Source organism: Abramis brama (assembly GCF_963993115.1).
Source record: "Abramis brama genome assembly, chromosome: 5".
Lineage (NCBI taxonomy): Eukaryota > Metazoa > Chordata > Actinopteri > Cypriniformes > Leuciscidae > Abramis > Abramis brama.
Window position 1 is genome coordinate 40017646 of NC_139967.1, and position 128073 is coordinate 40145718.

Below are 128073 nucleotides of genomic sequence, written 5' to 3' on the forward strand. Positions count from 1 at the left end.
CTCTGCGACTTGGAAGGTCACGACGTGCCTTCCAAGCAGTGTCAGTGCCATGCAGTGTCAGCTGCATAATTCGATGGAGATATGCTTCAGTCTATCTGTATATGTGTGGAAAATGACTATGTTTATCAATTTCTTAGCCAGTGAGAATCATTCAACCTGAAGCAAGGATGTAGCTTAGTGAAGGGTATAACTGCTGTGACCTTTGTAACTGTAAATGGGGCGGCCTACAAACTCCATTGAGTCTGGAAGCTGACTTCTGCTGATGAAACTGCAAACTATCTTCAGTAAAACTTTTCTTTAATTTATTATAATTTTGACTCCAGGTCTTCATTAATCATATCTGGTTCTGGGTCTTTGACTGTAAATCCTCTTACACTATATAACATCTGTAGTCAGCCGGATCCAAGCCGTATCCACACCAGATGGAGGACCTGCGCCTAGACACGACCACAACGCATCCCTGAAGTGTCAGCAGAGATTGTGTCAACTAGACTCTCCCCTGTGAAGGCCTCATCAGCACGACAGCCATCGACACTGATCCTCAACAAACTCATCTTCATACCGGCGTAACTCCTATCTTCAACCAGATGGAACTGGATAATATTCTGATTGTTCCAAACCAATCTGACTTCTGACCTATAATGCTGCCTGAATCATAATCATACACTGTTCGTTGGCCAGATGAGAACTGGCCCCCAACTGAGCCTGGGTTCTCCCAAGGTTTTTTTCTCCATTCTGCCACCTGATGGAGTTTTGGTTCCTTGCCACTGTCGCCTTTTTTCCACCTTTGTAGCCATTGGCTTGGCTTGCTTAATTGGGGACCTCAAATTTAAATGTAACATTTAATATAATATTCAACAATAATATTGATCTGCCTGCATTGACACTATTATACAAGAACTGAACTGAGCTGGACGTTGACATCAAGGTTTACTCCAGAGCGGCTATATATATATAAATGAACTTTTTTTAAAACTTAGCCTACTTACTTAAGCTGGACTGTGACACTATTTTCTTCTGGAAACAAACTTTTTTGCATTATTTTCCTGTTATCTCTGTAAAGCTGATTTGAAACAATATGTATTGTAAAAAGCGCTATAAAAATAAATGTGACTTGACTTGACTTTTGTAAAAAATACTCACAATTTCTTCCCAATAATTTTTTTTAGAGCTTGGCATAATTGAAATAAAATAAAATCTAAATTAATTAATAAAAAATAAAAAAATGTTTTTGGTTAAGAGTGCTCAGCAGCCGCAAAGGGGCACTTGTGAGTTTCTGAATCATACAATGGTGGACACCTGGACCATAGGAACTCCATGGTCACGGACAAGCACAAGTGAAGACCACAAGTCCACAAGTCCACAACAAGCGTGCCATTTGGGAAAATTAGGTTGAGCAGAGTTCAACTTTATACAAATGAGTAGCGATGCAATGACTAGTACCATTGGGAGTGAAGACAATGGAGCGTGTGATCTCCTGATACAGTTGGATACTACAGTGACTCAGTGACCCCCAGCGAGTCTAACTTGTAGTGCTGGGAGTAATATTTGATTCTCTCAGGAGATACCAGCCTCTACCAGTTGGGTGTGTCATTTGATTAAAATAGATAATGTTTAATAACTACAGGCTTAAAATATTCTAAGATCTGCATTTAGGCTAATTCCAGGAGCAAGTCACTACAGATTCATATCCTGGGAAACAATAAAAATTACGCAAGATAGCATGTGTTGAGGAACTTGTTTTTGCATCTGTGAGAAAAGATTTGACTCAGTTTCGGTAACAGTTTCCTTGTTGATTTGTTTAATGAGTTCATGAATTGCATGTTGTTCTTTGTACTGTATGTTTACTAGTGCTGTCACATTCTTATAGTACCATCAGCAATGTAAAAATGTTACACCTACAGTAAGTCACTGAAACCCACTAAATAAGAGAGAAAGAGAATGACATACAGAAAGCCGGCAATGAATCACTTAATGTGGAATGTGATTCATCCACTTGCGTGTTTGGCTATAGGTAGAAGTCTCTGATAAGTTCCTGTCGGCACTTTTAGGTCACCACCACAGGATTTGAATCTATTCATAATACCACGACAGCTTCCACACTGGCTCACATGAATAAATGACCCACCTGAGAATGTGTTTGAAATTATGAGCCATTTAGAGAGGATTTTTTCATTCATTCTTATATTCAACTTCAGGACATAACTCATCCTATCATCTCTGCTATAAACATGAATAATACCTCAAATCATGTGACTGGTTGAGGAGATGTGCGCTTCCACTTCTGTAAGCGATACGATTTACGATTTTTACCTGGTGAACGATTGAAAGACTAGTCGTACACTGAATGAGGGACCCAAGCCATGTAGAGACCAGGGGCCTCATTTATAAAACGTATGTGCGAACGCACAGATTTGAACTTAGAGTATGTGTACGCTAAAATCCATGGCAACATTCGTATAAAAACGGTCTTTGACGTGGAAAAGTGCTTAGTGCGACGTCAGGGGTCTGAGCAGGCGTACGCACTTTTCCTTGTGGCAGTCATAGTACTGCAGGTTTTTGGAAATCTAAGCAATTCTTGCTGCTCACCATTCTCGAGTATAAAATACAGCATTTTTGTATCATGAAAATCCACATAAAAATTGGTAATTCAATGAAGAATTACTAATGGGCTGAAATGTATCTGTTAAATAACTGTTTTCATTTCACCTGCCTCTTCCTTTCCCCTGCCTAGTAGGAAATAAGAACTTACAAAAGTTTTTTAACAATAGCTAGTGAACAGACTACTGTAGCTCAAAGCTAGCAGCTGAATAGTTTTGATTTCCTCACTATATGCATTGCATTTACTGGCAAGTGGTATCCTAGCTTAATATTTCAATTAACTTAATATTTTAATGGAAATTAAACAACATTTGACAGTTTGTTTGTTTGCAAAAAATAGAATCACGTCCTCACTTTATCTTACTTCCAGAAATTTTGAAGTCAACTTGATTCCAGGTTCAATTCAATGAATTCCAAGAATGTATTCCGAACTAATATTTTCAAAACAGTTAAAAAAATCAGAGATCATGTTTACCTCAGCAGTGTTAACAAGTAGCTTCACTACAAATACTGAACCATAAACTGACAATGAACCGTTGAAATGTGAAAATGACTAAACAAATAAGAAAAAATATGTTCATAACGGCTTAAATTCATTCCAGGCATTATGCTAAATTTAGTACAAAAAGATACAAAAATTAATTATAATATCAATGTTAAAATGAATCAATATAATATAATATAATATAATATAATATAATATAATATAATATAATATAATAAAAAATATTTAAAATAAGTCAGATAATTTTAAGCAAGACAATACAAATATGTAACCCTAACTAATAAAATATTAGTTAAGTTACTACTATTGTGTGAACCATTGATGTCTGGATTAACTTTTTTTGATAGTGAATTAGCTGAACATTAGTGCTGCTGTTGAACTGAATAAGGCTCTTCTGAAGACTCTGAAGGTACGTTTGCACCAACTGGACGTACACCCAGAAGACTAGACTGTATGTATTGAGGTATAAAATAATACCTGTTTCACCAGGCGTAGCGTACACATTGAGACTTGTTACTCGTAGTCAATGGTAGGTGTAAACTGAAAAGTCTTGACTTGTTTCCATGGTGAAAATAAGAACATACAATGATACAAAGACACTTCTAATATAGACCCTAGTCAGGATTTAGGCCTACACCATATTGAATTTTAGTCAGATGAAAACAAGGCTGTGAGGTACAAAATATGTAAAGGTCTTAGATCACATGTAATTGTAACTTTCACAACTGTTTTATGGGTTTTATGTCTACTGACAGCTTTTTGGAAAGATGCCTCATTGGTTAAGGTCTATACAAGAAAAAGTAATGAGAGACCGCACCAATCCTCTGGATATATACAGAGACAGAGAACTTATTGAAAAAAATGTCAGCGGGGCGGAACCGTAAGAATTAACTGACGAATTATCACTGCAGCATGTAATGGATAGGAACAGATCACTGTGTGGTTGTTTCACAATCTGTGTAATTTAATTTCAGAGGTGGACAGTAACAAAGTACATTTACTTGAGTACTGTACTTAAGTACACTTTTTGAGTATCTGTACTTTACCTGAGTATTATTTTTTCTGGAAACTTTTTTACTTTAACTTCACTTCATTTGAAAGACAAATATTGTACTTTTTACTCCACTACAATTCCGTCAAGGTCCTTGAGTAGAAAGTAGTAATGTCAGTCAGGGGATGATTTTGGTTGCAGGGGTTGCATTTTGGTTGGAAATGAAAGTCAGGTTGACGTTAGAACACGACTGATGTTGGTTTCTGACGTCAACCCGATTTTCGTTTTCAACCACAATACAACGTCTGTCCAATGCTGGAGATTAATGTCAATCCGCCGTTGGATTCTGACATCAACCTGATTTTCATTTTCAACGTTGGGTTTGGTCTTCTAAATGCAAATTTTGTCATTGTTTTGGTGCACACTAGCTTATAGATAACAGTAAGGTTAACATATTCATACTAAAAGCCAAAAACCTTTAAATAGGGTACTATTTGAGGGAACAGCCATTTGAGTGTCCGAAACCATTGTGGACGTTATTGAGTGCACTTATTCAATCTCACATTCAATCCCACTTCTGGAACTGTGTTATAGAAATAAATGTGATATTGATATGAGGGTAGGAAGGCAGGCATAGATTCAGAGGCATAAGGTACTGTAAGTATTACACACAACAATGCAACAATAATAAAACAATGCATTGACATTTACTTTTGATACTTAAGTACTTTTAAAAAATTGTACTTCTGTGCTTTTACTTAAAGTCGCCATGAACCGGAAGTTACAAATGACTTTTTTCCAGTGTTGTGATGTATTTCCAAATGAAACGGAATATTGAATAGAGGGCAGGGTTTTTCTTTAGTGCTCCTCCTCTCCATCTCTCGCTCATAGCAGACTAACGGTTTGAGGGGAGTTGCCACGCCCTTGCGCCATAGCACATGACAGGAAGAGAAGTTGTTTCGAGGGGGGCGGGAAGGTTAAAATATATGATTAAAGAATATAAGGTCACATGAATTTTTTTTAATTAATGAAGTGGACAGATAAATCATTTGTAATAAACACTACAATATTACATATAAAATTTCATATTTCATATGATTTCATGGTGACTTTAAGTAAAAATCGGTCTTTACAACTTTTACTTGTAACGGAGTAATATTTGACCAGTAGTGTCTGTACTTTCACTCAAGTAAGGAAGTTGTGTACTTTGTCCACCTCTGTTTAATTTTAATTTTTTGTCTCAGGAGTAATTTTTAATATATTTGATTGGAGCCAGAAAATGTAAGATTGTTAGTATTAGGCGTGTATAAATTAGCTCAGTGCACCGCGGCAGCGGTCGTGGCAGCCCTCGTGTGAAGCCCTCACAACATTTCATCTGATCTGTCTGTTTGTGACCCCTCTTACACTATGTGTTTTCAAATCCCTACTATTACTAACACGCGTAAATCAAATATCACACGTCAGAGGCAGTCCAATCCTAACCACCTGCGTACTTTTCCGGTGTCTTCTAGTACTATATTCTCTTTTCCTATTGGTCTCTGGAATTGCCAGTCCGCTGTAAACAAAGCTGATTTCATTACATCTATTTCTAGTCATTTGGGTCTCAGTCTACTGGCCCTGACTGAGACCTGGATCAGACCAGAGGACACTGCCACACCGGCTGCCCTCTCCACTAAATTCACTTTCTCACACACCCGTCATCTGACTGGTAGGGGTGGTGGTACTGGTCTGCTCATCTCAAACGATTGGAAATTTGATCATTTACCACTTCTGTGTGACAACAGCTCATTTGAATCACATTCAATTACTATCACTAGCCCTATTAAAATCCATTTTGTAGTTGTATATTGTCCCCCAGGGCAGCTCGGCAGTTTCTTGGAAGAGCTTGATGTGCTACTCTCATCCTTCCCTGAGGATGGTACTCCTCTCATAGTTCTTGGAGACTTCAACATCCACCTAGAAAATCCTCAGGCTGCTGATTTCCACACTCTGCTCGCCTCATTCGACCTCAAGCGAGTATCTACTGCGGCTACTCACAAATCAGGTAATAAATTGGACCTTATCTACACACGCTACTGCTCCACTGACCACTGCTCCACTGTCCACTGCTCCATACACTGGTCACTCCACTGCACACCTCAGATCACTTCCTCCTCACTCTCAACATCAACCTGCCACAGAACACAACACGCACTCCTCCACAGGTCACCTTTCGGCGAAACCTACGCTCACTCTCACCCTCTCGTCTATCCTCTCTGGTCTCATCCACACTTCCTCCACCTGATCAGCTTTCAACACTAGATACTAACAGTGCAACTAATAATCTTTTCTCCACTTTAACATCCTGCTTGGACAACTTCTGCCCCCTTTCCTCCAGGCCAGCCCGCACAACACCCTCTGCCCCCTGGTTATCTGATGTTCTCCGTGAACTTCGTTCGGAACTCAGGGGTGCAGAGAGGAAGTGGTGCAAATTCGAAAGATCCTACTGACCTTGGTCTTTATCAGTCCCTCCTCTCTTCCTTCTCTGCTAATATCTCTACTGCTAAAATGACTTACTATCACAACAAAATTAACAATTCTTCAGACTCTTGCATGCTTTTCAAAACCTTCTCCTCTCTTCTCAACCCTCCTCCTCCTTCATCAACACTAACAGCTGACGATTTTGCTACATTCTTTATAAATAAAACAACCTCCATCAGCGGCCAATCCACAAACTGACACACACACTTTACCAGCTAACACACACTCTCTACCCTCCTTCTCTCTACTTGCAGAGGCAGAAATCTCCTCCTTTCCAATCGCCCTACTACCTGTCCGCTTGATCCTATTTCCACTAACCTACTTCAAGCCATTTCATCCTCGGTTGTACCCACACTCACACACATCATAAACACCTCTCTTCACACTGGTACCTTTCCCACAGCATTTAAGCAGGCTCGTGTAACCCCACTGCTTAAGAAACCCAGTCTAAATCCAGCACATCTGGAAAATTACAGACCGGTATCTCTCCTTCCATTCGTCGCGAAAACACTTGAACGAGTTGTTTTCAACCAGATCTCTTCCTTCCTTACATAGAACAATCTCTTGGACAACAATCAGTCTGGTTTCAAAAGCGGACACTCAACTGAGACTGCCCTGCTCTCAGTAATTGAAGCTCTGAGACTGGCAAGAGCAGCCTCCAAATCCTCAGTTCTCATCCTGCTGGATCTGTCTGCTGCCTTTGACACAGTTAATCACCAGATCCTCCTGTCAATCCTAAAGATGAAGGGCATCTCAGGAACCGCACTCCAATGGTTCAAGTCTTACCTCTCAGGTAGGTCCTTTAGGGTATTGTGGAGGGGTGAGGTGTCTAAGACACAACATCTAGCTACTGGAGTGCCTCAGGGCTCAGTGCTTGGACCACTTCTCTTCTCCATCTACATGACATCACTAGGATCTGTGATTCAGAAACATGGCTTTTCCTATCACTGCTACGCTGATGACACACAACTCTACCTCTCATTCCAGCCTGACGATCCGACGGTAGCTGATCGTATCTCAGCCTGACGATCCGACGGTAGCTGATCGTATCTCAGCCTGCCTGACAGACATTTCTGGCTGGATGAAGGACCACCACCTTCAACTAAACCTTGCGAAGACAGAGCTATTCGTGGTCCCGGCCAACCCAACACTTCACCACAACTTCACCATTCAGCTAGACTCGTCATCCATAACTCCATCAAGGTCAGCCAGAAACCTTGGTGTGGTAATTGATGATCAATTGAACTTCACAGACCACATTGCTAGAACTGCCCGGTCATGTAGATTTGCCTTGTACAACATTAGGAGGATCAGGCCCTTCCTATCAGAACATGCCACTCAACTCCTTGTCCAAACGCTTGTTTTATCCAGACTTGACTATTGTAACACTCTCCTGGCTGGTCTTCCAGCTTGCACAGTCAAACCTCTGCAACTGATCCAGAACGCCGCAGCTAGAGTGGTCTTTAACGAGCCGAAAAGGGCACACGTCACTCCTCTCCTCACAAAATTGCACTGGTTGCCAGTTGCCGCTCGCATCAAATTCAAGTCACTGACGTTTGCCTACAGAACAACCACTGGTTCTGCTCCCTTTTACTTTAACTCTTTACTTCAGACTTACGTGCCATCCAGGAACTTGCGCTCTGCAAGTGAATGACGTCTTGTGGTGCCATCTCAAAAAGGCACAAAATTTCTTTCTCGGACCTTTACCATGACTGTTCCCTGCTGGTGGAATGACCTGCCTAACTCAACCAGAGCTGCTGAGTCCATAGCCACTTTCAAGAAACGGCTGAAGACAGCACTTGATCCAGTAATACTAACACTTTCTCTACTACTCTATTCTGTTCTATAACAAAAAACAAAACAAAAAAAAAAAAAAAATTCTGCGTTGGATTAAACGGAGAAGGGTCATAGCACTTGCATATTGTTGTCCTATACTGTTAGTTTAACTGCTTCTATTGTTCTCATTTGTAAGTCGCTTTGGATAAAAGCGTCTGCTAAATGAATAAATGTAAATGTAAGATTGTAACTATTGTAATGTGAATGGCGTTTAATTTATCACTGCAGTGAAATGTGAGAGTGTGGATGCATGGCCTAAGCTGCACCAAGTCATAGTTTAGATGGTGGAGTGCAATTGACTCCAACCTCTAGAGTTGTCTCTCAAATTTCTATTTTGAAAATAAAAAACTGCAATGTAATTAATTTTTTTCAAAGACTTTAAAACATAAAATACAAAATAGTATTTTGTATTTCACATTGGAGCTGCATGATTCTGGAAAAATTGAGAATCATGTTTTTTGTTTGTTTTTTTCAAACAGAGATCACGATTCTCAACACACAACTAAACAAAATAACATGATTTACTAGCGGTTCTGACAAAATGTTAATTGCTACAACACTCACTCATACAGTTGTAATCAAAATGATTCAAACCCCATTGCAAATCAGGTTTATTGGCAAAATGTACAGACTTTTAGCTGTTTGCAATGAACAAATCAAACAAATGTAATTAAAATAGCACAACAGAACATTTCAAGTAGTTTCCCCAAAGCCTTCTTCAAATCACACCAGAGATTTTCTATGGGGTTCAAGTCAGGTTACTGTGATGGCCACTGTAGAATCTTTCAGGAATTCTTTTGTAACCAAGACTTGGTGGAATTTGAGGTATGCTTTGTCCTGTTGGAAGGTTGAATGACGCCCAAGCTTCAGCGATTTCCTGTTACTTCAATGAATCCATATTGCCTTTCACACGCTGCAGATTTCCATTGCCAGAGGATGCAAAGCAGCCTCCGAGCATCATCACCGAACACCACCATGCTGAACTGTAGACAGAGTGTTCTTTTCAGCGTAAGCTTCATTCTTCTTCCTCCGGACATACCGCTGATCCATAAAGTTCCAGTTTTTTTTTCATCGCTCCACAGAACAGAATCCCCAAACCTCTTTGGCTTATATATATGATTTTGAGCAGTACTTCTGTGATAATATGAATATTTGTAACACAGAAATAATGAAACAGTGTGGTTGAAAAGCCTGTTTGTGAAGCTGTTTCATACCTATTTATGATAACTGCTCTCTCTGGATCAGCAGCAGAGCCAAAGCAAATTTTAATGTTCCGGTATGATTTTGTCAAAGGTTTAATAGACAAAGGCGAATCATGTTCATCAGGGCCCGACCGAGAACCAATGGTGTGAAGACCCTCTTGGAATGGCTCTGTTTATTTAGGAATGAGATTGCGTGGCTGTTTGAATCGCGATTGCGATCTTTTAACGATTAACCGTGCGGCTCTATTTCAAATATGTATCTGAAATACTTCCCATCTCTGCACATAACAACATAGAAACAACACAGCAATGTATTAAAAACAACTCAGAACGTCTTAGCAACTGCATAGCAATGACCGAGAACCCCCTAGCAACCACATAGCAACACTCTGCATAGCACAACATACATACAACCAGCGTAGCATCATAGAACGTCTCTGAAAAGGTTCACGCCCACTTTTAGGGGAAAACAAACCGGCGAGCGCCATACACAGTATCGGATTGAGGACGAGTACTAACCTTGTCTGAAGTTTAAAATCATTGGTTACCCGTAAGCCAATCACATAACGTTTGGTTATGGCGTGTTATGCACATGCTCAGCCGCATCTAACTTCCACTGTAAACACATGTATGATGCGAAAACAAAACCATCGAGCGAAATACCAGAGTGAACATGGCTGTGAACGACTTTTGCAGATTATGTTAAGTAAATCTACGCATCCACGGTACAATCAGCGTCTACGTCACGGCTCTCAGCCCGCCCTCTGTTCGTTGATTGGCCGGCTGTTTTAAGGCCGGAGGAAAACGGTCGCTATCTCAGACTGAGTACAGAAGCGAACTGAAATTGAGCAGAAGTACGAAGTCTGACGTAGTCAGGCTAGGTAAAAACAACCCCTGCATAGCAACCCCCTGGCAGCCACCCACAACATTCTAGCAAAAACACAGCAACGTGTTAAAAACAATTCAGAACACCTTAGCAACTGCATAGCAACCACCCAGAACCCCTTTGCAACACACTAAAAAACACTCGGAAAAACTTAACAACTGTATAGCAACTCCTTGGCAACATCTTAGCAGTTTTTTTCTTCAGAAATGCAACTTTATATTTTTAATTTTTTTCAGGCCATGTTGTTAGCTGCACTAGGTGGCTTAAATACACGCGCAAACACAGTCATCGAGGATGCTTTTGATCATTTATTTTGTTTGGGTTGGCATAACCACTCTAGTCCTTTTGTTACAGATGTTTCTGTGTGCTGTTACTAGGGCTACCCTTGATTGAAGTGGTCTGAAGTGCCTCTTGAGCTCTTTTTTCAAACCCCTTTAACCTCTGAAAACAGAGCATGGTCACGCAGAGGCTTGTTTATTATTCTTTTAAGGTCAATCATCACATTAGATAAAAATGTGGGTGGGGTGGATTTTATGTAACATTGAGCTGATTCAGTCCAGTTGGACCTGTCATCCCCTCAAAAATGCATTTCAAATGAACCTTAAAGGGGTCATATAATGCCATTTTTGTACAAGCTAATATGATTCTTTAGGGTCTAAATTAAAAGTTTGTAATATACTTTAATTACCTGGTCAAAAACAGCTCTGTTTTCAGCACGCCGTCTTTAAATGATAATGAGCTTTGCTCACCCCACCCCTCTGTTCTGTGTTATAACCATAACACAATAACCATAACGCGTTGTTCATTATAAACGTGGGATTATGAATTATATTGAGAACGTCGTACATAGAAAACATGCCGTAATGTACCCTGAGTGTAAACAGCCGCATTCACCGTGAAGCGTGCAGCAAGCGATTTGCAAAGATTAATATAAATATTAATATAAAGGTTAATAAAACGTTACACTCACTTCTTCTTCTGGAGGTGCAGCAGGAACACAAATAGTTGGTACCGATCCTTTTTTCAGGAGCAGCTTAGCAAAACCAGCTTTATACTGACCTCGTTTGTAAAGCAGTCTGGTATGTGAAATGATTTGCGCAAACATGAAAGCATTGATGTTGATCATAAGGAATATTCCCTTCGAAAACAAACTCAGCCACTGCATCTTCAGCGGTTCGGATTTAGGAACATCAAAATGACTGCTGTGCCTGTGTTCCTTATTACACCCAAGAACAGAACACCACAATCGCTTAGATGCCATTCTGCTCATAGACAGTGCTCCAGCGTATCAACAATGACCGTGCCGGTCCGCGCGGATTCAACAATCGTGGGAGGGGCGTCGATTTTGTGACGTCACAAAATCGAACGGCTTGATTTGAGAGGGGGGAAAACATATAAGAAGATTAAAAATAAACCACTGGATGGATTTTTATCATTTTATGATGGTTGTGTACTGCCAACACACATTTCAGCACAATCAACTTGTAAAAGTGCATGTACCATTATATGACCCCTTTAAAACTTCCAGCTGTGAAATTTTTAATTCGCTAGTCAACAACGTCCACATTTTCGGGCCTGAAAAAAATGTGTTGGAACCAGTATGTGTGCATTGATATTGTGTTCTGTCATTGAACGCCCTATGACGACATTCCATCAGGACAATCTAGGGTTGCAAAGCACAACCTGATCAAAGAATAACTACAAGCATTTGCATTGTGATCAAACAGGAAATCATGGCTAAAGAGAAACTACAGACAAAATGAATTCCTTGAAGCTATGCGAGTGTTGACAAAAGTTGACAAATACATTTTTGTTTTTCAGCATTAAGATTTCAGATTAAAATTAAAACATATAGTAGATTCGTAAAATTTTGGACACTTCAGAGAAACTTAGAGAGAAATATCTTACAGCCATTGCATTAGATATCACATCAAACCAAGTAGCATCTGCAACCAAACGACAATGGACGTTCTCACAGAACTAACATCAGAGCCATTTTTCACAATGTTTTTTTTTCAACGGCTGTGTCATTGATTTCACACAGGTGTCCTAGCACACAGGTGTAGTTTATCTCATTAACTATGAACATGATCCACTGATTTTTGACAACCACAGGGTAACTTACATTGGTTTTGTCTTCATTTTGAACTGTATGTCCATTTTGAAACCTAACAAATTTATTTTTGTGAACAAAGCTTCATAAAATAAATACCATTTGATTTGACATTTTGTTATCTAATTTAATGACACTGAGATATTTTATACATGACTATATGACATACTTATATTCCATATACAGTAGAGTTGTCAAAAAGTACTGACTTTGGTACCAAGTCGGTACTGAAATAAAAAAAAAAGTGATGCTTTGAGCGCTGTTGAGCGGAATTGTTTTTGTTTGTTTTTTCAATTTAAAAATGTCAGTACCGACTTTTGACAACTCTAATATACAGTATATGGGCAATGGATTACTAGTACTATATAACCGGTAAGTTGTTTTGCAGTTAATTTAAGTGTGTGGTGTGACTAATTAATTTCTAAAGGTAAAAATATTTCTAAACAAATATTTCTTTCTAAAAATAATTTAAAAAAGCACAATGCACCAAAAGCCAATGACCTTCAAAGAAAATATTTTCAAAAATATTTATCCAGAGGTCATTAGGTCAGTGCCAAACATTTCAATATCACACCATCATCAGTGTCTTAGTAGAAATTGCACACCTGATCTTACTTATAGTTTACCATAATTTGTCTTATTTACATTTAAAACATTTACCTTATAGCAAATACATTTATGTTGAAATCTATCAAACAATTACATATTGCATACTTCATCTAATAATATACAATCCTGGGCAAAAAAAGAAACAGTACTTAAAATGTCAATTCTGTTAATATTTAACAGAGTTAAAACAAGGTTGTGGACAAGAGGTGTACTCTGGTGCCTAGCAATGTAATGTTTGCAGAAAGGATAACGTTAACCAAGCATCTTACACAACAGCATACATAGACTTATCAGAATATTAGCTTCAGAACAAATAGTTTTCATTAACGTTACATCAAAAATATAGGCTATATTTCATTTGATCGTTTCTTAAAACATATGGTCTAATAATAATGAATTCAATATTAACATTCCTGCACTGGCTTTCAGCCTCCTCCCCCATCAAACACACGCACCTACACCTGGTGGTTTCAGCTGAGCTTTAATACCCACGGGTGGGGTTACATACACACCGCCATGTTTAAACAAGACTCACGGTCAGCTGGATAGCCTCCTCCTCCTTTTCTCTCCAACCTGGTGGTTCAGGTTTGTCTCACCTTATTTCGGAAGCACGGAAGATCAGAAGTCAGCAGGAAAAGCGTGCAGCTGTGAAAACTGATTCCCACCAAACAAATCCCCCCGCAGGCCTCTGCCGGTAAGCAGTTTATCCGTATTTCTGTATCAGTGGTCACGAGCACAGGACAAGTTCATTGTGATTTGTTTTTTTACAAGTAAGAGAGAGGTTTTTGAATCTAGGAATGATTTGCTGAAAAATAAATAGCTAAAAGAGTCTTGTGATGTCTTAACCAAACAAAGAGCTTATGATATAATTTTATAACTAAGCACAATACAATGTACATAATGTTACACAACTTTTTTAACAAACCTATCACAGTCACAATATCGTGTTGTTTTCCGAGTATCATCAGCACGGTAGTTTTAAACCAACAGCATGACTGACAAATGTGATATGATTTTATACAACAGTTAACGTAAATAAACGATAAGCTGAAGTCAGTAACTTACATTTTAGTCACAATTTTGACAGTAGCTTAACATTTTCCGAAATCCAAACCAAGCCGACCGCTCGATCAACCGTTATGCTAACCTACGTCTAAAGTCAGAGCAAAACACAGAGGCGGCCGCGTAACGTTCGTGATGGAATCAGTGTGTTTGAATGAATCGGTTGAGTGAATGATTCAATGTCTCATTCTGAAAGGCTGAATTCAGAATAATATAATACCATAGTACTAATCCTCTTAATCTCTTTCGTTCATCTTTGGAACACATATGAATCACATAAACACATAAAATATGAGCAATATCTGTTCCTCCATTGACTGCTACGCAAGTTTGACTCTTCAAAAAGTTCATAAAGAGACTGTAAAACTTAATACCTATGAATTGAGCGGTTTAGTCCAAATTTTCTGAAGAGACTTGATCGCTTTGAACGGTTTGAATTTAGGCTTTTATTCACATATAAACATTCATCAGATCTGGTTAACGGAAGCTCAAGGTGTGTTGGATGCTAATATAGTTAGTGGGAATAGGTCTTGTTGTATAATGTGTGTTTTAAAATGTCTTGTCAGGCAGTCTCCTGTTTGCAATGCATAAGCCTTGATTATTCATTTTTGCCCTTCTTCTCCAGCCTGACACCATGAATATCTCACTCGAGAACCCCTATGGTGATGTCACCATCCCTCGTGCCAAGTTGCGGGATCAGGGTGACTCCAGCACCATCATCATGAACCCAATGGCCTTAGAGAGCGCCTATAACAACCGTAACTCCGCCTCAAACCCCTACAGCAGCTTCAAAACTCCAGGGGAGATCAACACCTCAGGTGTTCCGGTTTACGGAGAGGCCAGGAACGGCAGCCAGAACCCCCCTCCTTACAACAACCAGCCAGGATACACGGTGAAGGAAAGCGACGAGCAGGTGGGACGCTGCTACGCCTGTTGCTGCCCCTGCCGGAGGAGGAAGTAAGACCAGATGATGTACCCTGTGGGTCAACAGTTTGGAACCATCATTCAGCCTCCCAAATTTTGAAAGTCAAATGCCATATAGCTCTAAAATGACTGGATTTTAGGGCGCCTTAGCTATTACATAATCCTGGAGATCATACTATGGTTTGGACAAAACAAGAGCTGACCTTCTGTGACTGCACCGAAACCTGTTATGTTAAATATTTACTTTTGGATTACCATGTCAAACAGTGCTTTGTTCAATTGGCACAGTTAAGTTTGGCTGGATTACTCTTTTTGGACCACTTTGAAGTAGCCTTACCTATGTGTGCCTCGTACAATGGCATGCTGAGATACTCCCCTTCATTCTTGTCACCCAATTGTTCTTGTACATTTACTTACTTAAACTTAGTTTTTTGAATAATGTTGTTGTTAATGGAGTTTCTTTAAATTATAATGACACTGAACTGGTGTACACAGAGGTGAGGCTCTCTTCACAGTATGTCCTGGTGGGCTTCTCCAAGTTTTCATTTGGTTTTTGAGCCACGCCCTGACGTTCCGTCAGACACCGGTCAGTGAAACTTGAGGAAGAACTCTCGTTCTTGAAAGAATATACAAAAGGACAGTGTCATCTCTTCCTGCACAAGGAGTGTTGTGGCATCCGAGTTTCTATTGAACAAGCTTTTCTGGTTGCTGTAGACATACTGCTGACGCATTGTGTCTATTGGTAAAGCTGCCAAAGAGACTGTTGAGTGTAAGATAAAACATTTATAGTATATTATTTTATCATAAGCAATATTATTGTTACATTTAATACAATGGGGCATGGACAGATTTTTTGGCCATAAGACCATGAACCCGACTACCAAAATATGCCAACCAAAATGTTTTGGATGTCTGTATTATGTGTTAGGCACAATGATCAATATATTTTTTGATACATAAAATCACTTTTGTCTCCACAAACAATTGTCTTTTTACTTAAGAACCTACTCGCTGCTTCTAACAAGGTGACTTACAACCTTACAATGACGACAAATTCTTTCTAGCTGAGTAAAGGCAGTATATGCGCGGATGAACCAGTTTGGGATGCAGTGGCCTTAGAGCAAGTTCCTGGAACAACAGATGTATAGTCACGTGGAGTCTAGAACAGCCGGTTTACAGGTGTGATTTAAAGATACTTTAGATGTTACCTGGAATCTGCAGCGCAGCACACTGTGCTTTGGGTTATTATTACTGTCCACTGTTGATATACAACATTGTTCATTTAGATTTCTTTAGGTTTATTTTCAGCATAGTGCCAGAGTTCAGAGAAAGTCAACCGAAATGATGGATTCAGAGGGAAACACTCACTGTAAAAGTTAAAAACAGTTAACTTTCTGTTTAATTGGTTCTGGTGACCTTATTCTTTTTTTTCTTCTTTTTTTTTTTATATTTGCTTGCTATCAAAATGTTCCCCTAAAAAAAAAACACACACACACCATTGGGTGCAATTAATTACTCTTAATTTTTATGTAATTTAATTAGTTACTTCTGATGTAATTGCATTAAAGGGATAATTCACCCAAAAATGAAAATTGTCATCATTTACTTACCCTCAAGTTGTTTCAAACCTGTATGAGTTTCTTCTGTTGAACACAAAAGATATTTTGAAGAATGTTGGTAGTCACCCATTGACCAGTAGGAAAAAATACTATGGAAGTCAATGGCAATGGTTAACTGTCTGGTAACAAACATTCTTTAAAATATCTTCTGTGTTCAACAAGCTCATACAAGTTTGGAACAACTTGACGGGAAGTAAATGATGATAATTTTTATTTTTGGGTGAACTAACCTTTAAATACTGCATAGACTATACAATTCTATATAAAACAATAGTGGATTTAACATCAAAATTAAATGTCTCATGTTAAAATCTATGTTTTAATGTAACCTTCTCCCTTTAAATACTTTGGTCATTTTAAGAATAATTTATGCAATTTTATATTATTTATTTGAAAGAATTAAAGTGGCAGTTTCATGCTTATTGTAACTGGTTGATGTTGATATGGGATTTAGAAAGCAATTAGTAAAGTTATGCAATACTTTTTAGCGAGAATAATTATAACAGTAATCTTATTAAACTGTTGAAGATGTGATTAAGTCATTAATCATATTTTTAGAGTATAGGCTAGCTTAACCAACACTGTACACGCATGATTAATCCCTTCGTAAAACTCATGGAAATACTTACAGTGCAATTTCATAAATTAAGTCGGGATCTCATTCAGACAGCTTTCAGAAGCTTTGTTGAATTTTTGTCTTTTTTTGTTGTTGACAGTGGTTACTATCAAGTTAAGTCAATTTTATTGAAAGAGCAGTTGGTTAACTGTAGTAGCCTACTAAATATGGTATTTTGGCTGAAATTATGGTTATGGTGATTTTTCGCAAGGCTAGTTCACTTTATACCGTCACTTGTTAATCGTGACAGGTTAAAATTACGGTAAATATAACGCAGCAGTTATGATAGCGTGTGTATGTATGTATATGCTTAGAGATGAATGGAAATTTGGTTCTCACATAAATAAACTTTAGTTGCAGACTTCAATTAGCGCCAGTAGGGGGAGTGCGCTTATTTAAAATACAACCCTCAGAAACATAGGCTATATGCAGGTTAAAAGGAGGCAGTTTTATCTGCTGAAACTACTCATGAAATGCGTACAGAAAAACACATGGTTGCCAGCCATGACGCCACTGCGGCATATATGTTGTTCATATAAATCTATTTTTATTTGCATAATTATTATATACACATAACCCTGTTAATGTTACCATATAACTTGAGAGATAACTAGTATTTCTAATGTAGCCTATGTACTTTTCCCCAGCGGACTAACAGCTAAATTATTAAATCATATTTTTTTTACAACAACCCATTTTGATGTTGGTTAGAAATAAAGATAATCTAATATAAAACATGTTTGTCAACTAACGTTACTGTATTTTCTTGTGAAGATGGCTAAGGATGTAAGTTGTGTCAGCAGTGGAATGGGCAACTGCTGGTAAAATTAATAGTAAAATGATAGTAGCCTAACTAAATGTTTGCTTTCTCGGTTTATTTTTTTTCTGAAGGTCATAGTAACGTTCGAGGCTTATTGAAACAGGCGTGTCATCGTCCGCGTGAGTGTGTTGCTCTGACTGTGATTGGAGGATGGAGAAGAAACGAGAAGCTTCTAGAAGTGAACAGGCGGGCGCGCCGGGAGGGGTCGCGCTATGGTCCTGCTGTAACTTACCGCACTCACTGTAGGGGCGCTCGATTCCGGGTCTTTCGGAGTCGTTTCCGATTCCTGACTCCCACCGTAGGCGTAAGAATCGACAAGGGTCGGCAATACCTTTATTAAAATAATTTAGAGATAACATTACCTTGAAATGATGTCACCATAGTTTCCTAGTGGTTTCCAGTAATGCCTAATTTTAAAGAGGCAAAACTGGAAAAGCCTTGACCGAACTCTTTTTGAAGAGCAATTCATTACATTAGTCATGTGGGTAACAGCTTCATTTTTAAAAGTACGAATATTCTATGCAGTCTTTCAATTGATCAATTGACAGTCTTTTTAACGAATAATTATAAAAATGCCCTTTAAATAATTTAAAATGAACTAAACGTTACACTGCTTGATAGTGCTCCTGTACATCTGACATTTTAATCCATATTCCACTGAGACTTTGTTCATTATTAATCAGCATTACGTAATGATGAATGACTTTCCTCAAATACCATGGTCAGATTTCTCCTTTTTATATTTTCTCCTTTATGAAAACTGCCAAATACTTCACAAATTATTGAAGGGGTAAAAAAATATCAGTGAAGCCAACACTCATGAGTTCCTGATCAAGAAGCAGCAACTCTTATGAAAAAGCATTGTGGTTGAAACGTGACCCAATGATGGTATCAAATGATTATTCCGATATCACAACAACAAACTTTTTATATAATCTTCAAAATTTATTATTGACATGTTTCTTGCACTTGGAACTAGTTTGGAACTAGTTTGTAGTTAATGTCTATGTTACATGAATTGTATTAATAAGACTTTTCTTTAAAAGAATTTCCACAACAAGCTGTGCTTGGTGCACAGAAAAGCCCAGTGTTTGGTTTTCAAAACATTCAAAGCAAAATTTCCAGAGTCCTCTCCCTAATCTTCATACAGGCGTGGTCTAGAAGATTAAGGGAGTCTGGAGGGTCTTTATCCTTAGTTTAGGGTGTAGTAGAGTCTGTTGAACTTGCTAGGTGCTGGTTAATCAAACAAAGAAAAGTCCAAGAACACAAGCCATAAGATCACAAGAACTCGGATTCATATCAAAAGGGCAAAAAAACGTGTGTTAGTAAAAAATATATCTTGCGTTTTGGCACTAATCAAGTTGAGACAGCAAAATACTTTACATTAATCTCCCAACTAATCGCTAGACCGACCAGCAAAGGCATAATTCAACGCCAGAGAACAACGGCAGTGATTATTGTCACATGTCTTTTCCAAAACTCTTTCTTAGCGAGTAAATGTGGCCATGATTTTACTGTCAAAATGGCTTGCACCTTGGTGAAGAGCAAAAGTTGGACGGTTTAAAAGATGAGTGTCTGATAAAAATGAAGGAACCAAATAACGATGGTCTCTCATACATTCCCAAGGCTCGCAAAGTTAGCTGTGGAAATCTTCAAACCCTTCACACAGGTCGACTCCAGCCGAAGGCAATATGGGCGAACACAGAAAAACAAAACGACTATTTTACTAAAAACAAAATAGAAAAATAATTTAGAGCCCAAAAAAACTGGATGGCATTTCATGGTAAACAAATATTTTACAACATGATGGTCTAAGCATTGCCTTAAAAGTATTTTACAACAACAACAAAAATCCTAACAAAATGACTGGGAGAACCCAATGGCAATAATGCAACAGTGGTGGTTGTGTGAGTACATATGAACACACATGTATCTCAGTTTAAACAGAGTACATCTCTGCAAATGTGAGTGTATTAGTTTGAGACCCTGAATGCATCTACACACAGATTAGCGTGTCCATCAGCAGATTCTGAAGCCCTCTCGTCTGCGTTACATCGTCCCGAGAGGTTCTCCAAAACGGATCTTCTGGCCTGCTTGCAAATTAAAGGTAAAATCCCGTGGAGCTTCGAATAACAGTACAATAGTGGAGCCCAAGTTGAACTCGCCCAGGTGCTCTCCTTTTCTCATGCTCACGCCTTCCTGGTTGTTGTTTGTTACGTAGCTGAAATCGTTGTAAGTTCCTTTGTTGTACCGAGGGTTGTTGGTACGGAGCTCCTAAAGAGAAAAAGCAGCCTGTTAATGTCGATGCACTAAAACAGAATTGGCACAAGCTTTTTAAAACCCCAACTTATAACAGATGGGAAACCTCCCTTTTCATTTTAATATGAATAAAATCCAAATCCATTAGATTTAGCAAGAACATGCAATTTAAGAAATGCATCAGGGTCACAGCTCAATCCTAGTGAAATACCACTTATCAAAACAGGATACAACAAACAGGTGTTACTGCCATCTACTCATCTCACCCATTAACCCACATTTTTACCGCTACCGTCTAGTGGTCTGAATGCGGCCCATTACAAATGAGGCCAAATCCACTCTTAGCAGTGTAGCTCAATATTCTGCTAATGCTGAAAAACCACAAGAGGTTTCACAGAAAATACATCATATGCCAACAAGAGTGATTCTGTGGCTATACAGCAATTAAACAATATAGGCCCCGAAATAAACGAACAACAAACTGGTGACAATTTCAAACAATATAATCTCAAACGGCTTTGTACTTGTTTAAACTTGCAGGTGTCTCTTAACCCACTGACCCAAGCACTTGTCAACACAGTTATCGTTTTTTTTTTCAATTTAGCTTTCATTTATTTTTACTTCACTCGTAGTAATTTTAGTTCTTTAACTTTTTTTATATCAGTTAGGTTGCCAAAGCAACATTTCAAATTTTCATTTAAGTTTTTCCATCTAATATTTAGGCTATATTTTACTTTAGCTTTATAACAAAACAAAAAATTCTTGTTAATTGAAATAGTGAATAATAACACTGCTACGGTGTTGGCAGCATCGTAAAAGCCTGTCCAAGAAGATTCCTTTAAAGCATATTTAGTGAACAACATCTCAGCGCTGCTGGACTAATCGCCTGCTATGAGCAATGTTCCTGAATTTAAGGGTGTTATCTGTAAGGTGTTGTGGAGAGGGCTGAAGAACCATCTTTTGGTGATTTTTAATGGTGTGCTACTTACTCCTGGGAGCCTGCCAGACCCGACAGATGACTGCTTTAAAAATAGTTGCAGTACAAAAATGGCTCAACAAGCAGCTGGATGCCATGAACTAGATGTTGCACAACCACAATACTTCTAATCCAACAGCTATGACCTTATGAACCAGGATGAATTATGAACTTAGCCCATGCACTCTGGATATACTGAAGCGCAACTTTAAGCCTTTGTTCTCTCTTCAATCTGTATTGGTGTCTTTCTTAGTAGGACTTAACATGCCTTTTATTATAGGAAACCATTTGTTAAAAATCAGCACCAGTAGTCTAGGTGTTAAATTTTAGTATCAGTTTCACCAGTCTGCTATGATACGCTTGACCAGTCAAATACCATCTTGCTTCAGTAGGAAATGCGCCTTAGCAAACTTTTAGATATAATGGTGTCGACTGCAAAGAATCGTTAACATGGAGGTTTGTCCGTCGCAGCGTTCTCTCCATGTTTGTAGTCAACATTTCAAACTGGCTGACTATGATGACTATATTATTCATTTACTAGGGGTGCGTGTAACAGAAGTTTTTTCTCCCCGCTGCTGTACCGAACCTTGACTTCAAAACAGTAACGTATAGAACCGCCATGTTTGTGTCCCGTTACACCTTTATCATTTATATATACTACCACCATTGCAAAAATACAAAGCGAGTTGAAAATTGGCGATTACACTTTAACATTGACTAGTCGTTCAGATCACCCACGACTAGTTATTAATGAGAATGTCATTTTGCACATCCTCGGTCATAGCACTCAAATCTTATTTTCACTAGTGCATATATAAACTTAGACATTAGTCTAAATATCAAATTTTATGTTCTGTCACATATATGTGAAACAACAAAGGGTAAGCAAATAATGAAAGATTTTTCACCCTATAACCTATTGTATCATACTTGTGTATATTTGATACAGAAATTTCTCTAAAAGGACTTTAAATTATCAACATGATCAAAACTTCACTGAAAAACATCTTTTAATCTACTACATGCCTTTTTTCCTTGTGTATGAGCATATTCTCCTTTACCATACTATATGATAAGATTTTGTTTTTTCATATGTCAGGCTTTTTAGGGTTCATTTTCAGGTGGCACTATTGCTTTAAACTCTCATTCTTCTACACGATCTGAGCTATGAACTTGTTACCAATAGTTCTAACCTTGTCAAAATAGATTCGTATAGATCCCACATTTGTCGCTCCTACAGCTGTGAGTGAAAAGAAGCCGTGCGTCCACTCCCCACTCAAGACCACCCGCTCATTATGGCAGAAAAGTTCCTTGATCCATCGTGCAACTCCTGGGTTCACCGACATCAGAGAACCTATGATACAAACATGCATATCAGACCACAAGCCATGCAACCAGGCACTGATGGTATCGCACTGCTCAATCGCATTCAGATTAGAAAAGACGATTATAACTTAAGCAGTTAAGACCTAAAGTCCATGTTGATTAATCTTTTTGACAACAAATATTTTCAGAAAGCAAAGAATAATAACACACAGAGAGAGAGAGAGAGAGAGAGAGAGAGAGAGAGAGAGAGAGAGAGAGAGAGAGAGAGAGAGAGAGAGAGAGAGAGAGAGAGAGAGAGAGAGAGAGAGAGAGAGAGAGAGAGAGAGAGAGAGAGAGAGAGAGAGAGAGAGAGAGAGAGAGAGAGAGATAAAGCCGCTGACCTGGGAAGTGCCGTCTGTGTGCCACCCTCCAGTCTGTAGGCGAGTGGAAGCAATGGTAGTCACCTGGAGCCAGATAAACTACACAGTGAAACAACTCATTCCCCTCCGTAGTGACCAGGGCATCCTGGAATGTGCCAGGGTCATCCTCATCTGAACAGGACAAGAAAAATAACAGAAATGATTCAATTGTTCAATAGTTGTCAGGAAATAAAATATATTAGTGTGTTTATATCACATGGTCTATAAGCTTCACATGATGTTCTTTGTTGGTTGGATCAGATTTTAGGCTTAGTGCTTTCAATATTCATTTCAATCTATAATTTTCCTCAGATTTTAGAGATGCCCTACAGAACAAAAGATTGGGGTCAGTTATATATATATATATATATATATATATATATATATATATATATATATATTTTAATACTTTTATTATGCAAGGGCACATTAAATTGATCAAAGGTGACAGCAAATAAATTTATAATGTTACAAAAAGTTTCCATTTCAAATAAATGCAATTCTTTTACAATTTCTATTCATCCTGAAAAACCATATTAAAATGATTTCTGAAGGATCATGTGACACTGAAGACTGGAATAATTCATCACAGGAATAAATTATATTTCAAAATATATTATAATAGAAAACGTGTATTTTAAATTGTAATATTTCACAATATTACTGTTTTACTGTCTTTTTGATCAAATAAATGTACCCTTGGTGAGCAGAAAAGACTTGTCAAAAACAAAAAAAACAAATAAATAAAAATATCTTACCAACCCCACACTTTTGAACCATACAGTAGTGTGGATTATGGCTAGTTAGAAGGCTCAACAAGCTTTTTTTTAATAAGGTTTTGATATTTTATTAAATTACTAGCAAAATTTTATGAGGCATCAGACAATCATACAGTGATCCAGAAATTCACAATACGGAGAGTGGAGCAAAACATCTCAAAATGTATACCAAATTTTAAATGACGAAAAAAAACCCCGCTTTCCATTCAAACTGCTGTTGTCTTACGGCACAATAATGTACAATTCAGTCTTTCTTTCTTCAGTGCCATCTCTGTTATATGAGCTTTCACTAATAGGGGAACTAAACCGGATCCCGGACTGAAAGTGGATGGGATCAGAGCTGCTTTGCCACTGTTGTGGCAATCAGCACACGTCTTATTTTCTGCTGAATCTGCATGTAAATTGATTTTGAGCGAGTGACACTCTACTTGCTGCAATTGTGATTCTTTCCTTATGCCTGCTACAGACTGTGCGATTTCAGCAATCCTATTAGATCATTACAAAACACACTGTACGACATGGATCTAATAAATTTGGGTATGACATGTATGTAGACTGTACGATGATAACACCTATTGAATTATAGGCTACAACGCAAGTTAGCATAGAAGAAATAAACGTCATCAGCATGCGCTAGTGGTAAACAAATAGAGCAAGATGAATCACACTTTGGCAATTGTGGTTTTTATGTGCGCTGAAAAAAGACGAAGCAAAAGAGAGAAATATGGACGCGCTAGGCAAAAGAGGCCAACTTGGCATGCCAATTTTGCAAATGGAGCTTGAGGCAAGTAGTTTTAAGTTTTAGCGCCACGTCACATTGATCAATGTGCCATTTCATGCTGCATTTTAATTGGCTCATTGATCATGCCATTGACACTGTCAGAAAATTATCGCAAGCTATCTTTGGTCGCAAGAGCGTGACAACGGGCGTCTTTGAACCTCTATCACTGTATGACGTAGGACCACCGTTTAGGAGCCAAGACCACAGAAATCACCACGATTGGTCACCTTTCGTCTGGGACAGCCCAAAATCATACAATGTGTACTGGGCATAAGCCATGTTTACAACCTAAAAATGATTTGGTTGCTCAGAAAACCTTGTATCCAGATTTTCTAGTGTTAACAAGATCCAAAATCAAAGGACTTTTGACCTAGTAGGATATGTTTCTGGATCAATGACAAATTTATTGAGACTTACTTCTGTTAGCTGTTAAACTCTCTGTCCAGGTGCGCGGCCCGAGGAACGTTTCCAGGGAGTAGGTCACTCCCTTCACCTGCTCTACCTCACAGTTCTTCACACGCCCAAAATGAAGGATCTTGCCATCAGCCGGACTGATCTGTGGAGCGAATGGTCATTCATTGTGTTAATATGTTGTATGTTTAATATTTATTCATACTGTATTAAAAACTGACATGATTAGCTGGAAATAAACTTTAGATTAAGCATGCAATTATTTCAGACCCCGTAACAAACATAGGCAACAGGAAATGATGTAACATTCCAGGGCTACCGTAAAAATTTGTTTTTTAATATTACCACTTTCAGTAAAATATTTCCATCCACTCCTGCTATACTGCCAGCAATGTAGCTCCTTTTTAAAATGAAATTTCATATTCTTTAAAAATTTGTAAAAACTACTGTAAACATACAATGTTTAGATCCTTTATTGGTTAAAGCCAATATTAACTTGCAGGTCACCGAACCTAAACTATCACACAGAGCGTGAAATGAAAATTCAATGTGCATGCGTATCTCTTTTTTCTGGGTTTGCATATGAATGAAAGTGAATGGAAATTCAAAGAATGCCTCTTTTTCTACAGTTACAAACCCAGACTTACCACGCAGTGCGAGTCGCACACTGGCCGGACCTGAGGTTTGAGTTTGCGCCTAAAAAACTCGCCCAGGTTTCTGTAGTGCTGTAAATCCTCCACGGCCGCTTCCTTCATGTTGACTCCAAAAGTCCATATATACAATCTGAAGATAGGTTTCCGTAACCAAGTGGGCAGGTCCACCTGGTTCAAGCGACCCCAGGCTCTGGAGAGCAGTCGTGTGGGTATGGACTTGTAGATTGTAACCTACACCCAAGAGACACAGGGTTTGAAGACATGCTCAAGTATCTTTATAAAACACAACAGCAAACGTTCACAGAGAGGAACGTAAGCACACTTAAAGTGCCCCTATTATGCTTTATTAAAATATTACCTTTCATGCAGGGTGTAATATAGGCATTTGTGAATGTTAAAGGTCTGCAAAGTGCACGACAAATAAAGTTATTGTATTCTAAAAGAAAGAATTGATTCTGAACTGCCGAAACGAGTCATCATAAGACAAACCTACGTAGGTTTGTAACAAATTTGCATAATTCCAGCCTATGGTCTTCATTGGCTGCCCGCAAAGACATCTACTTTGACCCGCCCTCAAACACCATAGTTGTATTTGAGGCCTGAAAGAGTTTAGTTTGCGTTGTCGTCATGACAAGAAGACGCTGTTTTCTGCGCTGTGAAAGCAAATCCTTTTTTTCACGAGGACTCTGGCTCAAACTAGTACGGTAAAACTAACACCATCATCATGGTTCATTTCACTGTGTATGCAAGTGCTGAGGAAGCCTTCGGAGCTGAAATACAGATGTAATGTGCGTTTCATTTCAGACCAATTTTGTTAAACCAATCACAACAGACTAAGCCATCTGACCAATCAGAGCAGACTAAGCTCTTGTAAAGGAGGGGTTTAAAGAGACTGGATCCTTCATTGAACCATTTCAGACACTGAGAAAAGAGGTGATGCTGCAGTGTATATTATGAGAAAATTAAAGTGTTTTTTTTTTTCCTTGAATGCATGTAAACCTGTTGTAGGAGACCTTTAAAACAAAATTAGAAACCTTTAAAATAGCATAATGGGGCACTTTAATGATCGCCAGTGTGTTTCTTCATACATCATTTGACAACAGAATGCTTTAATATCAGAAGTCAAATATCAAGTAGGAATATCCCATATCTGATTTTGAATGGAAAATATTTGTAATGAACCAAAATTTTGGCAACTGAAAATATTCCCGTCACATAATTAGACCTTTTCATGACAAGGCAAGGTTAGTTCAGAAAGCAAAATGGTGCGACTCCACAAAAATAATGATATTTATGAATAATAAAAATGCTTTTTACCTTGTAATATACATTTTAAAAATTATTTTGATGATAATGATACGAATGTGTACACTCAATTTTAATGCAGGTGAGCATCTAAAGCGTTTTAAAACCTGTTGTATAAAGTCGAGCAGCTGCATGTGGCAGTGCACCACGTGCTCCAGTGTTTGGATTCTTAGAGTGTTTAGATCAGTGTATCTCACTGATCATTATTGATGTGGGCAAGAAGTGATCCTAGATCAGTGCTACAGATAGTACAGAGGCTGATGTATGACAGGAGCTGGCCTGGGTGTTCAGTGTAAGTGGATTACTGTAGTTAGCTTCAATCCAAGCTGACAGACAGGAAGCTAAATGCGGACTCTTGGGAGTCTTTCAGGGTGTTGGGTAGATGATAGTTATAGGTTTAACAAGCAGGAAGTTAAGGATGAGCAATGTTGCCTGACCCAGATAAGGCTCTTTATCCACAAAGTGTGTCATTTTACTTTCTCACATTTTGAAACAGAAAATAAATATTATGCCAAGATTGATACGTTTATAGTAAGCTCTTCCAAAAATTAACAATCAATTACTTTTTAAAATAAAAATAATTCAAATTAAGAACTCAAGGTGTGTTCAAGTCCTCCTGGGAAGTTCATATTTACGAGTTGGGAAGTGGTGTTTATTACGTCAGGTGCGTTTAAGTCACTTTTGACAGAGCAAGGTCATGGCGGTGTACATTCTCTTAAATAATTAACTACACAAAACTATGAACAAAGAATGTGCATCAGGTGTGTTTGCTTAATGCATTTAATTAATTTAGGAAGCCAATGTAAACTTTATTGGTACATAATATATTATTGTATATTACAATGCTATCATATTTTGTGCAGACACTTTAGCGTATTTTGTTGTAAATAAAAATGCCTGACAATGTCACGGCTAAATAACTAAGTATTGTGGAGTACAGATCAGGACTCAAACGAAATCCCGAGCTTCCCACTGGTTTTTACAACTTTGTGGATGCATTCATGTACATTCAACTCATAAATATGATCAAGTCAAGTCAAGTCATCTTCATTTATATAGCGCTTTTAACAATGTAGATTGTTCCAAAGCGGCTTTACATTGATAATAGGAAATTAAAGTAGCTGGCTTTATAGCAGCTCTAGAATAAAGTTATTGTCCAGCTAAAGTTAGTTTTGATTGATTCACTTCCGTCGCAACGATCATTAGTTATTAACTTAGGGGCCGCTAACACGACACCGTTTTAACAGAAAACTCTTAAGTTCTTTCTGCGCAAACTTTCAAAAACGCAAACCCGTGAGAACGCTGATTGCGTGCACATGCGTATTATGTGTTTAGTCTATAGGTATGCGTGTTTTCGAATATATGTGCGCCGGCGTGTAGTCCTTCCCTACAAACCAACCCTCAACAAACTACTTGTCTGGCCTTAAAATTTATAATACAGAATTTTTAATCGCTTCCGCATAGCCACGCGAACCGGAATTATCCCGACAACGCTTTATCTGTAGAGAGGTAAAGGGAGGGGGAGGCAGGCAGGCCTTCACAAGGGAGAGACTAGTTGACACTTCAGGACTGCATTGTCGTTGCGTCCAGGCGCAGGTCCTTCATCATGATCTTACCAACATGACTTAAACGCACCATTATAGCCTAGAATATAAAATTGTATATATGGACTGGGCCATAAAACGGTATCGGTATTTATAGACCATTTGTACACCATTGTCGGTAACGATATAAATATTTTTCGATATAGCACTCGATATTTTCATAAAAATGTGCGCGCCTCGCCCGTAGCGCGCATCGCTGGCGCGACCACATGAAATGGCAAACGTAATGAAAGCGTAACGAAACCGTGCAACTCATTATTTTGTGCTTTCACGGTCACGGACCATTTATCAGTTTGGAGCATCAGTCAGTGCAGCGTGAGATAATCTTGATCAAGCGACACTAGGCGCGTTTCCATTACAGATTTGCGCAAAACTTTTGCATTTTTTTTCCTAAATGTCGACAAAAAAATTATTGCGAAATGACGGTGTTTCCATTAACCGATGTTATGCGACTAAAACTTTTTGGTAAATCCAAAAATCATGGCAACGGACGTTGGTAGGTTTATGTATATCCCAGCCACTTGACTGGCCATTATTATTAATCGAAGGAGACGCATGTGTGTTATCCAATCATTAATGGCAAGGAAAGACCCTTATACTTGAGAGCGGCACATATGAGGTGTTTCTGAGTGTTTCTCCCTCATATCTGCTTCAAGGTCTTGATTGTGGCATTTCTTTGAGGTTTAGAATCCAGTATTCCTGTAATTCTTTTGTCTTTTATGAATTTAATAAAGAACTCGGTCTCGTATTCTGTCCAAACACACCGCGTCATCTACATCAGGTGACCTATAAATGCGCAAAAACTGTTTCCATTACAGTTTTGCGAAATATTTATTTTTCGAATTGCCTGGAAAACCACCTCATGCGAGCGTAAAAACTTTTTTGCGATAAAAGGGACATGAAGATATTTTTGTTTACATTTTATTTTTGACTGCTAAAACTAATAGAATTTGTTGTTTGCCTTAATAATGTGGGGAAAAAAAAGTGATTTAAAATCAAACTTTTCTACTTGTCTTTAAAAAAAAATGAAATATATGTAATATGTATGTGTATGTGTGTGTGTGTGTGTGTGTATATATAAAATATATTATATTATATTATATTATATTATATTATATTATATTATATATATATATATATATATATATATATGTATATATATATATATATATATATATATATATATATATATTTATATTATGGGCTGGGCCATAAAACGGTATTGGTATTTATTGACGGTACACCATTGTCGGTAACAATATAAAAATTCTCTCGATATAGCGCTCGGTATTTTCATTAAAATGCACGCGTCTCGCCTGTAGCGCACATCCAAAGAACCACAGCTTTAAATTAAACAATTTTTTTTTTCTATTTCTCTATAACGTCGTCTGCCACTGGAGATATGGTATATGGTATGGTGCTTCTGGGCATCAGCATGGGCTGACTGGCAATTTTCTCGTGGGAACTGAACAATAGTGGTGTCAGAACCACCGTGGCACGGTGCCCTCGACCAGGTCTAGAGACAAAGTGTTCCTCAGTTCAGAGCTGCACCATGGGACAATGGCTCTTTTCACATTCAGTCCCAATGGAGCTCAGCGGGTCCATATGCAAGTAGCCATCTGCTGATAGCAGCAGCTCTTTCTGCTGACCTTGCATCAGTTTTGAGGTTTCATTTCTTTGGGTTAAAAAACAGAGAGAACTGATCCCAGATCTAGGCCGTTATTCCGTAATGTTTCCAGTAATGCTTCCCATAATTACAGACATTACTATCACAGCATCATCAATAAGGTAATACCTGTTTTGCATAACAAAATCCCCAAAACCCATAATACATTGATTACACACTGATGGATGTCATTTATGTCTCTGGATAGTGAGATTTTGCACACTCAAACACACACAACATCAGTCTGTGGGCTCTTTTTGATGTTTCCACCTGTACTTACTCTGCTTGTGGGCCTCCAGCCTACTTTGGCGAGAGGTTTGAGCGCTCCAAAGGGAAGGATGTAGTAGAGGAAGGACAGAGGCCATGAGCGAAGGCGGACAGTAGGCCGGGACATGCAGCTCAGCTGGCCTAGTCGCCGCCGCAGGGCCAACTGTGGGAACTGCAACCTGCACAACACATTCATGATGCCAAAGTGTACAAAATACTCAAGACACATAAAGAATAAAAGGTGGAAATTAAAGACTTATGTCCAGATGATCTAAATTTTGTAGAGAAGGGGTGCCCAATGCTGGAGAACTACCTTTCCTGCAGAGTTCAGTTCCAACTTGTTTGTAATTCTCAAGTGTATCCTGAAGATCTTGATTAATTGGTTCAGGTGTAATTGAATAGATTTAGAGATAAGCTTTGCATGCAGGCCTTCAGGAACAGGATTGAGCACCCCTTGTTATACAGTGAATCTCATGAAACCTGTAATAGACATGTCTGGATAATATTCCACCCTAAAAAAAAATCTCAAGAAAGAAATAAGAATTGTGTAAATTTGGAAGGCTGATTCCAAATTTGGAAGTTCTATCTGATGACACTAATGACAGACAATTAAGGATATATTTCCTTATTTTTAGTGTCATTAATAATAATGATTTTATTTTGCATTGAGGTAAAGTAAATATAAATATTACATAAATATTATTATGGCAATGACAATTGTATTTTTCAACAACATCCATTACCGTAACAATATAATATTATTATTAAAATTCAATTTAATATTACTTAAATATTGTTATTAAAATATTATGGTAAGTGTATCAAAGTAATACTATATAAAATTACTATTATTAAACCAAATATAAATATTATATAAATATGTATTTATTATGGTGGAAAAATATGCTTAAATTGTCATTAAAATGTTGGTGCGTACTTGTATAATTAATGAAATAATTAACTTTACTGCAGTAAAATTAATACTTTTTTGATAATGTTACTAAGACATTGGTAAAATAATGAGAATAACCACTGAGAACAACAGGAATTACAAAAAAAACGTGAAAAAAAAAGTCGAATTGTATGGTAATGGGAAATTGACAGATGTGCAGATTTTTCATGAAAATGTCACACACACACACACACACACACACCTATTCCATTTTTGATGTTAGGGTAAAAATGTTACCTGAACATGTTTTCTTGAGATTCACTCTATAAAAACAGAACTGCGCTGCTCTATCAAGATGGTAGAAAGAAGGAAAGAAATATTTATATAACATGCAGAAACATACACACAGCCCACTCACACATACCAAAACGACTAAACACAAAGACTCCCATACAGAAGACAATAAACAGCAGAAGATAAATGCTAGAAAGATATGAAAGAGACAGAAATAGCAATTCTCCACTGTAAACGTAACCTCATGGTGGTTCACACTGCCTCTCAACTACACTGGCCACATATGCCTTTCAGCTCAATTCCACTTACATCAGTCTAAGCAAAGGCTGCTTTCACCTGCTTATCACCTTTAGTCTCATTTAGGGTTTACCGTCACCTTCCTGTTACACTTGCTCTAGAAATGTTACATGAGGAGAAATACTTGACCGAAGGTTTGGGCCAATCTACATAATATTCTTAAAGGGATAATGAATATTCCCCAAAATGAATATTCTGTTATCATTTACTCACTCTCATCATGTAATTCCAAATCTTTATGATCTTCTTCCTTCAGCAGAACACAGAGTTATTTTGAAGAATGTTTCCGCTGCTTGAAAGTCAATGGGTTCCAATGTGATTTATGACCACATTGACTTTAATTGTGTGGACAATATTTTTTTTCTATTTAATCTTTTATGTTTTGCACAAGAAAAAGTCATACATGTTTGGAACACCATGAGGATGAGATGATCATTTTCATCATTAAAAGGGCCACATTTTAATCAACATAAACCTACTTAACCAGCACGAACATGCATGGATTTTGTGGGTCACGCCGCCGAGTGGGACATTTGCACAGAACTACTGAAGCCGTGCGGGTTATCCGCCAGTAATCTTTTTTGCGCTATTTTTAGGACTTATGCAGGCGGAAAACATTCCAGATCAACACAACTGTTGCCGACTGGAACAGCACATGCAAAAATGTTGCACCTCTATTCCGGTCCGGTTGATGCAACTCATCGTCTAGTTTGGCTATAACTGCTTGCTTTTCTTGAAAATGACCATAAGAGCTACTGCTTCAGTTCTGGCTAAAGTGATTAGCTTTAGTGTGTCAGTAAAGTGGGTCATATTTGGCCCTGAAAGTGATGACACAGCACCAGCGGGGTTGACAGGGACTGACCAGGGCTGCAGCTACAAGGGCTATCTATAGAATATAATACTGTGTCCACCCTAATCAGGATGAAAACTTGTTCTGACCTGTGGACAGAGAAGACTTAGCCATAGATGGCCTAACACAAACACTCAGTGAGTCACCCGACTTTGGCAGCTATACTCACAATTCCACAAACAAGAACATCTTTACTTTGACCCTTTCAAAATTTACCATCCAGTAACCTCTGTTTGAGAGATCAACATTTGCATCGTGGTCAGGGTGAGTAATCAAGCAGTACAAACAAAACTACTAGGCTACTCAGTGTATTGATGAAAAGAACTATGGCAACATCAGCTCTTGCCAGGTTAGTACAGGTTCAGGGGGCAAACTTTTGTGCCTGGGCTACACAAAAGCTCAAAGTCCCTTTTAAAAGTCCACTTGCCGGCCATCTTGGTACTGGTGGCAAACAGCAACTTCAAGTCAAGTACAACTCCTATGTATTTGAAAGGGGAAGGGACTGAAATCTCTGGAACTGTACAATTTCAAAAAAAACAAAAACAAAAAAAAGATAGCATACTATATCAACATACTAAAAAAACAACAACAAAAAAACAATCGTGCCTATACTATTAGGTAATCGATAATCAAGCCGTTTCAAGCCATTCAGGCTCACTTTGGCATATTGCAAAACTGAGCAAAACCTGAACTGAGCAAAAACATGTCATTAATAATCGATAATCTGCCCCGTAATAAATCAAAACTTGCTCACTGCAGGTTCCAGCTGTGGCAGTAAAAAAACAACAACTTTTTTTTACTGTTCAGACAAATTATGATTACAGGGGCAGATTATCGATTATTAAAGACATGTTTTTGCTCAATTCCTTGCACAATGCTATGTTATGACCTCAAAACACGAAAAGGCAGCGTGTCCACAAAAGCGTTTTTAGCCAGCTGTGAGCGCATGAGAGCATTTTGGCAGCGCAGCATTTTTGTCAGTTGAGACGCTTTGCTTGCTATGATACGGATTATCCGTGGAAGTGTTACTAGTATCTCATTTCACAGATAAATAGTTTCTGTATTGTTTCAATCTAAAAATGTCAATACAATGTAAAGTATTTGCTCTGGCTCTTGTTTTAAATTATTTTGTTCCGTTATTATGCTGTTATTATGTCATCTGTTGATGTTGTACAAGCAGAATGTGGTGGTTGGTCGGTGTGGTATTTGTTCCGCCCCTTCTCCACTGTGATTGGACAGATGGGTAAAAAATGACAGTGATGAGCGCTGCGTTTTACCCAAAGTTGAACATTCTTCAACTCTCAGTGACGGTATAAAACGCCAAGTGATCGGCGCTTCAGCGTGAAAGACACTCAGCGCCTCGTTACACTCCTGCCATTTTAAAAACGTGGCGCTGCCATTGAAAACAAGTAGAAAAATACGCCAGCCATGTGAAAAAACGCTTTGGTGGACACATAACCAACCTCATATGGCAATTCTGATGTAGTAAACTTGCAATGTGGAACACTCCGGTACTTTTTAAAAAAAATTTCATGCTCATCTGTTTCAGATCAAACTAAACATGCTCTTAGCACCACTCATTAGACATTTAAAATAACTTCTTTTTTTTAAAAGTGTCGCGAAACATGCTAGAAGCAGTGTAACATTTTGCAGAAATGTCGTCACTGGCATGTTTCTCAATGGGTCTGGTAATATTGATATCGTATGTTGCGCTTCTTTAGCTCCAGTAATGCAAATAAAATGGTATTTTTTCCAGTTGATCAATTAAAGCTAATGCGCATTCAAATGTAAACAAACATGCAATTCCTCTATGATAAAGGCGATTGGCCCTTTCAACTGCGAGGCGTGACAGCGCACATATGGAATGCTATGAAGGGACTGTCTCAATTTTAGGGGTTTGTTTAAATCAGTAGTTTAGTATAAGTATTAAGTATAAAACGTTAGCCTAACTCGTCCTGCACCTTTCAGGAATACATTTTTGCCTGAAAAAAAAATGAAAAAAGATCTATAGCCTTGTACAGGAACCCAAGCCAAACATTTTCATAACACAATACAACAAACCTGATAAAATTAGTTTAACAGCTCCTCTGTGCAAATGTTGTTTCAATCCTATAACTACATTTGTATAAGAACTGCGCAAGTGCGTGGTATAACCTTTTATGGTATAACACTAAACACTTTTAGCACTGTGCATTATGCAACCTCATTCTAGCGGATGGCAAATCCAGTTAATATGCCAAAGTGTGCGCTGCACCCTAGTGCGCCTGAACGACTTGAAACAATGATTGTTGGTTTTTACGAGAGCTCTCTCTGTCATCAGGTTATCATTCAATTGAATTTAGAGCGTTTCTACCCCTCCCCCAACCTGTCCAGTGCAGATGAATATGCATCAAAGAACCTTGCACTTCACAGCTATTCACAGTGCATTACTCAAACTGCGGAGGACGTTTGAGAGGTGATGGCAGCCTGTAAAAAGACAACAAAGTCTTTGCATTCAGTATCTTTCACACACTCTCTGTTCAACACAGCCCCCCTTGTTTTTTCATTGCAGACACACATTGGCCAATCACTGGCTGAATATGAGCCTCCCTCTGCTCTACGCATCTTCGCTCACTCAAAGGGAACAGCATCTGCTCCAAGTAGAGCTCTGCAAACTATGCAGTTTGAATCGGACAGAGAGTGCTACCAACAGCCTAACGTTACGCCACAATTAGGCCAAATGCATTCGCATAGCTGGGATGGTGAAAGAGGGTCCCTTAAAGAGTCCAGTCACAATAACTCCCACTGCACACCGACTGTCCCTCCGCAGAGTTCGTGCGAGGTCTCCATAATCCCCTCTCGCTCGCCCACTTTCCAGCCTCACATGATCCTTCAATTGTCCTCTCTCACTGCGAGTGCACTGTCAACAACCGCTCTAGATCTGACTGAATTCACCCATCATCCACACACATTACATTCTCAGCCTACACTATGTCCTAGCTTCTCACACACTCCTTGCCGGTACCTGAATCGGCTCCGGTTGCTGAGCTGAGACGGGCCCCCCGGGGGTCCAGGGCCTCCCGTGCCGTTGCCGTGTGCGGGCTCCCCTGTCGCTCCCGCCGAGGAGCCCGACAGGCGGAAACGCCGCACATCAACCCTGACTCTGTGGAGATTGTAGCAAGAGGGAGAGCTGTGCAAAGACCTGCAGCATCTCACCATTTCCCCGCAGTGCTCCGCACCGGCCCCTTTTGCTGCTGCTTCAGACTCCGCTGACACATGATCACTGTGGAGGGATTAGTACGTATGGCAGGCTTTAGCCCTCTCTCGCGCTCCCTCCGTTCGTTTGTCCCGGTGGTTTTCCGCTGCAAAGCTCAAAGACCGGCCCTCCCTGCTTGTCACGTGTAGGATGCTGGGCTGCGATTGGTCGGCCAGTGGATAGGTCCACCTTTTCCTCTAAGCTGCTGCTGAATTCAAGGCCTGGCTGCTGGGAAGGCGGCGATATGAAAAGGACAGGGAGAGGGAGGGGTTTGTAAACAGACAATCCTGTCAGCATGTTCTCAGTAGATCCTGAATTCTATCTCTGACCCCATCCCCCCCTTTCTCCCCCTCTCGCTCCCCCTCTACCCCTCTCTCATCTTTTTCCTCAACTGAAGGATAAAGAGCAACAAGCTCCTGACTGTTATGCTAAACGGTTTCTCGGAATTACTTTCTCTACAAACTCTACACACCTGCATCAACACACCCTCAAAATACACAATTTAAATTTGCACGCATAAGATAATTCATTTATGAATGTTCTATACAACATTTCAGTACAGTGACAGTAACAGTGGGCCTGAAACAGTAATTGCTACCATGAACCAATTTATATGAATTATATTATACTTATGCATACACGCACATTTATAATTAAAATATATGTTATGCAAGTAACACATTATTTATTTAATATTATTATTATCATCATCATCACCACCAATATGAATAATATTTTGTTTTAGGACACTGGACCCTACACACAGTATTCCTCATTTTCACATGTATTGAGATACTGTGGAATATCTTTTTTTTTTGTCGTCTTTAGTATTTCATACATTCTGTAATGTTTCTGTAATAATTTCAGTCTATTTAAAGAAGTATTTTTGTTCCTTGACTAAATTAAAAATGTTATCAAATAAACAATAGGCTTCTGTTGCTGAATAACAGCATTAACATTCTTTTAAAGAAAACCAGAAGTCAGCGCACTTGACCGCCTGCAAATCACATGAATGTGGGACTTCCTATATAACAGGAAGTAAACCTTCCTGTCTCAACTGGTCTTTTGATCTGTACAAATGAAAATTTGTGTATAACAACCCTGAATGATCTCCCACTAGAAATAATTGTTGTATTTCTTTGCTTATTCGACATAAAATAATTAACCTGATGATGAAAGAATTCAAATTCAAGCCCACAATTCAAAACACAAAACCACTTAAATTAAAATGACTTACAAAAGGAAATCTTCACACTCACTTGTACAAAGTGACACAATAGGAAGCCTGTCGTTCTTCTCAAAGGACTATACTCCTCTCATTGTCTCGGTACTGGGATCCACACAGATATGGCAAGTGTGTGCTGTGATGTCATCACTAAATATTAACCAGACCAATGAGTGAAAGGGCTTACTTCCTATTTGATGACTGTCAAAGTGCCCATCCCACTCCATAAACACACAAATTACAAGCTGACAGCGAACTGCAGACAGCTAAAGGGTACGTATTCAGTAGACAGAGAGAAATAAACATGAGACAACAACAACTGCTCATGATTAAAGTCGTTGATTTTTGCCGTGAAATGGTATTACTTTTGGGACTCTTTGTAAGCAAGATAAACCCTTTTGGGTTTGTAAGGATATAACATGCTGGAGTGGATGAAAAGCTTAAAATGGTAAAATAATAATGAAAATATTTATGTAAGACATTAAATATATAAGTCTTACATACTGTTTTTGGTCACAAAAAAAAAAAAGTATAGTGTTAGTGCATCAAATTAGTATGATAAAAGAGCATCAGAAATATATGATTTTATATATATATATATATAAAAATAAAAAAATATTCAATTTAGTATTCTTATTTCCAATAAATAAATAAATATAATATATAATATATATATATAATATATATATATATATAATTTTATTTTTATTTATTTATAATTTTATTTATTTATAAGAAATAATCTTATTTCAAATAAATAAATAAATAAAATAAATAAATAAATAAATAAATAAATAAATAAACACACACACACTTATAAAATACACTAGCGTTCATAAATTTAGGGTTCGTAAGATTTATTTAATTTTAAGAAAAATGAATACGTTTATTCAGCAAGAACATAAATTGATCAGAAGTGAAAGACTTTTTCATTGTTTAACAAAAAAAATCTAATTTCAAATAAATTAAAATAGAAATCAGTTAATCTGAATTGTATTAATACTTCACAATATTACTTTTTTTCTTTTATATCAAATAAATGCAGCATAAGAGACTTAAATTCTTGTCAACCCGAAACCTTTGAACGCTTTAGTTCATAGATTTAGCATTGCGACAAATGAGAAAACTGTGCTTTATTGATTTATTTTCCTACACCTCTAGGCAGAAAATATAACCAAGCAATTGTGTGTGTCTGAGAAGGTTCTTGAAAATGGGCACACCCACACAAAGAGCGCGGGTATCTCCGGCAGCGAGGCTTTCTGCTGCACTGTGCCTTATCTGTAAATCTGCAAATACAACAAACCCGCTAAACTGAAATCCGTCCACATATATAAGGTGCAAGATAAGCAAAGAGTCCTTGACTGCGCCTGTGAACGCCGATCATTCAGTGATCATTCAAGCCTTGAGTGTTTCAATGGTCTAGGCCAAATACATAAGCATGATATAGATACACACTGAGTTAAATATGTCTGAAAATGTCAAAAGCACAGGCTATTTTTAAATAGCTAGAACACAATGAAATCACTCACAAGGGTTAAAAATGGCATTTTAGAACTTTTTGTTGTTGTTGCTTGTTTTAGACACTGTATAAATAGTCCTGTCCTTCACAGCTTTGTTGCCCAACCCCCTTCCTCACAAGAATAAATCTCACTATTGTTTGTGAGGTACAAGTCTGCCATGGTGCTGAATACCCTTAGAAAACCAGTGCTTGGTCAATGCCAGGGCTAAATCTGCTGTGAATCGTTTTAATAAACACATATTGTGTTGGTCCTGCATTCTACTTTTGCCTGTGTGTGTAACTGATGCAAAAATGTCCATGTCATGTTTAAAGTAAAAAAAGAATCAAGCTTTTAGAGGTTGTGACAACTGACTTTACACCATTATAAGAGTTGTGTGTGCAAACAGCACTGTCCGGTGCCCGCAGAGACGGGTCATTAACAGGTCAGGCCAAACAGAAGCTCCACGTTGGAGGCTGATGCTTATCTGTTGTATAGGGCAGATAAAACGCTACATCACTCTAGGGAAAGCCTTCAAACAAAACCGGCCAATCAGACGCTAGTGACACTACTAGTAAATTTCAACAGACGCTCAGGTGATTTGGACACTCAAACAACCACATCAGCTGGCTGGTATTAAAGGCCACACAACAAATGAACACAACATTGTACCCGTCACGGATTGTCATTACATCAGAGAATATTTAATTAAAAACTTTAATAAATAATTTAAATAAATTCATATTATGAACTGATTATTTAAGTATTAATTTAATGTGATCAAAAGTATGATCATCTTTAAATTAGTTTGATTAGCACTGGATAAAAAAAACAAAAAAAAACAAAACAAAAAGACAACTTTTTTCAAATTAATGCTTTTTGTTAAGGTCATTTAAATAAATTAACCATAACCCTATACCGCCTACTGTATGTTTATATTATCCACACATTTCTAAGGTCTCTCTCTCTCAAAAAAAAAAAAATGTTTACAATCTAGGCTACTACCTGCCTTTTGTTGTCTGATTGATAGTTTATACTTTTTTAGCAAGTAAAAGGCCTTTTAGTATAATTGTATAGGTCGCGGTACATGACGTGTCTAGTGAAAACTAGCAACTGACTTTAAATAAAGTTGCAACTAATATTTATATGCATTTTATGAAAGTAGTCTGCTTTACTGTTATATAAACATCTCACTGATTTACATTACAAACTATCAAAATTTCATATTACTTTTTTGGCCATATAAATATCAGCAACTGCACCAATATGAATTTTCTCAGTTTGGGCCTCTGAATAACAACTGTTTTTGACAAACTCCTTCTATATTATACTATACGAACCATTTAAGCCTGATGATACTCAAAAAAAAAAAAACACATACTATAATTTAGTCTAAAGGTTAAATAAACAGTTCCATTTTATCAGGCTTAAATAACTTTACACAAGCAACAGATTTTTGGCTTGCCAAATGAAACGCACTGCCAAACTCTTGATCACCGTAACAGCTTGACATCTTCAGCGGTGTCACACTGACACTTTGAGCCAGGTTTGAATGTTCGCACACTGTGTATTTATCAGTAACACCACAATCAAAACAGAGCGGTGGAAAAACATTTTGTCTGCATCTTAGTTTACACTTGGCCACTTTTTCCTTGATCCAATAGCAGTCCTATTATGAAAAGACTGGATGTTCAAGCAAAATACTGTATGTAAAATGAACTCCTCCCAAATAAACAAACAAACTTTTTTGATTTTGAGAACGTTACATCAGCTTTTGTGAAGTGAACTATTGAATTAAAGATTTTTAAGGATTAAGGATTTATATATACACATTGCAGAAAGAAACATTTACCAGATTGAAATACCAATCAAAACCAGTCATGCTTGCTGACTAAGGTGGACACCCAACTTAATATATGATTATTTACCATTTGAATCTAACCATGTCATGTCAAAAAATTGAAAAGTCAGCCAGTTAACTTCATTAACAGATGGCTCTTATGAACCAGTTATTTTTGGTGAGTCAAAAACACAGCACAAGCCCAATTCACAGACAAATGGACTGTTTTTCCATTATTTATGTATTTGCATAGTATTATTTTACACAACACTTCTCATTTTTGAGAAAGAGCTTGAGTTTGTTGCCCAGTCCTGTTTGTTTGAACCGCGAGAGGCGTCAAAGATTACGCTACTCCTACATCCTACGTCATGCATTATCAAGTGTTACCCTTTTGGCGCGAGTCGACTTGCGTAGGCCGTCTGCCGGAAGCTAGTTATTTTAGTCGTTAAAGTTTTAAATATGGATATTTTTCTTACACGAACGCGTCGCTTCACTTCAGAAGGCCTTTATTAACCCCCCGGAGCCATGTGGAGCACTTTTATGATGTATAGATGCGCTTTATGGACTTCAAAACATAAACGGCCATTCACTGCCATTATAAAGCTTGAGGGAGAGAAAGAGCCAGGACATTTCTTAATGTAACTCAGATTGTATTCGTCTGAAAGAAGAATGTCATATACACCTAGGATGACTTGAGGGTGAGTAAATCATGGGGTAATTTTCACTTTTGGGGGAACTAACCCTTTAAAATAATATTCTAATATCGATCTAGCTAACTGCAGTGCAACGTGTCCCATAGCATCCAAGCGAACGCGCAGAGTAACGTTAACATAACTGTCAACACACTCAAATGTATTTTGATATGATTGTTTTGATCAAGTAAATCAGCGCAGCCACAATTTTAATTTGTCAAATAAAGTGACCTGCATGAGTAGTTATTCAGGACTTGCGGCCGTTTTATTAGAATGAAATAAAATAATGTGATTTTAAGTGATGAAATGTAACTAACAAAGTTCAAGTTCAAGGAAGGAGGCGGATGATTAATGTAACTAATCATAAAATAAACAAAATGAGCGGCAGCGGCCGACTGTGGCATTTGAGCATAATAAAAGCTCCGCAGCTCCTCAGCTTTGACTCGAGACCAGTGATTCGCGCATGTGTCTGTCATTAGCATTCACTCCCATGGCTCTCGGCCCAGCCCTGCTTCATACCACAGTAACAGTAGTAAAACATGATCATGAGTCCCGTAGGATTGCTTTCCATCGGCTGTGGAGATGAAGACAACAATTCCCATGATTCCACGCTCATTCACAGCATCATCAAGCTACACCTTTGTTATTGTTTTGAAAAAGTGACATCTAGCATACTGGGCATTTAGGTCTCAGTGCATTGATATTTGACCGTTCATTTCAAAAGTTTTTTGTTAATAAACTCTTCAATAAAGAGCTCAGACACATTTACAATGTGTTGTTGATGTATTTAATTATAGTATATATGCAGTATAGAGGATATAGGCTACGTAGTATATATAATTGAATGCTCATTTTCTTTGGTGTTGCCACCCCGCTTTTACATATTCTTCCGTTATTGAAAAACTGTTGACCTGTTGAACAAAACTGAAAAACCTTTGTCTCAAAATAGTCAATTTTATCGATTCTCATTTGCTACATAAATCTACAACATTTTAAAAACATTAAATATTCACAGAATCAACTTTGCGTTGCTGTCCGCAATCAAGGATCAGCCAAATTTCCATGTGCATATCAAACACGGTTGTTAAGAAAAGTGATGAGGTGAATTGTGCCATCTTGTGGTTTAAAAGGAAAATAAAGTCAAATGCGCCTTTTACCCCCAACCCACACACACACACACACACACTCACATACATACACAGAGACACTTTTGAATATGGGCTCCACAGAGTATCTCAGTATCCAGAGACATTGAAGACATTTAACACAGGTTATTCCATCAGTGTCCCAACGTAACTAAACACAGGACAAAAACTGAGAAAAATGGCTTTAGGGTTGAATTTTGAATGATTGGGTATCAGTTTTCAGTTTCAGTAAACTTGAAAGATTTGCATACTGTTAAATGTTACATACTGTTAAATCACACAACCTCCTGTGCCGAAATTAGAATGTGGGAAAGAGGTCATGGAAATGGCAGACAACAAATTTTCAATGGCAACAGTTTTTGTTTGGGAATTTTACACATAATGAATAATGTGCACTGAGTTTGACCTTACCTGAACTCCATTGGCAATCCGTGGTGGCACTTCAATGCCAAGCTTTTCCAGCTGCCGATCTCTGTATCGCCCATATTGGTCGTATCCTGCATAGCCCCCGCCTGTAGCTATAAGAAGAGGAAGAGGTCGTACACGGGACTGTAGTCCAGGAAAACCTAAAAAGGGAAATTAATAGTTTTATTCAGCAGCAAAGAAACATTAAATTGATCAGAAGTGAAAGTAAAGACTTTTACAATGTTACACAAAAGTATATTTCAACTAAATGCTGTTCTTTTGAACTTTTTTATTTGCTTTTTTATTAGAACCCTTAAAATATGCATCACAGATTCTACAAAAATATTAAGCAGCAGCACAACTGTTTTTAACATGGATAATAAGACATTTTTCTTGAGCAGCAAATCAGCATAGTAGAATGATTTCTAAAGAACGATTTGATGCTGAAAATTCTGCTTTGCCATCACAGGAATAAGTTTCATTTTGAAATATATTAAAATAGAAAACAGTTATTTTAAACTGTAATAATATTTTACAATATTATTTACAGTATTCCTACCAAATGAATGAAGCATCAGAGACTTTACCCCAAAACTTTGAACATTAGTGAATAATTATAAAACAAAAATCCATCATTAAAATGTATTCATTAGGTTCATTTAGAGATCAAATATTAAGAAGAAAGACATTGTTCAAACAAAACCATGCCTGGGGGTTTGCCAAAGCATTGTCTAACTGGACAGGTTCCATATATTGTGTTTTACACACAAAGACACTCTGGCTAGCTGCCAAAGTAAAATTTCTCATTTTCATTTAGCCTAACTTGATAAACTTTAATAATTCAACAAAAACAAAAAAACAATAAATGACAAATAAACAAAAACAATGCAGCAGTGCCCACCCCCTTTTTCAGCGGCGCTGGTTCCAGAAGTATTTTTCAATTCATTTTCCAATATGGATTTTAAAATAGTCTTTGTTGAAGTGTTATAAGCCATGAACCAAGCCAATCAGCTACAAGGTGAAATATAAAACTACTCGTTTACAAATGTTGATATGTATAAAACCATATATTTTAAGTCAAATGTACAAACATTTCAGTATTTTGAGAGCATCACCATTACATCATTCGCAGTGCTTCATGGGAGTAGCGCGTTGCTTTTTTGACTCTCTGATTAGTGTAATTTTCTGTACAGCATCATGGGTATTGGGTAATGCAGTTTTTCACCAGGAATTCCACTGTAAACATGATTATTTGAAAAATAAGCTGAAATAATGCAGGCTGACGGCTTCAGCGGAAGCAAATACCATGGATTAACAACCTTGTAGCTCACAGTAGGTCTGTCTTTAAAGATTTAATTTTAACAGAAAAGCCAGCATACTGTGTGTGGGATTTGGCATGGAAGAAAGCACGCAAAGAGCACTCCACTAAAAAGCGGTCACTCATTTTAGCTCATTGCTCTCTCACAAAGTTCTGTTACAATAAATGAAGCTGACTGCACAATCTTTTATTTACACAATGTTTGTTTGTTATAATGTACAGAATCCACTCAGTCACCGCTCAAAACATGACAAATAGAGTCCTCCCTCGAAATCGGGTCTCTTTCAACTATCAGTTAATGATTATACTATAATATTAATTTATAATATGCACAGCTTACTATATAGTGCATAATAAAACAAATTGAAAATTTATTTCACTTGATAAACTGTCTTATTAATAATAATAATAGCCTATTAAGTGAATAATTAAACAATTGCATTTTTTTATAACTGAAATATTTAGACATTTATCACTTAATTTAACAATTACATTAAAGATAATCGTGAATACATGTAGGGTAAGTGCAAACGAGTCTATAAGCTAAGCTATCGGGATAATCGGGTATCTGTAAGCTATACTAGTACATAAGCTGACTAATACAGACATTAATGGCCATTATAACAGTGCAAAAACAGCATTCATCATAATGTGATTTTGTAGGAATTGATTCAGGCGCTTAAGAGAGTACCTATTAAAAGTAATTTGAGCCAATGTGATTGCGTGGGGTCCTGACAGAGACCAGATTTTGAGAGAGGACCTGATTTGTCTCCACACTGGAGTTTTTGTTCAGTGCTAACTTTAATACCTCTGATTGGCCATTGCGTTCAAGAAATCAACATGTTTATGGTTGGCTACACTGTTTAAAGCTGCAAAAGTTGTACATTTCTTTTTCTTTCTGGCAGGTGGCATACTAGAAAGTACATTACTGCCACCTACTGGGAACTGAATCGAAGACTTTTCCTCTATGCCCTTTTCTCTCCCTCCAAGACACTTCAGGGTCCAAGCCACACTTGCGCTGCATGTTCAGTTCCTCTAGTGAAGCTCAGATTCTAAATTATTTTATACAGATTAGTTTTTATTAGATATTCTATCAATATTGATACTTTACTACCATCATCAGGACTTACAGTAGTCAACATTTGAAATGGATCAAAAAAGTTCATCAAAGTTGTCCTAAGACAAGAACAGGTATCGTTCAAAAATGTATGTATAACTTTGGTCAAAGGTTTTGATCCACTTCAAATGTTGACTACTGTATAATACTCTTCAGAATTGATACTTCTTTCTCAATTCCCCAGATAATTTATTTCTCTCATTTGAATATTTCTTGCAATGCATAATTAGGCTTCATGTTCTACTGTTTCTCTAGTCCCACACCCATCGCAAAAACCTGTTGGGTGTTTTAATATTATATACATAGTATTATTCCGCCCTGTATGGCCTATGCTGGAAATAGCACATTCTTCTTTCCTTTCCCCTCCTGAAATCCTTAATCTTCCCATATGCGGTTGTATGAAGTATAGATGTTTACCTTTTATTTCATTATCCCAGATAATTTGCCACTTAGAAAGCATTAGTTTCTTGATTATTGATTTAATCTCTGATCTAATGTACTTTATCTTCATTTCAATATCTTGATTAAACATGTTCTGTTTTTCCAAAAAAATCTGCGTCCTCATTCCCTTCAACACCAATACAGGCTGGGACTCTTCTGGAACTTTCATATAATGCAGTTGCATTCTATATAGATTAAATGGAGCTAGCATTATGTCCTGTCTTGTTTCTGAATGTTGAGCATCAATACTAAGTCTTGGGTCCGAAGAAATAATTGTATGTTTTAGTCTCATATCTTAGATTTTAAATTATGCAATCATTATAGCAAGTAGCTGCCCTGTGAACACTGATACATAGTCTTGATATTCTTTCCCCTTCTGTTTTCAGTTTTGGAATAGTGTAGGCAATTCCCACTTGTCCTTTCTCTGGATCCTTTTTAATGCCTCCGTATTAACCTGGGTATACAGTCCGTATTTATTTTTAAAGCGATAGTTCAACCAAAAATAAAAGTATGTCATCATTTACTCCCCTTTAAATCCAAACCTGTATGAACCTGTATGAATTTCTTTCTTCTGCTGAACACAAAAGAAAATATTTTGAAGAATGTCGGTAGCCAAACAGTTGATGGACCCAAATGACGTCCATAGTATGAAAAAAAATATATATACTATGCAAAATCAATGGGGTCCATCAACTGTTTGGTTACCGACATTCGGCATTCTAAATCCACTCAGCAAAAAAATAAAAATAAATAAATCTCCAAGTAATACATTAGTTGATTAACCATCATACTTTTAATTAATTTGCATAAATTATCTGTCAAAGCTATAGGTCTATAATTCAAAGGACTGCTTGGATCCTTTTCCTGGTTTCATTACTGGAATTATTAACAGCTATTCTGCAATTTTCCCTCAGTCCAAATCATACTGAAACATTTTAGAGTCACTTCAAAGGATTTTACACCAAGATGTTTTAAAGTTCCCTGTAGTGAAAATTCAAGTTTTTAATGTTTCTATGTCTATGTAGTGTTTTTAATATGCTTTAAGACAAACCTTGCACAAATGCATAAGTCAACACTATTGCAGAGAATTTTCTCCTTAAAACTGCAGTGAACCAAACACAGTCTCAAAAACACGGTTTGATGTCACAAACTACCTTGTAACCAATGTGATGCATTTTTTTAAATAAAATAGTAAACTGTATTTTAAACGAATCATAATTCTAACATCCAACATTACTTAACATAACATTCTAACACTTGAACAAAATGTACTCTGAGGATGTGTAACCAGTGGAAACTTTGAGATGCTGGCTAGACAATATTAAAAATATAAAAGTCTATAACAGTCTCATAACATATTGAGTAATCAAATGAACTTCTAACCTCTTCCATTTTTTTAATGATTTTGAGATCTAAATTTGCTCTGCCAGTAACAGAGGGTGAAGTGGGGGCTTGTTTTGCACAGATTGAACCAATCATATTGAAGGAAAATGATCATGAGTAATGGGTCACATTAATCTTACTGTTGTATATGTCTCTTCCATATAAAAACCTGATGTATTCTTCTTTTTGGGAGAGATTCTCTCAGAAATGCTCGAGAACTCTTCCGGCCGTGATTAAATCATTTAAAGGGCGTTTGCTGAAGTCTGTCTGGTTATTATTGCTGCACAGCAAGTTAGTTTGTGGAGCAAGTCAACAGATTAGTGAGACACTAAAGATCTTATTCCCGAGTGATAGTTTCAAAAGGGGCGAGAAGTCGTTCGACTCATGAGACTCTTAGGCGTCAGCCAACAGAGGTGAAGTAACCGTTTTGCAGGTGTCAGGGACACTTGGTTCAACCTAAGTCAGGTGCGTAGGGGAAAAATCTACCACACCCATCACATCAATGTGTGATCGTCAACGAGTGGATCTCTGAGCTGGTGTGAGTGAGTGGAGGCGGGGCTAATTTGCATTTTCATAAAAAACGCGTATACTAAATGCTCATCATGACCTGGGGCTGATGATTTCATTGATTTCAGTGCTCTCTTTATTATGGATAAGAGAAATGAACATGGATAAGAGAAATGAACATATTGTACACCATTTTGTTCCTTCGCCCTTTACTTTCATTTGTTAGATTATCTGAGCTATTAATACTAATGAAAGTCCTTCGAAACATTTCTTTTTTCTTTTTTTTATCACTTATTGCCATTTCTTCCCCCATTCTTAATAGTGGAGCTCTTTCCTTATTCCACTCATCTTTTTAATCATGTTCCGGACATCTTGAATTGGAGTACTTTTTTGCCAGAGGAGAACTGGCCCCCGACTGAGCCTGGGTTCTCCCAAGGTTTTTTTTTTCTCCATTAGGTCACCTGATGGAGTTTTAGGACACCATTAGGCCGCTTGATGGAGTTTTTTCGGTTCCTTGCCACTGTTGCCTTTGGCTTGCTCAGTTGGGGATATTTAATTTTATTCTATCAATCAATAAATTCCACTAGAAACAAACTTTGTTGTATTATTTTATTTTAATACTGTGAAGCTGCTTTGATACAATCTGTATTGTGAAAAGCGCTATACAAATATACTTGATTTGATTTGATTTGATTATTGGAGTACCATTTTATTACAGAAATTTATAATATTTTCCTTTTATTGCACTCCTAATTTTCCTTCTAACTTCAGCTTGTGCTCTCTTATAATGTAACAAATGCTGCCAGTTATGGCTCCAGTATTTTAAAAGCTTTCAATTCTCTTTCGTCACTATATTACATTCCTCAAACCACCAAGGAACCATCTACTCCTCCCTCTTCCCTTTTCTTCTTGGAACACATTTTGATGACACATTTTGTATTACTGACACAATCTGTGAATTTATTATTTCAATGTCGCTTCCTTCATTAATCTCTAGTTGACTCAATCCTATATCACTCATCTCCAGAAATTCTCCCCAGTTTGCCTTCTCATTTGCCAGTACTTCCTTGGTACAACTTTCTTATTATACTTGCACTTATTATTGAAATAGCTATTGGGAAATGATCACTTCCAGTCGAACATTCCTTTAGTACTTCCAAATTAGTTACTCCACTTAGTGTGCTTGAGACAAGGGTTAGATCAAGTACCTTTTTCATGCCTGTGTAATCACCATCATTAATACACACCAAATTCTTTAGATCCATTAGGGTTTCAATAACCATCCCATTAACATCATTCATTGTTCCTCCCCATACAGTGTTATGTGCATTAAAATCCCCACACCAAATTACTCTCTTCATTTAAGCCCTCAATAAGTCACTCAACACCAATCTTTTACATGGATTGTAGAAGTTCATTATTACATAACTATCGATTCCTGCTCATACTTCGACTACTACATATTTCGACTACTGCCTTTACCCACCACTTTATAAGGCAATTCTGCTTTAACAAACCTTCCACCTTTGATACTGTTTCAATCTCTTCTCACATTTATGTAACCATTTAAAGCAAAATCAATTTTGGTTTAGCTAACCATGATTCTTGGATGCATATTACTTCAGGGTTTTCTTTGCACCATATGATCTATATATCCTTTAAATTCCTGACCATTAGGCACCAAACTCCTAGCATACCACTGAAGGATAGTTAGCAGCATAATTATCCATAACATGCTTCTTGGCTATTTTGAATATATATGCCATAATTCTGCTATAATTGTTTCCCAGGTCGCCCATTTACATCCAAGAACCTCTATTCAGCGCTTACTATAATTTGAATTTTGTCCATTCTCCTTTCAGTCTATGCTGAACAATTTATTACTTCAGCTGTAAAGATAAGACATTTGTCTTACCAACAATCAGCATATCTTCTTTTATTCTTTTATCGCTTGTATATCAATAGATATGACTCATCTGTCACTACAGGTTCTACTCTCCCTTTATCTTTTTATTTGTTCTTTATCTACTGCCTTGGCAGCATCTGCATAGGATAACTTACATTTTGCCATCTCCTGTTGTATTTCTACAGCCACACTATGATCTCATTCTCCACCATGATTGCAGAATTTTACTTCTACACCTTCTCCACATTTCCCATGTTCATGCTCTCCCCCGCAACAAGCACATCTCTTCTCTGATCTACATACTGTAGCAGTATGTCAGTATCTCTGACAATGGTAACATCGCAACAGAGGTTCTACATAAGATCTAACTGGATAACTAATCCTAATTTGACTCGTTCTGGCAGAACTCCTGCTTCAAATTTCAGTAGAACTGAAACTATTCTACTTCCATCTCTAATCTTTTCAAACGTCTTGCTTCCACCACTTTATCTCCTTCCAAATTTCTTGTTACCTTGTCCATTGTTAGTCCTAAAAGAACTCCTCTAATCACTCCTCTTATCCATAACCTTTGTCCTACCATTGTTTGCATATCATCTTTATACTCATTGCTATCTTTGGCTTATTACTACGCAGGACGCGAGCGGCGTGATGCGACAAAAGACAATAGAACCCATTTTAATCAGTGATGTTGTCTACATTGGATGCAGCACGATGCAACAAGACAAATCCCTGACAGTAAACAGATGCCTTGTTTTATTGATGACTTACTGACACAAACGACAACTGCTTTGCAATTGGCGCTTTGTCGCGACCGGTGTAGACACAAGTGTTAGAGCTCCATCCTGAAGATTTTTTTCAAATTTGACCTCCCCTATAATTCCTTGAACTCTTTTGTCAGAGCAACTGGATTTACTTCTAACATACCTTCTCCACCAAACTATCATTCTTAATTCATCCCGACACTTAATCACATCCTCTCTCATCCCTCTTAATCTCATCCTCCAGATCGTGTCTACTAGACAATCCCCTGTGAAGACCTCGTCGACATGACAGCCATTGGCACAGGTCTTCAGCAAAGACCCAAGAACCAGACAGGTCCTCTACACAAACCCCTATGACCAGCAAAAGGAACTGGACAAATATTTGAATGCTACCGAACCCAATCTGAATTCTGCCTTGTGATGCAGCCTGAATCATGATCACACTGTTCGTTCATTGGCAAGAGGAGAACCGGCCCCACTGACTGAGCCTGGTTTCTCCCAAGTTTTTTTTTCTCCATTCTGTCACCTGATGGAGTTTGGGTTCCTTGTCACTGTCGCCTCTGGCTTGCTAAGTTGGGGACACTTAATATTCAACAATATTATTGATCTGAATGTACTGAAGCTGTTGTATGAGAACTGAACTGAGCTGGACAATGACATCATTTTTTGCAGAACTGCTTATATGAAATGAACTAATTTAATAATTGATGTTCTTTACAACAGAACTGAATCAACACTGAACTGACTTCAGCCGAAATGTATAATTTTCCTGTTATCACTGTAAAGCTGCTTTGAAACAATCTGTATTGCATAATATAAGTGAAGGTGACTTGACTTGTTAGAACTCTTATCTTTCCCCCTCACTTTCCCTACTTGTGACCATGCTACCTCAATCTCATCCTCATCTTCTCCTGTGACATCTGTCCTCTTTTTTTACCTCTGTTCCAGTCCCTTTTCGGATTCTTCAAGATCTAAATCTCTTTAGATTTTTTTTTGAACTTCCAAAACACCCGCCTGCAGTAGCTTCTACACCTCCACTCCGCCCTCACATCTTGTAAATAGAAACATTTGTCGCTTTTAGAACGCAAACAAAGATACGCACCAGAGTCCTGCACGCGGGTGGATGAACAGCTAATATATGATGTAACGGATGGAATAATATTTGTGTTGTCATTTGCGGTGCAGGTTGGGAATCAATAGGCACAGATGGACCGTGGGTCCAATAGCCAAGACTATTTCGACTCAATTCGCTACCCACTGACAAGCAGCTGCTTTCAAACGGTCCAGCGCTTATTTGTGTTCACGCTCTGTAATCTGAAAACAGTCAAAGGTTTCTAATCACAACACGTTTTGTCAGCCAACTGAGCTGACACTGAAGTGATTGACAGCTTCAGTTATTAAGGGAGCGGTCTTTGCTCGCTTTCTGTGAATAATTAATTCACAATTTAATTAAGTTTTATTTTTCATGCTGCTAAGAGGACCAATGGCCACGTATACACTGCAGAGTTTCAGGAGAGACAACCGCATTTAAATGCAGAGTGAATCCACTAAAATATATCCCTGATATTATATGACAGTAAAGGCTCATACTTGGCAAGATGTTATTTTAATTTATAGAGACCTCTAAGAGTCTGTATAGCCTATGGTGTGATTTCTGCACACTTGATCATTTGCCAAATATATTTCGCCAATACGCTATTATTATAGAGAAAACTGATCCTAGACCAGAAGTTATGGGCAGATAGTAAGACTAATCCATATGAATTGAGCAGTTTAGTCCAAATTTTCTCTAGAGACACGATCGCTTTATATGATGAACAGATATAATTTACATATAAACATTGATCAGCAAACATAAACAGAAGCTCAACCAAACCTGCTTGACACGCGAAAACCACTTATTGAAGCTCAAACTTGCTGCGTAACACACAAGAATGAACCTCGTTGGTTCTTACGGAAGTTCAAACGTGCTGCGTAACACACGAGAATGACGTGTTGCTCCGCCCACCCCCAATTTTATTGGTTTATATACAGCAATCTTATTGGCGTAGATGCTTGAGGCATGAGCATGCGCATTGATTCAGTTTATGAATGATCTACTACGCTGTTTGGGCCGTACTACAGAAATATTAAGTGATAATCATGGCAATTTCAGGAACGATCAATTGGTTAATGTTTTGATTAACTTAATACAAGTTAAACAGTTAATACGACTTAAGTTAGAAGAAGTTACTGTACAACAAACAATCCCTTCAGGCAGACTGCCGTGTAATATAGCCTATGTGCTGCTAAACCTGGGGAACGAATTCTGCATTCGTGGCCACGATATATAGGCTATATAGCCTATATAAATAATGCTATATAGCCTATATATACACCTAGCTCTACATCAAGTGAAGTCAAGTCAAAATTATTCGTATAGCGCTCAATTCACATCGTTTTAAAGCAGCTTTAAAAAAAAAGTCTAAAAAGTAGGTCTGTAAGATTTAATATTGAGCAGGTTTAGGGCTGGGCAATATAAAGAAATATGTTGCTGATATAAATGATACAATATTTGAGATTTAGCTATATTAGATTTATTAATTTACCCAGCAGATAAGTCAGTGCCACTTTAAGTGAGCAATGAGCATGACTGCATTAAATTACTAGCATTGCAAGGAGAGACAGCCTATTAGGCTGATAGTAGACAATATTTTCTGAATGTCATGCAGGGCTCCGTAATTTTACATCATTAATTTATGCTTCTTAATTTTTCCATTAGGACCGGTGAATAAAAACAAACTCAGTAAACTCAAGGAAACATGAGTTTACCATTAAACGTTTTATTTGCACTTTGTGCCAAAAAAAATGCAAGCATTGGAGAACAAATCTCATTAAAAAAAAATAATAATAATAAAAAAAAACGGTTGTGCTTTAAAATGTAAAATCAGCTGCTTGCATTTGGGTTTGTCCGATGTCTTCCTTACAGTGAATTATCATAATTTACGTAAAATCCCGAGTTTGAGCTGATCCACCGATCCTGATGGAATCGGAGCCAAGTGAATAATGCGCTAATGTAAAACAGCTCTATTAGCCTGAAGTACACTGAGGTGCTGTCACCAAGCATTCGTTTTTTAAACAATAACTTCATCTATTCTGTGTCTTAAGTACAATAAAACATTAGCCAATAGATAACTTAACTAAAATTACCATGGTAAACCGATAATAAGATACGATTAGAGTTAGCATTTAATATTTCTTTAATACGGCCAAATCATTCACAAAATAGTACTCCTTTATGTGCGCTCGCTCCAGGCTTGAATCGTCTAGGTCAATAAGATTGCTGTATAATAAACCAATTAAATTGGGGGTGGCCCAATGTGTCACCCCGCCCCATCGTCCAGACTGCACTCTGGTGTACTACTCAGTCTCCGTTTTCTAGGGTCTAAAACTCAGGAGAAGTGTGTGGACGGCAGGCATAACCGTAGAAAAAGTAATGCATTTTAAAATGAAAATGCACTAGTGTAAACGTAGGTATCCCACAGTCTGCTTGGGAACCAATGCTCTCGAGCCAAATATGGTTCTTTCAGTGAGTTTATGGCTCGACGGCAGGGGAAAAAACTTTTTTTCAATAATAAAAGGGTAGTGTGTCGATTCAATTAAAAATCCACATATCACATACTTTAAAATATTACATAATTCATTGAAGCCTGTTTGTCATGTATACTACACCGACCAATCGTCATCTGGCACAACAAGTTAAAATTTCATTGGACAATGTGAAGTGGAGAGGTAATTTTCCGGTCATTTATAAATAAATCGTTTTTATTTATTTATTTATTTAACGGATTTACATTTATGAAGCAATCTGAAACTGCGTCGTTGAACTAATGGATGTTAATTGACTACAAAGCACTGCACAAAACCAGCACCAAAAGTAGCTTTAATGGTAAGTATAGTATTCAAGTCACTTGTATTTAGTCTATATTGATACAACGTTTACCATTTGATGAAACTATCATAGTTTGTTAAATGTGAATATTATGTGAAGTGTAGGCTGACAATAACACGCAAAATGGTGACTTTATCATTTTAACATTTTTGATAATTTTGCAGCAATAGTATAATAGTACAGTACTACTGGTCAAATATTTGCACACAGATTACTTTTTTATTTTTATGAAGTCCCTTATGCGCATCAAGCCTGCATTCATTTGATCAAAAATACAGAAAACAATTATTACAATTTAAAATAATGGTTTTCTATTTTAATATACTTTTTTATATCATTTATTTCTGTGATGCAAAGCATATATGTGTGTGTGTGTGTGTGTGTGTGTGTGTATATATGTATATGTATATGTATATATATATATATATATATATATATATATATATATATATATGACAAATTTCTTATATATATAACGAAATTATATATTAATTATATATATATATATATATATATATATATATATATATATATATATATATATATATATGACGAAATTATAGAGAGAGAGAGAGAGAGAGAGAGAGAGAGAGAGAGAGAGAGAGAGAGAGAGAGAGAGAGAGAGACCTATATATGCCCTCTTTTTACATTTGAGCCCCAGAGGAACTCTCTGCACGTCCCTGATGTGGAGTGAGACTGACCTTTGGAGAATAACCTCTGATGACCCCATCTCAGACCAAAGGCACCGTTCTGCAGAAAACTGAACAAAACAAATTACACAATTGGTAGGAAACACTCGAAAACTACACAACCAATATGCACATTTATGAGGGTCTCTGTAAGAACAACTTTAAAGAATGACGCCATGTAGAAATAGGCAGTATTGGTAAAACAGCAGTGAAGAAAACGGATTAATAAATATCTTGAAATTCGTCCAGCTAGCATAACGTTAGACATAATGTAGCACTCAGCAGATCTTGTATTAATTATAGTAAATGGGCCTAGAAGTAAAAGCCAAGTAATTCAACTTTATAGAAAGGTTATTCTAAGGCAAGAAAAACATGTCCCTGCTCTTGCGTTAATGCTGCCCTGCTGAAGTTGGCACAACCTCGAGATCAGCTGTGTCTCAGGGTCTGTCACTTTAAACGTCTCGACCGGTTTGCCAATCAGCGACTTTTTGGGATATTGAAACCAGCACGTGTCTGTATTTACCGAATAAGGTGTGGTGCAATTTACATTCTTTCACAAACACTCAAAATAACATAATACACTTACCCGCTCTTTCTCGCGCCTACCAGGTGGGCTACAAACACTCTCCGTACGAGCGCTGCCATGACAGAGATGGTCTTATTATTGGGAGATACGAAGGTCCGTGGCTCTACCATTGGAGAATGCGTAACGGCCAAAGTGGATCACGTGTGCCTTGATTACCAATCACATTACAGCCTTGGCCTTGTGCGACAGTCAGTCACTGTTTGCGGATCCCATTGAAATGAATGAGAAGTGCCGTAAACCGATTTCTACCTGTCGCGCAATTGCCCGTGATTTCTCTTAAAAATCAGCATTTTTTTCGGTGTAAACTATACAAATAGATCAATCCAAAACGAATGTTTAAGAGCAAACATGTTGAAGATTAGCCGATAGCCCGTCGATTCGTTAAATGATAAGCCGTTTTCCCATAAAAGCAGTTTATTCAGCGTAGTGAAGCCTCTCCTCCATAGACATCCATTCGAAAAAAACGGTCCCTGGTTTTCTTCCCTGCGTAGCACTGCGTTAGCAAGCTTTTTGCTAACCCTGGCGGCTTGCCTTAAAGTGGCTTTGGCCATGATGCTTGTATGCAGTTACAATTTCTACTGTGTTCTCGTCCTTCAAGAGACGCACTGACGCCATCTACAGGAATTGAGCGTTAGTTACCACAGCCCTTGACAGACTGTACTTTACAAATACGAAAAATGAATAAAATAAATAAATAATCGATTTAAAACAAAGTACAGTATGGTCATACTACCAGGTACAAAAATAAATAAATCCAGAAATATTTTTTTTTGTTGGTGATATCAGCATGGAGGATCGGAAAAAGAATATAAATGTATAAAATATATTTTGTTTAATGAAAGTTAAAATAAATTTCTTTTATGATTAATTTTTCGTATTTATTTTTCAACATCATCACAAAAAAAAGATAATTAAGAAAGTCTTAGTTAACACTATTTTATTCATAAAATATATATAAAATCACACTGATTGACAGCACTCAAGCAATACTTAGTGTTGGTCTGTTGGTGGGCTCAAAGAGAAGCACAACCATAACAGTATCTGTAACATAGGAAGTGTGGTATGGAAATAAAATATCAATACAAATAAATTAAAAAAAATCCATCTTGAACAAAAATTTTTAACAGCCGGTTCCACTGCATAACTGAGCAAAACACACATTAGCCCCATTATTATTTTTAATTGGGCCTGTAAGTAAAATACTAAAATTTCAAAGACCAGGGTTCCCACACCTTGGTTATCTTCAAATTCAAGGACCTTTCGAGGACTTTCCAGGTCCAATACCCTCAAATTCAAGGACTTAATGTGGGGACACATTTCAAGTGAGAGCAAGGTTGATAAGATACATTGTTACAGTTTTCATCTGTCAAACAACTATGCAAAAAAGTTTGGGGTTTTTTTGCATTTATTTTTGGCCATATGACAGAGATCTGATATTCTATTTGTTGTATTTATGTTTTGCATAAAACTGAAGAATATTCGGTACATCCTATAAAAAAATAATAATGCTAATAATCAAATAAAATATTAAATATCATCATCATCTTGGAACTGATTATTTCAACATGACAACTTGACAGCTCAACAATAAACCATGAGAAAACATGAGCTCAAGTATGTGAACTTGCAACAGAACACATTATTATTTTACATTTGATTATTTTATTTATTTCTACATAACGATTCAGTATATGCTGGTGTGCCTTAAGCATTTATTTACTACAAAAGCACTTTCAAGGACCTGTACCTATGTATGTTTATTTTCAAGAACTTTCCAGGGCCTTAAAAAAAAAAAAAAAAAAAAATAGATTCTCAAACTTTCAAGGCACTGTGGGAACCCTGGAAGACATAAAAGATAATAAAATTCTATAGGTTGATTTTGAAATGCGGTTACATCACAAACTGGCACAGAGATGCTCATCAGGCAAAGGCGCAGATTCTTTGGGGGTGAAGTGCAGATAAGGTCCAAAGCTACATTACAATTGATTGCAAAAGCTTTTCATAAAAAATATATATAAAATAAAAATCACTACAAATATGACAACACACCACACCAAAACAAAGTATGTTGCCTTGCTTTCATCCTCAAAAAAAAGAAAAAAGAATAAAGTTGTGGCAGTATATCACACAATGGAATGATAAAACTAAAATGGGTCCAATCTAGCCAAATCACCACTTTATTAACTGCATATAACATCCAGTAAACGAAAGATGGGTTTCACCAAATGCTTCACTAATGTCAACCTGATATTAAGTCTGCAAATAAGAAGCATATATTCACGACAAACAAGTATTACATTTCACAACTTGGCTTTGTTTTGGATAAGTGTAATCCAAAAGTTTGAGACAAATAAAAGCGTTTTCACAGGTAACAGAGCAATGGGGTTTTTGTCACAAATCAAAGGCTTGTCTACCCTGTTTTTGAGGTGACAGCATGTTCTCTTGGCTATAATATATGGGATAAATGAAAAAGGAACTAAAATATTCTCAGAAATGAAATCCTCGCCCTCATGTCGTTCCAAACCTGCATGACTTTCTTCTGTTTGAACACAGAATGTTGAAGAATGCTACTAATAGGGGTTCAAAACAACATTGAACTCAATTAACTTTCATTTTATGGCCAAAAAACAAAACGTTTTCAAAGAAAGAATTCAGTTGAACAGGTTTTGGATATCGTGAAGGGCGAGTAAATGGCAGAACTTTCAGTTTTCCTCAGAGAGTCCTTTCAAACCAACGTCAAACAGCCGAAGAACTGGCGGAAAAGTTTATTTAAACGGTCTAGCAGCTAAAGGTGAGAAGGCCGAGGGAAAGCCATGGCTTATTCATGACAGCCCAGCAAGAACACCAAATGCAGAAACACAAAGTTTAATATTTCTATGGTGAAATACATTAAAACATCTCACAAGATTATAGTTATCACAGCACTGTGCCTGGTAAATAGCATGTAGTCTTGATTTTTGGCAGCAAATCCCTCAGAATTTCATCTGGACAGAGAAAGCGGTCCAGATGGAAAAATGTAATACAATTAAATCTAAGCTGCCAATTTCAAGGTGAGCACCCCCTTGTTTCTGAGACCATGAAGGGCATAAACCATTCCCACACTCATTTTTTTGCAAGAAAATGACAATAAGGAACATGTTGGTTAGCCACATGTCGCAAATGCAAGAGAAACACAACTAAGTTGCAGCAGTCACATTGTGAGGAAACGGAAAGTGCTGAAGTGAAGGTTTACTATAATGTGCTTGTATTTACACACACACACACACACACACACACTCATTATTCAAATATCTTTTGGGTCAGTGCACTTAATACCTTTGAAGTCTCAACTGTAAATGCTACAAGAAAATTCCCATCTATTGCTAATCGTTCCGTGTACAACACCGTGTGAAGCTCCAATTCTTTCCACGCCCTGGCATTAATATTAAAACCAACATTATTTGGTAACTTATTGGGAATAGATTTGTGAAAATCTGAATTTAAACCTCCAGGCCTTGGCGAGAAAAATAGTCTTCCAGTTCCGTGAGTCTCTCGATTAGCATTACGTCAAGATCAGCGTCATCCTGTCTGCCCCTACGTGCCCTTCCTCGCGGCCCCTTCGCACGCAGCGGACCCAGGTTAGTTTTAGCCTTGCGTTTCCGAGGCAGCGTGAAATCTGGGAAGTCTAGAACTCGCTTTCGTTTCTGATGACCAATGCAGATCAGAGAGCCGTTCTTCTCTTTCGGTTCTTCAAATATCGTCTCCAGACTTCTGTGTAAATAAATAGAACAATCAGAAATCGATTTCCAGAAAAACACAAGAGTCAAAATAAAAATAAAAGTTGCGAGAACAAACCTGTTGGGTAATGGAGACTTGTAATTCTTATTGGTATAAATCTCCTCCAAACTGAATTCCTTTTTCTTCAGCCTTATGGGACACAAACACAGCAATCAGCTGGACATTGAAACAAATATTAATGATATATAATCAATGTTTTATTAACACTTTGAATTAGTGTTGTAATACTCGAGACTGGTCTTAAGTCTTGGTCTCATTTGTACTCTGTCTTGTCTCTGTCTCAGAGTAAGTTGTTAGTGATTTCATTTGATGCAGTGTCTTATTATTCTAATTGTATTTATGTATTAAATATAAGACATTTCTCAGGCAGATAATGTAGATCTGTTAGACGAATTTGAAGAGTGCTGGTCTGGTCTTGTTATTGACTGTCTCTCCCTGCCTTGGTCTTATCTGGTCTCAACACACACACACTGGTCTTCATCTCAACTCATCAAAGTCTTGGTCTTAACACACACTGGTCTTGGTCTCAACTCTCAACCCATCAAAGTTTTGGTCTTGTCTTGAGCTGTGTCGGAAATCACCTCCTATACCCTTAAATGAGGCGCTATTTGAGGGGATGTTCATTTGTGGTGGTGTCCAAAACCATAGTGGACGTTATCGAGTGCACTCATTCAATCCCACAATGCACCGCAATAACGAGTGTACAATCGATGTACCCTCAACGGCTAGAGAATACCCATAATGAGAGCACTGTGAGAGTCGCACTGCACGCCGAATTAATACCCGAATCTGGCCAGACGATGGTTCTCGCAGCGTAATCAATCCATTCATTTTCCAAACCGCTGGGCCAATGTGGCTACAGCCTCATACAAGTACAAATTCTTTTTTAATCAATTATTAAATTGTTTAATTAAGGTTTATACATAATTTCCATGAGAGAGTTCAAGAGTAATATTTTCATTACTACTGGAGCTGCCAATTTGCCAAGTTTCAAATAATTATTAAACAGCAAGAACAAACTATGCAGCGCACTGAGTGTCTGAATTTACACACTCGTTTTCATTTACTCCCTCAAGTGAACTATATTAGTGGATTAATTTAGGGAATAGTGAATGAGGGTTTAGGGAGCGATTTCACAGCCTTAGTTTTAACACAAAATGGTCTTGGTCTCAACCCCTCAAAGTCTGGGTCTTGTCATGGTCTCAACACACACAGGTCTTGACTTGGTCTCGATTTAGGTGGTCTTGACTACTATACTACTATGAATATCACAATGATATTTAAGCACTTTTAATTTGTCCATTGCGGCTACATTCACACGGTCAGTTTTTGGGATTGACAACCACATATACTTACAGCTGTGAGTCTCGAAATGTCCCATTCAAACAGTAACTTACAGTAGCATCAAGAATTCGGTCTGAATGAACGTGCAATGGGAGTCAAGCCCGTATTCTCTTACCAGTAACAATAGTGACGGTGACCAAAGTAATATCAAAGATGGCAACATCCATAAGCCTGATCACTTTTGATACATCAATAGTCCAATCGATCTGAGAGTTCAGTCAAATCTTTATTAACCGACAACAGCTTTTATATCTGTGTGGAAATCTGAGATTTTGAGTCGCGTATATATATATACACACAAAACTGCACCAGAGAACAGTGACTGGATGTAAAACCTTAATATGACAGTGACACTGTCACTGTAAGTTACAAAAACCACACACGAAAACCAGCAACACACAGAAGACACGCAATTGTGCAGCACTGCTCTCTCAGCTCTCTCGAACTATATGACATGATGACAGACAACTAGTTGTCCAGTCCTGTTCCAAGAATGCAGTTGTGAGAAAATTTGCGAGTTTGGTTATAGAATGTGTTTGTGACTCTCGTACATAACTGAACTGCGTGTGAACAAAACCATATTAAAGACTGACAAAGTTTCATAAAGACCCATTTTGCATATGCTTCTTGTGTTGTGGCGCAAATATGAAAGCACACACAAAAAAAAGATTTAGGTAGCAACACTGCTGATAAAATTTGGAAAGTTTGATTAATTTTCAAGATTTCAGATTCGTTTGTCATCATCACACAAAAATGTTCATTGAAGTCTGTTTAAAATTGTCTATGCCTTAAAATGTTTTAGTAAAAATATAAGTACGCACATATTGCTACATTATTACTGTTATCACATTATTATTATTTAACAGGCTTTACGTATTTTTTTTACTGCATTTTACTTCTTGCATGCTTTTTGCAAAGGCTGCTTGGTCGAAATGAGTTCCTCTGAATAAAATACTAATGAGTTATTTAAAAAAACCAACAACACTTATTTCAAAACTAATACACCGATTACAAGGTATGAAGAAAATAGTCGAAATGCTGATAAATACTTACATATTGGACAGTTCTCTTTAGATTCCACATCATCATATTATAAAGACCAAACGAGTTGAATGCTCACCTCTTTGGTTTGGGGAGTCCCATTGGAGTAAGGTTGTTATCTGGTTTGGGAACTGTCTTACGAATACGAATTTGGGAGACCCTTTTGGAACGTTGACCTGCTTGAGCTTCAGCATTAGTATCGTAGAGTCCCACCTACAAGAGAAAAGAATGTCAAGCCTTGAGAAAACAAAACCTAACTCTTTCAGTTCAGCAATGTCTGTATCCACTTTATTAGGTACACCTGTTCAACTGCTCGTTAACACAAATATCTAATCAGCCAATCATATGGCAGCAACTCAATGCATTTAGGCATGTAGACATGGTCAAGACGATCTGCTTAAGTTCAAACTGAGCATCAGAATTGAGAAGAAAGGTTATTTATATGACTTTGAACGAGTCATGGTTGTTGGTGCTAGTATTTGATTATTTCAGAAACTGCAGATCTAGTTTCGCATCATGGATGTGCAGCTGATAAATCTGCAGCAACTGCGATATGCTATCATGTCCATAGACCCTTTTCACATTTCCGGGTTTCTCAGAAGCGGAAGTCATCATAGTTGGGTAAACGTTTATAGTGGTGAATGAGAGACTACATTAAATATATTTTTCGTATTCCCATTTGGTCAAACAGCAAAAGAAAATCTCTGCAATAGTTTTTCACAAATTTCAAAAGAGGGGAAAAACGGCAGTCAGAAGAGAGAAAGATGTCAATTTGACCGTCATTCCCATAGAGGCTGTGTTATATAAGAAAATATTAGAAACACCCTCACAGCAGCGTTAACTAGTTTTTGTAATTAAAGGGAAAGGTAATATAATACAAAGTATAGTGTTATATATGTACATAAAAAATAAAAATATAAAAAACTTTGCAGGATTTACGATGCTGATGACCGTTAAACGCGTCATCAATCTGTGAAAAGGGTCCATATGGACCAAATCTCTGAGTAATGTTTCCAGCACTTTGCTGAATCTATGCCACGAAGAATTAAGTCAGTTCTGAAGGCAAAAGGGGTTTAAACCTGGTACTAGCAAGGTGTACCTAATAAAGTGGCCGGTGAGTGTCTTTGCCAACTTGCATTTTTACTTTTTAAAATAATTTGTTCAAATTCTAGAAGAGATAATATAATACCTGTTTGATTTCTCTAGATGCTCCCCGACTATGCAAACCAGGGTATTTGACATTTGCACTGACAATAGCAAAACTAGGCACAGATTCACTAGCGGATCCATCCAATCGCACCGACTTGGGGCTGATGTTGTGCCATGAGGGGTGATCCAGACTCCTTTCTGGTGTGAGACGAATTTTTGACAGATGACACACTGATGAAGATGAGATGGCCTTCCTACACACAGTGAAAGCAGCAAGCATTTCAGAGAATACCAGGTGATTGCTAATGTTATATATCAGTCAACATCTACATGATTAAATGATCAGCTTAGCTGTGGTTTGTAAAATTGGTCTGGCTTCATGCTTTAAATATGATAATAGAATGAACTATTTTATCGATATAATTCTTTTTTACTATGCATATTGCTTTATAGACACAATACTTAAGGTGAAGTGAGTAATTTCTGCACTACTAGCAGCACCGAACCAAATAGAAAAACGTAACTAGATTCCAGCTGTCATAATGCTAGGGTGTTCTGGGTGGTTGCCAAGGCGTTGCTATGCATCTGCTGTGTCCTAACCAGATGTGAAAAATGTTTTGAAGATGTTTCCTTCAGCTGAGACACTTCAGATGTGCGCTGTTCCCTATGATGGTTTTAAATAGCTTGAAATATGATTGAAATCACTTCAAAAAGGAAAATACAGTTAAGTGTAACATGTGCAGCGCAAGTTTGTCATATAGGCTACATAAAATTATAATGAGAACATTATAATTGTGTGCTTGGGACATAGATTTTAATGGTGAGACCATTATTTGAAATCAGGCTCTCAAATTATATCAAACTAGATATATTATTATATCAAACAAAATGCCCGTGCAAAATCAGTTTTTAAGTGTGTTTTTAGTAATTGTTGGTTTGGTGTGTTTGAGTGCACATTGTTACAATTACACAGCAAAAGTTCGGTGACATTTTTATTTGTGCATGGTAGAAAACAACGTGAACTCCGAGAAAATGCTATGCTTGAGCAAACATTTTGTGAATAGGCAACTACAAATGATGCCCGTGAAAGAGAATGTGAACGCATTGAAAAGGATATGTTTAGTTGGTGAATAGCATTTACACAGTAGCGATAACGTTAAGCGCACCAGAATAAAATATAATATTCAGAAGTAAACAGCATAGCTGACTTATAGATTCAGTTTACATCCACAAATGAATAAGCGCGTTGATTCAGGGAGCAGTGCAAAGTGCCCGTGCAAAATCAGTTTTTGTGAGCTGATCGCCGTCAAAAAAGTTCCGGAGATATTTCTTAGCGACGGCTGATTTCAACAGTTTCAGTATGATAAAAAAATAACTTTTATATTGATTCAATGGATTAATTGCATTTTGGAAAAAAAAAAGTGTCATGAATTTATTGCATTTTGGGGAAAAAATAATCCGTTTTTATAATAAATCTTTGAAAATCAAAATCTGGATTTGAATTTATGTTATTATAACCTAAATATGCTATGTGAAAGTTTGAAACAGAAAATAGTGGTTTTCATCTTGCCACTTTCTTGGTAAAGAAAACACATTTTTACTCAAATTAATCAAAATGGATTTATCACGTTCTGGAACCAAACTATAATATTCAGAAGTAAACAGTGTAGCTGACTGAGTGTTTATTTTTAAACCATAACCTTCTTAGGGATTCTGACCGATACAACCCTCTAATGTCAGAATGTTTATTTTTAAACCACAACCTTCTAAAAATTATATATTTAACAATATCTTTTGCATTTCTCATCCAAACAACGTCAAACTTGGCACTGCACTTACTCGTGCCCGTAGCGAGACACCTGTCAAGTTTGAAATCCATCGGACTAAAGGTTCGAGAGATATGCGAATAACAGACATACACACAGACAGACAGACGTTTCTGTAATTTATAGATAGATTTAGATTTATCGGCCAATATATCGGTTATCGGCTTTCAAATGCAAAGAATATGGTATATCCCTAATTTCATGACAAAGATTGTATCAGTAACTGAGTATGTATTTAAAATAGTGAAATTATTTGATTATTAATTTGATTATCTAGTTATCTATTTCATTGGGAGTGTGAGATAGCAGTGTGCAGAGAAAGAGAGAGCCCAAATGCTCTTCTGATTGACTGTGATTTGTGATTAATTTTATCACATCTTGTTGATAAGTCTTGTCTGTTGTGGACATACAAATTGCTTGTCGCTCAGATCTTTTCGCATTGCATCTGGTTAGGACACGGTGTTCTGGCTGGATGCCAGGGTGTTGCTATGCAGTCGCTAGGATGTTGTGGGTGGTTGTTTACTAGCCAACCCCAAAAGATCCCAGCCTCAAGTTTCTATTTCTTTGTCTGTACATTTGGATCGGTCTTAGCTCCAATGTTTGTTTGTTTTTCTACCTGTTTCAAGGTTTGCAGGGTGAAAATTGTGCATGAAGAGGGAATCAGTGTCATCCCTGTTCACGGTTGCATTTCAAACACGGGAAGCCCACAGATAACATAAAATGATATTGATTAAAACAAGACAGAAACATAATAAAGATACATCACTGTAGACTTCTACAGGTTTGGAAAGCTTTTCTGCTATTCGTGTTGCTAGTTTTGCATAAATTATGCACTTCACCGTTAACCTGAACATAACTGGCAAGCAAAGACTGATTAAAAGATTTCAATGATTAGGTCAGCTAAATGGCAAGAGATGCAGGGGGATATGCCCACCGTGCTGAAGCTCTTTTCCTGCTGGGTGCAGCTTCTTGACTGGATCGTCGTGTATAGCTATCAACAACAACAAAAAATTAGATAAAAACTGGTAAAATTGTAAGTGCAAGCAGCATGCAGGTCAAAACTGACAATCACTTCTGATTATGTAAATCAAACTTCCTTGCCATCAAAACATGCAAAAAAAAACTTTTAACTTCAATAGTTTTAACTTACTGGTGATCGTTGTCTACGCCTGGTGGGGCTGTGAAGTCAACCAGAGGTCGAAAAGGATGAAACTTGCACCGCCCCAAAATCCGACACACAACCGCATGGGTACTAGGACGTGACAACTGAATAAGAGGAAAGTTGAGCCTTCTGTGTCGAAACCACAGTCTGAAGGATGTTGGAGAAGATAAAGCCAGGATGGTACTAACACCTGCCCCAGAGAAACTCCCCTTACTTAAAGTAGACAAAGGCGGAGTAGTAGGCCGAAAAAGTTGAGATAAGCCAGGACAACATGCAGAGTCTTTATCCAGGTTGATCGGTAAAGCATTTGAAGGACAAGCTGGTGTACCAGATAACCAAGGAGAGAAAGGAGGTTTCGAGTCCTCGAGTATCGGCTGCCAATTGTTGGATATCTCTCCACCCTGCTCGAGAAAGGACAAAGAACGGGTTTCTCCAACTTTAAGAGAGGGAAATCCAGGAAGGTCATGTTTCTTTCCACCACTGAGTTTGACCTTGGATCCAGTTCTGCTGTAACCAGTCCATCTGTCCAAGTCGTTTGAGGAACAGCTGCCGGATACCAAGCGGTGGGCAGTGTTCGAGAGCTGATCCAACAGTTTGTTAGTGTCACTGTCTACTAATGGTTTGGAGGACCCATTTCTTGGGCCCGAGAGATGGGAACTGGAGTGTGCTTGATGAAATGTCAAAAGCGAACCTAGTGACTTTTGGTCACCTACATTTTTTACCAACTGGTTTGGTAAAGCAAGTTTACAGTATGGCAGGATTGATGACCCTTGAAAAGAGATATTTAAAGGGCTAGCCTTTGAGTATGATAACTGACAATCAATGCTTTGTTCTTTACTACTTATCTTTGTGCTCTCTACAGAATCTCCAGCATTTGTCCCTGTCAGTCCATCTACATCCCTTGACGTTGGGATGTGATCCAAGACTGAAGTACTATTACTCAATGAGGTAGTGGTAGAGTGAAAAACACCATTCATTTCAATCTTGTGCAAGATTTCATTTTCTTTCTTGTTAGAAGTCTGAAAGAGAACTGAACAGCCCTTGGGTTTATCAGGGTTGGGTGGTGCTCCAAGCGGCTTACTGGAGAAAGGGAAGGTAATCTGACTAAAGGACTGCTTCTGACTATTTCCTCTCTCGTCATTACTGGAATTTGTCAATGCCGCTGGTTTCCCAGGGGGCTTTGGATTTATTTCTTTTGCAAACGAAAAAAGAAGATCTGTATTTGAGTGTGACTTTGCGCCACTAGGAGCTGAAGATTTGAAAAACTGAACGGAAGGCACCCGGGGGTGTTCAGGAACATGTAAACGCTGATTTTTCAAGATGTCTTCCTCCTTCTGACCAGATTTATTATTCCCCACACTATCAGAGGACAGGGCTTCCTGTTTACAAGAAAGTCCTCGGCTGTCACTGTCATCTGAGCAGCTGAGCACAGAATCGACCAATAAGCTTAAGGCGACTCTGTCCTTCTCAGCTTCCAGCTCCATTTCCAGGTCTTCAAAATCTGAAACGGGTGAATAGTTACCCTGGAAACAATTGTCAGTTTGTCCAGAAGAACACGTTTTTAGGTTTCCACATGACGAATTGGAGCCACTGAAATTCCTACCTAGACCCTGACAGCTTAGGTCCTCAGGCTTATGAGCGAGAGTTGACATTGCCCATGAACACACAGGGTCCTTTTTTGATTCAGGTGATCTATAAAGAGACTGTGGCCCAGAAGAGGAGACATTTGGGATGATTCCTTTGTTGTCTTTTGGCACTTCTGCGTCTACTCCTGCAAACACACAATAATTTAAGTCAAATCAAGATGTTATCGATATCTTTGCATAGCTTTGAGGTCATAAACATTCTAGAGTACTAAAATTTGATATTTTAGCATACGGAAAAATGTTCAGAAAAACTGACCATAATAATGATGCACTCAGTGGCATATCCAATTTTTGCCCAATAAAATGCTCTCCAGTACGAGAACCTAACCCCACCTGATCATGACTAGAAATAGCAAATCATGGCCTGAGGATGTAACAAACTAAATGCTATTGGCCATTTAAAAAGGTGCAAACCCTTTAATATGTCCCATCCCAATTTCTTGTTACAACAGAAAATGTCAACACAGGAAAGAAAACATTCCAGTATTTCCTGGGTTATGTATGAAGAAAACCAAATTATAGCCAAATTATATAATTATTAATTTAAGCATATCAATATGCAAATATAAACAAACATTTACCAAAACTGTAATCTGATGAAATTGTATTTGGACAGCAAAAGGACAAGTCTCTTCCCAGCTGGCCAACTTTACTGTGCAGCTGAGCTAAACTGCATGTATGTGCACTGCTTTGTGAACACAACTGGTCCATCCTCCTCTCCACTGCCTCGAGACGTTGGGTCAGAGATCCGAAGGTATCAGTCAGCAGACGTTTCATCTCAGTTTGATGGGACACAAGAATTCGTTCCAGAACTCCAAGCTGCTCTCCTGATGGTCCTGATGGTCGTGGATCCCTGAACTTGCCCTCTGCAAAAGAGATGTTGATCAAAAGCAATATCTTCACTCACAGAAGATACCAAAACATTGTAGTGATTCCTTTGGAACCAAGTCTTTCACATTACACATCTGCAATGTTCCGACTAAGACAAATGCGTGCACACTTCTGAAGTTACTCCTGTACAGCACCAAAAAAAAAAAAAAAAAGGGACAAAAACATAGTTAGCTAGAGACTTCATAAAAAGGTATTATATTATTGTAAGTATTTCTACTAGTGTAAGTGATATATTTTGTTATAACAGGATTAATATAACAAAAAATAACATAAATCTTGACAAAAGTTACTTAAAAACTTGAGCCTTGTGTACTTAAAAACGTGTAGCCTCGAATCCTACTATTCAATAACTATAATTCTGGCATATTTGTGCACTAAAATTAAAAAGTTTGGGGTAAGTACTTTTTTTTTTAAAGAAATTAATACTTTGATTCAGAACAAATGCATTAAATTGATAAAAAGTGACAATAAAGACATTTACGCACTTCATCAATGATTCGTGAAAAAAAATGCAGCAGTTTCCACAGAAATATTAAGCAGCACCACTGTTTTCAAAAAGCAAAATCAGCATATTAGAATGATTTCTAAAGGATCATGTGACACTGAAGACTGGAGTAACAGCTTTGCCATCACAGAAATAAATCAAATTAAAAAATAAATTAAATTGTAATATTTCACAATTACCCTTTTTACTGTATTTTTAATCAAATAAACCCAGCCTTGGTGAGCATAAGAGACTTTTTAAACTTTATAGAATTTAAAAACAAAAATGACACAGTGTTTCTGCTCAGGTAGCAAATGAGTTTCTGTAGAAATAGAATTTGCTCAGTAAAAACTAAACTTAGAGGGAACATTGCAGATTTTACCACATATATTCAACATTACCTTGCTGAGTACACATGTGTATGCAAATCGCACTAGGATTGACTCCAAAGTTACTACTTTTCGGATCAAACGTCATCTGTCTCAAAGCTCCTTCATTCATTCCTTTCTCAAAGTCTGAGGGCTGTGGTCTGTCACCAGATTCACTCTCCTCCCTGCTGGTTTCTCTGCATCCTTTGGCCAGCTGCTCCTGATACAGCGAAGACTGAGGAGCACGATGGCACGGACCAGCCGCAGACGCAGGCGCCTGCTCTGCCCCTTTCTGCTCAGCCAGAAGATTGGACAACATCTTTCAAGGAACTGATGGGATGAGATGAGGTAACAGATTAAGTCATTAGACATTAAATTAATTAAATATGGTAGAATTAGTATTACGATTGTGTCCATTCTTTGGTCTTACCAATCCTACCATATTTACAGTACCAGTCAAAAGTTTGGAAACATTACTGTTTTTGAAAGAAGTATGCTCATCAGGCCTGCATTTATTTGATCAAAAATGCAGGAAAAAAATGAGATATTGTGAAATATCATTACAATTTATAATAATGGTTTTCTATTTTAATATACTTTGAAATATAATTTATTTCTGTGATGCAAAGCGGAATTTTCTCCAGTTTTCAGTGTCACATGATCCTTCAGAAGAAAGAATCTTTAAATAAAAAAAGCAGCACAACTGTTTCCAGCATTGATAATAAATCAACATATTATAATTATTCTGAAGGATCATGTGACACTGAAGACTGGAGTAATGGCTGGTGAAAATTGAGCTTTGCATCACAGAAATAAATTATATTTTAAAGTATATTAAAATAGAAAACCATTATTTTAAATAGTAATAATATTTCACAATATAACATTTTTTTCTGTATTTTTGATCAAATAAATGCAGGCTTGACAAGCATAAGAGACTTCTTTCAAAAACATTAAAAATAATGTTTCCAAACTTTTGACCGTTACTGTACATACCATGGTATTTACTTAATTTCTCAATGCAAGATCTCAAACAGTAATACTATAGCACAGAATAATAAGCATATTTATATACCATGATGTTTACATGATACATGAGATGATAATACTACCATTGCCTACATTGTACCATATAATGCAAACAATATACACATGGTACTAGCAGTTTACATTCTTTTAGTGAAATGGTTTTCTAAAATGGTTCCCCTGTGTTATCTTATCTCCAGTTATTTTATTTTGTAGCATGCTTCTAACATGATTCAGTGGTCAATAAATACAGGAACCTATCAGACGCCACTTTCAGCTGTTCCACTAACAGCAATTTCTTCGTCCGAAACTATACAAATAACCGCACATTTATGAACACTGAACTGTCTATACGTGCACATACATTTCACTTCATGTGTATGAATACACATTAAAGTGTGTTATTAAACCACCAGCTGAAACAATTTTGAGGAATAATTAAATGAAACAGAGATGGTTTCATCGAAAATATCATCACACTAATTAGCCTAAACACGTTACTAGATCGCCTTTTGCACATAATTAAAGAGAAATTATTCATAATTACATCCAAACTAGTTTTTATTTATTTTGTATGACGTCAATGAACAGGCTTACTCGTGCACATCAGGCTTTTAAAGGCCCCCGAAACGAATACAAATGAATCAAGAGCAAGGCAGACATGTTTAACAAAGCAGTACCTGTATTGCGTCCCTCCTCACAAAGGTCAGTCCCCGCAAAATCACGTCTCCGGCGGCGAGAGTGTGCTGTTAAATCACTAATACTCGCCGATTCATCTCCATGATGCACGGGTCGGATGTGATCTCTTTAAACCAGTAAAAGTCATTTCCGGCGACACTCCAGACTGATGAGCGGATTACCAGTGCAAACTGGCTACCCACTGAACCAGCTTAATATTAAAGTAAATTTAATTAAACTATATCATACATTTAACGCAGAGAGTAAAAAAATAAAAAAAAATAACAAAAAACAAAATACCTAATCGTCAGAATATTTGCTATTGACAAACAGTGACGACTTCCGTCATTCGTGCAGCTGTAAAGCGTGTTGCCATTGGCTATTGCATGGACTTAGGCTCGTATCTATTGGACTATTTTAATGGCAATACTTTCATTGTTTTTTGAAAAACACATTTTATTACGCCAAATCTACAGTGTTCCATTTTGATTGATACTAACAATGGTATAGCCTATATATATATATAGTCAGAATAACTATTATTTCCTTTTATTAAGAATTAATAAAAACGTAACAATTTAATTTGATTAATTAATTAATTCCTGAATGAAGCTTAATTAAAAAGGACAGAAAATGAAAATCACCACAGGTTGTTTGTTATATGTTTATGTTAATCAGTTAACGTTTTTATATGGGGCCCTTATATGACTCTTAGCTGTTAGATAACGCAATATATTGATGATAAGCTAATTAAGAACCTTTAGCTCACTGATTCATTCTTTTTTAGTTGTAGATTATGTGACAGAGTGAGTAGGCCTAAATATTTTCCTCAAAGGTTCTCATACTATAACAAAATCAGTTTAGTTTAGTTTAGTTTAGTTTAGTTCCTTTATTGTCCACAAGTGGAAATTTGTCTTTGGCTTCACTATACACCACACACAATGACACCAACACAACATGAACATAACAACATAAAAAATAAAAGTAAAACAATGACATTCCCATGTACATATGCATAGACTACATATCCACCCCTACTCATATTCATATCTTCTCAACATTTAAAGCTCAAATGGCAGCTGGCACAAAAGAGAACTAAACTCAGTTGTCAAGAAAATCAGTGTTCTGTTATCTTTGACCAACAGAGGGCATAACTTCCTATTTAATGAGCCATAATTTTACTCACTGTTTGGAGTCCAATAGGAAACATAACATACAGATTAAATCAGTATTGAATATTAAATACTGAACATTGAATTCCCCATGTTACCTCAAGAATTACCTGTTTTGGTTGCAATCACTTATGAAAATCAACCATGGTTTTATTATAGTAAAAGTGTAGTAACCATAGTTTTTGGCAGATTGAGTACCATTTGTATAACCATAGTTTTACAACAAATACCATGGTTAAACTATATGGTTAGTGTAGCAAAACCATGGTTAATTTGTAGTTACCATGGTTTAACTATAATAACCATGTTTTTTTGGTTTTACTTGTAGTAAAGTAAAACGTATTTTTCATTTCGTAAGGGATGAGTGCAATCAGCTTACAACCTTGAAGAGATTTGTATCGGTTTACAACATAAATTACATACAGTCATACCAGAACCAACCATTTAACAGAGGCTACCCATGGCTCTGATTTTTGTTCCAGGTTTTTGAACTACAATCTGAGCGGCTCTATATGCCATTTGAGTGAGTGACATGGTATTCTAAGACACAGCAATAAAATGCTATATCATATGTTATAGCCTAACCTACTGAAGGCCTGGCGTGTTCATATTCTATGGGAAATAGGTATTTTACAGAGACGTAATGTGTACAAAGAACTTGGAATGTCATTCATTAGCATGATCCAGTTAGCTCTTGCTGGTGGTAGACACTGTAATGCTGTGTTTTTGACAACTTGGAAATCAAAATTTCCACCCCCTATTTGAAAATGACTACCTCCAGTGTAATTCTGAAGTGAGTATACGATGGACACTTTATTATCCCCAGAAGCCACAGGAGAGGATTTATGAATGGCATGCAGTGAAGCGACACAACTGACACTGGTCACATGATAATGACAGCACAGCAAATGTAGTATGTCTGGATTACATTTATACTATACACACACTCATACTATATAGAACATACTTTTAAGTGGTCATGAAGTAATTACTTCAAAATAACCTACTCAAGAGAATATGCGATTTCGGACACAGCCTAATAATTAATAAAACCACAACAGCTTCTGGTTGTAAAAACCACAGAGATTTAAATTCCCAAAGACGGCTTATGTATAGCAGCACATTGACACAGCCACTAATGAGGCATCTATGTACAGTATATAGGCTATCTATGACTGAAACTGTCTTGGTGAGTCATGGCACAGTCTTGTTTTGTTTCCATTTAACCCTGACATGTGATTGACTACAATGCTTTGAGGTGAGAAGTAGGAAATTAAAGGGAACTTTGTCTGGAACAAAACAACTATACATCATACAAACCCTTAAGGACAAAGTATAGGCAGGTTAAATAAAAGGTCAGAATAAACTGTATGGACAAGACTTTAGCCAAAAAATATGGTAATCAGGAAGACACTATTAATAATGGAATAAAACCGTCTATTTATACACCAATTTGATGTAAATGTATAATGATTGTTAGACATACATTTTGATTTGTAGAAACAATAAAATAGGCTATACATTTTAAGCAAACAACCACGTGCTTTTGAAATGAAAGGCTTTTATCCATCATGACATAGAGAATATGAATTGCACACTTAAATGCCTTGTTCAATGGCACAATAGTACAGAAGGATAAAATGTACAAAAATTAAAGAGAAGAAATGTTTGCTCATTTTTTTGTTTGTTTGCTTTTTTGTTCACGCCATAATTGCTCGCTTTGAATGGACATTTTTCTTAAGGGAAAACCTTGTATATGGGCTCTGGAGTTCTCCAGGTGGGATGAATATATCTGCAGGTTTAGCTGAAGTCTGTGTATTTGCAGTAGTTGTTGTGAAGTCTATTGTTGCATACTCTGTGTTGTGGCAGTTTGGAGTCTGTCTCAGTTTTCCCCTGCTGGTCGCATTTTCAGACTGTAGGACTTGAACGTCTGCGTAGTGTAAACCATCCTCATTCTGCTTGCGTTTCTTATTCACCTGGGCATACTGTGGTTCAGCGGACACACAGTCATACACATGAACATCAACACGGGCCTGCTATGAAAAAAAAAGCTGTTATCACAAAAACATTTACATATATTTGGATAAAAGTAACATTTTGTAGGGTCCAGTTTAACCAACACACCTCATGGGGAGGAACCACAGGTGGACCTGTTGTAAAGATGTACATGGCAATCAACATCACAACAACTGGATAATCAAAGTTTCCTTTTAATCTACAAACCCAAATCCAGAAAAGTTGGGACATTTTGTAAAATGCAATTCAATCAAGAATCTGTGATTTGCTCATTCTCATTAACCTTTATTTAACTGAAAGAAACAAAGAAAAGATTTTCAAAGTTTTTACTGACCAACTTATTTTGTGAATAGGGCCTATAAGCAAATTTTGATTTTGACTGCAACACACTCCAAAAAAGTTATGACAGAGCAGAGGCACGTAAGGCGTGTTCGATTTAACCGAAAATTTTCATTGACAGAATTTTTTTTAGCAGTGACGAAAAATTCTGAAAGCTGTCTATCATTTTGACAGATTACACCGAGGGTGGTCTATTGTAAATTGTAACTGTAATTCTCAGTCCTGACCACTTTGTAGCGAGTGCGCTCTTGCTGACTATTAAGTTAATGGTCAAGGAATGGCTTTTCTGAGGTAAGTGACATTGTTTACAAGCTGTTTTATTGAAGTCTTTCTGTCTTTGAAACAGAAATTGAAAAAGAGATTGCGTGATTACATGAGATGCATGATATGGATTTCGGTAAAGATGGACAGTATCTTTGAATATATTTTCTGATGTTCATTGATGTTTATTCAGTCTGTAACGTAGTAAAGAGGAGGGGATGATCGTGTTCACTCGCGCACAGCTTCACTTGAACCCACGTTACATTAAAGAGGACCAAAACGGCATTTATTGTTTGAATTTTGTGATAGTGGACAGAATTTGAAAGATGAGACTTTGTTTCACATCAAAAGTAACAAAGCACAAAGCTTATTGCGATTTATTGGACAAACATTCATGATGAAACCTGAAAAGTAACCCACAGTGTTCAGCTTTCTCTTCATAAATAAATAAATAAACGCATAGCCTAATCTAGCCTATAATGACGGACATTGCGGAAGCAGGGTTGCCATGGTCTGTGCAACAAAAGTAGCCCAATGGCCAGTCAAAAGTAGCCCAAAAATAGCTCAATGCGATTTTCTCCATCGGGCGGCCCAATTCTACACTGAATTTGTACATCTGGGGGGTGTTTTGGGGGTGTTGGAGAGCCGAACCACGGACTTGGCAACACTGTGCGGAAGTCTAACGCCACTGTGCCACTATGTCACATCACCTTTTCTTTTAATTACACTTTTTAATAGTTTGGGAATTGAGGATATAATTGTTGCAGTTTTGCAAGTGGAATTTTTGCCCAATCTTGCCTGATACAAGACATCTGCTCAACGGTCTGTGGTCTTCGTTGTCTGATTCTCCTTTTCATGATGGGCCATATTTTCAACAAGAGACAGATCTGGACTGCAGGCTGGCAGTCAAGCACATTCCTTACTGTAGAGTGTCTAGAAACCACTCTGGTTTAGCATGTGTAGAATGAGGCCATTAAATGTTTCTATACAATCCCATGCCATTTGCATGGGCCCCAGAGAACTCGCCGGCATCTCCGCCTAGAACTGATGCATAGGTTTCTTCTTGTGTAACAGAGAATCAAGTGGCATTCCTTTGTAGGGGAATTTACAGTTAAGACCTGGACCAGATATGATGAATGAAGACCAGGAGTCAGAGATGCAATCAACTGAAGAAAATCTTACTGAAGTATAGATCGCAGTTTCATCAGCAGAAGTCAGCTTCAACACTCACAAGGAGTTCGTAGGCCGCTCTCTTACATTCTCAAAACAACAGCAATTACACTCTAACACGTCACTAACTACGTCATCATGTCAGGTCGAATGATTCTGATAAGCTTAGAAAAATTTTCATATATGGGCTGTTAGCCAGAAGCAAATCTCCATTGATTATCAGAATGATGACCAAAATCCCAGTTTAGGCACAAAGTGACCCACTGAGGTCACAAATCTGAGTTCCTATGTTTAAGTTTGTCTCCCCTGCCTGTCAGTTGCTCACCTCACAACGTCCTGTAACAAAGGATACTGACACACACACCCACAGATACACAGCTTATTCAAGGTTAGTTGGCCAAGCTCTAGCTCGGATCAGGAAACTTTTCCAAAAACATACTGATAAGATGTACTTTCTCTCAATAAGAGGTTCAGACAATATTTGTCAATTGTTCTGTAGTGATTAAAGATGGAATGTAAAGTAAATTCTTTAACAGCCCCTTTCACACAGCGTGTTGATCCTGGGAAATTGCCGTAAAATTGCTAGAGTGCCTTCTGTGTGAATGCAAACACGTCCCAGGATTGATGCCGGGATGGGGACCTGGTAACATTGCTGGGATCAGTCCCGGAACGCGCCCTGTGTGAACAAAAGACAGGACCAATGCCGTAAGGGGTGTGTCGTAGTGATGACGCACGTGCCATCGCACAGGCCTTTCTACAACCTATGCTACAGCATATGAGGAACGAGCCACTCGGCAAACCCAGTGGCGCTACTGGGGAGTACGGACTTGTCTTCGTGTAGAAATGACGAATAGGAGTTATCAGCAGAACTGACATCTGACAGGAGTAATCACATCCTGACGTCACGTGTCTTTACGGGATCTTTACGGGATGTGTGTGAACGTACTCACAGATTCCGGAAAATCACTGGCAGTGTGAATGAACCAAAATCAAACGATCCCGGGACACATTATCCGTGTATTTTCCCGAATCTCTGTGTGAAAGGGGCTTAAGAATTGTCACGTAGGCAACAGGCCTGAGTTACTCAAGTGACCTATAGGCTGTCAGGGTCAGCTAGAAGAGTAAATATAACTTTTAACAGGTGTTGGGTGCTTTTCTCATGTAATTTTAATTTTATAATTTTAATTTTATAAATAAATCTCATAAGCTTGAAGAAGTCATTCAAATCATTTGATATTTAAAAGAACATATATTGATTAATAACTTGATAACAACCACTCAAACGACATTGAAGCAGCAGTGGATTCAAGATAGAGGGTGACACGGGAGTGGATTTTCAAACCTCTCCCGTCCCACTCCCACAAAAAAAAATCCCATCCCATCCCCAATCCCACGAAAAACGGGGGGGAAATACCATCCCGTCCCAATCCCAGAAGAATGACTTCCATTCCGTCCATCCATTCCACCCATTCAGGTTTTTTTGGCCAGAATCTGTCAGTTACAGTAAAAAATACAGTACAGATCACAGCATGCTCACCTTAGTTATCCAAAATGTATTTTTCATGTTATTTTATTGATCTGAAATCCAGCTTAAACAATCCACACACATTAAATTTCATGTAAAATCATCCATGCAAACACACACGCACACGCACACAAGCACACATAATGCCGTCTTTCTCAACTCATAAAAATGTTTGTGTTACTTCAGACCGCCCAGAAATGTCGGTGAGCACAAATGAGGTATCATTTTCCGACAGTAGTCGTTGCAGCGTGGCTTTCATGTCTGACTCCATTTTGATTATGAATTTCGCAGCTACAAAGTGCATGGGGAAGCCTTCTTCTTTTATATTATTGGTTGGCATTGGCATACCAACTTGGTGCATTACCGCCACCAGCTGTTATGGGTGGAGCATATAAACAGTATATTTGTGTATAAAGTTGGGTATCATGGTGTTATTACGATTCCCAGTCCCGCCCACTCCCGCTGAAATTTTTTTCTGTCCTGTCCCAATCACGTGATTAATAGTGATTTTGTTTCTCATTCTGTGGGATTCCCCCCAAAAAGCCTCCAATTTAAGAATCCATCCCTTCACCTTGATGCAGCAGAAGACTGTTTTAAGTGACAATGGGTTTTCCAAAGAATAACAGAATAATATGACGGTTTCTCATGCAATGCCACCTGAGGGCTCAAAGGTCACACACATTCAACGGAGGGCTCCTGCCTTGTCCTACACAGACTGAGATTTCTCTGGATTCCCTGAATCTTTTCACAATATTATGTATGGTAGAAGGTGAAAGACCTAAATTCTTTGCAATCTTGCATTTAGAAATGTGATTTTTGAATTGTTTGACAATTCTCGCATGCTATTTGGTACTAAGTGATGGGCCATGATGACCTAAGACTGAGATCACGATACCCTCACCTACCAATTCACCTACTTATTGTGGACTGTTTCAAAAGAGTTTTTCACTTTTATTTTGTCTCTGTCCCAACTTTTTTGGAGTGTGTTGCAGCCATCAAAATCAAAATTTGTTTATATTTACTAAATAAGTTGGTCAGTGAAAACTTTGAAAATTTGTAAGGTTAAAGAGAATTAACAAATCACAGATTCTTGATTTTATTAGAAATTTTACAAAACGTCCCAACTTTTCTAGATTTGGGGTTGTAAATGTAGCTGTAGTAATGTAGTATAGTAAAATGTAGTATTTTTTATTGTTACCTTTTCCTTTTGCCCGTTTTTGTGAAAGTTTTCTTGGATTTATTCCCCATCTAAGGAACGAAAAACATACAACATTAAAAAACAGAAGTTGGTTTCCCTAAATGAAAAAATTGATCATTGATAGACTTATCTCTTGTGAAAATGAAGTGCACTTAATTGTATTGAATGTGTACTTCTAGAGTACCTCAAATCTTAATTTAATATAATATTAATGAAATAAATGCAAGTTAAAGAGAGTACACATTAATGACTATTCTAATACCTAAAAAAGTACATTTTGTAATGTCAAGTAAAAGTAGTGTGTTATTTGATATTATAAGTTAGCTATGCGTATAATTGCAACTTCATTATTACGAATGTGTAATTATTACAAATATTTAACTACATGACATAAAATTTTAGGTAAAAAATTACATTTTAGTATATTTTAAGTTTACCATAAATACTTGTCAGTACACTTAAATCATATTTCAAAGACAAAAGAAGTAATTATGAAATTACATATTAAATGTATTATATATATGAATTCATTTAATTGCAAATAACATGCAATGAAGTGACAGAAAACATTCATTTAGCACTTAAGTACATTATTTTAAAATATAAAATTTCTGTAATAAGTACTCTTTTTTTTTTAAAATCATTATGCTAAAGTGTACTTTTTCACAATGTATATGAGGTAGAATAGTCAACTTGTCCCGTTAAATCCTAATGCAATGCGCTTTCCTCTTTTCTGAACAATGCAAAAATGTATCATATGTGGTTTGGCTTTTCTAGTGTCAAATAATTTCGACAGCATTTGTGTTAAAACTTCATATCAATTATGAACAGACAAAGGGGATCAATGTTTCTCAAAGTATGACCTATGTAAAAGTTAGCATTATGGTAAATAGTGGTCAGAACACTCTTTAGTTATACAAATGAATCTAGTTTGAAGTAGTTTCCTCCCCATCAAGATCCTACTGCTATAAAACAATTGTATGTCATAGAACCCTGTAGCTTTTGAATAGATAAATACTGTAAATCAAGCCGAGTACGTTTAAAACAATTCAAAGATACACATTTTTAGCTACTTACTTTTCCACTGTTTTGGTTACATTGCTCCCCATGGCAGAGATCGTGGTTAGAGCACAGTTAGCCTAGTGTTGATCATTTGCTCATATTCCATTTCCTGGTTCCTCTGTAACTTGAGTCCTGCAGGTGTTCCTCATAAAGAAAGCTACCTTTGTACTTCCAACTGCAATGCCCCAATCGTTGAGGCTGACCTTGAGGTCATGAATGTTTGACAATATCTTTAATGTTGTATATTTAATATATTTTAGTTGTCATTCATTCACAAACAGGATGAAAGTATAGGTAACTAGAGATCTCCTTGTGTTTACAGAGATCTTCCTTAGTTTATAGCATTGGATGCTATTGTAGTATCCACAATCATGTGAATGTAAACAAGTAAAAATGATTGTATTTTTAGAATATTTTTTTGATGCTATAATCTTTCTGTTTGAGCATCCCAACAAGCTAGGCATGAAACTGAAATTCACCCTATTTTCATAATTTTTTAATCACAATGTCATAACTCCACCTTCCAGTGAAATTACAGACTTCTCAAAGCATTAAATTCACCTAAAATCTGCCTTTCTTACAATAGATTGCAAACTCAAAGCCAGATCTGCTTCCATCCAATCAAAAACCTACAACCAAGTCTACCACATTGTTTTCTTTTTCCACAATCCATTTTACTCAGATGTATGTCACAATACGGTAGAAAATATCTGTCACGCACTGTTACAACTTTAACATAGCAACATTGGCTCAACCAATGGTACGAGTTTGTGGCGAGGCTATCTTTTTGGCCAACCTAAAGCAGATGAACTGTGGAAACCGGTTTCAAAATGACATCATTTTTGCAATACCTGGATGTCATAAAACTGAGGCATTATAAATACTTGCTAGCTAAGCAGAAAAGTTTATTACAAAACAATATTTATCTAGCAAAAATACACACATGGCCACACATCCAGCAAGTTTATCCCGAGGCAAGTCTTTTATGCTATTTAAAATAAGTTTTATATTTTAATATATTTTTAAATCTGGTTTATTCCTGTGATGACAAAGCTAAGTTTTCAGCATAATTTCTACAGTCTTCAGTGTCACATGATCCTTCAGAAATCATTCTAATATTCTGTACCCTTAAAATTACAACTTTGTACCTTATTTACCCGTAAAAGGTACTGCGATGCACCTTATGTCTGACAGTGAAAGTCTAAAGTCTATTCAAAAGTCTGGGGTAAGTAAAAAAAAAAATTAAAAGGGGGGAAAATAAGAAAAAGTGATTGAGCACCATTATTAATTTATAAAATTAAGCACCAAATCAGCATATTAGAATGATTTCTGAAGGCTCAAAGGAAACAGAAGACTGGAGTAATGATGCTGAAAATTCAGCTTTGCATCACAGGAACAAATGACATTTCAAAAATGTGTAATATTATAATTGTAAATCAATTTTAATATATTTCACAATATTACTGTTTCTTCTGTAATGCAGCCTTACTGACCACAAAAACATTAAACAATATTAATTATTCCAAACTTTTCACCAGTATTGTATTTACAGACTAATCTGCAGACTTTATCTGCACTAATTTCGCTGGAAATCTGTGGAATGCAAACTGTGAGAGAACAGAACTGAGAGATCTAATTTCTATTTGACTCAAAATATCAATTTTTTTTTTTTTTTAAATAAACAAACACGCAAAATGTTGGGCATTCCAACTCCATAGACTTTTCTGTGGTGTCTTTCCATGTGGGATTTCATGTGGGCCTGCTTCTATCAGTCTACTTCATTAACTTTTGCTTTCCTTGTTGTCCACTTTAATCTTGAGCTGGTTGATTTTAGGCTCCAGGTCCTCAGTTTTTCGTGGTGCCTGGATACACATTATCCCGTCATGTGAGATGGACACCTGCACCAGCAGCGGATCCACACCCATTGGCAAGATATACGTGCGGGTAAACTCACGACTCACGAAGCCATGCTGGTCCATTCGCTGAGCGTGACGTCCAGTCACCTCCAACAGGTTGTCCACAGTTCGCACACTGATCTCATCTGGTGTGAACTGGCACACGTCCAGCAAAACTCGATACCAGTCATCTTCACTGTCTACCTGAGAGAAGCCCCTCTCGAGCTGCTTGTTGATGCGGGGACGAATGTAGTAACCGTGGTATAGGACAGGGGCCAACAGGTCCTTGGGACACAGTGCTGAGAGGGTGAGAAGGAAAAAAAAATCATAACCATAATAATACTCTCACAATGCTTCCACTGACATGTTAATGACACAACACAATCACAGCCAATCTGAACATCTTTAATGCCTATCCTACGCTCCATTCAACTTGGTATATCAGAATTTTCTCCTTCCTGCTTGGAAAAGTGCAAGTGAATGCCAATTAAAGTCGGACTTTGAAACTTTTCGAAAGGTCATGCAGGTATATGATGATACAAAAATCAAGTGCCAAGTTCTTAAAAATGTACTCTCTTTGTTCGTGTTTCATATATAGTAGTTCTCAAGTTTAAATAATGTACAAAAATAATAATTCCTTGTTACAGTACCTAACTACTACATTCTTTTTAAGTTTACAAAAAAACTTTTTTCACAAGTACAAATTATTACTACATAAATCATAATGAATTATTAAATCATAAAAGTTCTGGGAAAGTTCCACCTGAATGACATAGATACAACCTAAACTAACCATGCCTTGTCATTAAATGTGAAATTATCTGACATTTTAAGAAGATTATTGACCTCTCTCTTATATAATTTACTGTATTATATTTTTTTCTGCATGAAAATATATAATTTCCTGTGGGCTGCAAACTAAATATATTTAAAACAATTCATATTTTAATTATTAAATATTAATTTAATATTTTAATAATTACATTTTTAATTGAGTCATTTCCAGTGTTGGGCTTAACGCGAGTTACGTAATCAGATTACTTTTTTTCAAGTAACTAGAAAAAGAAATGCATTACTTTTAAATTTACAACAAAATATCTAAGTTACTTTTTCAAATAAGGAACGCAAGTTACTTTGTTCTCCCATTTATTGACTGACAGCTCTCCCATCCCCATGTTCAGAGAAATCGGGAGTAAATGAGCAGAGGTTGTGTGCGATGTGTGAACATGATGGTTATTGTAGTTCTAGACTAAATGTGAGCATGCATTTACTCATCTCATTTGCACAAAAACAGATTTAAAATTCCCCAAAAGGAATAAAAACAGTGAAATGCAAAATCAGAATATTACGCAAACCTGCAATATATTTTTTTAAATTACACAAATATAGCCTACTTTATGTATTTAATCTCACTTTATTAACCAATATCTTTGCTGCTGACCCTTGATGATACAATTCGACCATACGAATAAGAAAAAATTACCATCATTGGTTCATTTTTAGAGAGTAACGCAATATTGCAACGCATTACTTTTAAAAGTAACTTTCCCCAACACAGGTAATTTCATCTGAAAATAAACATTTGTGAGATTTAGTCTGTCAAAACAGTTTTGAGGTCAACTGAAATAATGTTGTGTCTCTGGAAAATAGTGATCTATGACATTGTATTATGAATATAAAAGTTTTTGGCACAGCAGGCCCCAAGTGGCATGTTGTTACTGGTGTTATAACTTTTAAATAAATTTAATAATTATTGTAATTAAATGGGTTATTATTCAGTATTTCCATGAATTAGGTATATTTCATGAATTAGATATACATTTAAGACATCTTTACTTTCATTAAAATCTACAGGTTAGTTGAGTGAAATGATTACATTTGCATTTTGTTGCTATTAAAACATATCTTCAATTAAAATATGGGCAATTAAATGAGAAAGTATTAATATGCCTGTATACAGGTCATAGAATAATTTTACCTTTCAGATAAATGTTCTTTCTGCTTTGTCAATTGTCAAAATAAAAATTTAAATACAATATAGTTTATTTACTATTTTACATAAATTACACTTTAAATACTATATACAGTATATATATATATATATATATATATATATATATATATATATAGTCATGGTTGGGTGGCTGTAACAAAGTGCACGACCAAGGAGATGCTCAAAATAGTCTTTAATTGTAGATTCAAACAAGGAAACACGCAGGAGATAACTTGGAGAAACTGAATTGCACACCACTTCGACATAAACGTTAATCAAGCCAAGACCAAGAACTGACAGAAACTGAGGGCTTAAGAACAAGGGCAAACAAAGGAGCTGACGAGTTAATTAACACTGGACAGGTGAATTAGATGAACCAATGAAACACATGGGAAAACTGGGTCAAAGGAAAACAGGCAAACAGAAACTGAACAAAGTTCAGAAAACAAAGACAAAACCGAACATAATCCTGACAGTTCTCCCCCATACAGGAAGGTGCAACCTCACTCCAAAAAGAGTCCAACCGGGGAGGTGACCAAGGTGATGAGGGCAGGCTAGGTAGCCTCCAGGACGGTACCGGTAGTACAGGATACCAAGTAAGTACCGGTAGTTCAGGGAACCAAGGAGGCGCTGGCAGTTCAGAGAGCCAGGGAGGATCGGCCTCCATTGCCTTGACCCAGGAGCTTGGCCACTATGGCCGGGGACGCATAGCAAAACCAACCTACCACCCAGAGACATTATGGACAGTGAAACGCTCTCTGGGCTGAGCCCTGGAATTTCTCTCACTGGAATGGATTTGGGAATTTCACATTCAGGAATGGACACAGGAAATTCTCTCACTAGAACGGACTCTGGAATTTCACACTCAGGAACGGACTCGGGAATTTAACACTCTGGAACACTCTGGAGTTTCAGCCTCTGGAACAGACTCTGGAGTTTCAGCCTCTGGAACAGACTCTGGAATTTCAGCCTCTGGAATTTCAGTCTCTGGAACAGACTCAGGAATTTCAGTCTCTGGAACAGACTCAGGAATTTCAGTCTCTGGAACAGACTCAGGAATTTCAGTCTTTAGAGCAGATTCTGAGATTTCCTTCACTTTCCAGTCTCTGACTCCAGACTCTGTGATATTTCACACACTGGAATGGACTTTGGAGTAAAGGTGGTAAGGTCCATGGAAATCTCGGGCACAGGCTTGGAATGAACTGGAGAGCCCAAATGCTTTTTGGATGTAACTGGATGATGGTTTATATTGTCCTCTTTAATTTCCTCAACAAGAAAATCAAAACCGCTTAGCCAGAGGACATGATTAATCAACTAAGGGTATATAACAATCCCCAGGAGATAGGAATTGAAATAAATCATCATCTAGTCCCATCCAAAAGCATGCATTGAGCATTGAATTGCTCCAGCTCACCAAATGGGACAGCTCCAGGAATTCCTCCACAAATTGTTCCAGAGATCGGCCTCATTGTCGGAGGGAGAAGAGGAGATGATCTTCAGCCTGCTTTCTTGCCCCAGCCAGATCCATCTTTTTCCTTCTTGTTTCTTGAGGTCCTGGATTCTGTCACGGTTGGGTGGCTGTAACAAAGCGCATGACAAAGGAGATACTCAAAACAATCTTTAATTGTAGATTCAAACAAGGAAACACGCAGGAGATAACTTGGAGAAACTGAATAGCACCACCATTTCAGCATAAATGTTAAACAATCCAGGACCAAGAACTGACAGAAACTGAGGGCTTAAGGGCAAACAAATGAGCTGACAAGTTAATTAACGAGTGACAGGTGAATTAGATGAACCAATGAAACACATGGGAAGACTGGCTCAAAGCAAAACAGGCAAACATAAACTAAACACAATGAAAACAAAGACAAAACCGAAAATAACCCTGACATTATTCCCCTCCCGGAAGGCGCGACCTCATGCCATAAATTCTATTATAGAGGTTGTCACTCCCGTAAACTAAACAGCGTGTGAATGTAACCGTATTAAGAACAAAAAAAGTAGCATCATGTCATTTACCCTGAATCAATTTACTACTGTTCAAGTACCTAAGAACTGCATTAAAATATGAAGCTTTGCCTTCTAGATTCTAAGTGTAAATAGTGTTCTAGAAGACACAGGAAATGTGCATGTCAAGTTTATTTAAAATTTGTGATACCAGCTACAGATCAAAACAAGGTTCTACTTACAGTGTCTATTTTTATCCTACAAGACACGTGACACCCTTACGCTGTTCTGTGTTCTGTTCTAGCCTAACAGAGTCTTTACATTTGACTTCCAAATCTGCTGCTGAATTGTTTGATAAAAATATCAGTTCATAATCAGTTATGATGGGAACAACAAGTTAAATTGGTCATGTCATGAGTGGAATTCTAAATATAAGTTGTTGCTGAGGCACCACATTTCGTTGTAAGAGGAATACAGTCATAGTATGACAGCATTATATATTAATTGGTTATAGATCCACCCTTAATTCTGACAAGTTATAATAAGTTTTGCTTATTATAACTGTTAAAATCAAATATGACCTACTGTATGAGACCTGCTGAAGTTAGAAGTTATTTTAAAGTCATCAAGACATTCAAAGCATGCAAACCAATATCAGAATACAAGCAACGTAGACACATATATAGGCCTACATATACAATATACAAGATATTTTGCCTGAAATTTAAAATCAAAGACTCTGATTTTACTTACCCTCTGCAAAGTTCTGATCATAGATTCGAGGAGGAGTACACATCTCGTAATCCATACTCATTGGGTATGCATGAGGAACGGTGCGATCGGCCATTTTGATCTCTGTAGCAGGTTGCCAAGATAACTGGATAATTTACTGGATTGACAGACTTCAATTACTCAGATTTTTGCCGTGTGATAGAAGCAGGAAGTATAGAAAGAGAGAGGGGCAGAAAGAACAACAGGGGAACGGGAACTTGAGACAGGAGGGTGATAAATCTTGCTACAAATAGCTTGTAGTAAACTCTGTGGAGCTGCATAGCCAACATATATACACAAATAGATATACACAAACACAGGGTGAATAAATGTAGAGATAGACTCACAAAGCCAAACAGTTTAACAGCTGATCATAAGTTGTAAAAAAGAAGACAAAGAGATGAAAAACACTACTTAAAATTTGTATTTATTTTATTCTACAGTATATAATGTGCATAATGCATATCAATGGTAACATGCACATTGGTTAATATTGTAATTAAAAATAATAATTTATAATTATTTTATTTTAAAATTGCTTTTGCATTACACTAAATAGTTACACTATCATTCAAAAGTTTTGAAAGAATACTTTTGTTCAGCAAGAATGCATTAAATTTGCCAAAGGTAATGGTACAGATCTTATAAAGGATTTCTATTTGAAATAAATGCTATTCTTTTCAACTTTCTGTTCATTAAACTTTTCATGTAATTATGACAGCCTCAGACAGGATCCCCCCCCCCCACCCCTATGTTTTTTTATTGCACCTAGGGAATGAAAATCAAGATTTGAACTTTTCAGAGAGAGATTATCAGATGTCCACTTGAGTGGACAGTGTGCGTTTTTGTTTGTAACTGAAGAAGATACTAAACATAATATTGTAACAACACAGTCATTCTGTGTGTATTTATCAAACCACTGAATAAAATGATAGAAAATCATGTGAAAACTATTAAATATATACAAAAAATATAATACAGATTCAGTTATTGCAAACTCAATTGAATTTGTTCCCATTTGTCCAGCAGATGAATATATAAATAACTTCATATAAGTTGAACTTTGCGTGTCTTTGATGTCAGAACATGAGGACATGATTCCATCAGAGATCTCTACAACCGGTGAAGGTACAACTCTGTGGAAACCCAACCCCATTGTTACACATACATTATGTAATCACATTACTTTTTGATGTAACTGAAAATTACATTCTAATTACACCAATACATTTATTTGCAGCCAAAAAAGTTACTGCAGATGAACTATTTTCAAGAACAACAGTCAAAGTATGAATGGGAGCTGAAATTTAGCTAGTGATGCATGATTAATGAGAATTTCCTCCCAATCTAAAATAAATACTTGGAAAATGAAAGATATGACTCCTTAGATATTACTTGATGTTAAAACATTTTTTTAACCTGCAAGAGTCTCCTTGAATAGAAGGAATTGATGGGTACAACTTGGCATCTCTGACTGACCGTCGGCCATCTTTGTTTGTAGAAAAAAAATTCCCCATATATTGGCTTGCCACTTGGTGGCAGTGTATAGGATGATGCATTAGTGTCCACTGTAGTGGTTGATGTGCAACTAAGCCATCAAAACCCATGCATATGCAAGAAAATGGCTTTTTTAATATAGCTGTCCACTCTAGTGACCTCTTAGCGTGAAAGGGTTAAAGAATCATTAAAAAAGCAGCAAAACTGTTTTCAAAACTGTTAATAAGAAGAAATGCGGAGGACCAGAGAGCAGCGGATGAGGTGAAGCGATGTCTGACCTCGGTGGAGTCAACGTGCTGAGGGAGTCCGGTGAGATCGAATGGCCGATGGTCCACGCTGAGGTCGAGGGTGGAAGGAGCGCAGGTGCGGGAGCCAGGGTGACAGGTCGAGGCAGAGCGTAGTGCACGGGCTCCTCATGCCCAGGAGAAGATGGCTCCTGACAGGTCTGAGGTGGTACCACGCTACTGAGAGGCAGAGGTGGTGCCGAGGGACTGAAGGGTGACAGAGATGACTGGGTGGCACAGATGGCTGGAGACTGGGGGGAATAGACTAAAGTTCTATGCATAAACCAGAAAAAAAGTGTTCGGAATAGTTTGGAGAGGTGGTGGGAGAGGGAGGCTGGGCGGGGCTAGTGAGACAGGTAGAGGACTGACAGGTTCAGGAGTGACAGGTTTGGGCAGCAGTACAGGGGCTAGACAAATCTCCTCTCCAAACTCAAAATCAAAAAGTGTCCTTGCCAAAAATGCACTCTCAGTAGCAGAGGGGGTGGGTGGGGCTCACTTCCGAACCCTCGACGTCCACCACTCCCTCAGCGATGGATGGCTTGGCCGGCTCACACACCTGGTCAGGCGCACGCTGCTCGGGCTCCGTGGCGATGTGGTCCACGGTCGCTCTTGTGGGCGCAGGCTCCTTCATCGTGGCGGTCTCCGTCGGGCTATCCTCGCCGTCCTGGTGGTTCTGGCAGGGCACTGGATGGGGAGTGGGGCTGGCGGCATCCTCGATGGTGGCGTTGAGTCCGACATCCAGGAATGTGCACAGACAGTTATCCGGGAAGGTGGTCTGATGGGCGAGATCCAAAAATTCTTCCAAGTGTTTCTCGAGGGAGCGTTCTCCCTGCTCAAGGCACATGAGTTTAAATGCTGGAAAGTCCATGGTGCAAGCAGGGGTGAAAAATGGAACAAAAACACTGAACACGAGTTTGGTCTAGTATTCTGTCACGGGTGGTTGCTGGCACTCAAACGTTTATTCTCCAAAGATCCAACAGAAAGGCAAACAGAGAGCAACACACACTTAACATAGACAATACCGGACACTGAACTGAAACAGAACTGAACATATACTGTATACGGGTGTTAATGATGGTGACTGATGTGTGCACAGCTGAACGTGATTAGTGTCAGTGACAAGGAACTAAAAAAGGGCACCACATCCGCAAAATGGGCAGAAAATGTATAACCACAATCCTTTGCCTTTGTTTTAGAGAATATTCACTTACAGCACAGTAGCTGAAACTGCTTACACCTTCAAAATTATTGTCCAATCAGTGTGCCAGCTCAAGTAACGTTGTCCCCGTAGTTTGTCCAGGCAAGCGGTTGTTCATGGGGATTGACTTTGTATGGTGTTTAGCCTGGCACAGTTATCTCAGCTGCATTCACTGTCAGATTCTGTAAAGACTAAACCTCCAGTGGGGCTCAGAACTTAAATATGCATGGGCACATCACCTCTTGGGCATCCTAATCTTTGCTGGCATTAAACAGACCAGCGGAATGCTGAGCAACCAGAGACTTCTCTTGATATTGGCAGGGTTGCTGGACCAGACAGTGCAGTTTCCAGAGCTCTGAACACAGGGTAACATCAGCACTATTGGGGGCTTGCACTGTAATCCAGTTGGTATCTGAGTGAATTGAAATCTGATAAGCTCTTTAGATAACTACAGTGAGAGATAGTTGGAAGAGGGGACGGGGTAGCAAGCAGAGGACAGTGGGAGGGCCGAAGTGAAAGAGGCAAAGGCAGACAAACAGTTTACATCATTATTCCAGAAAGATCCGCAGCTGGCTCGTCTGCCAGGGGCTGTCGGTGTTGCTCTATTTAAGTGCGCAGGCATAAGAGCCAGCAGTTTTCTGAGTGCTGCTAAGGCCCAGACACAAAATGGACATCACCATCCAGCATCCATGGTCCCGTCGCTCCTTCTGGCCATCCTTCTTATCCAGCCGAGTCTTTGACCAGAACTTTGGGGAGCCCATCTCTGAGACCGACGTGATTCCCTCACTGTACTACCCACGGCCTTTCTTTCAGCGCTGGCCAAGCTGGGTGGAGAGTGGCCTTTCTGAGGTGAGCTGGAAACCTTCGCGGTCCATTTTTTTGTGACTGTTTTTAAACTTTGTGGTTAATTAAGTTTGTAACATTAGAATTACTGTAGTTTTGTTAAGTTTTTTGTTTTGACTTAATTTGTTAAGTCACTATTGCAAAAAAAAAACTGGGTGACCAGGACCCTGACGCAAAGTGGAGGGGCTTGTATCAACCTGAAGGGTTTTTATCTGTGATAACGGCTACATTCTCCTGGCTCAATAACGACTAATAAATAATTTATGGATTATTTTTATGGTAACGCTTTACAATAAGGTCCATTAGTTAACATTAGTTAACTACCTTAGTTAACATGAGCTAAGAATGAACAATACTTCTTCAGTATTTATTCATCTTAGTTAATATTAATTTCAACATTTACTAATACGTCATTAAAATCAAAGGTTGTATTTGTTAACATTAGTTAATGCACCATGAACTAACATGAACAAACAATGAACAGCTGTATTTTTATTAACTAATATTAAAAAAGATTAATAAATACTGTAACAAATGTATTGCTCACTGTCAGTTCATGTTAGTAAATACATTAACTAATGTTAACTAATGAACCTTATTGTAAAATGTTACCATTTTTATTGTGATATTCTAAGACATGAAGTTCCTTTAAATTTGTTATTCTCTGTGTCCATATCTGTTTTATACAGACAGAGAGGAGCATTATTTAGAAATATAGCTGTTTTTTTTTTTCAAGCATAAGCTGCGCTAGCTATTGTTTTCTAAACTATGGATAAACATTTTAAACTTTTTTTCCATGATGATAGTCTGGTGGCACTGTATCTTTAAAAAGCCACACTGAAGCATAGCTGTTATATTTTGCTGATTAAAAACAAAACAAAATAAAATTTAAATTTAATTTGGCTATTTAGTTATTCTTTAATTTAATTAGTTATATGGCTGAATCTCACAAAAACTGACAAGATTTTTTTAGGTCATATTTCACCCTAAATGCAAATTTCTGCATAAAGAAAGTGAAGCCTGTCTGTGGAACTATTAAGATTTTTACATTGGTGATACTGTAATATTGTAATGAGGAAAATAAAACGTCTGAAATGGTCAGAAAAATATACAGTATATATATATATATTTAATTTGAGGTGCTTTTTTTAAATAATTGGGAACATTAGATTAGCCAAGACAAATTTTTAAATTTGTGTCTTTAATTGTTTCCTTAGATGAAAATGGAAAAAGATCGTTTCGTACTAAATCTGGATGTCAAACACTTTTCACCAGAGGAGCTGTCAGTGAAAATCAATGGAGATTTCATTGAAATTCACGCTAAACATGAGGATCGTCAGGTAGAAACTTACTATAGAACGTAAACACTGAGCTGCCACACTATACCTAAACCTGTGCCATGTGACTGGCTTTTTTGTTAAAATCCACATGTCATCACCAAGATCACTGGCCTTGTGCCACAAGTAAACATTGAGTTAAACAGAGTGAAAGATGGACCATTCGTTATCACCTGCTCATAACGATGTTGTGCTTTCCTTTCAGGACGATCACGGTTTTGTCTCCCGAGAGTTTACAAGAAAATACCGTGTCCCTGCTGGTGTGGATCCAGCCTCTGTCACTTCTTCCCTGTCTTCAGATGCCGTTCTGATAGTGACAGCCCCACGCAAGCACTCGGACGGCCTGGAGCGCACCATTCCTATCACCCGTGATGACAAGCCCACCCCGGCTGGGCCTCAGAAGAAGTAAAGCTGCTAGACTTCCATGTTTCAACTTTATGTCCCTTGTCTTCCCCTGTCCCAATGTGCTCCTGCTAAATTACAAGGGAATAACTTATTAGCCCAACATTAATGACAGGCCAAATGGTTATGATGTCTTTGCTAAGGAAGCCAGAGAAAAACAAAAAAACAAACAGATATTAGGCTGAAACTCCATCAACAGCAAAACTGTAAACACAGTCTCAAAATGATGAATGCTACTTAAACGATTTTCATAGAAATACAGTTTTACAATAAAGTATTGTCTGCTGCTGATGTCACCAAACAAAGAGGCTTTTGTATATCTTGCAGGCTTGACTGCAAGACAAAGTATTTGAGAGTAGGAGGAGTATTTGTCCTTGGATTTTTTTTTTTGCAACAAAGACAAACAGGCAATAATAGGTCATTGTGTTAAACTGAGATGACAAAAACAAAACAAAAATCATTATGTGTGATTCACTGCACATTGTCCTATTTAAAAGGGTGAGCAAAATATTTATTCTGTTAATCAATGTACGTTCAAATTATTTGTTACATCCAGATATCATAATGGGGTTTTTGTTGTTGTTGTTTGAAGTAAAGTTTATTTTTGATTTAATGATGGATACAGGACCAGAGTATACATATAAAGGCCAGTTCACACCGCACAGACAAACACCAACAAACAAGATTGTTGGGTTTAGTCTGATCAGTGTGTTAACCTGCTGGGGTTTGTTTTCACCCGACTGAACATGTTCAATCAGCGTTTGTTTGTAAACATGACAGTTATTTTTCATGAAATTCTAAATCCAACTACCAGCTTGTTTGTTGGCGTTTGTGCGGTGTGAAATGGCCTTAAGGGGATGTGGAAAAGTTCTTGAAAAGTGACAGTATTTAATTGTTTTGACCTGATTTGTGAGTGTTGAGGCAGTTTATGAATGGTTGATGACACATTGCTTCACATTTTAAAGGTACACTATGTAACTTTTGGTCCTCTAGCTGTTAAAAAAACAAAACTCGCATGCATTTTGCGGAAGAACATTGTTTTGATTGTGCTTCGGTGACTGTGCGGATTAATATGACCCTTCACAATAGATAAAGCTTTACAACTCTGTTAGAGAGCTACATTTGGCAGTTTATCTGTTCAATAAAATACCTTACTCACCTGTTGAGTAATAAAAATGCCATTTCAAATCCCTTAGTTCTCGCCATCTCCAACAAAACCCAGTGTTGAATCTGGTTTTATTATGAGCTTTGTTGCGTTCTCTTTTTGTCAACAAACTCTCCTCTGTTCGGCGTTTTTTTTTTAGGAGTGATTCTCCAGAGGTTGGAGATTCAGCTGCTCCATGTCAACCTTTCTCGCTCAGTGACAACTAACCTATGCCACTCCCACACCATACATGTGTCAAAGAAGCCGGAGGAACTTTTCTCTATTTACAGATATGGCGAGACACGCACGGGCGAGTGCCGTATGTACGCAATTTCACGCACAAACCATCTTGAGAGGTCTAAAACAATAGGCTTACCATAGTGAATCGGGGTAAGACAGAAGAAGAAGGATTGATGATATATTATTTAAATTTTCAACAAAAAATAATTACATAGTGTACCCTTAAACTTTCTCATGACAATAGCAGGAGCAGAGCTTTGAAACCTAGGCTCAAATGGGGTTCTAAACCTCTTTCAAATAAAAATAAATAAATAAATAAAGATAAAATAATGGTATATAATGTTAATCAGCATGAATAGCAGGTACATGGTGACATATTGCCATGGTGTCATTGTCATGGTGTACATGGTGTCTATAAGGTCAATTGTCTCTTGATTGCCCAAAAAATATTTGAGAATGAGATGTGAGCTGGGTGTTTGTGCATGTGAATAAGTGCCAAGAATTTTCTTTTGTTTGCAGTCACTGAGACTATTTGGTTTCTTAGCAATGGCTCACTTATTCAACAACGGTAAAGCTGCTAATACCAAACTATATCAGTCATTTTTTGATATGGAAAACTAATATAAGCAGGCTCTGACGAGGATGTAGAAAAACATTATTTTTTCCTCATATTTATATTCTCTATTACTCCTCTTCAATAAAGCAAATGCCTAAACTACTGTATTATCCCCAATATGAGGTATAATTGAGAAGGAGCTTTTAAAAACATGGCTTTGCACTGTTTACTGCTCACATTCCTTATTAATCACAGCTAACACACTGAATTAACTTATTAACATCATGAAATATTAATTAATAAAAATCGTGGACAAAACCAGTGTGACTATTTTTTTCAAAATTATTCTTTTCAACAAACTATATGACAAAATATTAGTACACTGTAAAACCTAACAGTAATATTAACTAAATACAATTGAGTTCACAGCACTCAAATATTACCAAAACTTGAATGACTGAAACAGAACTCATACTGAATGAGTTATAGAACATTTCTAGATCCCAGAATGATAATTGTATAATTAAGTGATTAATTAAGTGATGATTGAGCATTAGTGATGAGCACCTGCTGTTAACAAGCAGAATCACTGAAGGAAAGAGAAACACAAGAACTACAACTTCAGCCACAGCAAAATCAACTGGAGATAAAAGAAGACATTAAATATCTCAAGATCTCAGCAGAGGAGGATTAAACAACTCCACGAACAGCATTACCAGCTTCACTTATTATTAACCACTTTGACTTTATTACTGCCATTCGTCTACAGAAGTTCTTATTAGAATTAACAAAGGTTTAGAAGTTGATGATTTGAGTTTCATTTAAGGTCACCATGATGGAGATCAGCGCTTACTTTAGTTGAGCTCTTGACCCTTGACTTTTGCACTTAAGATTTTCTTTGGCTGCTATAATTGAGTGTTTATAAAACATATTTGTTATGGTACAAAAGCCAAGGAAAAGTCTGATCTGGTGTTGATGGTGCAGGATTGTTGATGACAATCATCATTTCGTGACTTGATTCACTGATTTCATTCAGAGTCTGATCTCTGATTAAAAAGGGCAACATATTAGTTTCACTCAAAACTGTGATTCTACAGCATAAGAGCTAGCCATGTTGAGACATCAGATAATATGAAGGATATTAAAAAATAGTTGTGCACAAAAAGTTTCACAGAAAAGGTATTGCATTATTAAGACTCACACAGACATCAAGAATCAGCATATGAATCTCAACAATGGTGACCATTAAAAAATGATGCATGCTGGGTACTAGCATAATACAAAACTTATCCATGGCTCCCAGCATGCATTGCGGCATAAATCATTTTTTAATGGTCACCATTGTTGAGATTCATATGCTGATTCTTGATGTCTGTGTAAGTCAGCATAATACCATAGAGGTTTTTAAAATCTGTTAATCACAACAATGGGCCTTACAGCAGAATCAGTTATACTATAATGAATAATACAAGTAATACATCACCTATCTAATCAGAGATTAGGCTCTGGGAATGATCAGAGAATCAAGTCACTAAATGATGATTTTTATCATCTTAACACAACCACATGCTCATATTTTCTTTTGGCGTATGTGCCATAACAAATGTATTTTATAAACACTCAGTTACAGCAGCCAGAGGAAAAACTGGTGTTATAAAGTCAAGGGTCAAGAGCCCAACTAAAGCAAACACGGATCACTATCATGGTGTCTTTAAATAAAACTCAATAAATCATTATCATCTAACCCTCTGTTCATTCTCAATAACAACTTCTGTAGACGCATGACAAAAGTCAAACTGTTTAGTAATAAGTGAAGCTGGTAATGCTGTTTGTGTAGTGGTTTAATCCTCCTCTGCTGAGATCTTTAGAGATTTAAACGTCTTTTATCTTGAGTTGATTTCATCTAAGGCTGTGGTTGGAAGTCAGTTGTAGTTCTTGTGTTTCTCTTTCCTTCATTGATTCTGCTCGTTAACAGCAGGTGTTAATCACTAATGCTCAATAATCACTTAATTAATCACTTAATTTATTGACTGCAATGTATATCTACTTTTAGTAAACTCAACTGAAATAAGTTCAGAGTACTCATAACTATTGTTTTTATAAACTTAATTGAATTGAGGCAATCGGTTTCCTCAAATGAAATGAGTTAGCTTAACTTGTTGGGTTTTACAATGAATTAAGGCAATCGGTGTCCTCAAATGTAATAAGTTAGCTTAACTTATTGAATTTGACTTTGTATTACTGTTTTAGTGGACTCGATTAAAATAAGTTCAGAGTACTCATAACTATTGTTTTTTATAAACTTAATTGAATTAAGGCAATCGGTTTCCTCAAATGAAATGAGTTAGCTTAACTTGTTGGGTTTTACAGTGTAGTCATCTGGGGGTTTCAACCCGATATCTAGAGAGTACAGCTGATGTATGCAATATACAATTCAGTGGAAGCAAATGATATCCAAATTGCTGAATTAAACACTTGAGATTTAATGAATTCACTCAAATATTTTAAAAATAGAAAAGAAAATCATTGATAAGGATAATCTTGGTAGACTTTGGAACTGATATGAGAAAAAAACAAAAATTCTCATGACTGGTAATTTTTTTTTACACAGTAACCACAGTTATCAGTCAATGTCAATAACCTCAAAATGATCAAATATTGGAGAATTTATCAGTCTGGTAGTTATTTGATATGCCACTAAAAAATACAGTATGTGTTGAAATTTTAAACTCATTTTAAACTCAAGTATAGGTGCTTGTTGAAATTATTGACTTGTCACCAGATGAATTGAGGTGAATAAGCAAGTGCAATATAATTAAGAAGCAAAACAATCTAACCTCAAAATGATGGAACATTAATCATCATGGGTTATGTATAACATGATAATACATGAAAAAAAATACACATGCTTCAGAAAAATACAACAAATCAATACTTGACAATGGATCACTCACAGAAGTCAGTGATATTGAAGCTGATTTAATTTTGTAAGCAGGATTCCTCCGCCAAAGGCTTCAGTTTGTCTCTGTTATCCGCGCTGAAGCTCAGAAGTCTCCTCTGTCTTTTCTTCTCTATGTTGAGGGCCTGTGAAGTCCAGTCTGTAGCAGGAGTTTGGCACACACTTAGTGTGTGGAGAGTTCAGTTCTGGTTGGTGGCCAGGGAAGCTTCTTGACTCTCTCTTTGGTGCTGATAAAATGGAAATACCAAGGTCTTTACATAAGCATTATTATTTTGTTGAATTAAAAAAAAAAATTATCTAAATTTAAATAAATAAATAAATAATAAAGTATATTTAAGAAAACCTACTTGTGTAAATCGGCTGAACATCAGGTTTCTTATAGCTGGAATAATATGTGGTTTCAAAATAGTGAGAGAACTGTGAGGGGGAACAAATTCAGGGTTATTTCACTGTTGAGCACAAAACTCGTATTTGGACAATTAAAGGGTTAGTTCACCCAAAAATGAAAATTCTGTCATTAATTACTCACCCTTATGTTGTTACAAACCCGTAAGACTTTTGTTCATCTTTGGAACAAAATTGAAGATCTTTTTGATGAAATCCATTGACAGCTACACAACTACCACTCTGACACATCAAAAAGTTCATAAATAGATTGTAAAACTAATCCATATGATTTGAGCGGTTTAGTCCAAATTTTCTGAAGAGACTTGATCGCTTTATATGATGAACAGATTGAATTTAGGCTTCGATTCACATATAAACATTTGTCAGCGAACATAAACAGAAGCTCAAACGAACCTGCTTGACCCACGAAAACAAACTTCCTTGGTTCTTACTGAAGCTCAAACGGTGCTGCGTAACACATGAGAATGAACCTCACTGGTTCTTGCAGAAGCTCAAACGTGCTGCGTAACACGAGAATGAACCTCATTGGTTCTTGCAGAAGCTCAAACGTGCTGCGTAACACGAGAATGAACCTCATTGGTTCTTGCAGAAGCTCAAACGTGCTGCGTAACATGAGAATGAACCTCATTGGTTCTTGCATGTCAAGCGAACATGCTTGAGCTTGCAGCAAAACCTCATAAGGGGTGGATTATTTATATTGTGATTGACCTATGTATTGGTAGTCATTATAATGTCTTCATGGGATGTTGTTTTTACGTGCATAGGTCTTAAATTCTGTAACAAACTCTCGCGAGATTCAGAGGGTGACCTCGCATAGCTCAACAACACGTCATCCTATAGAGGAAGATTGTAGTATATGGGGAGCGAACAGACCGCCATGGGGCGCCGCTTGTTCATATCAAACCCCGGGATTTTTGAGTGGACTAGAGTTTGGGACTGAAATATGTTGGTGGATTTTTTATCTGTCTCATTGTGGAGCTTGGCGGTTTTTGGATTGGATGCCTCACTTTTGAGGATTTAAAACAGACACGGACTTTATCTGCCTTATCGGTGAGACTGATTCAAACTTTGCATCAACATGCTGGACTGAAAAACTATTTGCCCTCATGTCCGCACTCATATGAAAACACACACACGCTGGGTTTATTTTGTCTTTGTAAGCTTTATAAATCTGTTATGTACACTTCACAACTATGTTGCCTCCTTTATTTACTTCCTTAAAAAGATCTATTTTTTCTCTTGATAAAAATTCTCGGTATACTACGGGAAGTACTACATAGTGCCGGCCCGTACGGGGAAGTTCTATTGTTTTACTTTAATGGATTTGTTTGTTAAATTGTCGTAAAGGAGGAAATAGAGAGTAACACACAAATGTCAATTGTTCAAGATGCTACTTGTATTAACAACCAAGTTGCATCGACTCCCAGTAATAATGCTGACAAAGTGATGGATACTGCTGGGGTAACACCTAATATATATTTCTCGGCTGGTCCATTTGTTACAAGACGCAATCCTACTGCTGAAGTAACATCCATGTTGAGTTCTCTTTACATTTCTGATGATGAAGTTGATGATGTAGAGAAAGATGAATGTGATGTTAATGACATGCAAATTATGAAAGCAGATTTAGACAAAATTAAGGTGGATTTATTGGCTCTTGGTAATAGAGTACAGGCGAGGGAACATGATTTCAAACAATCTGTGGAGAGTGCACTAAATAGAGACACAAGTTTTCGTGATGCCGTGGACGCTAGCTTGGCAGAGTTGGATGAATATTTCCAGAAATCTCTGTAGAAGTTGGAAAGAGTGGTGGCTGAGGAGAGACGAGAGGTGGGAAGGTCAATTACAAAAGCTGCGATTTACAAGTACACCTTCTTTCTCCAGACACAAACCTTACACTCCAGTTTCTTCCGTCATCTGTTGATGCTCCTAAAACCCCAATTCCAGCCACTAGAGTCAAACAACCTCCCAGAAAATCTATCAATGTTACGTATGATGTTTCACCTGTTGATACGCAACTTACTACTGTGTATAACCCTACAGCTGTTTCTTCATTTTGTGCCCAGCCATCGATTCGTCTGGAATTTCCCACCTTTGGTGAGTCTTGTAAGACTGCTGATGTACTCACCTTCAATGAACAGTGTGAAAACTACTTGGAAATCCGACCGCTTCCTAGTTTAGAGCTCATTGGGACCCTGAGCACAGTGTTGCGTGGTCCTGCTCTGAGCTGGTGGAAAGCTGAGAAAAGGAAGGTCTCTGATTGGCAATCCTTTAAAAAAGCATTCAGGACAGCATTTCTACCTGAGGATTACATCACTGATGTGGAAGATAAGCTGAGATCGATGGTTCAACAACCTGGACAACATTTGAGGGATTTTGCTTATGATTATCGGGCCCTTTGTCTGAAGTGGAAATCAGATATCTCAGAGGATGAAATAGTGAGTCGTGTTCTGAATAACATTAACCCCAGGGTGGCAGGATGTCTCAGAGGCACAGTGAGGACGATTGAACAGTTGGTAAAGGTGGGTTCCATGGTGGAAAAGGACTGCATGGGGGCTTAAGACTACTGGAAAAAGGTTGACAGTTATAACAGCAAAGAAAAGACTGATAAGAAACAACCTGAACGTAGTACTTCAAAACATCTGGCTGGACTGAACATAGTACAACCTCACTCAGTGTCATCAGTCTTGTTGATCCCTGTGACGGTAAAGAATAAAGTTGCTGACACAGGAAGTACATTTACTTTGATGCAAGAAAGTCTGTGGAGATCATTAGGAGAAGACGTGTTGTGGTGTTCGGCTGGACATCCACAGCGTTTCATATTGGCTGATGGACAAGTGCACCAAGTGACTGATCAAAAAAGCATCAGTTATAAGTGGTATAACCAGGTATGTCGATTGAACACGTATATGAAAGTATACGTATAATATTCACCTGGCCAAAACAGATATGGCCTGAAAACTGATGAAGGTTATGATTACTATACCTTCTTACCAGATCAGAGTGCTCCGGGGACTTCTAACATTGCTGCTGATGAAACCCTCATCCAAACTGTCACTACAAACCTACCTCCTTCCTGGGAACCTCCATTCAAACCACTGATATCTGAAGATACACCAGTACTGGACTCAGATAAACCTGAGGAGCTGCAGAAGCTTTGTGTTATCTGACACAATGCCAATTAAATCCAGAGCCTGTTGGGTATCTCTCTTCAAGAAACATATAATTGAAAATCATGTAGACCAAATGCTCAAAGACAATTTCACTGAGCCCTCCTTCTCGCCTTGGACCTCCCCTGTCGTCCTGGTCCCCAAAACTGATAGTTCGTACCGGTTCTGTGTGGACTACAGGAAAATAAACAGTAAAACAGTACCAGATACTTATCCAATGAAATCATTCACGACATCCTTGAGTCCTTGGAAGGCGCAACCTTGTTTACTGCCTTAGATCTGCAGTCTGGCTATTGGCAGGTAGAGATGGAGGAAGAGAGTAAAGCCAAAACAACTTTTATTACAACCAAAGGGCTATTTCAATTTCGGGTTATGCCTTATGGTCTCTGAAATGCAGCCGCCACTTTCCAGAGACTCATGGAAAAGGTTTTGGCAGAGCTGAGAGGACAATTCTGTTTCGTGTACATCAACGACATCATAATTTACTCCAAATCATTGGAATAACACATCAATCTTAATATAATTCTCCAAAGAAAGGCCAACCTTACCCTCATGTGTGAGTTGATGAATGTTAATGTGAATAAAAGCCTAAATTCAATCTGTTCATCATATAAAGTGATCGTGTCTCTTCAGAAAATTTGGACTAAATCGCTCAGTTCATTTGGATTAGTTTTACGATCTCTTTATGAACTTTTTGAAGCGTCAAAGTGGTAGTTGCTTAGCTGTCAACAGAGGAGCAGAAAACTCTCAGATTTCATCAAAAAGATCTTCATTTGTGTTCCAAAGATGAACGAAAGGCTCATGGGTTTGGAAAGACATGAGGATGAGTAATTCATGACAAAATATAAAAAGATAGCACAAGCACACCTTCACATCCAAAAACATAAGTTTTAAAATTATTAAACAATCGATGTTCAATGTTCAAAATGAAGGCGAAAATGATGTGGCCTTTTTGTGATTAACAAATGTTAGTGGAACATCTATATCTTATATGATTAACCACACCTGTGGTAACAACTCATTTCTGAGAAATGCTCTTGGTTTTATATTTATCTAAAGCAATGAAATCCAAACATTTTAAATGTGACTTAGGTGAATATGTTGGTTTCACAGACAGGACTTGTATTAAGCCAGGATTAGGCCTTAGTTCTATTAGGACATTGAAGTAGCTTTTATAAATATGTGCCTTAAAGATCTTGATACAAAACAATGACACTGACTTATTTTATGATATGTCAGTGCAAGTTGCTTTAAGTTAAATCAGCTCAAACATTCATTTTAGTCTGGGACTAGGCACCTTGTCTGTGAAACCGGGGGGACGTGTTTTTACCCAACAAAACCAACCTGGTGAGGAAGGGGGCGTCGTAACGCCCCAGTACGGCGAGTGTCAAACCTCTCTTCCGACCAGTTACCAATGAGGGTGGCATTTGAATAAGAGTCTTCTTTTGTTGAGCATCGCCAACCGTACTGGTTGAATTTCGCCTCATCAGTGAAATCATACCAGACCTCAGATTGTCCAGAAGCCCGAAGCATGTGATGAAAAGCAGTGCTGTTTCTTATCCATGGAAACTCCATGTTTATATTGGACAATGTTATATCTTAGAATAGAGCCGCTTAATTTTGAGAAATAAAAAAGGTAAACGTTGTTTTTAACAAACTGACTGTCTGCAACCACAACAATATACAATATACAAAATGCCCAATAAATAGTCAACTGTTTTGTTAACATTAATCAAAACTAGATATTTTTCTGCTAAGTGATTTTGCAGGCTACATAGCTTTCTTTTACGGAAAGCAACATTTTTCGCCATTTTTCAACTCATTTTGAAATCTAATAATGTTCACTAATAATGTTCTTTCTTGTTATACTTTTTATAATAAGTAACTTAGCCTAATACATTTCTAATACAACTTTTAAAGGAATGATACAATAATTCTTATCAGTAACTTCACCCTAGAACACCCAAATTGCATATTTGTGGAAATCGCTCATTAACGTACCAGTACGGCGCATTACATTTTATTTACTAAGTTTGAAGTGAAATCATTTGAATTATTTGTGAAGATGCACTCACCTTGCTAAGAACGCCAAGCTGTCATTGGTCTCCGTGGAAACGCACATGACGCAAACAGAGCCGTTACTACACTCGCATAGACCTCCACAGGAATTGAGGAATGCGGAAGGAACGCAAACCAAATAGTTCCAAACATTAAACTCCATTCATTTCATTTATTGTTTTTCAAGTGCGCTGGTTGAAAAATTGATGAAATTACTGATTTTTTAACGCACTAGTTGACCTCCCAGGAATATAGTCATTAATTATATTTTATGTAGCGCGTTATAGATAATGTTTATCGTTTGAATAGCTAACGTTACTGTACCATAACCAGATACCAGAAGTTTTATTGAGTCTTTCTGCAATCTTTCTCTCCCTGTAGGAAGTCGCATGAGTTTCTCTGAAGACTGCATCAACGAATAACTTATCTAGCCCCTCAAAATATATCGTTGAATGCAATTGGCAACCTCGTTGTTTTTTTTAACACTATGTTTTTTTGTGGGGGGGTTAAATTAATATTTGCTTGCATTCATTAGTAGCCTATAAACTTATTGTGTACGATTATGTGAGTATCATAAAATAACATTAATGTGTGAGTAATTTAAAATTAACATTTAACATGTTTTACGACAGCTCTGGATGCAACTATGCTAGTAACCAAATACTGTACCTGCTGCTAAAGACTATCAAGATCGTTAAAGGCAGATGCAATCATTTCCTGGTTGAGTAATAATTGATTTTCTCTTTATTTCTCATTCAGAACTTTCCTTACCAAAACATCAGGTGATACTAAGAAACACTGATCACATGCAAGAGAAGCAGCCAAGTAGCAGCAGCTCAGTTTTATTCAAACTATTGCATCAATAAGCATTTACGGTCTACAGTCACTGTTCTGTATGTTTTCCTTATCTGAATAGTTGAGTAGCGTAGAGATAACAAATGTGCAGAGTGGAATCAAGAATCATGTTTATATTCCAGACGAAGCATCACACAATCCTAATAGCAGTAGAAGTCCCATTTCTAAAAAGAAAAAAAGAATATAAATGAATCTTGTATTTGTTTGTGCAACAATTTTGTTTTTGTTGATCATAAACAAAAAATTCAGATACGCACATCAGTCTTGACCTCAACCTCAGCAGGCATTAAAACATGCGTCTCTTCAACAACACTGCTGGGGAAGAATCCCAGACGAGCCTCCTGCTCTCCATAGTACGACCCTTGGACCTTCACAAACAGTTATCTTCTGTTAACTTTGTGTCTTCATTTTCAGAGGGGAAAGCATTTGTTTTTGCACACATTACAAGACAATCGTGGATTTGAATACTGTGATTAAAATATTGCGATAGAGATGTTTGCAATTCAGATCGGCCTTGTTATAGGCTATACTGTACTTACACTACCAGCCCAGAAGAGGTTCCCACGGTCTTTCAGCATGGCATACACATAGACAGACTGGCCTTGCTGGATGGGAATGAAGCGACAGTCTTGTGGGTAATAATCCTGCAGAGCTCTAGCGATGAGAATGGGATCTGTGAGCACACAACCAGATGTGTAGTTGACACAATGTCCTACAGTCAGTGTGACATGCTCCTTTTAAAACTATTCTCAAGTCATGGCAACTGGTGGTTTTCTGTTACTGGTTTTCTGGTGGTAAAATGGTTTTCTATTACGTTAACTCATCAAAATAATTTAAGCAATTTCATCTTTTTTTCTATAAGTTAAACAAGATTCAACTCAATTTTTCAGGTCAGTTTAATATAATTTAAGTTGAAAAAAAATGAAGTTAATTATACTTAAAAAAAATTCAAGGCAGCAACTGAACTTCAATTTTTAAGTTGAAATAGTTTCAAAATAGTTTTGGAATACTTATTGTTTTATTATTTAACTATTAATGAATTATTGTTCTGCATGTAGTTTCTTGGACCTCATATTAACTGGGAGATATACTTGCTCTTTGAAAATTCATTTTTAGAATTATTTAAGTAAACATAAAAAGAAGAAAAAATGAAAAAAATATATACATATTTACACATATAAATAACACATAAACTATAACAAAATGCAAAGGAAATAAATATGTCCATATTATTTGTCAACTATAAAATTAGAGAATAAACCAAATAATTTTTTTAAGTCTTTTTCTTTTTTCTTGTGCACAACTGGCCTACATAAAAAATTAACGGAATATATTCAAAGTTACGGTAACAATTTATTGATTATTTTTAGGCAATATAATATTTATTATCCTATTATTTATAACAGTATTTATTAATCTTTTTAACATTAGTTAATACAAATATGTAATGTTAAATGTTCATTGTTAGTTCATGATAGCAGGTCCATTATGTATTAAATAAAATATACAACTCTTGATTGTATTAATGTATTGGTAAATGTTGAAATTAACATTTAACTATAGGATTAGTAAAGTATTTTTCATTGTCAGTTCATGTTAACTAATAAGTGCAACCCTAATGTAAAGTGTTACCAAAGTTAGTTATGCTGAAATGCAACATAATTTTTTTTTTTAAAAATCTAAAATTTGCTGGTTAGCATTACTCACGGCTACACTCTGAATCGGCGCATAGCTTCTTGTCCGAGAGTTTTGGCATCTGCCTGCCGGCCTGAGAAGCCAGTGGCAGGAGGCCACACAGCACCAGGAGAAGAGTCCAGTTAGTACAGTGTTTCTCCATCTCTGTGTGTCTGATTCTTAGTTTGTCTGAACAGGACTAAAGTTCAAGTGGGAGGGGCCCAGTTGAGGCCAAGCCCCTCCCCTTTTCAGAAGGTAGACTATAAAAATGCAGTAACACTCTACTCAGATTAACTGTATTTACTTACATAGTACACAAGTGATTTAACTTATTTTTTACTGAACAATTTAAGGACAAAATGACTGATTGCAAACATAATTATCTAGTTAACAAGATTTTCTTGTTTTACAGCTATAAGTCAAGATTCGGAGCAGGGCCCATTGCTGTAACTAGCTTCATTCAGGCTCTGCAAGAGAAAAATATGAAGTATAGAAAACAGGAAGCATTGCTGCAAGTTCCACAGGCTCTCGCTTGTGTAAATATTACTAATCCTATCTGACTCCACACTCAGTTCATTGTTACTATAGTGAGGGACACAGCCAGGCCACAGGTCCCATAGCGCCAAGTTTCAGAGACTGAGGCCTTCGCCAGGGTTTGAACAACCCATCCTTTCACAGTGGCAAAAATCAACACTCACTTTGATTCAAAACATTCCTTATGGTCTCTCTGAGCCATTTCCATATTTGGATCACCTTAGAATATCATAAACAATCCAACAAAGCTCAATTTAAATTAGCTTTATGTGAAATCTTGATCATCTCAATTCATTTATAACTGGCAGCTGGTTTGCCTGGCTGCAACAGTATGAAGTTGTGGGTGACTTTAACCACAAAGTGGCAGCACTGAGCAGATTACCTAACAGCCCCTGAATGGCTTCTTTTATGCTGAGAATTTTGGAATTTCTACATCTGACACTGGAAATTACGAATACTTAACTTTATACAACGTTTTAGATAGAGGACGGTTTCGTAACATTATTATAAAATTATCTTTGAAGACTAAAGAATTTTATATTCCTATTTTTTCATATATATTTTTTTAGTTTATAGATTAATTGCAAGTCATTCAAGTTTTAAAACTGAATTGTTATTTGATAATTATTTTTTAATGGTTCATATAAAGAAATATAGAAAATATTTAATAAAACAATTATAAATCTATACACATTTAGATTAAAAACTGAAATAAGACAAGTGACGTTCACACAGTGCTGGCAGAGACAGGAAATGATCCGTTACGTTTGCAGACATTTATCAACACAATGCAATGGACAATTCCTTCTTATTAATACACTGTGCCCTATTTTTATTTATTTTTTAACAAACGTGTGTGTACTACAGGGGGTAGAATAAACAGGGAAAAAATAATAGAATGAGATAATAGAAATAAACCTTAAGAAGATAAAAGTATATAAAAACATTAAAATACAGCTTTTCTATTTTTCAAAATGAATGCTGTTTTTTTTTTTAGGTATATATAAACTATAGTTTATTTTCCCCATATTATTTACATTCATGGATAAAGTGTAGTATGTGTTTGGGTGTTTTATTTTTAGTTCCAAACTATCTCACCTGAACGCCTGACGTCAGTGACACCTTCCCTGTTTGTTGGTACTAGGCTCCTCCTATTTATCTGATGACGCAATGAGAAGGTGTGCCTAAATTAACTTTACAACAGCGCTTCCAAGGCGACTAGTAGTACCTCCCTGTCACCTTTCGATCCAAGTTTGGAGCAGGAACTTCCCAGGTAGGAAAAACAAAGCATTACTTGTTCTAAATAGTCAATAGGGACATTTATAGTACTATAAGCAGACGCTTTCTCACTTTAAAAGAAAACGATTTTGAATATAACACATTCTTAGTCTTTTAAATAAGCCTTTACTTGCAGTGAATTGGATACGAACTCTTTGGGTTGTTTTGATAACACGACACGACAGCAGACTAATGTTGTAGTTGATTCAACAATTTCAATGTCATAAAATTGGCTAAGATATTATGTTAATAATAACCACTTTAACCAGAGGTTCTGGTTTACATTACATCTATTTATGTCATCATGTTTATGCATCCTCCATTAGAGAAGAAGCCTGTTTTTTTTTTCTTCTTCCAGGAAAACACTTTTTAGCTATTCTACATACAGTATAATGGTGGTGAAATATCGGCATTTTAGATTTAAGGAGGTCAGAGTCACCTATGTCTCAGACACCTGTGCTCTCTAAAACCTGTTTAGCCAATTGTAAGGGGTGTAGTCACTGGGCCACTGAGGAGTCTTGAATGACTACTGGAATGTGAGAGAAACACTGACACTTTGTTATGTTGGTCATGTCTACAAAAGAAACTCCTAGACAACAATAGACATGCTCCAAGGTAGATCTGGATAATGTGTTGTTTATAAGGAAGGACTCACATGTAGGGAAGAAATCCAAGCTTTTTACAGTCCAGGAGGATTAGATATTGTAAATGAATACACCTATCTACATTGTGTCATAAATTTCAAGGTGAGTTCCAACACAATTGTCACCTGCTCCAACATGTTTTTGTCCATAGGGAGAATTATTATACAGACGATTCAAGATAAAGCAAACAATAAATTAACTGATGATTCCATTCTTGGCTGAACATTCAGCCTCAGTACACCCTACATGTGACACACACTAGGGTTGATCCGTTTTTGAAGGATATACAAAGTCAACTTACAAAGTTCACAAGAAGAAGAACATAACAGGTGTCAGGTTCACAGAGTAACCCATTGTGTGTTTTTTTTTACTTTAAGGAAAATCCAGGCATTTAGACTGGGAAAGATGCAGATAAACAACGTTTGACTATCAGGACGGTCACTAGGAGTCCTGCTCAGCCGTGAACTCAAGGGACGAACCAATGTTTACATCCAAGAGAGAGAACCTGCCCTCTCCCATCCTGGAGGATTCTTTCTTCCCCTTCTCTTCTTCACTCTCTTCCTCCAGTCACCGGATCATGGCTCCTACAATAGGACCGGATGATCTTCTCGCCTCACCTCAGGATGACAGCAGCCCCACTCTGCTGGAAAAAGACCTGATTTTGGCGGCTGAGATGGGCCAAGCTTTGCTGGAGAAAAACGTGGAGCTGGCTGCTCAGATAGAGCAGATGGAAAGAGAGATGGAGGTATGAATGAGGATGACTTTGGTCAAAAGAGATGGAGACTCTATAAAGGCCCCTATAACAATAACTATATACGTTTTAATAATCATTCTAATTCTGTGAATAAGTCCACATCACAGCTAAAACAATCATGACAGAGAGGAATGATTATTGTTGGAATTACTTTCAGAATTATTTTTTCCAGCCGATAAAAAAAACAAAACAAAACAAAAACATTGACAAGCCAATCAGAATCCACCGACTTTACCAAGTTCAAGCATTTAAAGCAGGAGACAACACAGTAACTGGACACTCACTTATAAAAACAGAACGTTATCGTCCACCAGTGTGGACGCTAATATAATGTAGTTATTGATATATAGTTATCTTTAGTTATCGACCAGTTATGAACAGACCTTAAGCCTATACAGTCATTATAAAAATAGGAAGAGTAAATAACGGCATATAATCACAAGAAAAATAAAGAATAACCAAATTATATGCATTGTAAAACATTACAAAACATTTAAACATAAATCATTATAACCCATCATGTCTAAAACGATAACCAGTTTCCTGGTTTTATATCCCAAAATGTGTCAATTTTACTTTTACGTCTAATTATTTATTATTGTAATGGAATAATTATATAAAAGATTTTTATAGATTAGATATACACTACCATTCAAAAATTGTGGTGTCAGTACTTAAAAAAAAAAGAAGAAATTAATACTTTTAGTCAGCAAGGACCCAAACATTTGAACAGTGGCATAAAGAATGTTTTAACACACACTGGCAATAGTCTACTAGAGGACTTGCCTGATAAGAAGTATAAGAAATAAAGATATTTGAGGAAAATACTGAAACACTATTGATTTTGAGTGTTTATATTTCCTGCATATCGAAATTATGACATATGAAGCAACAAGAGTTATAGTTTATGGTGGCTCTTCATTCAGAAGGAGTTTGTGTGGGGTCCCAAATAGTGTTTTGGCTTGTTACAACAGCAGAACCCTTTTTTGGTACTTAAAGTCCCCCTGTAGTCAATCATTTTATCCCTTAAAACTCATCTTTGTTCACCAAAATGATTTTTTTTTTTTTTTTTTTTATTTTTTTTTTTATTTCATCATGCCTTAAAATAGCTTGAATGTAACTCTACACCAGGGTTCCTCAAACTCGGTCCTGGAGGGCCGCTGTCCTGCAGAGTTTAGCTCCAACACTGATCAAACAAACAAGCTAATCAATGTCTTCAGGATCACTAGAAACTCACAGCTAGGTGTGTTTGATCAGGGTTGGAGCTAAACTGTGCAGGACAGTGGCCCTCCAGGACCGAGTTTGAGCAGAGGTGGACGAAGTATACAACTTCCTTACTTGAGTGAAAGTATAGATACTACTGGTCAAATATTACTCCGTTACAAGTAAAAGTTGTAAAGACCTATTTTTACTTAAGTAAAAGTACAGAAGTACTCGTTTTTAAAAATACTTAAGTATCAAAAGTAAAAAGTAAATGTCAATGCATTGTTGTATGTAATACTTAAAGTACCGTATGCCTCTGAATCTACGCCTGCCTTCCTACCCTCATATCAATATCACATTTATTTCTAGAACACAGTTCCAGTAGTGGGATTGAATGTGAGATTGAATAAGTCACTCAATAACGTCCACAATGGTTTCAGACACCCAAATGGCTGTTCCCTCAAATATTGCCCTATTTAAAGTTTTTTGGCTTTTAGTATGAATATGTTAACCTTACTGTTATCTATAAGCTAGTGTGCTCCAAAAAAGTGACAAAAGTCGCATTTAGAAAACCAAACCCAACGTTGAAAATGAAAATCAGGTTTATGTCAGAATCCAATGTCAGATTGACGTTGATCTCCAACGTTGGACAGACGTTGTATTGTGGTTGAAAATGAAAATCGGGTTGACGTCAGAAACCAACATCAGTCGGGTTCTGACGTCAACCCGACTTTTATTTTCAATCAATATCCAACGTCAATCTGACGTCGGGTTCTGATGTCAATCAGATGCAGGGTTCTGACGTCACCCCGACTTTCATTTCCAACCAAAATACAACCCCTGCAACCAAAATCATCCTCTGACTGATGTTACTTTCTACTCAAGGACCTTGACAGAATTGTAGTGTAGTAAAAAGTACGATATTTGTCTTTCAAATGTAGTGAAGTTAAAGTAAAAAGTTTCCAGAAAAAATAATACTCAAGTAAAGTACAGATACTCAAAAAGTGTACTTAAGTACAGTACTCAAGTAAATGTACTTTGTTACTGTCCACCTCTGAGTTTGAGGAACCCTGCTCTACTCCCTTGCCTCATTTAGTATACGCATTCCTATTAATATGCAAATTAGTCCCGCCTCCACTCACTCACACCAGCTCAGAGATCCACTCGTTGACGTGATTTCAGCGATTTCAAACCGGGTTTTTGAGACTCTTTGGTTCACTGCAGTTTTAAGGAGAAAATACTCAGCAATGGTGTTGATTTATGAATTTGCACATGGTTTGTCTTAAAGCATATTAAAAACACCACATAGACATATAAACAACATTAAACATTTGATTTTCACCACAGGGAACTTTAATAGAACCTATTTTATTGTAACGTTATACACATTAAAAAAATACCTTCAAGAACCTCAAAATGAACATTTCAGCATAGAAGTCCATTTAGGTTGATATGATTCTATATCGATCTTCTTAACATCATTGCATACCTCTTTTAAAGTGTGTGAATTACTAAGTTTGATGTGCAACAGGCTACGCAGCAGGAGAAACACATGCTGCAGCGACGTCTGGAGGTGCGGGACCTCGAGGCAAGTCAGCGGGAAGCAGAACTACAGGCTGACATCACATCCTTGCGTGCGCAGCTGGAACAAAAACACGTTCAGAGTCGTGACCGGCGACGCGAGGAGAGCGAGCAGCTCACTCACCTGTCCAACCACAACCAAAAACTTGTGGAACAGCTGGCAGAGGTGACCAATCAGAAGCTTTAATTCCCTGTTTAGTTTCCTGGTTTAAACATCTTCTTGCAAATCTTTTCAGAGGCATTCAGCTATAGTGGGTAAATGTGTCTAGTGACGTAGAAACACTGATACAGTTAAATGCAGGGCTGGAATGTTGATCAGTAGGTTTAGCTATCTGTCTCATGTCATGTTTGACTACATGTAAACCTTTTCCATCCTCTTTCTTTCTTCCAGGCGGTGACTTTAGAGCATACTTTGCGCACAGAGCTTCGTGCTTTGAGAGAAGAAATGGAGGATTCAAGTTTCAACAAATCTATAAGCTCTGCTAGACTGGACAGCCTGCAAGCAGAGGTAAAGACATATATAGACACAAAAGTTGAATTAATCGGCTGATATTTTGATATTATCAACTTTGATTTATGGCAAAATAATCAAAAACAGTATGTTGATTCACTGTTTCTGTATATTATTTTTCACTGATCTTGTACCATAGAACAGGGTCCTGAAAGAGCGCTGTATTCGTATTGATGAACGATTGAATTCAACTCAAGAAGACAATGACCGGCTGAGATCTGAGAGGGATGGATTGAGAGAGAGGGTGATTGAGCTACAGACCAGCCTGAAAGATCAAGAAACTGAGGTGAGGAGGATGTGCCTGATGATGACAGGAGAGCACATAGCAGAAGAAGAGAGGGAATCTCTGTGTAATTGTCATATAAATGCCACATATAATCATAATTTACACCCTACATTCATCATAAGAACTAAATTATAGCATTTTGTGAAGCTGCACCAGGTCCTCATCTACATACACCCACTACCAGTACTTTTGGGAAGTACATTTCACGAGTCTTCCAAAAAGAATGAAGCACAAGTAAAATATCTAGTTTAATATGATGAAATATGAGCCATATATATTCAGTACCGTTCAAAAATTTGGGATCAGTATGATTTAAAAAAATAAATAAATAAATTGGGTAACACTTTACAATAACGTCTCATTTGTTAAGTAATGGATAATGTACTTGATCAGTGTCTTGCATCACTCTGAAGGGGTTTATTCTGAAATAACTCGCCACATAAATAAATAATTAGACACGAAATATTGACATGAGTCAATAAGAGAAAGCAGCAAGTTCAAACTAGAAGGACATTTAAGGGATACGGTACAGTCATACCACTTATTACACAATATTTTGCCACATAAATAATTATGGGGATAAGAGATATTGATTTGAGATAAAACTGTTTTAAAATCACACCTGTTTGTTATCTTAAAATACATAACTGTACAAGCAATCGTTGCAAAATGGCAGCATCTGCATTTGTTTGAAACAAGAGAGCGGGTCCTCGATACATAGATGGCATGATTAAATAATTGTTCACAAAATATTGATTTGAATTTTAATATTTTATTAGCTCACCAAATGCAAAACTTCCACGAAGAAAAAACGTTCCTAGCAAGCGTATAACTCTGACTTCAGTTACCCAGATGAGCCTGTGTTATCCGTTTTTACCATAGACTGTAAAAAGGTATTTACCAGTTTACCGGGGAATAAAATACCGCTGGAAGGTGCGATTGAACAATCAGAATCAAGTATTCCACAGAGACGTGTAATAACATTAGTCAATGCAATAACTAACATGAACTAACAATGAACAATATGCATTTCTTTGTTAATGTTAGTTAATAAAAATGTTCATGTTAGTTCACAGTGCATTAAATAATGTTAAGATACAACTTTTGATCTTAATGTATTAGTAAAGGTTGAAATTAACATTTACTCAGAATAATAATTGCTTTAGAAGTATTGTTCACTCTTAGTTAATGTTAATTTAATGTAGGTAACTAATGTTAACAAATTAAACCTTATTATAAAGCTTTTTAATACATTAGATTGATCAAAAATTGACAGTAAAGGTTTTTCAAATATATGTTTTGAGCCTCTTTTGAACTTTCTATTCATCAAAAAATCATGAAAAATACTAAGCAGCACAACTGCCAATTGTTAAAAAAAAAATCCACTAAAATTCATTGTAAAATATCACGAAACAATAAAAAACAAATAAAAAAAAAACATTTTAAAACATTTTAACCAATCACATCTGAAATTAAAAACTTTAGATTAAAAACTAGCAAATGGATGCATCTCCTAAAATGTGTAATGTTTTATTTTGCACCTTATTTTTGCATCCCTGCTCAGCACAAGACATTTTCAAAAAACATTAAAAAAAAAATTCCAATCCCAAACTTTTGAACCATAGTGTATTTTACTTGCAGAAGTTTTTATTTAGTCTGAATATACGGACATTTTTAAATAGATGTCAATGTAAAAAGATGTTGCAGCAAGGGCTAACTGGACTATGCTAACCAGCCAAACCTTGACCCTTTAACCTTGACAATTATTGGGATGGGAAAAAATAACTATTGGATCTGTGACTTTTGGCAACTTCATTAATTCGTTGCACAAATAAAATGTTATTTGATTTTCATTTAATTTTGTACTTTAAACCAAAACTGAAAGTGTGTTCTATATAGTACAAATATGGGTACTATGAATGTAATCTAGATGTACTACGTCCGCCATCTTGTTACTGTCACGTGACCTACCAGCCTCAGTTGCGTCACTTCACTGCTATACATGAATCCTCTCCCGTAGCCTAATAAGATAGTAAAGTGTCCATCAAATGCACACTTCCGAATCTTGGAGGAAGTAGCACGTCATCTGTGTACTTTTCGACTACTGTTTTTTTAATTACTATGTATTCGGACATACTACTCTTTTTGCATAATGGATGTGGCGTTAGAAAATCCACAGATGTCAGGGTAGCCATATAGTACACTATATCCAGAGTCACACTAAATAAAGTCCTGCATACTATTGGTCCTAATTTAATAGAATGTGAATTGGGAATTGGGCATCCTAGGTTTCATGGCACAGCTTTGACTGCTGGTCAGGTTTTGCTGGTCAGAGTCCATCCACCCTTAGAGAGTTTCAGCCTGGCTGTCTCTGACTCTTTCACAGCTGGAACAGGAGCACAGCACAGTGTTTCAGCTGCGAACGGTCAACCGTACCCTACAGCAAAGGGTTCAAGCCTTGGGAGAAGAGGCCAGTCTGGGGGAGGCTACCTGCTTCCCTTTGTCACTTCAGAGTGAGATCCAACAGTGCCAGGTAGCTCTCAACCCCTGCTTAGTGAAAAGATAGGAGTGCATGCTTCAACTTAGCTTGTAGCAAATGTTTAGAGCACAGTTATGTGAATTGACTGGGTTTTAATCATGTTAAATTGATTGTTTCTCTCCTGACCCAGCTCTCTTTTTAGATTAGGCTGGCCATTTTCTATTTCTGCTGACTGATTGTGATTTTTATCTCCAACAGGCTAAAGAAAGCATTTTAGCCCATTCAGCCATTCTGCAAGAAAAAGAAGAAGAGATTCATAGGTTACAGAAAGAGGTTAGCTACAATGACATTTACATTTATGCATTTAGCAGACGCTCTTATCCAAAGAGGACATCAATGCATGCTTATAGACTGAGTTTTCATCTAAGGTGATATGTGATGTTTTGTTCTATCATCAGCTACAGTCCAGAGAAACTGAATTAGAAGGGCTGAGGGAGGAGGTAAAGCCGTTTCGTAACAGTACTGGTAAACCTACTTATAGGTGAGAACTGGATCAAAGTGCTTTTTAATCTATATCTATATGGTTTTGTTCTCTGTATGTCACTCCAGAGATAAAGTGATAAGCTAATGATCTGTTATGAATGGGGTACATTTTTCATAATAGTCTGTGGTCAGCTAGAAACAGACTCAATTCTCTCTCACCCTTTAGTGCCTTGGAAGAGGAGATCATTTTGGCCCGGCAAGAACGTGATGCACTCAACCAGCAGCTTCTGAACACCATCAGACACAAGGTGGCACTGTCACAGGAAGTTGAGTCTTGGCAGGTTGGTAACATGCAATTGATTTCTAATTCAGTTTTGATATGTCTACTGGATTTTGTTAGTAAAGAGTTACACCCTAGAAACCACCCAGAACATTTAGAAGATGTATATCTACTATGCATTGCACAGAGAGCCGTCCTTGACATGTTTCTCGAATGCAGAAACATTCTTCTGTGTTCACTGCATTTGTTTGGAGTTCCTCAGGGGTTAGTATTAGGACCCTTTTAGTTCTTGAAATACCAAACTGTAAAGGACACTCAAACACTGTATTATTGTAAATCAGTGGTTTTCAATCCTGGTCCCACCGCTCTGCACATTTTGTATGTTCCTTCCTTATTTAACACACCTGATTCAGATCATGAGCTCATCAAAAAGCTTCATCAACTGAACTGAAGTGAGTCAGGTAAGAGAAACATATAAAATGTGCAGAGCGGTGGGTCCCCAGGACCAGGATTGAAAACCACTGATGTAAAATAATAGTTTACCTTTGCTATGCATTGCATGTATTTATTAATTATTTATTATACTGTACAGTATGTAAAATGTAGTTTTGCTCTGTTCCAGGAGGACATGCGTATGGTGATCTATCATCAGGTTGAACTCCAACAACAAGAGAAGGAAAAGGAAAGCAAAAAGGAACAGACAGGCTTTCAAAGAGGCACGCGCACCACCAAGTCACTGCGTGTACGTGGGGAAGATGGAAGGAAAGGGTTTTTCTCTACTCTGTTTGGGGGAGACTGACTGGAGGACAAAAAAGAAGGAAAGAGAGATGGAAAAAGAAGGGAACAGAAGACTTTAGTGAGATATTTCTCACTTTTGTCTACAAATGGCAATTGGTAAATAATCTTTAAAATAACCCAAATGTGTAAATAGAAAGAAATCAATTATATTTACTCCAAAATAGCACTATTGCATATTTATGTTTTTCAATATTTATTTGTAACTTCATAAACAAAAATAAATGTATAGCATTTATCAGTGTTTTTCTTGAATCTTTTATATGAGGGGTTAATTATTCTTCAACCATAAAATAAATGGCCTCCTTAGCACCATTAAAGGCAGCGTTCAGTGAGGATTATGCAGCATTACAGTCAGTATTATTTCATGTAAACAAAACTTTCACACTCTCAAACTGTCAAATTTTTCATTTACAAACAAGATGAGCTGTGCCCCAATATGCATAATGACCAATGATAATAATACCTTTTACATAAACACATTCACATACGTATGGAAGGAGATGACATGAAAATAAAGCTGGCACAATAACATTGCATGGTTATCTTTTGTGTTAGTGTACCAGAAGCCGATATCAATTTTCAATTTACAAACATTACTTTTACAAATACTGTGAAAAATTCAGTGACATTTTTGTTTGAACAAAGAATCTTACATCAGAAGGTATAACCTTAAAACACAAATCTGATCTCAGTATTATCGAGTCGAGACATAAGAAACTGAGAATCCCATAGAACTACACCAAGTGCTTGTGAGGGTGTTTTCAAAAATAATGAAATTAAAAGTTTCGGCAACACTTTACAATAAGGTCTTATTACCTAACATCAGTTAAGTAACATTAACTAAAAACAAGGAGCAATACATTTGTTAGTATTTCTTAATCTTTGTAAACATTAGTTAATAAAAATACAACTGTTCATTGTTCGTTTATTTTAGCTCAGGTCCATTAAATAATGTTAACAGATACAACTTTTGATTTTACAAATGTATTAGTAAATATTCAAATTATTTTGAACTAAGATTAATAATTGCTTTAGAAGTGTTTTTCATTGTTAGTTCATGTAAGCCAATGTAGTTAACTATGAAACCTTGTTGTAAAGTGTTACCAAAGTTTCTTATTTCCCAGTTAACTTCGGTTATTTAAATCAAATCAATATTTGGTGTGACCACCAACTTTTTTTCTAGTAATTTTGATTTTGGAGAAGTTTGGAATTAAGATTAATACCTTATATACCCAGTTTCACAGACTAGGCTTAAACTAATCCCAGCCTAAAATGCATGGTTGAGCTGTTTTAACTGAAAGCAACTTTTGCTGACAAATCGTAAAATTTGTCAGTGCCATTGTTTTGTCTCAAGATGCAAAATTATGTTTTACTCAACATCAGTAATTTTTTTTTTTCTAAGGCATGTTTATAAAACTTACTTAAATATCCTAATCCTGGCTTAATCTAAGCCTTGTCTGTAAAAACCAGGCCATAGTGTTTCAAAAGTCTAAGACCACATTCAAATACAATATTTGTCCATTTAAAAGCTGGAACAAAAACATTTTCACCGTAGTGGTCTCAGACTTTTGAAAGCCACTTTGTGTAAATATATACACACACAATAATTTTCAATTATGGTATGCGTTTTGTATGATTTTCAACACAGAATACACAATAGATACACTTGTCCAATGGTTGAGGTCAATCAGGTATTGCACTGCATCATCAATTGCTTCATGTAGCACCTGGAATCCGTCAACAAAGCGTTTCCAAACGGCAATTTATTTACAAAATAGTTAGTCACGTAACGAGTTGCATCTGTGACGTGCTGCAGAATGTGCAGCTCCATCTATTTCTAAAGTAGGCATGCTTTCCTTAGTCCAAAATCTGTTCAACATCACCCACTCTTTAAAATAAATGTTCCAAAAGGGGATTTTTGCAGTGGTGCCACAGAGTGGTAATGTAGTACCTCAACTCAAAGCTGGGCAATAAGCGACAAAATGGCCATTAACCAGCAAGGGCCAAATGTCAAATATTCCTTCTACTCTACCATATAGAGAATTTAGCTTAAGTGTCTAAACAGGTCTTCATGTACAGAGCATGATATATGGAAGTTCCAAGAGTTCCTGATGCAGAAGAGAGTTCTGAACTCTGAACTGCCATTGAGAGAAAAGGGAATGTTAACGCATAGTTCTCTCCAGGTATCACAGACCCCAGATTTAGTTTCTATGCCAGTGTCTGCTCAAGTGTTATTCCCTGATGTTCTGAATATGCCGTCACCAAGTTTTGCATGTCTACTTGGGTTGCTCAGGTGGAAGGTGGATATTTTTTTGCTTGAATTTGGTTGCAGACTTCACCTGGGAAGAAGGGTTAAAATATCCTCTGAGGGCCATCACATACTCTGTGGAGATTTGGAAGTCTGTTCGTTATTCCAAAGGTCTCCTCCAGTTCATTAAATATTTATATCATGCCTTGGTTCGTACTCATAGACCTCCTCCTCCTCCTCCTCCTCCTCCTCCTCCTCCTCCTCCTCCTCCTCCTCTTCAGCAGGCACTTCACTTTCACAATCATTGTCAGAAGAACAGGGAGTTTCCTCTGCACAATATATATCCATCTCGGAGTTCACAAAAGTGTTCACAGTAGTTGCTTGTAGAAATTCTGAAGATTCTGAAGTACAATTACATAAAGACGCAGGGGTAACTGGATGCATATCATCATCATCATCATCATCATCCTTCTCGGATATTACACTTTCTTCACTAAGTTCCAAATAAGTAGCTGTTGTATACTTATTACACTGATTTGACGTCTCAGCTTGCTCTAGGAGGCTTTCCCTCTGATGGTAGAACTGAGAGCCATCCTCGCTATCCTCCTCTGAGAAAGAAACACCGTCCTCTTTGTACGTTAGTGGTTTTTGCCAGGTCTGTATCATTTTTTGGAATTCCTCAGGGATTAGTTTTAGGACACAATTATTTCCTGGAAAAATGATCTGTAAAGGACATATAAACACTATTATTGTAAATGATAATCATCCTCTACCATGCACTGCATTTATTTATTATACACATTGTTTGTTCATGTAAGTTTAGTTAACTTAATGTTAACAAATGGAACCTTATTAGAGTTACAATTTATTCATAAATATTCATCATATATAGTGTCCCCAAAAAGTATTTCAAATCTTAAGGTGTGGTCACAAAATTTTGGAGAAATTTCATGGGCAAAAAAGTCCATTTCCATTTCCATGTCTATTGTCAATAGCAATGTATGAAGCATATCTTACAAAGAAGTCACTTTCAAAAGTAAATAAAACATGCGTAATTGAAAAAATTTAATTATTTGTAATCAAGTTCACATAACTTATTCTTTTCAATTATGCATGAAGTTTATTACTTAAAGTCCCCCTGTAGTCAATAAATGTATCCCTTAAAACTCATCTTTGATCACCAAAATTACATTTTTTAAAAAAAAAATCCTTATTTCTTAAAAATAGCTTGAACGTAACTCTCTACACCCGTTGCCTCATTTAGTATAAGCAGTTCTATGAATATGCAGATTAACCCCGCCTCCACTCACTCACACCAGCTCAGAGATCCACTCGTTGACAATCACACATTGAAGTGATTGGTTACTAGGTAGTTTGTGACATCAGAAACACCAATGATTTCAAACTGTGTTTTTGAGACTGTCTTTGGTTCAGGGCAGTTTTAAGGAGAAAATACTCAGCAATGGTGTTGACTTATTAATTTGCTCATGGTTTGTCTTAAAGCACCACATGCTTTGGTTTGTCGCAAACACCACATAGACATATAAACAACATTAAAAACTTGATTTTGACCACAGGGGGACTTTAATGATTTAAAGGCAACAGAGTTCCTCACTTTTTTTAAGTTAAGTTAACTGATCACTTTTTATAGTGTCTGAAATATGCATGGGGAATCTTTCGTCCTAAAGTGAAATTTCGCCCAACAATGGTAAAGGTTACCAAAATGTAATATGTATAAACACACTTTGGTCAAAACATTTCACCTGTGTCAAATGAATTAATACATCCACAAAAACCAAGACCAGTTGGTTAAAAATAATTGAAAAAGTGAAGTTAGATCTGATCTAATTTGTTTGCAGAATACACTTGGTTTGATATTTTGTAAATAATGCTGTTATTATTTTGTCTATTTTGTTTAAATACTTTTGGGACCTATATATTCATAATAAATGTACATATATATATAAATATTAAACATGTTTGAAGGTGCATGTTCAAAAAACTTGATCAAATAATGTTAAGTGAATTACTTTCATATAACTAATGACAAATGCAGCTTAAATTCTCAAGTCAAAATAATACATATACAAAGTTTAAGGAGCTTCAGAATTATTCCAATACATACCAAGGCATCTGGAATGCAGAGTTTCCTGATTATAAGCCTTGTGTTGTAAAAACAACCAAAAATCACAACAATCCCAGTTGAAAAGGTAATCAGCAGAATGGCCACAATGCACACCATTGGCACAGAGCTTCTAGAAGAATCTTTAAGAACATAAAAGACACATTAGCATATATACAGCAGAAATATGCATACATAAACTATTGCTCAAAAGTTTGGGGTCAATAATTATGCTCACCAAGGTTGCATTTATTTGATCAAAAATAGTATTGTTAAATATTATTACAAATTAAAATAACTCTTTTCTATTTTAACATATTTTAAAATGTAATTTATTTCTGTAATAGCAAAAATTTATTTTCAGCAGCCATTTATTTGGTCGTCAGTGTCACTATTCTTTAGAAATCATTCTAATATGCTGATATGCTCCTCAAGAAAGATTTCTTATTTTTGTTGAAAACTGTTTTTGCAGCTTAATATTTTTGTGGAAAGCATGATACATTTTTTTCAGGATTCTTTGATGAATAGAAAGTTGAAAAGAACAGCATTTATTTGAAATAGAAATCTTTTGTAACATTATACCTTCACTGTCACTTTTGATCAATTTAATGCATCCTTGCTGAATAAAAGTATTAATTTCTATCTAAAACAAATCTTACACTGTTAACAATTAAATGATCAATACGTGATGACAACATATTATTTTCATTGCTTTAACTCATCATAATAAAATAAGCAACTTTTTTTTATAAGTTATACAATATTAAAAAAAAAATTAAGCATTTTAATGTAATTTAAGTTTAAAAATGACTTATACATCAGAGTTGATTGTACATAAAAATTTAAGGCAGCAATCTTTTTTTACCGACCCCCGTAAATAAAAATGATCTTATGCTGTATTTGTAAAAAGAAATATATAAAAAATATATCCACTACCTGATAGAAAGATACATTTGGTGGTGTTGAAGTTGTTGTTCTTTGAGGCGGGTTGATGACTGGCAGAAACACTAACACAGTAGTTCTTGCCAGATGGCACATCAGGGAAAATGTAGGGAGATTTTGAGGTTGATATCGGAACTACACACTTACCAAAAAAATAAAAATAATACAGAAATATGGACTCATTTCAATTAAGTAATGCATTCTAAATTGCGAACATTCTGAAATTTCATAATATGCGAATATGGTACATTGAAACAAATATTCTAGCCGATTACCTTTGATTCCCCTGTGGGACTTTTCCCACAAAGGTATACCAGGAATTCCAATGGTCTGATCCCTGGTTTTGATTCCAGCCAATGACTAAAAGTAACACTAATGGACTTTTGGCCAGTTGAGATAGTTAAATTCGGAGAACTCAGACGAGCTACAGAAAGATCCAAAAGAGAGTCAAGCACAATTCATTTTAAAAGCAACTTATAATATAATTGAACTTACTGTCTCCATATGGCTGGAAAGACTTCGATATTGTAGTCCATTTGGAGCTCGTCCCTCTAAATGTGGTCTTGACCCTCACAAAATAATTCCAAAAGAGCTCATCAGGTTGCGGGTCAAAGGTCAGCTCGCATTTCAGTATGGTTATATTAGTGCAGTGTGCAGACCGAATCCACTTTCCTGTAGACCTGCTTGAAAAACACCTTCATGAGTACAATAAAGCATTATCAAAAATCGGTAGCACTTTATTTTACAGTCCTGTTCCCCATGTACATACGATGTACTTGTTACAGTAATAACAATAACTGGGTAATAACTAAGTACTAAACTTGAACCTACTCCTAAACTTAACCCATGTACTTACCTTATATTACCCAGTATTTTCTAAGTTTCTTAGATAAGTACACTACAAGTACACATACTGTAAAAAAAAAGAGTTACTCTTTATTTTAAGGTGTCGTTGTTACAGTGTAATTATATATTTAAGTACTGAATAATATTAAACAACTACATGTACTTACTATAGGGTTAGGGTAGAATTTGGTTGAGGGTTAGTTGCATGCAATTATGCATTATTTACTGTTATTACTATGGTAAGTACATGTAACATATGTAACAAGGACACTGTAAAATAAAGTGTTACAAAAAAAAACGACCCAAAAATCTATTTGACAATAGGTTGGAAAGCATTTATCTGAAAATAGATTAAAAGATTAAAAGTCAGTTATGAAAGGTATGTACATTTTTTGTGCAGTTATAAACTCCAAGGTGTATTTGGTGCCAGGAGGGTTTCCTTGTCCAGGAAGCCATTCAGCTGTAGCCTTAAAATCCAATAATCCTACAGTTAGGTTCTCTGGAGGACAAAGCATTGCTGTAAATAAGAGAGAGAGAGAGAGAAAAAAGGAATTGTAGCATTACAAAACATACAAATGAATGCCTATACAAGGCAACATGTATTGACAATTCCAGGGTGTGTGCAACAAAATATATTTCTATATTTATATTGTGAGGTTAAGAAGGGAGGTTACCATTTGCGACTTTCAAGTCACAATTCAGATTCATAAAAAATGTACGCTACCTTTAGATGGCACCAGACATATCTGGAGCAATGTGAACATCCAGGCCAGAAAGCAGGTCATTGTGTCATTAAATCATGTTTAAAAAGGGCTGAAAGTTTATCCTCAATCTTCCCTGCAAAAACATTATACAGTACAAGACACTGATATATAAGGTCTCATTTGTTAAAGTATTAACAAACACAAACTAACAATGAGCAATACATTTGTTACAGTATTACAGCCGTCATTGTTTGTTCATGTTAGTTCACATTGCGCATTACTTAAGTAGTTATATTAACTAATGAAACCTTATTATAAAGTTTTACCATATTTAACATGAGGTTATACAACATTACATAAATAGAAAAATGCAAATTGGCATGATTAGTCTGGTGCTATCCATATTTGACTTAAAGGGCCAGAACAACTTAAAAAATAAAAATAAATTAGATATTACAATAACAACAGGAGGAATATAATAATACTAAAAACAATATGGGTTCAGTAAAAGCCTCAGTTACTAATTAAAGACAATAAGAGTCATACTCACCACATTTGATTAATCTCTGTTTCTATAAATAAAACACCAGCCGCAAAGACAGCAGATCCATCTTAAGCTCCCGCAGAGACTGGGTTTAAACCAATGATCAAAACTAAATACAACTGCAATGAAAGTGTCACTCTTTCACTACAGGAAATCTCTTGAGTGTATGTCACGTTTATGATATACTCCAATAAATTTTAAAAAGATGCTTAAAAAAAAACATTTCTCTGTCTAAACATTATACAGTACTCAAAATGGTAGAACTATCTTCAGGTTTAAATTACACTGACAGCATAGGAAACAAGTCCAGACCTCTCTACAGATCTAAAGGTGTATTTTGGACTTAAGCCCCTCCCCTGTTACCTGGAACATGCAAACAGGTTGTTCCAGTCTCCAGTGTGGAATCTCACCTGTCTTCTTCATCAATCTCCACACAGCATGCTTCTGTTACAATCACAGTAACAATAATGAGTGATCCGAGTGCAAGTGCAATGCAAATAAAATAAAATAGTAATTAAACAAAAAATGTTGGGGGGTCTTATGCATTTGGATAACTTGATTAGTAAAAAAAAAGAAAGAAAAGAAAGTGTTAATGGAATAGATTAACATTAAATTACAGATTCATAAAACTCTTAATAAAAAGGAACAGCAGACAATAAAAAATAAATAAAAATAAAGGGTATTTGATCCTTAGAATATTCAAATTATTCAAATATTCTTATTTGCCATAGCCAGGAACTTCTTATTACTACTTATTTCTATGTCTATTGTACAGTATCTCACAAAAGTGAGTACACCCCTCACATTTTAGCAAACATTTTAGTATATCTTCTAAAGGGACAATACTATAGAAATGAAACTTGGATATATTTTAGAGTAGTCAATGTGGTGCTTGTATAGCAGCATATATTTACTGTCCTCTGAAAATAACTCAACATACAGCCAATATTGTCAAAATAGCTGGCAACAAAAGTGAGTACACCTTAAGTGATAATAGCTGTACATCGTTTAACCATGCAAAGCCACATGTCCTATTCATCATTTTCATGTTTTTGTCTGCTTGACAGGACCATACAAATTTGTATGTATCTTGTAAAAAATTTTGTATCTTGTATTAGAGCAGTTCAAATTTGTGCCTGCAGCTCCGTGATGTCATTATGGAGGAGTGGAAGAGGATCCCAGCAATAACCTGTGCAGCTGAACTCAATGGCCAGGAGGATTAAGGAAGTGCAAGATAACAATGGTGCTCACATTAAATATTGACACTTTGGACACAGTTTTGACATGTTCACTTAGGGTGTACTCACTTTTGTTGCCAGCTATTTTGACAATAATGGCTGTATGTTGAGTTATTTTCAGAGGACATGTAATATACTGCTATAAGCAGCACAGTGACTACTCTAAAATATATCCAAGTTTCATTTCTATAGTATTGTCCCTTGAGAAGATATACTAAAATGTTTGCTGAAATGTGAGGGGTGTACTAGTTCTGTGAGATACTGTATATTGTCATGATTCCTGTCTTGAGTTCCCCTCGTCTTGTGGACTTATTTCCTGTTCTGTGCCATGATTTGTAGTTCTTTGTAGTTTTTCCTGTTGATTTGTTCCTGATTTTTCCCAGGTGTGTCTTGTTTGCCAATCTCCCCTTGAGTGTATATATACCCAAGTGTTTCTCATGTTCTTTGTCTGGTGTTGTCCTTAGTGGATATTTTGTGTGAGTTGGTTTCAGTTCTGTTTTACCCCTGTTTGGATTTAATCTGGTTTTTGCCTGTCCCCTGTTGCCTGGTTTTGTTATTTTGTTAATTCCTTGTTTCTGAAACACTCTGCATTACATATATACATGCAAATACTTTATAATGCCATAAAGTGGAATAATTCCACCCAGATCAGGACAAACAAGATACATCCACATTTTACAGTGAGTTTTTTTCTTTTTCTATTACAGTAAAAAAAAAAAAAAAGTAGTAATGTGAGTGATTCTGCAGTAATGTGCGTAACTATGTTCCACAAACATTCTGTTTCTTCTTTTCCACAATTTTCTGCAATATTACACAAGCAAAATGTAAAATGCATGTGTAAGTCTATTGTAAACTAATATCAGCACAGCTGTTATTTGTCCATATAGTCACGAGTGTGCTATTGTTTTTAGACAAGAGTTTGGAGATAATACAAAGTAACTAACATTTCTGGAAAAATTTGCCAGTTGGTTTGTATATTTTTGTCAGCCAACAGAGTTTTCTCCAAAAGAAGCCAGTTTTAGGTGTTCTATTTTTTTTTATAAACCATGTACTCTTAAAATAAAGGTTCTTTATTGGAATTTAAGGTTCCATGAAGAACCTTTAACATCCATGGAACCTTTTCACTCCACAAAAGGTTCTTTAGATTATTAAAATAATCTTCACACTAAGAAAAAAATATTCTTTTAAGAACGGTTCACTACTATATAGTATGTGAAAAACAATACCCCAAAAGAATATTGAGAAACGGCCCACATTTGGAAGATGCTAAAATTATCTGTACTTTGTACCTGCAGAAATGACTGATTATCCTTATGCCTATAAGTTCAAGTGTTTCTTTATTCTAAGTTAGTTTGAGGCTGGATCCTCTTACTCATTTCTATGAACTTTGGAAGCGTGTCGAATTTTGTCTTCAGTAAACTTGAGCATATTGGTGTCTTTGTGGAGTCAAGGTGTGTTTTTTTCCCAACAAATTATTGGTGGAGAATGCGGGCAAGTTTGTTAGGCATCCCCTGGAGAGATGAATTGTTCAGATAAACAGCAACTAATTGAAACACAGATCCTAACAACTTCCTTTCTGTGGGATAAGTTTTTATCATTAATAATGTTATATAATAATGTTAATAATGTTTTTTTCAGGTATTTTAGAGGTCTTCAATCCTGCTCCATGGGGACTCACTGTCCTGCAGGGTTTAGTTCCAACCTCAATCTAACAAAACCTGAAGCAGCTAATCAAGGTCTTCAGGGTCGCTTGTAAACGCACAGGCAGGTGTGCTGAAGCAGGTTGGAAATAAACTTTGCAGGACAGTGAGCCCTCAGCAGTAGGGTTGAAGACCTCTGTTTTAGGGGCTGTTTACACGACACTGTTTAATGCATTTTAGGGGTTCATTTACATGACAATAAAGTTATAGCTGACAATAAAGACAATAAAGGGGCCTGAAAACGCAAGCTTTTAAAAATGAAAATAATTTTTTTTGAATATGATACCGTTATCTTCCCCATGTAAACGACAAAAATGCAAATTTGTGAAAACTATGAAGTCGTGCGCATGCGTATTACGTGTGCAGTCTATAGGCGCGTCATGTTTTTTTACACAGTGACAACGCCAACTACTGGCCTGGCAGCATAACACAGTGTTTTTTAGACGTTTTCCGGATCTGTGTGAACGGGGATCATTTTGACAACATTGTCGTCTGGAATTATTTTTCCATTTTTAGTACATCGTTGTGTAAATGTACCCTCGTGCAGTTAACTTGCAATTATCTTGCACCTTTATTTTTTGTCATGTCTCTTCACAGTTTTTTCACATTTTGTGAATGCAATGTAAAACACTTCTTTCATTTTCAAAATGATCCTGTATCGGTGACTCATGGAACTGACCTGTGGTTTGACAGACTTTCTCGTGACCACTCAGTTTACAGAATTCCTCACAAAAATAATGAATACTGACAGAATACATTCTCTCAGTTCTTTATTTCCAGCAGTTTTTTACTATGATATTAAGATTTGACATCTGAAGCCAAGGTGTCTACAATACTTCTGACAATACTTCTGACAATAGGCTACAGAAATGACATTTATTTTAGCAAAAATAAATGACGAGGGCATGGTAAAACTCTCCAAGATCGTTTGAATCTGTCCTTCATATATCAAAAATTAAAAAGTTGAAATCTCTTAGTTTTAATAAAAATTAACCCCTACCAGAAGTAGACAAAGCACCCCAAACAGTCTACATTCATCACATTGCAGCTAAATTTTGTTGTCACTTCACCTTTTAGTGCTTAATCCTGTTCTGTACACACACACACACACAGTTATTTATGGGAGTGACGACAAATGCATTCTACAACCGAATGAACTCCCGAAAATTCAAGTAGTAACAGCTGCATTTACAAATTTTAATGCAGTGTGTGCACAGAACCAAACTGAATAAATATTTCTATATGATGTATGTAAACATGTATATCAGAGATGTGTCTATCTTCTCTGTGTGCACTGGAAAGAGGCAAGAGCCTTGACTCATTCGCACATTTTGACAAAGGTCTTTCCACACCAGCCTTGCGTCGAGGGTCTAAGAGATTGTGTTGCCAGATATTTCTATGAAAAAAAGCAAATGATCACATAATAAATTAAGTCCAAATGCTGTACTTTGAAAATAAAACCAAAGTATCGCATCTGGCAACTGCCTTTATTTACTCTGTTTACATTATTAACGCCATAAAGCGTCTCATTGAGGCAAGCCCAAACAACAAGCCCAAAGACGCTTAGAAGTCGAGATGACAAGACTGCAAGAGAGCACACAGCAAAGCAGCCTTCTGAGCATAAACAAAACAGCGCCATTTTGTTTATTGGGGTTTAGTTCAAATTGCCAGACGTAATGGTGCATTCAAGTCGTGTTGGAAAGATTGTGGTATTCACGAGTTGAACGCACAAGAACACCATCATGAACGCAAGTTATAAATACTGGGAAGCTTGGGATTTTCTTTTAAAC

General features: G+C 37.0%; 9 protein-coding genes across 22 annotated transcripts; 3 read left to right on the forward strand and 6 right to left on the reverse strand.

Annotated features, from left to right (window-relative positions):
• Window positions 1–13781: 13781 nt before the first annotated feature.
• LOC311083942 (uncharacterized protein) lies at window positions 13782–16227 on the forward strand. Its single transcript, XM_084115715.1, has 2 exons — window positions 13782–13957; window positions 14951–16227. The coding sequence occupies exon 2, from the start codon at window positions 14960–14962 to the stop codon at window positions 15284–15286; it is 327 nt and encodes a 108-aa protein (XP_083971841.1). The 5' UTR covers window positions 13782–13957; window positions 14951–14959; the 3' UTR covers window positions 15287–16227.
• Window positions 16228–19228: 3001 nt separating this feature from the next.
• On the reverse strand, window positions 19229–56239 carry pisd (phosphatidylserine decarboxylase). Of its 12 annotated transcripts, XM_084115034.1 has the most exons (9): window positions 55740–55868; window positions 55166–55224; window positions 43107–43261; window positions 30743–30908; window positions 25882–26118; window positions 25241–25379; window positions 23246–23395; window positions 22733–22893; window positions 19229–20578 (listed from the first exon to the last, which is right to left on the reverse strand). In XM_084115034.1, the coding sequence occupies exons 3-9, from the start codon at window positions 43196–43198 to the stop codon at window positions 20354–20356; spliced, it is 1170 nt and encodes a 389-aa protein (XP_083971160.1). In that variant the 5' UTR covers window positions 43199–43261; window positions 55166–55224; window positions 55740–55868; the 3' UTR covers window positions 19229–20353. The 12 variants fall into 12 exon arrangements, with proteins under 12 accessions (XP_083971160.1, XP_083971159.1, XP_083971152.1 ...); XM_084115033.1 differs by lacking the exon at window positions 30743–30908 and having other exon boundaries at window positions 55740–56239; XM_084115026.1 differs by lacking the exons at window positions 43107–43261; window positions 55166–55224; window positions 55740–55868 and adding exons at window positions 36067–36525; window positions 37557–37681.
• Window positions 56240–57900: 1661 nt separating this feature from the next.
• LOC311082909 (uncharacterized protein) lies at window positions 57901–71486 on the reverse strand. Its single transcript, XM_084114090.1, has 9 exons — window positions 71134–71486; window positions 69461–69757; window positions 68266–68550; window positions 66027–67809; window positions 65811–65867; window positions 63091–63304; window positions 61981–62114; window positions 59574–59645; window positions 57901–59489 (listed from the first exon to the last, which is right to left on the reverse strand). Exons 2-9 carry the CDS (start codon window positions 69744–69746, stop codon window positions 59219–59221), a joined length of 3102 nt encoding a protein of 1033 aa, XP_083970216.1. The 5' UTR covers window positions 69747–69757; window positions 71134–71486; the 3' UTR covers window positions 57901–59218.
• Window positions 71487–72618: 1132 nt separating this feature from the next.
• LOC311082815 (uncharacterized protein) lies at window positions 72619–80570 on the reverse strand. Of its 2 annotated transcripts, none has more exons than XM_084113926.1 (4): window positions 79890–80570; window positions 78813–78862; window positions 74428–74453; window positions 72619–74339 (listed from the first exon to the last, which is right to left on the reverse strand). In XM_084113926.1, the coding sequence occupies exons 1-4, from the start codon at window positions 79919–79921 to the stop codon at window positions 74004–74006; spliced, it is 444 nt and encodes a 147-aa protein (XP_083970052.1). In that variant the 5' UTR covers window positions 79922–80570; the 3' UTR covers window positions 72619–74003. The 2 variants fall into 2 exon arrangements, with proteins under 2 accessions (XP_083970052.1, XP_083970053.1); XM_084113927.1 differs by having other exon boundaries at window positions 72619–74336; window positions 79890–80021.
• On the reverse strand, window positions 80557–86691 carry hspb2 (heat shock protein, alpha-crystallin-related, b2). The gene is made up of 2 exons (XM_084113925.1): window positions 86466–86691; window positions 80557–82068 (listed from the first exon to the last, which is right to left on the reverse strand). Exons 1-2 carry the CDS (start codon window positions 86557–86559, stop codon window positions 81656–81658), a joined length of 507 nt encoding a protein of 168 aa, XP_083970051.1. The 5' UTR covers window positions 86560–86691; the 3' UTR covers window positions 80557–81655.
• Window positions 86692–89759: 3068 nt separating this feature from the next.
• cryabb (crystallin, alpha B, b) lies at window positions 89760–94302 on the forward strand. Its single transcript, XM_084113249.1, has 3 exons — window positions 89760–90311; window positions 91523–91645; window positions 91848–94302. Exons 1-3 carry the CDS (start codon window positions 90129–90131, stop codon window positions 92049–92051), a joined length of 510 nt encoding a protein of 169 aa, XP_083969375.1. The 5' UTR covers window positions 89760–90128; the 3' UTR covers window positions 92052–94302.
• Window positions 94303–96448: 2146 nt separating this feature from the next.
• cfap68 (cilia and flagella associated protein 68) lies at window positions 96449–102676 on the reverse strand. Its single transcript, XM_084113251.1, has 4 exons — window positions 102597–102676; window positions 101866–102134; window positions 97291–97360; window positions 96449–97170 (listed from the first exon to the last, which is right to left on the reverse strand). The coding sequence occupies exons 2-4, from the start codon at window positions 102094–102096 to the stop codon at window positions 97013–97015; spliced, it is 459 nt and encodes a 152-aa protein (XP_083969377.1). The 5' UTR covers window positions 102097–102134; window positions 102597–102676; the 3' UTR covers window positions 96449–97012.
• Window positions 102677–103386: 710 nt separating this feature from the next.
• On the reverse strand, window positions 103387–105302 carry mia (MIA SH3 domain containing). The gene is made up of 4 exons (XM_084113252.1): window positions 105142–105302; window positions 103974–104107; window positions 103692–103802; window positions 103387–103598 (listed from the first exon to the last, which is right to left on the reverse strand). The coding sequence occupies exons 1-4, from the start codon at window positions 105269–105271 to the stop codon at window positions 103575–103577; spliced, it is 399 nt and encodes a 132-aa protein (XP_083969378.1). The 5' UTR covers window positions 105272–105302; the 3' UTR covers window positions 103387–103574.
• A 1512-nt stretch (window positions 105303–106814) lies between these two features.
• Window positions 106815–116463, forward strand: bicdl2 (BICD family like cargo adaptor 2). 2 transcript variants are annotated; one of them, XM_084114857.1, is made up of 10 exons: window positions 106815–106915; window positions 107942–108309; window positions 111053–111268; window positions 111494–111610; window positions 111753–111899; window positions 114286–114432; window positions 114637–114711; window positions 114837–114919; window positions 115088–115202; window positions 115764–116463. In XM_084114857.1, exons 2-10 carry the CDS (start codon window positions 108046–108048, stop codon window positions 115938–115940), a joined length of 1341 nt encoding a protein of 446 aa, XP_083970983.1. In that variant the 5' UTR covers window positions 106815–106915; window positions 107942–108045; the 3' UTR covers window positions 115941–116463. The 2 variants fall into 2 exon arrangements, with proteins under 2 accessions (XP_083970983.1, XP_083970984.1); XM_084114858.1 differs by lacking the exon at window positions 114286–114432 and having other exon boundaries at window positions 115764–116173.
• Window positions 116464–128073: the final 11610 nt, after the last annotated feature.

Bases quoted from the DNA above. Each gene is read 5' to 3' on its own strand.
- LOC311083942 (XM_084115715.1), top strand. From the start codon at position 14,960: ATGAATATCTCACTCGAGAACCCCTATGGTGATGTCACCATCCCTCGT.
- pisd (XM_084115026.1), bottom strand. From the start codon at position 36,260: ATGGTGAGATGCTGCAGGTCTTTGCACAGCTCTCCCTCTTGCTACAAT. The intron at 30,909-36,066 runs GTACCGGCAAGG...TGTGTTGTGCAG, and splicing joins AGCAACCGGAGCCGATTCAG to GTTGCAGTTCCCACAGTTGG. The intron at 22,894-23,245 runs GTCAGCGGCTTT...TTTGTATCATAG, and splicing joins ACACAGACGGCACTTCCCAG to GTTCTCTGATGTCGGTGAAC.
- LOC311082909 (XM_084114090.1), bottom strand. From the start codon at position 69,746: ATGTTGTCCAATCTTCTGGCTGAGCAGAAAGGGGCAGAGCAGGCGCCT. The intron at 62,115-63,090 runs GTATTATATTAT...TTTCTCTTGTAG, and splicing joins CATCTAGAGAAATCAAACAG to GTGGGACTCTACGATACTAA. The intron at 59,646-61,980 runs GTGAGCATTCAA...GTGTCCCATAAG, and splicing joins GGACTCCCCAAACCAAAGAG to GCTGAAGAAAAAGGAATTCA.
- LOC311082815 (XM_084113926.1), bottom strand. From the start codon at position 79,921: ATGGGGAGCAATGTAACCAAAACAGTGGAAAA. The intron at 78,863-79,889 runs GTAAGTAGCTAA...TTCGTTCCTTAG, and splicing joins GTAACCAAAACAGTGGAAAA to ATGGGGAATAAATCCAAGAA. The intron at 74,454-78,812 runs GTAACAATAAAA...TCTTTACAACAG, and splicing joins AAAACGGGCAAAAGGAAAAG to GTCCACCTGTGGTTCCTCCC.
- hspb2 (XM_084113925.1), bottom strand. From the start codon at position 86,559: ATGGCCGATCGCACCGTTCCTCATGCATACCCAATGAGTATGGATTAC. The intron at 82,069-86,465 runs GTAAGTAAAATC...TCACCCTCTCAG, and splicing joins TGATCAGAACTTTGCAGAGG to CACTGTGTCCCAAGGACCTG.
- cryabb (XM_084113249.1), top strand. From the start codon at position 90,129: ATGGACATCACCATCCAGCATCCATGGTCCCGTCGCTCCTTCTGGCCA. The intron at 90,312-91,522 runs GTGAGCTGGAAA...TTGTTTCCTTAG, and splicing joins TGGAGAGTGGCCTTTCTGAG to ATGAAAATGGAAAAAGATCG. The intron at 91,646-91,847 runs GTAGAAACTTAC...CTTTCCTTTCAG, and splicing joins CTAAACATGAGGATCGTCAG to GACGATCACGGTTTTGTCTC.
- cfap68 (XM_084113251.1), bottom strand. From the start codon at position 102,096: ATGGAGTTTCCATGGATAAGAAACAGCACTGCTTTTCATCACATGCTT. The intron at 97,361-101,865 runs GTTGGTTTTGTT...TCCCCCTCACAG, and splicing joins GACGCCCCCTTCCTCACCAG to TTCTCTCACTATTTTGAAAC. The intron at 97,171-97,290 runs GTAGGTTTTCTT...CCATTTTATCAG, and splicing joins TGTTCAGCCGATTTACACAA to CACCAAAGAGAGAGTCAAGA.
- mia (XM_084113252.1), bottom strand. From the start codon at position 105,271: ATGGAGAAACACTGTACTAACTGGACTCTTCTCCTGGTGCTGTGTGGC. The intron at 103,803-103,973 runs GTAAGTACAGTA...CTGTTTGTGAAG, and splicing joins ACCTCTTCTGGGCTGGTAGT to GTCCAAGGGTCGTACTATGG. The intron at 103,599-103,691 runs GTGCGTATCTGA...TTTTCTTTTTAG, and splicing joins AGGTTGAGGTCAAGACTGAT to AAATGGGACTTCTACTGCTA.
- bicdl2 (XM_084114857.1), top strand. From the start codon at position 108,046: ATGTTTACATCCAAGAGAGAGAACCTGCCCTCTCCCATCCTGGAGGAT. The intron at 111,900-114,285 runs GTGAGGAGGATG...ACTCTTTCACAG, and splicing joins TGAAAGATCAAGAAACTGAG to CTGGAACAGGAGCACAGCAC. The intron at 114,712-114,836 runs GTTAGCTACAAT...TTCTATCATCAG, and splicing joins TTCATAGGTTACAGAAAGAG to CTACAGTCCAGAGAAACTGA.